At 33.3% G+C, this 132,243-nt stretch overlaps 1 protein-coding gene and 1 long non-coding RNA gene across 9 annotated transcripts; both read right to left on the minus strand.

Annotated features, from left to right (window-relative positions):
- Positions 1-405: 405 nt before the first annotated feature.
- On the minus strand, positions 406-60,544 carry LOC143252854 (medium-chain specific acyl-CoA dehydrogenase, mitochondrial-like). Of its 8 annotated transcripts, none has more exons than XM_076505633.1 (15): positions 60,492-60,544; positions 58,225-58,285; positions 55,575-55,683; positions 53,595-53,692; positions 48,249-48,318; positions 47,289-47,389; positions 36,032-36,112; positions 35,072-35,202; positions 32,575-32,683; positions 24,238-24,309; positions 14,806-14,874; positions 13,482-13,577; positions 8,684-8,860; positions 4,304-4,375; positions 406-634 (listed from the first exon to the last, which is right to left on the minus strand). In XM_076505633.1, the coding sequence occupies exons 2-15, from the start codon at positions 58,267-58,269 to the stop codon at positions 557-559; spliced, it is 1,308 nt and encodes a 435-aa protein (XP_076361748.1). In that variant the 5' UTR covers positions 58,270-58,285; positions 60,492-60,544; the 3' UTR covers positions 406-556. The 8 variants fall into 8 exon arrangements, with proteins under 8 accessions (XP_076361748.1, XP_076361744.1, XP_076361749.1 ...); XM_076505629.1 differs by having other exon boundaries at positions 60,190-60,535; XM_076505634.1 differs by lacking the exon at positions 60,492-60,544 and adding an exon at positions 60,087-60,156.
- Positions 14,883-22,605, minus strand: LOC143252855 (uncharacterized). Its single transcript, XR_013029208.1, has 2 exons — positions 22,518-22,605; positions 14,883-21,302 (listed from the first exon to the last, which is right to left on the minus strand). It is a non-coding gene; the product is annotated as an uncharacterized LOC143252855 (long non-coding RNA).
- Positions 60,545-132,243: the final 71,699 nt, after the last annotated feature.

Raw genomic sequence — 132,243 nt, forward strand, 5'->3', positions numbered from 1 at the left:
AGTCTGTGCTGGTGATGGTAGAAATGATAGTTTATCGTAACAAGGTAAAAAGCTACGTCTGTAACAAGAAAAATAAAAAAAATAAAAAATAAAAATCGAACATAATTTTTGAATATTTAGGACAGTACCCTTAATATAAACATAAACACTATATAGGACAGTACCCTTAATATAAACAACAAAAACTGAAATGTTATCTCACACCACCTGGTTGGGAACCACTGCTCTATACCATAAATATGAATAAACATAGCTTTCAAAATGTTCCCACTACTGATAAACTGGTAACTACAGAAACCAGTTATCAGAAACATGAATATATAACTAACTTTAACATTCTACACAAGCAACAACAAGTAAACTGTGACAGTATTTGTCTTTAAGTTATTTGAAAATACACTTAAGTCAATGCATAACATTTTATTTAAACATTTAGTACCAATTTCAAAAATGTGTTTATTGTTTACAAGAAATCAAGTTAAGTACATTGTGAGACTGAATGTTGAAAAAATATACTGTGAAGCCTTGCAATGAATTCATGTTGTTCCTTCTGTCATCATAAGATTTCTTTAAATTTTTTAAGGTGCTCCCTACTGATAATTACTCGCTGAATCTGGGAGGTTCCCTCGTATATCTAAGAGGGAGAAAATAAATCAGTAAACAGGAAACGTTATACTCTCTTTTAAATAACACACAATAAATAATGTATAAGAGTTTAAAGAAACAAAACACAACATCATTTAAAAAGTAAATACAACACAAACCAAATATAAAAATTCCAATATTTTAGTGTCATACATTTATGGTAATGCAACATACAATATTGTGTGCATATTTTCAATAAATGTAAAGGTTTGTGTTGCAATAACTGTAACATTAAGACCAACAGCCTCTTCAGACAATAACTGTAACATTCAGACCAACAGCCTCTTCAGACAATAACTGTAACATTAAGACCAACAGCATCTTCAGACAATAACTGCAACATTCAGACCAACAGCCTCTTCAGACAATAACTGCAACATTCAGACCAACAGCCTCTTCAGACAATAACTGCAACATTCAGACCAACAGCCTCTTCAGACAATAACTGTAACATTAAGACCAACAGCCTCTTCAGACAATAACTGCAACATTAAGACCAACAGCGTCTTCAGACAATAACTGCAACATTAAGACCAATAGCCTCTTCAGACAATAACTGTAACATTAAGACCAACAGCATCTTCAGACAATAACTGCAACATTCAGACCAACAGCCTCTTCAGACAATAACTGCAACATTCAGACCAACAGCCTCTTCAGACAATAACTGTAACATTAAGACCAACAGCCTCTTCAGACAATAACTGTAACATTAAGACCAACAGCCTCTTCAGACAATAACTGCAACATTAAGACCAACAGCCTCTTCAGACAATAACTGCAACATTAAGACCAACAGCCTCTTCAGACAATAACTGTAACATTAAGACCAACAGCCTCTTCAGACAATAACTGTAACATTAAGACCAACAGCCTCTTCAGACAATAACTGTAACATTAAGACCAACAGCCTCTTCAGACAATAACTGTAACATTAAGACCAACAGCCTCTTCAGAGCAACACAACACAAAAGTTAGCATTGTTATAAACAAACATATTGATAATGTATTATTTTATTACAAGTTACAGCTTTTACCCTGAGGAAAAATATTTTTAAAACAGGTACAATGTTTCAACCACCGATGCAATCATTCTCAAGTACACAAAATTTAACAGTAAGGAACGTTGTAGTATTTAAAGCAACAATATATTCAAAGCTTAGAATTAACAGTGCATACATGTATGAATCCACTCAAATTGACAAATTTATTTATTTGTAGCTGGACATAAAAAAACAAAAAGTCAATAACATGAAACTGTGGAAATGTTGTGCAAAATTAGGAATTTATAATTTTTTCCCAAATGAGGGTTAAAACTGCTTGAAAACTAATCACTTGCACTATCCCATATATAGAAAATATTAGCATACCTCTGTGGTAAAATTTGTAAGGAACTAGCTTGTCAATATAACCGTAACAAATAGATTCAGTTTCACCCCAGGAATGAAAATGAACCACATTTAAAAAGGTTACAAAAGAAACTTACCATACCAGGAAACATTTACAAAGCAAAGTGTACCAACTGCCCAAACTTTTTACATAGTGAAACAAAATGTAATTTTAACATTGGGTTAAAAAAACAACACAGAAAAACAGAATGTTACTACAACAAGACATGAACCTGGTATTAACAGAAGAAAAGGTATGGAAGCCTTACTTAATAGCCCCCCTCCCCCGCTAGTACAGCAGCAGTAAGTTGACAGACTTACAATGCTAACATCAGGGGTTCGATTCCCCTCGGTGGGCTCAGCAGATAGCCCTACGTGGCTTTGCTATAAGAAAAACACAAACTTAATAAAATCAAACTATCCCATAATTGACAAGTACCCAGCCATATCTCTATGTCTCTTTCATTGTTTTTCCCAGACATTCCTAGTCTTATGCAAATATTTCACAAAAAATTTCAAGCTTTTAATATTTATTAAATTTAGCCATAAATAAGTAATATGTCAATTCTTGTGGACTGATATGCATAAACGTAAATACCTACTATCAATTCTAAAACTTAAAAACTTTGTTAGATTGTTGAATGCTGACTTAAATACTAAAACCGTCTTTACCTTTAAAATTTACATACTTGAAAACAATTGCATCAAAATGTTGTACTTCTTTAAAAAGAAAACTTCCTTAATGTAAAATATGTAGGTTGTAATAAAATATTTATAACTAGAAACGAAAATATTAATAATGATCATGTCCTGACAGCTTCTAAATAATAGCACAATATATAAATACAACATAATGATTATATACTGACAAAGTTCTACATGCATACAGGAAATACAAAATATGGATTCAAGAATATTATGGTTTTCTACAGTATATAAAAAATAAAAAATCTAAAAAAGCCTATATTGAAAAGGTTCTTCATATTGTTTTAAGAGAAGAAATCTAAATTGGATAGGATTTCTCTGTGAATAAAATATAATTTAAATTGGACAAGTCCTATACAATAAATACATTATAAAATGAAACCAGACAAGTTCCTTAAGTCCAATACAATAAATACATTATAAAATGAAACCAGACAAGTTTCTTATGTTATACATTTCATAAAATAATCTGAACTAAAATGAAATTCAACAAAAAGTTCTAAACTATAGAGATTTCTTATTTTAGATGCAACAGAAGCATTCTAAACTAAGACCATTTTCTATAACAAATCAATTTAAGAATACAAACCTGAAAATATAAATAAGCAAAACATTAAAAAAATGTTATTCAGATATAAAAGACTGTTTAATGTAGTGTTAATTTATTTATTTATTTTGTGTTTGTAATTCATTGATGTCACAGCTATGGAGATTTCTGGAAACAGTGATACAATGATCATTACTCAAATTAAAAGCAGTATAATTATTAAAATTTTGATTTAAATCATAGGGATATTATGTTCTTAAATGCAAAATACAGAAGTTCTCTTGTTGAAGTCTATTGCTTTCTTCATTAACAATTTCTAATATAGTCACCTTAACACAAATTAAAGTATAAATTCTAAAATGCTTTAATTCTATGGAATCCATTGTTTATAAAATGAGATCCACATCAGTTTATACGTATATTTAACAGGTTTGAAGTTTGACTCACAGATTTCATATTACATTCAGTAAACGTTAACAGACAAACAAACATTACCTATTTTGCAGAATGAATCTGAATAAGTAATAGGATGAAAAGAGATTAGAGCAAGACATGTGAGACCTCACTTGATATTACACTTTATAACACTAGCAGCAAAGTAAGTAACTTGCTAGGCTAGATCATAGTTAACACAATTAGTCTATTAGTCAAGATAATAACTAACTTCATAAATAATGAATAATGTAATGCAAAAATGCAGCATTAAATATTGGAACAAAAATTTAATACTTAGAAAGTCAAGCAAAATAAAATCAAAAGAAAATATTAGATCACAATCAACAAATCCAAACCTATATTAAACAATATTTAAATTAACAAAAATAACCCCAAACACAGTACAACATAAGAATGTTGTAGTTTCAACAAGATATGAAACAAATTAGAATAAATAAAACTACAAAAATCAAAAAGACTGACTACAGTTAGTATAACAACTTGATCACATGTTGGATAAAAAGAAACAATATTTATATCAAATACACTTTTTTTTAATAGAATCAGCTAACGTCACACAAACCTGATAAATTTTGGCATCACGCATTAGTTTCTCCACTGGATAATCACAGTTGAAGCCATTTCCACCAAATATCTGCATCAAAGAAGAACATATAATAAACATTGTTTAACAGGTATCAAGAAAATCTATACAACTTAGATCAGTAATAAAATAATCACCAAATCACAAAACAAAAATATAAGGTGTTCATCAGAAGGAAGAGCTACAACACAGGAGAAAGTTTATAAATAACCAAATATAAGGTGTTCATCAGACAGAAGAGCTACAACACAGGAGAAAGTTTATAAATAACCAAATATAAGGTGTTCATCACAAGGAAGAGCTACAACACAGGAGAAAGTTTATAAATAACCAAATATAAGGTGTTTATCACAAGGAAGAGCTACAACACAGGAGAAAGTTTATAAATAACCAAATATAAGGTGATCATCAAAAGGAAGAACTACAACACAGGAGAAAGTTTATAAATAACCAAATATAAGGTGTTTATCACAAGGAAAAGCTACAACACAGGAGAAAGTTTATAAATAACCAAATATAAGGTGTTCATCAGAAGGAAGAGCTACAACACAGGAGAAAGTTTATAAATAACCAAATATAAGGTGTTTATCACAAGGAAAAGCTACAACACAGGAGAAAGTTTATAAATAACCAAATATAAGGTGTTCATCAGAAGGAAGAGCTACAACACAGGAGAAAGTTTATAAATAACCAAATATAAGGTGTTTATCAAAAGGAAGAACTACAACACAGGAGAAAGTTTATAAATAACCAAATATAAGGTGTTTATCACAAGGAAGAGCTACAACACAGGAGAAAGTTTATAAATAACCAAATATAAGGTGTTTATCAAAAGGAAGAGCTACAACACAGGAGAAAGTTTATAAATAACCAAATATAAGGTGTTTATCACAAGGAAGAGCTACAACACAGGAGAAAGTTTATAAATAACCAAATATAAGGTGTTTATCACAAGGAAAAGCTACAACACAGGAGAAAGTTTATAAATAACCAAATATAAGGTGTTCATCAGAAGGAAGAGCTACAACACAGGAGAAAGTTTATAAATAACCAAATATATGGTGTTTATCAAAAGGAAGAACTACAACACAGGAGAAAGTTTATAAATAACCAAATATAAGGTGTTCATCAGAAGGAAAAGCTACAACACAGGAGAAAGTTTATAAATAACCAAATATAAGGTGTTCATCAGAAGGAAGAACTACAACACAGGAGAAAGTTTATAAATAACCAAATATAAGGTATTTATCACAAGGAAGAGCTACAACACAGGAGAAAGTTTATAAATAACCAAATATAAGGTGTTCATCAGAAGGAAAAGCTACAACACAGGAGAAAGTTTATAAGTAACCAAATATAAGGTGTTCATCAGAAGGAAAAGCTACAACACAGGAGAAAGTTTATAAATAACCAAATATAAGGTATTTATCACAAGGAAGAGCTACAACACAGGAGAAAGTTTATAAATAACCAAATATAAGGTGTTCATCAGAAGGAAGAGCTACAACACAGGAGAAAGTTTATAAATAACCAAATATAAGGTGTTTATCAAAAGGAAGCTCTACAACACAGGAGAAAGTTTATAAATAACCAAATATAAGGTGTTTATCACAAGGAAGAGCTACAACACAGGAGAAAGTTTATAAATAACCAAATATAAGGTGTTTATCACAAGGAAGAGCTACAACACAGGATAAAGTTTATAAATAACCAAATATAAGGTGTTCATCAGAAGGAAGAGCTACAACACAGGAGAAAGTTTATAAATAACCAAATATAAGGTGTTTATCACAAGGAAGAGCTACAACACAGGAGAAAGTTTATAAATAACCAAATATAAGGTGTTTATCACAAGGAAGAGCTACAACACAGGAGAAAGTTTATAAATAACCAAATATAAGGTGTTTATCACAAGGAAGAGCTACAACACAGGAGAAAGTTTATAAATAACCAAATATAAGGTGTTTATCACAAGGAAGAGCTACAACACAGGAGAAAGTTTATAAATAACCAAATATAAGGTGTTTATCACAAGGAAGAGCTACAACACAGGAGAAAGTTTATAAATAACCAAATATAAGGTGTTTATCACAAGGAAGAGCTACAACACAGGAGAAAGTTTATAAATAACCAAATATAAGGTGTTTATCACAAGGAAGAGCTACAACACAGGAGAAAGTTTATAAATAACCAAATATAAGGTGTTTATCAAAAGGAAGAGCTACAACACAGGAGAAAGTTTATAAATAACCAAATATAAGGTGTTTATCACAAGGAAGAGCTGCAACACAGGAGAAAGTTTATAAATAACCAAATATAAGGTGTTCATCAGAAGGAAGAGCTACAACATAGGAGAAAGTTTATAAATAACCAAATTTTAGGTGTTTTTCACAAGGAAGAGCTACAACACAGGAGAAAGTTTATAAATAACCAAATATAAGGTGTTTATCACAAGGAAGAGCTACAACAAAAGAGATAAGTGAAGTTGACATCAATAAAATAACAGTTTGAAAACACCCACACCTAAAAGTAATGTGAGAACAGTACTATTAAATGTATTTCAAGATAAATAAAGATTAAGAATGTAGAAGTCAGCTCTAATATGAGTAGGAAAAGCAGTTCATGGTGCACTTTATGTCAAGGGAAACTTAAATGTGTAAATAAAAGAAGGCATACATGGTGTATCAATATATGTTGATGATACATTGATGCTTCTTAAAAACACAAGTTATCCTGTTTCTAAACTTTTTAAATAGTAAACATATCAATAGGAATATTTCAAACTATAAGTTTTGATAATAATAATGCAGTCTCCAGTGCATTTTCCCACAGATTATTTATTGACATACATTTCTATTAAAATATGTTTCATTCCAGATTTTTATAAGGAGAATTCGATTAAACTTTTAGTTTACAGAGACTTAAAATTTGTTGTCATTTGATGTATGATTAATGAAGTAAAATAATTATGCAGCCAAAATGCAAAATGAAAAGTAGAAATAAAACTACTGTAGTATTTCCTGTTTATTTAATTTTGTACAAAATGTGTATTTATTACTCTTCTCCAGAATATATTTAACAATTTTTTGTTTTATCACATACATTTAGAATATGTGCACAAGTTCAGTCCCAAGCTTTATCCATTTCTGATTGTAGAGGCAACTAAAACATTTACAGAACATTTCACACTTTCCTGTATCCTCATTTTTTTGTCCAGCAATAAAAAAATGTGTAAGTTTCTTATTATTAAAGGAATTAATGTGAAAAAAGTAACTTAAGTATTTGACTGCATGCACTTTGGCAAAGTTTTGTTGTGAATAATTGTAAAGTATGTCTTAATATGAATTTTAAAATAACCTGTATTTTGTCATTATTTGTCACTATGGAAAGAAACTCCAAAATGTGCACAGGATAATATCAAGTGGAATAGAGTAATGAACACCACACAGAACTTGAAATGGAGGAACTATAACAACAACAGCCAGTATAAATATATACTAATTCTAGCATTAGCAGCATGAAGCAGTCTACATATACTTACCTGAAAAACTACAAACTTCATCTCAGTCATAAATATTCTTGAGAGCCACATCAGAAATGAATGAAAAAGAACAATAACTAATAAAAAATACCCTTCTGTGCTTTATCTGACAGAATTCATTATGTGTAGTTCATTCAAAATGAGAGTGTCATTTTGGGTCAGTGCTGCTTAGGGCTCTTTCTATTAACATGTCATCATTAAAGTATAGAACATTCTTTATGGCATCTACTTGATAATATATATAATATTAGCAAAATACTGATCTACATATTATCTTGCTACATGAGTTGCTTCCCTTTAAAAGTCTCTTAAACAAATATGATTATATTGTAAGTGTGATGTTTTGCATATATATAAAACAAAAATATGTAAATCCACCCAAACATGTTTTAGCAAAATTAAAAAGAAGATAAAGTTCTGTTTTAAGTCAAAAAGTTGCTGGTATCTTAAAACAAGTACACAGTTCAGCAAAAAGTTAACAGATAAAAATAACTTAAACTCAAACATAATTGAATATGTATTGGTATATATTAATTCCTGCCTATGCTATCATGTAGGAATGATGCATGTGTTGTTTCTACATTTACTTACTTTTACTAAAATGATGGTGCACTTAAATGAAAACTACTAACTACAAAAAACTATAAAATGGGTAATTCACTCAAATGGTAAGGATTTATGTATTATAATTAATTTAAACATAAATAATTAAACAACTGAATAGCACAAACAAATTATGTCTGTTCGCATACTGTTTACTGTAAATGTTCCTTCTTCTGTAAATAACAAAAATGAATTGTTTTTTTAAAGAAAAGTACCTGCACTGCATCAGTAGCACACTTGTTAGCCACATCACTAGCCAAAGCTTTGGCTATTGAAGCCCAGTATGTGTTTCTTCTACCTTGGTCGATTTCCCAAGCTGCTCTTAAATATGCCAAGCGGGATGTTTCTATGCCAATAGTCATATCAGCCAACATAAACTGGATTGCTTGGTGCTGGGATTTAAAAACAAATATCCTTACAATAATAATCATTTGAATTTTATTCATGCAATTTTTAAGATTTATTTTGATAAAAGATATATAGTACTCACAGAACAGAGAAAAAGTTTGATCACTTTTATATTACTTCATATCTATTTAAGTTTATAATGTCTTTACAATATTCTATATTAATCTCCATTATTTTTCTGCTTAGGTATAAAATTATTTTTTATTCTACCTTAACTGATACCAGTATACTGTTCCTAGGTATTAAAATACAATATACTACTATCTGTTTATTTGATATAAAAATGTATGTTCATAGATCTCAATCAATTTTGTTTACATATACATCAATACATTGCTTCTTTGAACATTAGGTAGATGAAATGTTAGATTATACATCTAGTCAATAAATAATTAATAGTTTAAAATTGTTTGAGCTAATCCTATCTAGTAAGTTGTAGTTCCTTGCATTTTCACTCATATTAACTCCTATATATCAGTCATAATATAGCTATATGCTGCTATGCCACTGACTTAAAAGCTAGGCTTCACACAAGCTAGTTAATATTACTACAATGGATGTAGAATGTATATCAGTATCTATGTATGTTACACCAAAACTCTTGTGTCATCAACTGAACAGCACCACAAAAAAAAACTCTGTAAAAATTTCACTCTTTGGGTATTCAAGATTAAGACAACTAAAAACTGTGGTATGGGTAACAACTATTTCTTTATAATAGTACACAGTTCTAAAGAAACTACTCTCCCTCTTCACAACAGGAATGCAACTTTCACTAGAACTGTTTGAGGGATTCATTATATTTTTATGAAAGTAATTTTTAAGTCTAGTACTTAGAAACTGAATTTCTTAAAAACTATTATTTTGTTTCAATACATGGTACCACTTTTAATATATAAAAACATTGCAATTTAATAGTATGCTTAGTAATAACTAGAAAGAACAGCTGCCCCTGGGGCAGCCACCCATAAGGCAGCATTTCTACTAGTTAAACACAGTTACAGGTTTGACAACATTACATATATATATATACACTGCTGGCCAAAATCTTAAAGCCAATAAACATAAAGAAAAAATATGCATTTTGCATTGTTAGACTCAACCACTTATTGAGTAGAGTTTTGAAAGATGAAAATAAGAAAAATAAAAATAAAAATCTTTTTAGCATTTAATAGGGAAAATGTAAACACTATGAAATTAGCCTAAATACTAGCTGGTCAAAAGTTTAATGCCATACTGAAACGAAGCGTCAATTGGTAAACACGTAACAAAATTTAGTCATTTGTGTTCAAGTACTAGCATTATCAACATCTCCCACTGATATCTCCTGTGTTACATTGGGTATAAACATGGCAAAGGCTAAAAAGTTGACAGAGTTTGAATGCAAGAGCAAGGTCTCTCTCAAAGTGCCAGCACTGGTGAGATTGGGCATAGTAAAACTGCTGTTGCAAATTTCTTAAAAGACCCTGAGGGACACGGAATGAGAATTTCAAGTGGTCGGCCCAAGAAAATTGTTCCGGCATCGAGCAGGAGGATTCAACGGGTTGTCTGGCAAGACACCAGCCGATCGTCGAACCAGATTAAGGCCCTTATGGACACAGGATGCAGCTCAAGAACAATAAGACAATGTAAATGTCTTCAAAGGCCATGCCTCCTTCCACACCACGATACATCTTGGTTAAACTTTGCTGAGAAGCACCAAGCATGGGATGTAGAAAAGTGGATGAAGGTTTTGTTCTCTGATTAGAAAAAATATAACCTGGATGGTCCAGATGGCTTCCAACATTACTGGCATGATAAGGATATCCCACTGGAGACATTTTCTATACGACACAGTGGAGGAGGTTCCATCATGATCTGGGGTGCTTTCTCCATCCATCAAACAACAGCTGGCTACATTGGCATGTTGGAGAGAGCATCCTTATTGACTGAAGACCCTTGCTTATGTTTAAATGAATGGATTTTTCAGCAGGACAACGTTGCAATCCACAATACCAGCAGGACAAAGAACTTTTTCATGGCAAATAATGTGATTCTTTTGAACCATCCAGTGTGTTCGCATAAACTGAACCCAATTAAAAATCTTTGGGAGTGGATGGCAAGGGAAGTCTATAGAAATTAATGTCAATTCCAAACAGTGCATGATCTTCATGAAGCCATCTTTACCACTTGGAATAACATCCCAGCCAGCCTTCTGCAAATGCTTATACTGACCACGCCAAAGCAAATGTTTGGAGTTATTTGCAATAATAGTCATGTAACTCACTACTGAGACCTCTTGTTGGGCATTTCCTACCCTGTTTAGTACTTTTTTTTGGTATGGTCTTAAACTTTTGACCAGCTAGTACTTAGGCTAATTTCATAGTGTTCTCATTTTCCCTATTAAATGCTAAAACAGTTTTTTTATTTTTATTTACCCTTTTCTTATATTCATCTTTCAAAGTTCTACTCAAATAAGTGGTTGAGTCTTTATATTAATTGGCCTTAAGATTTTGGCCAGCAGTGTATTTAAAGAAAATTTCTTGCATCTCAAAAATTTACTGTTTTCAAATAATTTGAGCTATAAAAAAAGCATCAAACATGAAAAAAGAACCTACAATTGTAGCTAGACAGATTTTTTATTCACTGGGTGGAAGATGCTTCTACTAACATCAAATACGAAAAAGAACCTACAATTGTAGCTAGACAGATATTTTTTTCACTGGGTGGAAGATGCTACTACTAGCTTCAAATATGAAAAAAGAACTTATATTTTTAGCTAGGTAGACTTTTTTATTTACTGGGTGGAAAATGTTTCCACTCCAAAAGTAAAAATGAACCTGGTATGGAAAATATCTAAATTAGCAGTTTGTATTTTTTAACCCTAACAAGACAGGTCTCCTTATGGTCATACGCCATGTCATTGCATTTGTAGGCTCACATTCAAAATTTAGAATGTGTCTGAGTAGTTTGGTATCATATTTTAGACTATAATTCAAATTTTAGTGTTATATTAGTTAATTTCTTAATTTAAAAGTAAATAATTATCAATTATTTACTTAAATAAATATCAATTTTTGTGTGTCATGAGGTATGTTGAATACAGTTAGATATTTGTGATGTTTAAATACAAGGTCTAGTTTTTATCAATAAGGTATTCAAATTACAGATACAGATGAGGTAGAATCTAAGACAAGAACCTCCTATCTTTTCTATTTCCTGAGATATGAAAACACTTACTGAATCAACCAAAGTGGACCTGCCTATCTCTTTCATGTTTTGAAAATGCTTGCTTATGTGCATCTACTTATTCCAGTGACATGTGCATAATTAATCTAAAACTCAGAATATCCCCTAGTGGTTTTCCAAGCCCTTGCAAAATATTTGGGAAACTTCTTTCATGCCAGATTCCAACTAGTTAGGTAAGACATTAATTAGTTTGAAAAATAATATCTTTTAGATCCAAATACAGCTTAGTTACTAGAAATCTGTGGTACTAGTGGAGTAATTTTTAATTTTAAAATGCATATATAAATATTGAAAAAAAAATTTTATTTTACATCTAAGTGCAAAATTTGATAAGGCTTAGCAACTTACTGCAAGCAGCAAACAACTACAAAGCTCATAATTAGAAAGGGTAACTGATTTATAATGTTCTTTATTTACTCTTCTTTGTTTTATAAAATATTACTGAAATTTAAGAACTTATTTATAAATAATAATTATGCATATGCATATGTAATACATTATAAATGAAATATAACTGTATTTTACAAAATACTGGTCCATTAAGCTACAACCAAGACAGGTTGCATTGTAAAGGTCAGTTTTATATTCTTTGATATGGTAACACGAGTACATATGTACCACATCACTGCAACTTCTGTAATGTTAGTTAAGTACAGCTGAAAGGGCAATAATATAAAAATAATAAATATATATTGATGTATAATGTTATGATATTTAAGGTATTCAAACTTTTGTGTTATAATTATCCTATAACAAGAAAAACCATAATTTATATTCTCATCTTTTATTGCAGTTACGAGATCAGTGACCAAACCCATACAGAGATACAGTAGTGAAAATATAACGTTTTTCTAAAACAAACATTTGACAATTATTTAGAAGTTATAAACATTTTGGATGAGAAATTTGAAAATTTTCTCATGAACAAAATTATTTTTAATCTTAAAATCAAAATTACTTTGCGTGTTGGATTCAAAGAGAAAAAGAATTCATAAGAAAAACATTACTTACAAAATCTTAAAAATTATGAAAAATCTGATATTTTGCACACAAAAACCTTCAAATATTTTGCAATAATCTGAAAAATCGTATGAAGATATGCTTACTTTATTAAAAGTTATAACATGAAAAGTATAACAAGTAAAAAATGGTCACAAGGTTAGTCCCTTGCATTTAGCCCACACTGAGAGAGTTAACATTTGTCCATAAAATGTAATAAAATTTATGTTTAAACAAAAATTCTGAGTTTGAATATTTCATTTAATGCTTTTGTCTTGTAGACGATAAGATCATACATAATTTTTAGATTAAGTGACCACACATACCACAAGATACCTGACTAGAAATAGTTAAGCAAAATAACTTCATCCAACCTACCTCAGATAGGAATTTACCAAATGTCTTACGCTCCATAGTGTATTTGGTAGCCTCATCAAGGGCTCTCTGAGCAAGACCAGTTGCACCTGCTGCCACCTGTTGAAAGAAGTGCTTGCACTAAAATAAATGTTGCAAATCTCACATTTCCTAATAATGTTCACCCCACAACTAAGTTTGAGTTACCAAACAATATCTCAGAAATTCATTACACATCTGATTTAATTTATATAACAATTGTTAGGAAAGCTATCAATAAGGGTTATTTTAAGATTGCAATACATCTACATTTGACCTAATAGGTATAGTTAAAATTACTTCTTATTGATGTGGTAATTATAACACTACAGTAACAACCTTCAACTTATATTACACAGTTTAGCTCTGAGCAATAAGGTATTAACCCTATGTGCACAAGTGGGGGTCAAAGTTTGCATTCCACGACCTTTAAAAGAGCACTATCTAACCAATCACTAACTGATGTCAGTGATAAGCTGTTCACTTTATCCTACACAGTTCAAGATAGAGGATATTAATTACCAGGTACCACATACAGTGATATTGATATAAATATAGGGTAAAGGTTATGGAAATTTAAACACAAACTGTATGATGGATGAAAACATATTTCTCATTGCACATAATCTGGCACTCCAACCTGTCAGAATCTCAGTAAGAGTAACACCATCAGTTCAGACACATCTTGAGTACAAATACAGTTATTTCATTATTTGTGTGTGATAGACTTGTACATTTCAATAAAAACATGTCACAAGTTGTGTAGATATACTTAGAAAATTCATAATTACTGCTAACATTACTTCTCAATCAAATGGACATTCAGTTAAAATTATGCTTTGAAAGTACAGTCAAATCATTATATTTTATGTTAAATTATGTAATTATAGCGAGCAATTTCATTAAAAGATTCAACATATTTAAAAAATTAAGTTCTAATTAATATAATACTATATCAGTTTATTCAAGATGGTAAAAATAGTTTAAAATTTGAATTATATTTTGTTATATAAAAGTTAATACTCTACTGTTGAAACTTATGAAAATATTTTACCTTAAAATAATTTTATAAAAAAGTAAAAATTTTTCTATCAAGTTTTCAAGTATATATTTCAATAGTTTCTCTTTCTAAACCTCAAGAGGACTGCTGTGTGAACAAAACACTAAAACTTTATATTGTATGTGACTGCTGTGTGAACAAAACACTAAAACTTTATATTGTATGTAACAAATCTTTTTCCTTTTACTGATTCACAATATTTCATTTTTTCCTATCTGAGAACAAAATATTTACAGCTTCAGTACTTACGAGAGGTCTAGTCTTATCAAAAGCACCCATGGCAACCTTAAAACCATCTCCTTCTTTTAACAAAACGTTCTAAAATACAAATGCCAAAATTATATTAAAGAATTAATGAAAAACTTAAATTTTAGTAGTACTATAAAACATATTTTCTTATGAGAATAATTTAACAGTAGTTTTATTTTTTACAAAATTTACGATATAAATTCAAAGATTAAAAATAAAAGTTTTGGTTGCAAGTTACATATGCACATGTGTGGAGCCACTGTACAAAGCTTTAAATATGCTTATCATAAACAACAAATTTATTAAATTTTTCAACATTCACATGGATTTAAAAAACTTCCTGCCTTAAATACTATCCTGAATACAGATATATACACCCTCTTCATTAATTTATATAACACAACATTATGAAGACACTGATTTTAAATAAACTACACACAATTTAGCACAATTGCAACTGCAGACAAATCATCTAGGCCAGATGGTATTTTCCTAAGGGTTTTGGAAGATATGTGAACCATGTACTACTATTTTTTGTCAGTTCTTTGATAATAGACAGGCACCTCAGATTAAAAGTTAGTTAGTATAACTCATCTTTTTGATAAAAAATAGTCCCAGTAATTACAGGCATATTAATCTTCCACCAGTTGTGGAAATAGCTTTTGAAAGTCTGATAAAAGATGCTTTGCAAAGCCACTTAAAAAGTATAGAATTTTAATGAAACCATGTTGGCTATCGAATAAGATAAAAAATCTTACCTTACAAGTCTTTTGGTTATGTAAGGCTACTGCTTATGTAAGTATATGTAAGCATATGTACAATAAATACTTTACACTATATAGATCATAAGCATATTCACATGATGCATAGTTTTCTCCTTCTTGTCAAAAATCCACTTATGCCTATTCAATTGCTTTAGAATTTCAATTGAGAATCCAAATTACCTTTCTCTATTCATCTTGCACTAGTATTCCATGTGTAATCCATTGATACCGAGTTACTATAGTCGTGTGTTACTCTTACAGTAATCATCTAATCCTTTTTAATGTGCTCTCAGGCTGGTTCAGTTACTTTCAAACTTACTTTGATGGAACAAACTGTACATCTTGTCTGGTTTAAAACTGTTAGGTTTCCTCTAACAGATTAAACATTAGTCTTATCACTTCTAAAGCAGTGAACTTCATGCTATTGTCAGATTTTTACAATAATTTCACACTATTTATATATTTATTATATAATCGTCTGTTTAGACACAAGTCTTTTAATATAATCTGCTTTTCACTCTCTTATAATAAAAAAAGCAACTAAACAATCATAATATATTTATTCACAAACTCAAGTCTTTTATATCATGACATAAACCCCTCTTCAAGTGAAATGTTCACAATATTTTTTACTATACACAAAGACTGTTCTTAATTCATCCAAAAGTCTGCTCCAATATTTGTAGACCTTTTGAAGACTTCAATGTGGAATCCATAGTCTGAAAGATACAACACCCCTCTCATGATCCTTGTACTTTTGATCTTGCACCTCTGAATGTATGCAACTGGCTTACAGTCAGTCTGGATGAATTCCTTCCATACAGATAGTTATGGCACCTCTGAATGTATGCAACTGGCTTACAGTCAGTCTGGATGAACTCCTTCCATACAGATAGTTATGGCACCTCTGAATGTATGCAACTGGCTTACAGTCAGTCTGGATGAACTCCTTCCATACAGATAGTTATGGCACCTCTGAATGTATGCAACTGGCTTACAGTCAGTCTGGATGAACTCCTTCCATACAGATAGTTATGGCACTTCTGAATGTATGCAACTGGCTTACAGTCAGTCTGGATGAACTCCTTCCATACAGATAGTTATGGCACTTCTGAATGTATGCAACTGGCTTACAGTCAGTCTGGATGAACTCCTTCCATACAGATAGTTATGGCACTTCTGAATGGCAAATATAATACTCAGATACTCTCATTCAATTACAGAGTCATTTTTCTCATAATTTAACAGCTCTTCACTTGTATATGTTACAAGAAACAATGTCTTCATGTTCTTGTAAGACTACTGCTATAGTTCCACTGTCTTAAGGGTCTGCAGGGTCAATGAATGGTTTGTTAAAGTCTGGAATTCTAAGAATCATCAAACTTTCCAACATGTTCAACATTTTTGGGATGCCACCTGGCATGTTTGTTCCCACTTCACTGTGTTGAACAAGCCTTTCTTGGTCAGTCATTGGTGCAGTAATGCCAGCATAGTTTGGGATGGATTTCTTATAGTGGCTTGCTAAACCCAGGAAGGGTAGTCAAATTAGGTGCATCTTGTATGCTGATGATCTTTTCCTTTTCTATGGTGGTATCAGTCCATCAAATGCCAATGGAGAGTATCCTTATGTAGCTTTTGAATGGTCTGATGGAGAGGCCTGCTGCCCTCACTCATTGGAACAACTTTGTATGTCTTTTCAGGAGGTCTTCCCATCTGGCAGTGTGTGTCAGAATGTCATCCAAATAGCACTCAATGTTAGTGGTTATATGCATCATTCTCATCATGCAGTTGAATGTTGCTGCTGATTTGAGTAACCCAAATGGCATCTGTTTAAGCTGCTACCATCCATCCAGTGTCAAAAATGCTGTCTTCTCTTTTTTCATTGGGATTTGCCAATAAGATTTACTAAGGTGAATCTCTGAAAAGAACATGGACCCATCTAGTTTTGTCATGATGGCTTCTGGGTTGCCCATTCATTCAAAGTTGAGCTCACAAGATTCAGCTTCCAGAAATCTTTGTAGAAATGATTTGACTTGTCCCTCTTCATGATTACAACTGCTGAACAGTAGGCTGAATTTAAAGACTCAATGATTCCAGCTTTCAACATTGCTTCAACTTCCACTTTTATCAGGTGTCTCATTGCTTAAGACATCTGGTAAAGCTTCATTCTGACCAGATCTCTGGTTGTAGTTTCGATCCTATGTTGCACCAGATTTTTTTTCCTGGTTTATCCACAAGATATGTTTGTACTGGCAAAGTAGTTCTCGTAAATTTTTTTCTGATTGCAAATCAGTTATTCACATGTTAACATCTTTGTATTTCTCATCTCCACCTATTGGTCTTAAGTCTAGTAGGTCCTTATCTTCTAAGACAAAATCACTATCTACTGGTCCTGCATCTATGATTGTCACACCTACAACATCCATTTTTATTTCAATAGCTTCACGCATTTGTTCTTCTCCCCTAAAATACTTTTTCAACAGACTGGCTTGGTAGATTTTGATCTTCCCATTCACCTTGTAGTCCATTCTGTTGATTACTTCTTGTACTTCAAAAGATCCTTTCCAGTGCAAGGAAAGTTTGTTCTGGTTCGGGGGCAGCAAAACTAAGACCTTCTGCCCAACCTTGAAACATAGATCCTTGGTTTTCTTGTCATAGAAGTGCTTCCAACTTCCTTAAACTGCATGTAACAGTCTCCTTCAGTAAATTCCTGAGGTTTAACACATACACTTCTATGTATGTTCCTCACTTCTGAATCTTTATCTCCAATCCACAGCTTTTTAAATATTTGCACCTGACCTTGTACTGTTTTCCATAAAGTAAGTCAAAGGGACAAAAATCCTGTACTTGCTTGTGTGACTTTTCAATAAACAAATAATACTATTTGCAAATACCTGTCCCAGATGCATGATCTCTCTTGGCACATCTTTATCATGCTCTTCAAAATTCCATCCACTCTCTCATAAAGTTCATTACATTTAGAATTGCATAGAGTGGTAAAGAGCTGCCAAGTACTGACAAGTCTTCAGATTTCATGCATCAATTCTGAAGTAAACTAGGTTTCTATGCCAGTTAGGATTTCTATGTAAAATATTTTCAGAAGGGCTTCTGCTACCCCCTCTATGTTTATCTTCATCAGTGTTATTGCTTCCAGATAACAAGCTGCATGATCGACTATTGCCAGCAATATCTGTCCCCCTTATCTGACAGAGGCCCACATGGCTTGATTACATCCACAGCTACTCTACTAAATGGCTCTTCTATGAGTGGCATCTCCATCAATGACACTTTGAGGCTATATTTCCTCTAGGAATTGTCCTATGGCAGAGGTCAAATGACATGCAGAATCTACCCACATCTCTAATGACTCCCAGGTAATGGAAGTTACTGGTGATTCTTTCTGCAGTTTTCTTTGTTCCCAAGTGTCCTCCCACAATTGATTCACGAGTCAACTTCAATAAACGAGTCCAATATTCTGTTGGTATTATGATCTGTTTAACTTCCCCAGTATAACTGTCTTAATAGATTCAGTATAGCACTCTTTTCCAATTTTCTATTTTATTAGGTTGAGGAATAATTCGTGAGCATTTTTAAATAATTTCATTCAAGCATTACATGCAAGACTATACAATACTTCAATGCATGAACACATTACACCCAAAACATTTATTATAATACTTTATTTCATGTAATACCTAGGTATATAGTATGCATTGTTTTAAACGAAATTGCAAGAAATTAAATGCGAAAAGCAGATGGTGTCGAAAATGCTCGATTTTGTCCACTTGACATTCCATTTAATGAGCTGAAAATGAAAGCAAAAAATTAAAGACATATGAAAATCAAACACACCATCTATTAGAGCAAAAAATTATCTACCAAATGACATGAAATATTTTGCGAAAGCGTTTCATTTATGAATATATTTTTTTAACTTGAAAAAACACGAATTATTCCTCAACCCAATATAAGTATCTTTCCCCCTTGTCTTGTGCTCAATTTTCTCCCAAGGCTTCTGTATGTGAAGAATCTTTATTCTGTGCTTCTTTAATTTCATGCAAACTTACATTTGCGATGTTGCCTTTTGATAATTGCAGGGGCTAAATATCTTGTTAGTTCTTCTTTTCTTGGGCTCTGGTTGTGACAGCAGATGCTCCATCAATCTTATATCTAGTTCCTTCATATTTTCTCTTCCTGTAACATTTCCTATCACTAAGTTGTTTATTGGTTCTTCATTCACATGGCTTCTGGGTCTCCTACATAATATAGATATCTACCTTTATGTTTGCTATGGGAAACTTTCTTGTAGTCCTATTGATCAGCAAACACAGATGGTTTTTGCTTGTCATCAGACACTAAACTGGTTCTTACTGCTGTACTACTGCACCAAGTGTCCTGTAGGATCTTCATTTCTTGCCCTCAACATATAATTTGTTGGCACCTCTTTATGTTTTTCACATGCTTCCATCAGATGTGACACTGTTTATCCATTTGCCAACTTAAACCAGCCATTAGTTGTGCACTGATCAATCCCACTTTCTTTATGTATTGAATCTGATAAGCCATATTGATTCTCTTTCTTTTGGCAGTAGTATCCATTGTGCCAGCCACATTTCTTTTGGTTTTTATCAGCGATGTCTTTGCAAATAGCTCCAGCTGCTTTATGTTGAAGTTTCTGCTGTTGTTTCCTGGTAACAAATTTACACTAACTTGCACTCTGTCTCATTTTAAACCAAACACAGCATCTCTTATCCCTTCTGTCTATTAATCTGTCATCTCTGGTAAGGACAGCCTTAAGAGGTTTCAAATTTAACTGGGTATTCTTGGACTTGTCAGTTGTTTTACTTCCGTGGGCTTCCATATACTGTTCCATCAGCTTCATCATCTCCTCCACATCTTTTGGTGTTGTCTCCTTTAAGAACATCGAAATGTCAGTTGAACACGTGATCATGAACTGTTTTTGCACTAATCCTCCAGGTGAAATATTGTTGCAGGTGTGTCAAAAATTGAAATACATCTTCTCCAGTGTTAGGTCTGGCTGCTCTGAATTTTCAACAAAAGCCTTAAGTTCATATCATTTCAGTAAAATCACTTCATGACATCTTTTGACATCATACCTGTAAATACTTGTGGGTCTTTTTCTGTGAGAAGTTGGCTAGGAGAGAATGCCCAGTTGCCTATATCTCTCTAGAAAAGCATCCATGCCATCTTTATGTTAAGTAAATTTGGATAGCTTGGGTCAGCTAGCCCTGACTCCATTGTTATTTTTGGGTCCTTCAAATGGGTGAGCTTTGTGCTCTTATACTTTTTACTTCTTTTTCTCAGTCTATGCTCTTAATCTCTCTCTATTTCCAAATTTTCCTTTCAGTCTTTCTTTCCTCTCTTCTGTCTCATCTTTAGTTCATGTTTAACAAACTCTTGTAGTTCAATGTTTTTTAACCTAAAATATTTTCCTCTTTTACCCCATTTATCAAAATAATCTGACACAGTTATATAGAGTAACTGTAATCTATACAATATTTGTACTACTACACTTGTGTGTATATAGGCTTATTTGTTTCTGTTGTTGTTAATGTTTTATTCCATTGTTATTTACCACAGTATAATCCTATGAGTTGCTGTCCAATTGTCAAAAACTTACATTCTAGGTAGTAGTACAGTATATATAGACATATGGACTGTGTTGTTGTTTGGTTGAGGATTCTTCTACTGTAGGTGGCTGTGAGTTGTTGACTATAAATTCAAAGATAAATGTACAACATGCTCTCCATTTGATTTCAAAAAATATATACATTTATATATTTGAAATAGTTTAGCATATATACAACAAATTCTTTACTCTATCAGTATCATAAACTCTATATACAGTTTTCTTCTTGTCAAAGGTCCAACTGCTTTAGAATTTCACTTGACAAGCCAAACTACGTTTCTTTATTCCTAACACACTACTAGTCTGTGTCACTGAGTTACCACAACCATATACTGCTCTTACAGATATTGTCTAATTCTCATACTTCAGATGTTGTCTGTACCTTTTGTCAAAATGCACTTAGACTGGTTCAATTACATTAGAACTTGCTATGATGGAATAAACTATACTTAATGTCTCTTTTAAAACTGTTAGTTTTCCTCTAAAATATTAAATTTATAACCGAGTTCTAAATACAATAAGGTTCCAACTGTAGTATTTATTTTTTTGATTTCAATGAACAGTCTGAACCATCCCTATATTGGTTATCACCTTTTTGATAGGAGTATATAACTTTAACTTGGAAGTACAACTTTCAAAACAAAGAAGTTTCAAAACCTATCACACAAGCATTACTACTATTAACCAATATAATAACAACAATTATCATGTGAAATTTACATGTACAGTACAGGAACAGTTTAGCTAAAACAAAAGCAATAGAATACTGGTGCAACATACAGTACAACATTTTAAATATTATAGAGAAACAGTTTAGCCAGAACAAAAATAAAAAAAATTACTGGTGCATCACACAATACAATAGTTTCAACATTAATGTGAAAAACAGATTTTCAAAAGCAGAAAACTATGAATTTCCCATTTCTAACCCAAAACTTTGGCAATATTAACATCTTGAAACTGAAAATTGGGATTTTTAACAGCAAAAGTAGCCCAAGTGAACTGCAGCTACTGATACAAGTTTCTAACCACTGACAGGAACTGTAATAATGAGTTCATGTCTAACTGATCAAATGCACTCAACTAAATTATGATACTAAATTAACACAGAAAATAATTACCCAAGCAATGCACATTTAACGCATATGGCACATAGGTTTAAGAACTTTGGTAGACAATATTTAATCATGTATTCTTTAACTTAGACACAAGGTTCATTAACCTTTTTCTCTAATTTAATAAAGCTGAGATTTCAGTGTATAGAAACTAACAACTGGTAACATAAATCAATTAACTACCTTCTACCTCCTGCAAAGCAGCTATTCTCCACATTAGGGCTTAACATCTCTGGGCACAGCCCCAAGGATTGTCATCAATGTGTTTACTGAAAGCATGTTAGTGTCTTTAAATTTAAATTCCAATAATGTATCAAAAAAGCAACTTAGTTTTTGTTTATCAGAAAAATAAGTTTAAGTGTCAAAAAAGAAAAACACAGTAATCAAAATTTGAAAGAACATCTTCAGTAAGAGAAGTTAGTTTCTGAATAACACAAGTAGAATCAGATTAAATATCTTTCATGCAGATAGTATTAGACAACATTATTTTTCTCATTTTGAAGTGATATGGACCAACACAAATGTTTAAATTCATATTTAACATCAATATTCAGTCAGGAACATTAATAACAGTCTTTACAACAAACATGTTTTAGTATTGGGTAGGTCAAGGTTGACTGTCTGTGATATATGCAATTTATAAGGTTTAGGGACAAGAAAGGACAAGTTACAACATCTCAGCTGTTCCATCCCCTAGATTGTTATAAATTTCTTTAAAATTGACTTTATCATCTACGTTCTTCTCTCACCCTTTTGTTTTCCTTTCCTCCAGTAGTTACTCATCTGCACAAGCGAAGGGCAGACTAGGTTGTTCAATAGAATAGACTGATTATAACTAGAAAGCACTCTAATTTCCTGAATGTCATTGTTGGCTGAGGTATTTCTTGCAAGTAAAAACCAAAACTCCTCTTGAAATCCTTCTGTCATTTCACACAGTTTATTCTTTTCTTTATCTACTGCCTTTACTTAATAAACATCAAACTTCTCCACTAACCCACAAACTTTACATCTAAATTGCATATCTTCACTATTATCACAAACTTACATTCCAGTCCCTCGTCTAATTACACCCACCATATCTAACAAACTGCGAATGCTCAATTCCAACAATAGTCTTAACTATTGTATTTGTAGCCTGGAAATGAATACTCAATACTAAATGTAAATACCAGTAGTCTTTTGCCAACAACATTTTACAGTATTCTATCCATACTTCAAAATAATTATTTTAGTGTGAAGACAACTTTAATTTTGTAGAGATGAAAAATAACTAGTTTTTACTTGATATACATGTAATTCTAAACTTAATAGTAATAATATAACATATTTTGACTGATTTATAGAATGAATTTAAACTAATCAATCTAAAGTCACATAAGCAAGATAATCCTTAAAAGGTGAACAGATAATTAACTAGTCTTCAGGTTGTAATTGTTTAATAAAAGAATGTATGTAACCTATTTTACAATTCACCAGTAAGATGAATTACAAACTTACAGGTACCATCACATGTCCTAAGCCTAATCTACTATTGTATAACAGATTCTACAACTAAGCTCCAATTCAAAACCTTAACCATGTTATTTTTATTAACAAATCTATATAAGTCTAGCTATTTTTTATTTAACATAAATCACTTCAAATAATAATAATAATAACATTAAATAATAACTTATAATAGTACAACAGCTTTAATTTTCAACATATTTTCTCTGATGCATGTAAAGATTATGTTCAAGCTGTAGAAGTTTAATTAAGACCTCCTAGCTTCAAATAATTCAGTCACATTGAATACAGGCTGAAGGTATGCAACAACTAAAATTGTAATGGCTCTCAATTTCATATAACTTAATTATGTTGAATACAAGCTGACTGTAGAAAACACTAAGTCATGCATAATTACCTCATTTGGCACTTCAACATCTTCAAACACAACACCTCGTGTGTCAGAAGCTCTTTGTCCCATGTTCCACTCCTTAAATAAAATAAACTTTTCATTAAAAAATAAGCATTTAAAACATACTAATTAATACTGACATCTTATGATAGCATTTTTTGTTAGTTTTTTTTAAACTGGGGTATCAGTAAGATTACAAAAAGTCTAAATTGGTAAACTAACATGTACTAAAATATATATACATATATACTAATTTGTGATGTCTTGCAGATAATCTAAAAAGTTAACTTAATGGGCTCAATACCATTGTTTCACAATAGGCTTGACGAGGATGTTGAGAATTATATAGCTGCTTTAAATGAAGCTGCCAGAATTTCAGGTTGGACAGATGTCCAAAAAGAAGATATTTTTGAGACTAAAAACCACAGAAGTAGCAAAATGTTATATTAGGACTTATAATGAACTCCAGATTTTGAGCTTTTAGCACAAAGATTAACAGAATTATAGGAAGCAAGAAACACCAAATAATTTAACACAAATACATAATTTAACTCAATGCTAAGGCAAGCCAGTCCACATTTTTGAGCATAAGTTGCAAGAACTGGGAAATAGATTACAGTCATCCAAATGAACTGATAATTAAAGTGACATTAAAATCAGATTACGAACGAGGTTTAAACAGTCACGTATATACATAAGATTCAACTTTGCTAGATTAACAAAGTAGCTACTCAAGAAGAGTTGAGAGAAAACACCATGCAGTAAATGTAGTAAACTAGGGTAGAACTAAAAAAGCAAGTTGGCAGTGCAAACAGAATAAGCCTGATGGCTTACAATGTTTTATGTGTGGTAAGGTTGGTTTGGTTTGGTGTTTTATGGTGCAAAACAACAAAGCTATCTGTGTCAAACATCTGGTAAAAAGTTAAAATTAAAGTAAAATTACTAAAATTCATAAAAGGAAATAAGGTAAAACAAAACAAAGTTGAATTTTTGAATTAAAAACATAAATAACATTAAATACAATTTTTCAATCTAGTCTACAGCAGTTAGAGAAAAACTACAGTAATACAAGTTGTAAAAGACTTTCTGTAGCATAATTGTAATTATCATAATTCACCAGGACGTCTAACAGGCAAGTTCAAAAATCAGCATTAGACACCTGAAGTTGGCCTTTCCAGTCCTGGTTTCAAGTTATTTGACATTATGACAGTTTTCAGAAAGTAAAATAATACAATTTTTAAAATACTTGTCACAACATTTTAACTATTATAACTCACCAGGATGGCTAATGGGTAATTCAAACAGCAGCGTTAGACACCTGAAGTTGGCTTTTCCAGTCCTGGTTTCAAGTTATTTGACGTTACGGCTATTTTCTAATTTCAAATCGGACTAGATGTACTTTGATTCTTAAAAAGGAATCACGTTAAAAAAGTTCTAATGTATAAATTAAAAAACTTAAATAACATTAAAAAGATTAATGGCCTTTAAAAAACTAAAAGCATTTCTAAGGTGGACAGTGTCACCATCACCAATAACGCTTTATAATATTATGGATAAACCTTGGGACAAAAAACTTTTTAAAATGGTGCCACTGATGAGAGTTGTAATGACAGCAAGACAGTAAAATGTGGCTTACTGTGTGTGACCTGAGTGTTACACAGACAACAAATCGGTACATCAGTTGCAGATAAAATAAAACAATGAGTTAAAAACTGTGACCAGTGAGTAGTCTAGTTAGAACAACTTCCTAGGACTGCCAAAGTACAACAGAAGGTTTTATTTGGAAAAGCTTGTTTTAACGATGATCACTCCAAGTCAAGTGCCAACTGGTACAGAGCTGAGCCTTGAATACAGGACCATAGTCCATGTATTGAAATGGCACAGCAGTGATAGTGCCAGAGCAAATAAATTTAGCTGTGGTGTTGACAAGCCCATTTCTGCAAATACCAAAGTGGCCTGGTATCCAGAAAAACTAGATAGAAGTAGATGTTAAAGAGAAATGGGCCAGTCTGTTTTAAATATCGGCAAGAACAGGGTAGGAACTAATATGAAGCGATTCCAGGGCCAGTAGAGAACTAAGCAAGTCAGAACATACAGTTAGATTTGAGTACTGCTTAGCTTCTATGTGATCCAGGGCAAGAGAATGACATACAGTTCAGCAGTGAACACAAAAACTGTAGAGGGGATTCTGTATGCAACCACTGGACCACAACAAACCATGGCAGAGCCCACAGAATCAACTGATTTGGAACCATCTGTATAAATTGGAATGGAAAGATTGTTCAGTAAGTAAAAGATGGTACTTCCAATCAGGAGTATCTGTTTTTCTCAGGTGACTTAAAGAAAGGTCAGATTTGGGGACTGTAATCAGCCATGGTGGGATGGGTTGACCAGTGGATACGGCAATGTTATCCAAAGACAGACCTAATTCATCCAACTGCACCTGGATATGAAGGCCAAAATGAGCAATGGCAGATCATCTGTTCAAAAAAAGAATAGCCCACCAAGGAAGACAAACACAATCCCAGGTGGGATGCTTTGATAAGGAACAAAGTTTCAAAGCACACAGTAAAGGCAGTTGCAAATGGCAGAGGTGTAGAAGAGGTTCACGAGACTGTGTATAAACTCTGAATTGGAGAAGTGCAGAATGCCCCAGTACAGAGCCCAAGTCCCTGATAATGAAAGAGGTGCATCATCTTCATAGACCAGAGATCCATAGTCTAGTTTTGATCTAATAAGAGCATGATATATCTTTAGCATAGAACAGCAATCCACTTCCCAAGTGGTGGAAGAAAAGACACAGAGGATGTTCAATACTCTTGTACATTTGACCTGTAGCTGCTTGAAGTGTGGTATAAAGGTCAGCTTGCAATCAAAAATAAGCCTCAAGAACTTTGTTTCAAGGACCACAGGTTGCACAACTTCATCAATACATAGTTCAAGATCAGGGCGAATACCCCACTGGCAGCAAACGTGCATGCAAATGGTTTTAGAGAGAGAGAAGTTAAAACCATTTGTTGTGGTTCACCTCAATAAACAAATGAGGGCACTTTGCAGCTGCCCCTCAACATACCTAATGTTCGACGACTGACATGAGATGTGAAAGTCGTCAACATAGAGCCCATTTGCAAGTTGTTCGGTGATGGCTTGTTTGTTTGATTTAGTAATTTATGGCACAAAGCAGCTAGGCTATCTGCGTCAAACGTCCGGTAAAAAAGTAAAAATAAATTAAATGTAGTAAAATACAGAAAAGGAAATGAAGGTAAAACAAAACATCATTGAAAAACAGAAAAAAGCATAAAACCAATGTTGACACCTAGTTTACAATGTGAAGAGAGAAAGCAGAGTAAAAGAAGTTGTAAAGGACTTTCTCTAGCATAATGGTAATGATGGCTTGTTTGTTTGATTTAGTAATTTATGGCACAAAGCAGCTAGGCTATCTGCGCCAAACGTCCGGTAAAAAAGTAAAAATAAATTAAATGTAGTAAAATACAGAAAAGGAAATGAAGGTAAAACAAAACATCATTGAAAAACAGAAAAAAGCATAAAACCAATGTTGACACCTAGTTTACAATGTGAAGAGAGAAAGCAGAGTAAAAGAAGTTGTAAAGGACTTTCTCTAGCATAATGGTAATGATCATAACCCACCAGGAAGACTAACAGGGAAGTTCAAGAACCACCGTCAGTCCCCTGAAGTTGGCCTTTCCAGTCCTGGTTCCGGGTTATGTGTCATAGCAGCCATTATCAAAATGTAAAATAATAGAAGTTTTATAAGACATATAGCAAAATCGTAATAATGAGTAGCCAAATGTCCAGTAAAAAGGTAAAAGTAAAGTAAATGTAGTAAAATTTGTAAAAGTAAACGAAGGTAAAAACAAAACAGAAAATTGCATAAAACCTATGTTGAGATCCAATCTATAAAGTTGTGAAGAACTTCTATAGCAGAATATAATGATCATAACCAGCCAGGAAGACTAACAGGCAAGTACCAGAACCACCGTCACTCACCTGAAGTTGGTCTTTCCAGTCCTGGTTTCAGGTTATGTGTCATTATGGCCAGTACCAAAGGGTAAAGTAATAAAGTTTAAAAGACATGCAGCAAAATTGAAATAACAACTCGCCAGGACGACTAACGGGTAGTTCAAACAGCAGCGTTAGTCACCTGAAGTTGGCCTTTTCAGTCCTGGTGTCGAGTTATTTAATGTTCTGGCCATTTTTCAATGTCAAATTGAACTAGAGAGAATGAAACTGTGAAAAGGGAACCACAATTAAAAAGGTGTAATGAATAAATATCCAACACTTAAATGAGATTAAAAAGATTGATGCAATTAAAAAACTAAAAACTTTATGAAGGTGGACAGTGTCACCATCACCAATAACACTGTCCAATGTTACAGATAAACCCTGTGACAGAACATGTTGAAAATAGTGTCGTCGTTGAGAATCGTAACGATGGCAAGAAAGTAAAATGTGGCTGATAGTGATTTGAGCGTTATACAAACTACACACTGGTGCATCAGTTCCAGATAAAAGAAAACGATGAGTTAAAAAACTGTGACCAATGTGTAGGCTAGTTAGAACAACTTCCTCCTTCCAAACCTTATGGAAGCTAGATGGCCAAAGCCCAATATAGGGTTTTATTTGAAAAAGATTGTTGTCGTGTTGCTCGCTCCAAGTAGACTGCCAGCTGGCATAGAGCCGAGCCTTGAATACAAGACTATAGTCCATGTACGGAATAGGCACAGTGGTGATAGTGCCGGAGCGGATAGATTTAACTGCCGTGTCTGCAAGCTCTTTCCCGCGAATACCAAAATGGCCTGGTATCCAGAAAAACTGGATAGAAGTAGCAGTTAATGAGAAATGGGCCAGTCGGTTTGGAATATCAGCGAGAACAGGGTGTGAGCCAACGTGTAGCGATTCCAGGGCCAGTATAGAACTAAGTGAGTCTGTATAAATAGTGCAGTGGGAGTATTGCTCAGCTTCAATATGATCCAGGGCAAGAGATATGGCATACAGTTCAGCAGTGAACACAGAAGCTGTAGAAGGGATTCTGCGCACAACCACCGAACCACAGCAAACCATAGCAGAGCCCACTGAATTACCTGATTTGGAACCATCTGTATAAATGTGAACGGAATGATTGTTTGAAAGATGTTCATTAAATAAATGATGGTACTTCCAATCTGGAGTATCTGCTTTTTTTCAGATGACTGAAAGAAAGATCACATTTGGGGTCTGTAATAAGCCATGGTGGGATGGGCTGACCTGTGGAATCTGCAATGTTATCCAAGGACAGACCCAAGTCATCCAATTGTGCCTGGATGCGAAGGCCAAATGGAGCAATGGCAGATCGTCTGTTCTGAAAAAGTATGGCCCACTGAGGAAGGAAAACACATCCCCAGGTGGGATGCTTTGGTAAGGAACAAAGTTTCGAAGAATATAGTAAAGATATTTGCAAACGGCAAAGGTGCAGAGAAGGTTCATGAGATTCAACGTATAAGCTTTGAACTGGAGAGGCGCGGAAAGCCCCAGTGCAGAGTCGAAGTCTTTGGTGATGAATGAGATCTAGCATCGTTAAGGCCGAGGGTCTTAATCCATAGTCAAGTTTTGATCGAATAAGAGCACGATATACCTTTAACACTGAACATCGATCTGCTCCCCAACTGGTAGTAGAGAGGACACAGAGGATGTTTAGTGCTCTTGTGCATTTGACCCGTAGCTGCATTAAGTGTGGTATAAAGATCAGCTTACTGTCAAAGATAAGCCCCAAGATCTTGGTCTCAAGGACCACTGGCAGCAAAACTTCACCGATATGAAGTTCATGATCAGGGTGAATACCCCGTTGGTGGCAAAAGTGCATGCAAACGGTTTTAGAGAGAGAGAAATTAAAGCCGTTCGCTATGGTCCACTTCAGTACACGATTGAGGGCAGTTTGTAGTTGCTGCTCAATATATCTCATGTTTGACGACTGACATGAGATGTGAAAGTCGTCGACATACAGCCCATTCGCAACAGTGAGAGGGAGTTGTTCAGTGATGGCATTTATCTTTATACTGAAGTGTGTAACACTCAATACACAGCCCTGAGGGACTCCAAGTTCCAGTACAAAAGAACGGGAAAAGTGTTGAACCCACACAAACTTGGAATCTTCTGTCCATTAAAAAGTTTTTAATAAACATGGGCAAATGGCCACGTAACCCATATGTATGGAGGTCTCGCAAAATGCCATACCTCCATGTTGTGTCATAAGCCTTCTCAATGTCAAAGAATATTGATACAAGATGTTGGCGTTTGAGAAAGGCTTCTCTGATTGATGTTTCAAGTCAAATTAGGTGGTCTGTGATGGAGTGCTGTTGTCAGATTGGTGATGGCATTAATCTTTATACTGAAAAGTGTGACACTGAAAACACAGCCCAGAGGGACTCCAAGTTCTTGTAGAAAAGAACAGGAAAGTGTCAAATCCCACACAAACTTGGAATCGCCTGTCCATTAAAAGCTTTTTCATAAAAATGAGCAAATGACCACGTAACCCATATAAATGGAGGTCTCACAAAATGCCACACCTCCATGTTGTATCAAAAGTCTTCTCAATGTCAAAGAATATTGATATAAAATGTTCTCATTTAAAAAAAGCTTCTCTGATTGACATTTCAAGTTGAATCAGGTGATCCATGGTGGAGCACATTCGTCGGAACCCACATTGGGTGGGTGAAAGGAGATTGTTTGATTCAAGGAACCAAACAAGATGAGCATTACCATTGTCTCTAAGATCTTAGAGAGACAGCTTGTCAAAGCAACTGGACGGTAGTTTGAAGGAATCTTGGAATCCTTCCCAAGCTTAGAGAAAGGTAAGACAATATCCCAGTGCAAGGCATCAAAAAACACATTCTCCTGCCAGATCCAGTTAAAAGCAATCAGAAAAATAGCAAGAAAAGCAGGAAATAAATGGTGCACATCATCAGGTCCAACCAATGTACTGCCAGACCAATGAAGGGCCAGTTCAATTTCCACCAGTGTAAAGAGATGATTATAGTCATAGAGACAATCAGCTCAAACGAGAAAAGGTGATCACTCTGCCCGAATCTTAATGGCTAAGAAGGTGTAGAATGAACCAGAAGTGCTAGATACCTGGCAAAAGTTTTCACCTGGAGTATTGGCGATGCTCCAGGTATCAGCTACTTCCTGGCCATCAGAGAGCAAGATCAAGAAGGGAACAGAATTACATTGCCCACTGATCTCTCAAATCTTGTCCCATATGACTTTGGAATTAGTGATAGAAGATATGCTGGTTGTGAACTTAATCCAAGAGTCCTTCTGGTTCTGACATTTTACCCCCAATTCCTGGCTACCTTGGAAGCATTTTATCGACTGATAAATGACAGCCTTACTTAAGCAGTCATCACCAAAAGCAGTTCTTAACATTTTGAGTATTTCTGTTCCTCCTTTACCATTTTTAACACAAAACTTGATGCAAACACGTTGCTCTTCTTTCCTGTCCATTTTTTATTACAACACAGGCAAGAGATACATCTGTCTTTGAACACGTTTTGCGCAACATGGGTACAAGCTCTGGAGAAATGGCTTGTTCATGGGGTAGATCACCATTTGTACTTTGTATACACCTCATTGAAGCTCACTGCCTCTCTACGTGCACCTGTAACAAAAGAAGTCTCAGAACTTTTTGATCAAACCTCGTACAAGTAAGAAGGATGCAGACTTACTGACTTTATAACCAATGAGCAAGTGTTTTTGGTCCTGATTTTGAGAATTACAAAACAATAAAAGAAAAACCAATTAAGCATCAGATCTACTTGTGGATAGTTGTGAACACTATTTGGAAGATCATAATAATACCAAAAAGATTTTGTATAAAAACCCATTCTTGAAGAAGGAAAATCAGTCAAGAAAGATGTTGCAATTGCAGTCAAATAGCCAGTCAGAAAGTCAAGCAGTTTTAGAGTTTTTGAGCCCTAAAGCAGAACTTGTATTCTACCTGAACATATTTATTTGTTCAGGTTTGGTGGTATTGCACTACTTATAAAACACTACCTAAATATAGTTTTAAAACATGGTGTTTTTCTCCAATATTGTTTTGGCTGTGGTTGTGACACAGTTTGTGAATTTGTATATTTAAAATAATTTTACCATAATATACTCAAACCTCGATATTATGAGGAACAAATATTTCTTTTCTTATCATGATGCTATTTTCAATCAAATATCTTAACCTGTTTATATATTGTAAATGTTTCAAAAACATTTTTATTAAACTTCATAGAACAAGTTCCTCTGAATTTTGAAACTCTAAAGAATTTGAAAAACTCTTAAGGAAAACATTCTTACTTTTCTTCCAACAGACACCCCAGGTAGGTCAGCATCTACAATAAAGGCTGTTAAGGCTTTGCTAGCAGGGCACTTGGGATCTGTATTGCTTCGAGCTAGCACAAAGTACCTAAAAATAACCATCACCAACAACTTAAGGAAAAACATTTTGTGAAATTTATTGAAACTAGCTTTAACTTATGAAATTAAGAATAACTACTGTTATGTACATCAGTTGAGAAATCATTTAACTTAACAGGAACAGTGTATTTAAACATTTGTACATAATGAAGCAAAAAGGCTTAGAGTTGTGAGGAAAATTTGCTTTATATTGAGAAAATAGATGACATATAGGAATGATAAAAAAAAAGAACAAGGAAAAACAGAGCATCTATTCTAAATTAAGCTTAAGAAGCTAAAATCAGAATGTTCATTGATAATGTATAGACAGTTTTCCTTAAGATGCTGAACTCAGAATGTTCATTGATAATGTATAGACAGTTTTCCTTAAGATGCTGAAATCAGAATGTTCATTGATAATGTATAGACAGTTTTCCTTAAGATGCTGAAATTAGAATGTTCATTGATAATGTATAGACAGTTTTCCTTAAGATGCTGAAATTAGAATGTTCATTGATAATGTATAGACAGTTTTCCTTAAGATGCTGAAATTAGAATGTTCATTGATAATGTATAGACAGTTTTCCTTAAGATGCTGACAAAGATGTATTTTTAAGATTTCACACAATTATGATAAAAAAAAATACGGAATAATTTTTCTTTTATGTGTTACACATTATCTTCTTAAGTTTTTGTGGAATACTTTTTTATTTTGTTTTCATTCTAACTTCAAATGGCACCTTACTTTCTTAGAGAAGCCCTAGAGATAAATCACTGATAACTGTCAAATATTTCTTCAGAGGGTTTGGAGAGAAAAAAAAAAGTCTTGTTCCTGATATCTTATCACAACACTTTTCTTAAAATGAACATCAGAACACTTACTGTGTAGATCAGAATGTCAACATTCAAATATTTTTCCCTATACTAATATTTAAGATAATTTTTATAACTGCTGTCTCCTTCATTGTTTGTCCAGTTATATTGAAACTTCTCTATTCCACAATTATGTGACACATGTATGTATTTATTTAAACCTCTGTAAATTTTGAGCTTTACTATTCACTAGAGCACCTTATATTGTCAAGTAACCACATCTCTGGTGCTTGTGTTACTAACCACTGTAGCACCCGATATCCTCAAGTAACCACATCTCTAATGGTTGTGTTACTAACCACTATAGTATATAATATCAAGTAACCACACCTCTAATGGTTGTATTACTAACCACTGTAGCACCTTATATCTTTAAGTAACCACATCTCTAATGGTTGTGTTACTAACCACTGTAGCACCTGATATCCTCAAGCAACCACATCTCTAGTGCTTGTGTTACTAACCACTGTAGCACCTTATATCTTTAAGTAACCACATCTCTAATGGTTGTGTTACTAACCACTGTAGCACCTGATATCCTCAAGTAACCACATCTCTAATGGTTGTGTTACTAATCACTTAGCACCTTATATCCTCAAGTAACAACATCTCTGGTGGTTATGTTACAAACCATTGTAGCCTCTTATATCCTTAAGTAACCACATTCTCAAGTTTTAAATAGAAGTGGTATTATTTTCCAGTTTGGAACTGCTATCAACCATGTTTGTCAAATTTTAACTATAGGTGGGATTATTTTCCAGTTTCAAACTGCTATCAACCATGTTTGTTAACTTTCAAGTAGAGAAGGTATTTTCTAGTTTGGAACTGCTATCAAGTAATGTCATCTTTCAAGTAGTGATTGTATTATTTTCCAGTTTGGAACTGCTATCAACCATGTTTGTCAATTTTTAACTCTTGATATAGGCTTAATAGTTTTGATCAACTCCAGACAACCATGAAAGTAGGCATATAAGTTTTAATGCTTCACAAAATTTGGCAAGCTATTCCTAAACAATATCTTTTGTATAGAAGAAGTCAGGTTTCATAACTAAATAATTTTTTCCAGATTACCCCTCAACAAACAGAGTCAGAGTAATTCAAGAGCAAGGTGATTTCTGTATTTCCTTTGTATATCCTCTTAAAACCACATAATGATGGTTGTAGTACATTAATCATTTTTATTTACTTCAAATTAGATCTTGGTAATCCTAAACAACACAACAAGAGCAAACAATGTTTTATAACTATTATAATTTAACTGGCAACAAATATGTAGTCAGCAATGTTACTTCTTGGTTAGAAACTACTCTTGAAACACATCACCCAAATCTGAAAATTCTTTTCAGAAATCTCTTCAAAACCTTCATCTATTCTAAAGTAGTCCTTCAGTATAAACCTGTTCTTGTAAAATCAGCAACTTTCTTCTTTTACATATAGAATAAAATGTACTTTGTACATGTACTATGAATAAGGTTAAAAACAACGCATTTAACGTCACTAAATTCTTCTGTAAAAAACAAAATACCAATTAGCCTTTCCACCATTAGTTATCCACATTTTCTGACCATTGAGAATCCATCGGTCACCTTTTTTTTCAACTTTGGTCTTTATTCCTGCTACATCAGAGCCTGCTCCTGGTTCTGTTACACAGTAGGCCTAAAAGAATAGTAATAATAAAAGAACATATCTAACAATCAAATAAAAATGAATTACTATATCTAATAATTCTATAGGAATAAATGGAAAACTTGTATAGTGCCCCCAACTATAATAAAAACATGAGTGAAAATAGTTGGGCATTATAATACATTCCTCCTTACTAGGGCTTTTAGATTCCTAAATTTATGAAGGCAGTAAATAAGATATGATTGTTTGATAGTTTGCCATAAAACTGGAAACTTAAGTATCATCAAAATTTATACTGCAGTTATCATGAACTGGTAATGTAGAAACTAGTGAAGCTCTTTTTAAAACTTTTTTGATGACTTGATTGGGTAATGAAACACTTCATTGTAAATGTACAGTACATCTACAATGTTATGTCATCCTCAAGATGACCTGAACATGGCACAAGGTTGTCAAAGCCTCAAATAGTTACAATGAAGTTTTTTGTTACCCAGTCAAGCCGTGAACAAATGTTTTATCTCTTAAAAGTGGGTTCCTTGTCATTAAATTCAATAATCTTTCTTTGACTTATACACTTTTTTAGGCCAAAATTAAACAAAATAAAAATTCAATGCAACCTCTCGCAGGCTGAAGTCAACTGCAGAAAATCTTTATTAATAAACAAAATATATTTTGACTATATTAAACAATTTTTAATCCAATTCAATAAGCTTTCACATGAGAAATAGTAAGCTTTGAAGCATACAAAAACAAAATGCATAAATTGTCATGCACAATAATTTTCAGGAAATACAAAAGAGCTCAGCTTCATCACATGCACTAAAACCTTGTGTACAATATATAAAAACACACAACTTACACACATTAAAGGCTCTTCTATGAGTCGTGTCAAGTATTTCTTCTTTTGTTCTTCATTTCCTGCAAGAATCACCGGGGCTTGCTAAAAGTACAGAATAAAAAAAGGAATTATCCATGAAAACATAACATGCAAGTTCTTGGCTTACCGAAATATAACTAGCAAAAACAAAAAAAAACAACCTTTCTTATCGACTCTTTATGGTGTGTGTGTGTGTGTGTGTGTGTTTATGAATATAATCTCAAAAGAACTCTATAATTGGAAATTATACCATATTACACCACTACATATAATTGTACAGTTTTTGTCATGAGTTACCTGTGCATTTGCCTGTAATTTTCAGATGATAGACTTGTACAACGGTGACTCTTACAACAAACCCATAATCTCATGAGATGGAGGTTCATTTATATTCTGATAGAAACAACCATAAGCTCTGAAATTCACATTTTAGCCACATTAAATGTAGTTAGACTTAATTACATGTAAATAACAAAACAATACAGTGTTTAACCCTTCCTTAGTTCACATCATAATAGTTGTTGTTGATACAATATAAATGATGTCTGAAACCCTACTGTATTTTGCTGTATCTCAGTGTATCTGTTGAACCTTGGTAGTGGCTCATTTGAGCTACAGACAGCAGATATGGCAGACATGGTGTTATACATTCCTTTTACTTTCACTCCCTAAATTCTCAGAATTAATTTGACTAAATATTTTGCTAAAATCATAGATTTCAGACAGAATGTTAGAAAACATGCTACAATTAAAAACAAGTGATACAAAGAAACAGGAAATATTCTATCATACTAAACCAATGAAAATAAATGTGAAAGTTAGTACAAAAAATAATTTTACTATAACTTATCTATTTATAAATAACCTTAATTAAATATCTAATTTATTTATATACTAGCTGATACAAAAGGACTAATACCCTTCAATCTGGAATCTAACTTACACTGATGCAAAAAAGTATTTGAGCTCTGTGATATGGAGTCCCTGCCCCAGTAACCTAAGCTATGTTATGTAAACTAAAATATACAACATTGTGATTATGTTTTCATAATTTTGAGAAGCAAGGAAAGCCATCAACAACCTTATCCTATTGTAAGACAGCAAGTGTCCTTTCAACTAACTGGTACAAGATGACCAGTGACAAGCTATGGTCACCAAACAAAGAGGGTACAAAATTTTGATCGTGTGGCGGACAACCAGCTCATCTAGGATTAACTTTGGTAAAAGCTCCTAAAAACACTAAACATAACGTTAATCTTTTATGAACCGTAGTGTTTATAGAACTTTGCAAGTCAAGTGTTCCCAGTAAAGTTATTTTAACAAATTAAAACCAACTGGCTAACAGAGACAAAATATAATATCAAGGTGAGTGTTGCTCTTATGTCTGTGTATTACAGATAAAAAGTAAATTATCTTTTCCAATCTTGACTTTAAAGGTAGACCTACTGCAAATGTTACCAGCACTTAGCATCTGATGAATCTTACATTACTAGGCTTGCAACTGGAGAAATACCTATGTAGGTAAAGTAGGTATACTTCAATCTCCCAATAAAAATGCTGTTTAAATAACACTGGTTTAAAAGTGTGAGTTAATATAGACACGTGGAGTTCCTCAGTAGGTTGTGATAAACCTTGTACTGATGTGTACACATGAAGATTTATGTAGTTTGAGATGAAGTTTCTTGGTAGGTTGGGAAAGAATATCCATTGAGCTTGTGTGTAAAATCAATGGTTGAGGCTGGTTCTGACTTGTGAAAAAAGGCAGAATTATGATTCTGTATACTTTGAATTGTGACTGACGTTTCCAAGATAGCTGCAAAACTAGACTCTAAAGAAAGCTCAGACATTTTAGATCGACTAAATAACATGACCAAATATTTCAGTCATTAAAAAGTAATTTAGTTTCAGTTTATAACTTAAAGATTTCCATTACATATGGATGTAAATAAGAGTGACACTGGAGTGAAAGCGTGATTGTTTCAAGTGCAAGAATGTAACTGTGTATGCTACTGAAAACCCTCTAATGTCCTTATTGTACAACAATATTAACAGTATTTGTTAAGTTTCATCATAATTACTCAAACACTAGAAAATGTATCATAAGTGCAAAACACATATTCCTAGTCTAGATTATCAGTTTATAAATTTCAATAACAATATCAGTATTATCCATCCATATACATAAAACAGAGTGAACTACCCATAGACCAAGTTTACATGAATAACCAGAGAGAAGAATATTTCCAGTTTGGTAACTACTTCAACTTTTACAGCCTCAATGAGATGAACACAGGCTCAACTGAGCAAGAAAGCAAGTAACAAGATACATGAAGCTAGCAACAACAACAAAAAATGACATTAAATTTTGTGGTTAACACAGGTACCTTTTCATTAGACAACTGGATCATTAATACATATAGATAAATACCTTTAAGTTAGGAAGATATTTACCTAATTCAATAACAAGACACACAGTGCACAAATAAAATTCAATATTACTACCCAATATTTATGGGCATACACATACACAGTGCTCAAAATTACTTTCCTGGACCTGGAGGTCATCAGGAATATGCAACAAAAAACTTCTGAAGCTAGTTACAATGTTAATAAGAATATGTCTGAGAAATGTTCAGTTAAGATGAATTTTATTTACTTATCCAAAATGTTTCTTACTGATCCAAAACTGGTATGGAAAATCATTTAAACAATCAAGAATTAGTTAAACCTTCAAAATAATGAAATATCTTCAGTTCTGATTGATTTATGTTCATTCTGAAAGTCTAACATATAAATGAAACCAGTTTCTTTCATCTCAGTTTTTAGAAATGTGATAGTGAGGGATCTCTGGTCCATTTCCACGATCCTTATGCTATTATTACAAGCAGCAGCTCTTTGCTGCTTAGATAGTGTGGCATCTTTCTCTGCAGCCTGCACAAAGAATGACTACTTCTTCAAGCAGTCACTGATCCTGACCTCAACAAACATACAAAAACCCAACTAATCCATTCATTTGTTTATTTCTTTAATATCTTATCATTCTCTCCTTTAACAAATTTTGAAAGCAATTATTAAACCAATATGTTCCTCCAATGTGTACATATTCAGAAGAAAAAGCTGCCTACTTGACTACATAACAGAGACTGAAGTATGTTACATACAAAATCAGAAGATAAAATTATTTAACACTTAACTAAAACCTTCATAAAGGTAAGTAGTGTGAGAAAAATAAAATATTTAATTCTGTTTTTTTCTACAATTTCTAATAAAAATGTTATTTGATATAGTTATTTGCACTCAGACTCTGAACAGTTTCACCTGCAGTATGAAAACATTATTTTACTTGCATAATGCCTAAAACCTCCTGAAGAAATATTTAAAATGTATTTTACTTTACATTTTCTCCACCAAATCACCATAACCATCAACATTTAGTGCAATGAAATATTTAACATTAAGAAACATTAACATACTTTAAGGCTTTGTGCACTAATATTAAAATATCTTTGAGTCATACATGTAATTTCAAATCTTCATTGTTTGGCTTAAAGTTTTTTTTTCCCACTTTCCTGTGCTTTATGCCTTATTATTCATGTCAACACAACTCAACAGACAATATGACACTAATGTTGACAGAGACAGTTTAGCACCTGGCAAAACTTTGTTTACACTCCTAACTTTGTGAACAATTGCTTACTCAGACAAATCATAGAATTTATCACATCATTAAACCTTTCAAATATAAATTTTAAAACACAAGTAATACACACTTAACTAAAATAAGAAATCAAAAAAATTAATTTAACAGTCTGTTAAACTAATATGTATAAGGTGAGAAAAATAGTTAAAAGCTAGAGACACCGCTCTCAACAATGGACAAAGATTAATTTGTTGGTTGGTTGGCATTTTATGGCACAAAGTAACAAGGCTATCTTCAACAAGCAACTGATAAAAAAATTAAAATTAATATTGTTAAAATTCATAAAAAAGAATTGTGTTAAAAAAGTAATTTTTAATTAAAAACTTAAATAGCATTAAAAAGACCAATAACCCTTAAAAAACTAAAAACATTTGTAAGGTGGACAGTGTCACCATTGCCTATGACACTATCCAGCATCAGGGGTAAGGCTTGGGACAAAACGTGTCTAATATGATGACATCATTGAGAGTCATAATGATGGCATGACAGTAAAATGTGGTCTATTGTAATCTGAGTATCACACAGACAATACATTGGTACATCAGTCCCAGATAAAAGAAAACAATGAGTTAAAAAACTGTAACCAATGCATAGTCTAGTTAGAACAGCTTCTTTCCTATTCTTATGGAAATAAGATGGCCAAAGTCCAATAGAGGGTTTGATCTGGAAAAACTTGTTTTCACTTTGCTCACTCCAAGTCAACTGGCAGGGAGCCAAGCCTTGAATACAGGACCATAGTCCATGTATGGAACAGGCATAGCAGTGACAGTGCCAGAGCAGACAGACTTGGCTGTGGTGTCAGCTAGCCAGTTCCCACAAATACCAATGTGGCCTGGTATCTGGTTAAATAAAGATAAGCCAATTTGTTTTGAATACTGGCAAAAACAAGATGGAACTAACATGAAACAATTCCAGCACCAGTAGAAAACTAAGTGAGTTAGTATTATTAGTACAATTGGAGTACTGCTTAGCTTCTATGTGATCCAGGGCAAGAGAAATGGCATACAGTTCAGCAATGAACACAGAAACTGTAGAGGGGATTCTGCACACAATCACCACACCACAACCTACAGAGTCACCTGATTTTGAACCATCCATTTAAATGTGAATGGAAGGATGGCTCAAAAAAGGTTCAGCAAACAAAAGATGGTAATTCCAATTGGAAGTATCCGCTTTTCTCAGATGACTCAAACAAAGGCCACATTTGTGGATGGTAATAAGCCATGGTGGGATGGGCTGACCAGTGAATATAGCAATGTCATCCAATGACAGACCCAATTCATCCAACTGCACCTGAATATACAGGCCAAAAGGAACAACAGCAAATCATCTGTTCTGAAAAAGCATGGCCCACTGAGGAAGGAAAACACAACTCCAGGTGAGATGCTGTTGTAAAGATTGAAGGTTTGAGGCATACAGTAAAGACAGTTGCAAACGGTGGATGTGTAGAAGAGGTTCATGAGATGATGTGTACAAACTCTGGATTCAGAATGTGCTGAAAGCCCTCGTGTAGAGCTGAAACCCCTGATGATGAACAGGGTCCAGCACCTTCAAGACTGAGATCCTGACAAAGCCACATACCAGTGACCCTTAGTCCAGTTTTGATCAAATGAGAGCACAATATATCTTTAGCAGATAACACTGATCTGCTTCCCAAAAGGTGGAAGAGAGGGCACAGAGGATGTTCAGAGCTCTTGTACATTTGACTCGTATCTGTTTGATGTGTGGTATAAAGATCAGCTTTCAATTACAGACAAGTCTCAGGGACCATGGGAAGCACAATTTCATCAACACAGAGTTCAGGATCAGGAAGAATACCCCGTTGGTGGCAAGTGCATGCAAATGATTTTAGAGAGAAAGAGAAGTTAAAACCTTTTGATGTGGCCCACTTCAGTAAACGATTGAGGGCACTCTGTAGCTGCTGCTCAATAAACCTCATGTTGGGCGACTGACGTGAGATGTGAAAATTGTCGATATAGAGCCCATTTGCAACAGTAAGAGGGAGTCCAGTGATGGCATTAATCTTTATACTGAAAAGTGTACCACCCAAGATACAACCCTGAGGGACTCTAAGTTCCTGTAAAAAAAAACAGGAAAATGTCGAACCCACACAAACTTGAAATTGCCTGTCCATTAAAAAATTGTTAATAAAAAGGGGCAAATGGGCATGCAATACATATAAATGGAGGTCTCACAAAATGCCATACTTCCATGTTGTATCATAAGCCTTCTCAAGGTAAAAAAATATTGACACAAGATGCTGTCACTCGAGAAAGGCTTCTCTGATCAACATTTCAATTCGAATCAGATGGTCCACAGTGGAGGACTCTCATCAGAACCCACACTGGGTGGGCAAGAGGAGATTGTTCGATTCAAGGAACCAAAAAAGATGAGCAATAACTATCCTCTCTAAGGTCTTACAGCAACTGGAAGGTAGTTTGAAGGAATCTTGGGACCCTTATCAGGCTTAGAGAAAGGCAGGACAATAGCCTGGTGACATGCATCAGGAAAAACATTCTCCTGCCAGAGAACCATAACAACAGCAAGAGAAGTAGGAGAGAGATGACACAGCACCTTGTAGTGCATATCAAGTTCAACCAATGTACTGCCAAACAATGAAGAACCAGCTTGAGTTTCACCAACGTAAAGGGGCAGTTACAGTCATAGAGACTATTAGCCTGTAAGAAAAGAGGTGATCGCTTTGCCTGAGTCTTGATAGCTAAGAAGGTGGAAGATGAAGCAGAAGTGCTAGATACCTGGCAAAGGCTTTTGCTGAGAGTATTGGCAATGTTCTGGTCATCAGAGAACAAGATCAAAAGGGGGACAGAATTATATTGACCACTGGCCTTCCAAATCTTGTCCCATATGACTTATGAACTGGTGGTAGAAGAGATGCTGGTTGTGAATTTAATCCACGATTCCGTCTGGCTTTGACATCTTACCCACTGAACATGTACATGGGCAGAAGAGCAATGAGGTTTGAAAGTCTGGGATACCTACAAAAGGTATCCCAGGCCCATGTTTGAGCCTTCCATGACATGTGGCAGGTATGATTCCACCACAGATGAAAATAACATGGGAAATATGTCAAAGTTTTAGGAATACATGAAGCAGCTGCCTAGATCATACGATTAGTCATTGCTGCCATGCAGTTGTCTATCGATAGGTTACAGACGACAACAGGATCAATTTCTATGAGAACAGCAAAATGTGGAATCCACACTGAGGAGACAAAGACTAATTTTGATTTCCTTAATAAAATGCATACATTAAGTAACTTTCCTGCCCTCATTACAAGATATAACATGAAATCTCCTCTTTCTATTCATTATATAAATATGTCATTCATGTTAAAACTTTCACTTAGTAACACAAGTTCCATTTTGCAAATGGACACGATTTATCTTGAACTGAAGAATTATTTCAGTGGTTTCCTAAGGGACAAATTCTCAGAATGTACTTGAATTACTGGCTAAGTTAACATTTTCCTAAAATTAAAATGTATTTCTGACAGATACTTATCTGACAATTTTTTATCAAATTAAAGTGCAAACATTTACTCAGTACTAGCCTATATACTGTCAATTACTTTTACATACTAACATTCAAAGGATTATGCAGCTAATTCCACCAACAGGATTATGACAATACATTATTAGTCCCCTCTTTAATTTTGCAGGTGTTGATCATTTCCAAATTAGTCAGATCACACAAACCACACTAGAAGTTGAAAGGATAGATGGTAGATGTGAGAAATGCAAGTATCTATTTGAAATAAATTTCCAGTTTAGAAAAATGTTAACTTCCATTATATCTTATCTCTTCTTGTAAAAAGTTAGAATTACACAATGAACCTGTGTACAACAGGTAAGAAGTTTATCCACTTTTAAGAAGTGCCCATAGGAAATACACTGGGTGGGAAAAGGAAGAAAAACACAATACCCAAGGAAGATCACAACACGTATATTCTACATGTGTTGCCAAAATTGGCAGAAACATAAAATGACCCAAACAAAAAAAATTACAGAAATAATGGAATCCCCTAGTGTAGATTGGCTAGGGCACAAAAGACTGTAAATGTGAGTTTGATCTTAATCAACAATTGGCAACATCAGGTACATGGTATAAAGGTGGTCATCTGCCTTTCATCTCAAAAACAGGTACTGGCAACAAGAGTAACTTCTGTATCAAGAACCAACCTCTATGTGTTTACCTCTCCAACATCAGATTCAATGAGAATCAGCATCCAGCAGACTGCAGGAAGGTAAAGAGCCCAGATGAGTGTTCCTTTCCAGTCCAAAACCTGGCAGCACTGAAAATTTTTCATTCAGTACATGGGAGGAGAGAGGGTACTCAGCCTTATACATCCATAAATTCATGTCTCATTCAGATACAACCAACACCAGATTCATCAGGAACTGACTTCCAACAAAAAGTAGGGAGAGACTACTATTTGAGGTTGCAATGCCAGTCCAAAACCTGGGAACATTGGGAATTTATTTTCCAGTTCACAGTAGAAGGGTACAATCCAAACACATGTGGAGACTTGTGGCTGTTCTGGTTCCAACCAACATTTGATCCCAAGGAACTGACATCTAACAAATGGTTAGGTAGGTGCCTCAGTTGGAGAGACCAACTGCAATACGTGGCACAGTGCTACATCCACCACCTGACAACATTCAGAATTATACATAAAGTCCACTGTAAGAAAGGCATCACAGCATCTACACCAGTGGTTTGAGTATGGTATATGACCACAAGTCATACAGTGTGGATGGAATGGTTTGTCCTGATTGTCCACAGGACACTTTATCATTCTACTTGTGTCCTCAAAGTGGTTCTTTCCTAAGACACTGTCCACCACAGAAAGGGATAAATTCTTCCTATTGTTTCATCTAATTAGTATTTCTCTGATCATTAACTTTCACAGGATTTATCTGTGGTTATACTGACAAAATAAATACAAAATTGCTCCATATTGCTTGTTCTGGGCTCTCAAAGGGGAGGTCAAAGACCATTTTGCCAGTAGTTGGGTGTTTTAATGAATGGCCAATTTCTAAACCATCCATGTTTCAAAATAAAAGCAAATCCAACAGTAAAACTTACAATTCAGCATCTGTTCTGTTGAGAGAATCTTTTTTGAATTTAGACAATTGATTTGCTACCATAGTCATCACCTGTGGAACAAAGCAAGTTAGCAGAGTGATATGACAGGAGTGGTCCTAAGAAAGGAGATCCCAGGTTTGTAAACAAGGAGCTCTAGACCAAGTTCTCCCATGATGGGAAACACAAGATACCACCATAGAATTGTCAGGCATCACTATGACAATTTTCTCTACACTAACACAGACCACTCGACATTACCTTTGGAAGAGGAAGGACTGAAACATGGTGTAGACAACTCCCAAATGTACGTGCTCCCCAAATTAACTTGCATGAACTTTAATATCCAGAAAAGAGAAAATACTAAAACAACGCCCCATGGCTAGTCCTCAAGAAGGGCAGGGGTGAAATTTATGAAACAAAAATTAGAACATCCCTGAATAAATCAAATCCACTAAAGGGAATAGAGGTCTTGGCAAATCCCCTAAAATGGCACATGACTGAGAGGCATAAACAGGAAAGGGAAAAAGGCTGCAAGTTAAAAACTTTCCAATTATTGAAAACTGTGATTGGACAATTATCAATATCTTCCGATTCTTGCACGAAACTGGTCAACTCACAGTAGATTAGAAATGTCATTTCATAGGCTGAAAACAGCAGTTTTGACCCAGTTGACAATCCCACTGCAGCAGTTGAAGTTGTAACCCCCTGAAGCTGTGGATGCACAAATGAAAAAACTGAATAAGGAAAGAAGACAAATAAAATAATTTGTAGCTCTCTACAAAAAGAGAATGAAAACAGTATAGAAACAATGTAATTAAGTTTGAAACATTAGTAAGGTAAAATAATTTATTGAATAAGACTGCCAATCAAGACTGGTTAACAGCTGCAAGATTAGATAAAGCACAAGTTACAATAGGGGTAGTGTTGCATTCCCATTGGTGGAGAGTTGCTGCATGGTCATTTGCATCTTAGTATACACAGATAAGTGGGAGTGTCAAGAGAAACTTTATGCCAACAGATAGCAGTATAAATTGTGAAAGATTTTTGTGGGAGGAGATAATATACTGTACTTTGAACAATAGCATGGAATCAGATACATTATACACCAAATTCCTTATATATCGGTTCTTAAGGTTTAAATGTGATAAAACTTGAATTTTAAATAATATTTTAGAGGTTTCATTTGAAATAAAGGAGTAAAATCATAAATAATATACAACTTTAATTGTAGCATACTTGGTAATTTCATTAAAATACATTGATAGTGAAGTAATTTCATTGAAAAGGCTTTTCCAAGTAACATTGTCATTATAGGATTAAACTCAACTCTGATTGGATAACAGCTGAAGTACCAATTTAAGGTTATCTGTCTTAGAGAAAGAGTGGTACAATTCCGTTATATTAGAAATCAGAATGGTGAAAACAGACAGAGCTTCTACTAATGATATAAACATATGTCTTGAGTGAATATTGCTAGATTTTGTTTTCTCCATAGCAGATCTTAGAACCTTTCTTTACTACTCTTAATAAATCAGTCAATAAAATTATTGAATTTTATAATTTGCACCCCAAGCTAACAGTAGTGTAACCATGAGTTACTTAGAATACTGATACATCTACCTGCAGATTGATAGCTTATTTTAATAAAAAGTTATGTTTATACAACTAACCCTAGTAATTCACTATCAATATGTGTGGCACCAGGGGCGTAGATATTTTACACCCGATGGGGGTTTGATTTTTGCAACCACTTATGTGGACTGTTCAATTTGCAAATTGGTAATCTCTGAACCTGAAAGCTGTAAACATGCAGTCACAGAGTAAACTTGTTGCCACGATACTTAGATGTATACTTAGGCTTACTGACTGATACTTACGAAGTTACGAACTATAACTTAGATCGAAAAGCTTAGAAGCACGCCTATATTAAAGATGTACATTTCGGCTACTGAAAAATCCTACATCTAGGCCTAATTATGTAATTCGATTGGTAAGAACACAAGAATCACAAAAACAAACACACAATTTGTAGGCCTGTGATGCAATAAAACAATTCAACAGACCAAATGGTAGGGCGATGATTGAATGCACCATACCCCCCACCTAAAATGAAGGGGGATGTATCCCCCATCCCTCCAGGATCTACGCCCGTGTGGTACAAAATCATACTGCATATTAATAGTGCCAATTTCAGCACATATGATCAAATCTGTCAGTTCATATGATTCATTACCAATGTACAGATAAAAATACCATTTAAAGAACACATACAATTTAATCCATTTCATTAACATACTTAAGTGGTAATATAAACACAAACAAACATACTTTAGCAGTAATATACATGTAAATAAACATACTTTAGTGGTAATATAAATGTAAATATATGTTCAAAACCATCAAGTTACTCTTCATGAACAGTATCAAACGTACACCCAAATTATTTCCTTCCATTGCTGTTAAGATCCCTGTACAGCCATATGCCAATTCTTCTGTTATAAGGCAACCACCAAGAAGAGACAGCTCAGCACCACCTATGATTATATTCATAAAAGTAAATATTCAAATACCTTCACAAAATTTACAAAAACATTAAATATAAGTCAATAAGGTTGTCATTTAATTGTACAGGTCATTAATTGGGCTAAGTTGGGGTACTGTATTCAGTTTTGGTCTCCTTAACCCTTAGGAATAAAACTGAACTGTTGGAAAGGTGAGGACTACTATCATGGTAATACTTTGGGTTAAAATCTCTCTATTTACTTTCTCTTGGAAAACAAAACAACACATGATGTGTTAGAGGGGCCCAACTGACGTGTTTAAAGATCGACACTGTTGGCACACCTTCCTTTTACATACTTCATGGTGAGAAATGTAGGACTAGAGGATGGGAGTATGAATTTTGGCAAGGTAGGAGTCATCTTTCACTAAAAAAATGTTATTTTTCTAACAGGGTAGTAGGCCTTCAGAATGGGTTGTCTTTAAATGTGATTAATGCAGTTAAGTGAGTTTAATAAAAAGCTTCATGAATATTTAAATGACACAGCTGAGTTTGAATGATTTATTTACACTTTGAAGTTTAGTTTAGTGGACCAACAAATGTATTGTTGTCTGTAAATTACACCTATTTTAAAGTACACGTGAAAATGAAATTTCAAGTTTCATAATAATTGCACTTGAAAAATTTAATGAAAATATTAGTAAAATTTAATATCTATACAAAGAACTGAAAACAAATAATTCAATAACCAATTTAAAGTAAACATTTCAGAATATCACCCTAATGATGATGACAATGGATTCTTAAATACATTTTATCATACATATTAAATTGGGTATTAGTATTTATAAAGAGTTAAGCAACATCACTTATAATGATATGATCATATATACCATATTTTTCTGGAATTCCATGATTCATCAGGCCTAATTTCCATGCTTTTTTCATTATTTCCATTGGATACTAAATCAAGAAAACAATTATCATTACTCTCTTACAAGAGATTTTGAAAAATACAAATAACACCATAATCTTATTTGTTATGCATTACATAAATTTTATAAAGTTATTAGCAAAATTCAGAGATTATCCATCCTTATTTTAAATCTTTATTATGAAAGTTTTATTTTAAAACATGTTTTTAAAATGTACTTATGCCATACAATAATAGATTCTACCAAGAAATCAAATATTCTTGTTTTTGAATAGAATCTAAACTATAAACCAATCTCACATTATAGCACTTATGGCATCCTTAGAGTGTATCTTCATAGTTCTGATACAGCACTACCATTGGAAAATAATACATTCTAACACACATCTGGTGCTAAGTGACATAGAAGAATGAACTATGTCTTGATACTTAAATACATTTCAGAAATAAGGAAGAGCAATCCAAAGAGGTAATCCATCATTCATTTAAATCCATTTTCATCCAACAGAATAAGTAAAAAAATCTCAGTAGAAAAACAAAGGTAACAAACCCTTGAATGCAGAGAACAGAAGAACATAACAAATATATTCAAAAATCTTAATTCACAAACTGTCAGATTATATATAATTTTCTGCCCACAAAAGACCTAAACAGTTATCACATAATGTATAGTCTGTAACACAAATATAACTCAATAGACATTAGATATTATATTAGGCTTGTTTGCCTATAACAGTTTTCAGATAATTTATTTGGTCATAAACATATCCATGTGGCTATCAGACCATAATAAAATGCTCTGCCTGTAACAACAACAGAACTAAACAATTATCAGGTCCCCTTTCTTGTTCTATGTAACTAGATAATTACTATACAATTATTTGATGTTGTAGGCTCAGTTTACCTGCCTATACTATATAGCTACTAGGCTGTACTGAGTTACTCTGTCTACAACAACAACAAAACTAAACAATTATTAAACACCTTTCTCAGTCTATTAAATAAAGTAAATACTATACCTTTATTTGACTAACTGTGCACAGTGCAGTCACATTGTCACACATGTAATACATTAATTCTCCAAAGCACATAAGAATAGTCAGAGCAAAACTTTTGTAGATAAGAGAAAGAAATATAACAAGTGACATTTAATATAAAATATTACTTTTTTATTAACTAATATATAAAGTTAATGTATTAAACTAAGTTACTTTTGTTAATTAATGTACATCACAGTACAGTTATACAGGGTTAGAATTTTGAATATATCTATAAACACATGTATATTTAAAAATTATTTTCAGAAAAAAATGCTGTACTGGAATATTCAGTTAATACTCTGTTAAATAGAAACAACAAAGTTTTATGCTTGTGTTATAATAATCACACCACCAGTTGAGAAACTATAAAAACATACAGTGCATGTGACCAAACATATCACTTTCTGCCTTGTGTCAAGGCAAAGGTGTCAAAGGCCAATTTTTATTTAAATAACTGCAAGCATTGTGCCATTCATGTAACTTTGTTTTCTTAAGAGAAGTATATGTACAAACAGGGTAAACGTGTAATTTACATTAGAGTCATTCCATAAAATTATATAATATTTTCATAATAAAATAGATTAAAACATTACATATAAATACTTCATAAACAGTGAAAATATATAGTGTGTACACATAGGCTTGTTAACCAAAAATATAAAACTCTCATAGAAGCTTTAAAAATTAAACTTCTTACTTCTTCCACTTAAGTTTTAAAAAAACTTTATATAACAATTCAAAGTTATTTGTATTTCTCTTATGAAGAAAAAATTACTCAAAAATATACCTACACTCAAAGATCGATACATGTACAAAAACATATATAGCTCCAAAATAGAAACTCAGGGCTAATGCTGTCACTTGCCATATTTGCCAATGGCTATTATTTTTGTTTTTTGGCAAAGAAAAACTTTAATTGGCAAATACACCAGCAAAACACTGTTTGTTTACAAAATGCTACACTGGTTCACTGCATCAACGTTTTTTTAATGCAAGTATGCGGTAACCAGATCAATAACCTGTCTGCATTCATGCAAGGTCATGGTTGACAAACGTGTAAAAAATTGTTCAATCAACAGTGACCTAATGGCTTGACACGAATAACTCAGTTATATGTGGTTGACTAGTGGCGCTATATTTAAAGGATGACCATGAAGATTGTGATGGCTTTCACACCTGTAATTACATTATCTAATGGCGCATGGCTTGGCCGGTAAGTTTAATTAAAAGTGGTTACTGAATTAGTACCATAATAAATACATACTTGTAAAAAACTAAATGTTAATTAGTGGAAAGATTCTCTATAAATTGAGCCAATATGCAGCAAATTCATCAGATCTCAGAATGGCTTCTTCGCAAGCCAAATGCCCCTTAGACAGTGAAAGTTTTCTAATGCCTCCATTAAAAAAATCCAAACCTGAAACTGACAGTTCACGATCATTCCAAGAAAAATGCTTGAATGAATTTAACTGGCTCAAATATGAAGCCTCTAGAAAGCAAATGTTTTGCACATTGTGCATTAAAGTACAGAACTCAAACACTTTCACAACTGGTTGAGCAGTGATGAAAAAAGACAACCTAACCAAGCATCAGAAAACAAAAAGTATTTATTGACTAAGTAAATGTTGAGACTTATTTGGATAGTTAAACTTATAAAATTATTAAATATAATAAAAAAAATATGCCCATGTAAATTTATTTCCTAATACTTTAGCAGTGTAATTACATTAAAAAGATGTTGTGATGCATGAGGTAATTCATTTTTTTATCATGTATTTCAGACCACAGAGATGCAATGGAGGCATCCAAGCTGTCTACAGTGATAACTAAGGCCACAGTCTCCGCCACAAACAAAAGTGAGTGTCATCATAGCTGCAGTGCACAATGTTTACTTTGCAGCAAAGCATGACCTACCAAGTTCCCTAATTCCAGATCTAAACAGACTACGTATGATGCAGGTAAGTTATTATGTATACAATACAGTTTTTCTGTTCTTGTCGCAAGTGGATTTTATTTGTTGTTCTTAATGAAAAATTTGTTATAGTTACTGATTTACGTATTCATGTTCCACAATTACTAATCTCACAAATTATTTATTATAGCCACAAATGGAAAATTCAGCATCATGATTGATGAAAGTACAGACATTTCAGTAAAGCAGAACCTTGTCAGCTACATCCGTGTACTAGAGATGGATCAGTTCGGTATAGTGACACCACAGACCTATTTCCTTGGAATCTGTGAACTTTACAAAGCTAATGCTGAGAACATTTTTACAAAAGTCATTAGTATGTTATCAGAGAAGGGTATTGAAGTGAAAAATTTATGTTGTGTCAGCTCTGATGGTGCTGCTGTGATGGTTGGGTCAAAGTCTAGGGTAGTTACTAGACCAAATCAATTTGTACCAGGTGTCCTAGCCACACACTGTATTGCACACACACTAGCTTTGAGTTGTGCCACAGGAGCTGACAGCATACCATATCTTGTCAAGTACCAGGATATTATAAATTCCATCTTTAAGTTTGTTAAGTACTCGCCAAAAAATATGGCAACTTTGACTGCAGTGCAGAGCATTATCAACTTTGACTGCAGTGCAGAACATTAATATGACAACTTTGACTGCAGTGCAGAACATTAATATGACAACTTTGACTGCAGTGCAGAACATTAATATGACAACTTTGACTGTAGTGCAGAACATTATCAATGTAGAAGAAAAGAGGTTTAAAGAGATCTTTCACACCAGGTGGTTAAGTTCTGAAGGTGCAGTAGATGCACTGTTTTCCAACTACTCCAGCCTTGTGTCTGTATTCATGGAAGAGACCTCTGGTAAAGCTCTTAGCTTGTATAAACCCATCACTTCATTCAAATTTCTGTATGTGTCACATTACTTGGCTGATTGTTTGAAGCCATTTTGTCAAAAACATTTCAGAGGAAATATCTTAATTTCTCTGAAGTTCACCCACTGCTTGCTTCAACTATTGAGTGTCTGGAGGATATGAAACAAAACAAATCTGGTGAAATATATATGCAAAAACGGCTCGTTTGGGTTGAGAAAATATTTTACATAGAAGAGTGAACAACGTTTCAAAGGTCGAAACGTTGTTCTCTCTTCCATGTAAAATATTTCTCTACAAGTGGGTTTTCTCAACATCACTGAAATCTGGTGAAATGCTGTCAAAATTTCTGAACGAGGTGCCAGCTGAGCCTCAGTTAGATTCAGATGGACTGTACACTTTTCAGTTTGGTGGGCATACCATAAGAGACAGTGCAGTTCAAAGGTCTGAGGCAGAAAACATCTGTGATAAGTTCACAGAAAATATAAGAAGCCTGAATGACAGGTTTTCAGATAATGATGATGCAGATATTTTGACTTCCCTCACAGATTTCTTCAACCCACTACTCAAAGACACAGACATTGACACCATCAATGATTATTTGTCAATCTTTGGCCATGAGGGAACAAAACAAGAATTGAAATCATTTTCAAAATTTGCTAGATCTACTTTTGAAAGTGGAAGCAAGTCTGTAACAGACATTAAAAGTTTCTACAGTAAAATACAGAGAGTCCTTTCCTGCAAGTGTAGAACTGGCAGAGAGACTGCTGGTAGCTCCAGTTTCAACAGCTGATTGTGAGAGGTTTTAGTAAGCAGAATTTGATAAAAACGTGTCTGAGGAATTCAATGAAAACTAGAAACCTGGAAAATATCATGTGTCTGTCAACAGATGGTCCAAACACTGGAAATTTTGATTTTAAATGTGCCTTTAAGATCTGGAGTACAAAAAAGAACAGACATATTCTAATGTAATCATTGAAACAAAGGCACAACTAAATGACATGCTTCAAGGCATGGATATATTTCTTATTTTGTCATGAATTTGTGTTCAGATTTTCAGCATGAATGTTTCTGAAACTTGCCAAGTTTAGTTTGGTGATGTTTGAGTGAAAAACATTGAACTTTGTAACTGTGAAACTGTTGTTTTATAATAAATTTGATAAATGATAAATTCATTGAAATAAAATGTATGATAAGAACTTGGTTGTCATTTATTCTTTGACTGTCTTATTGTATGTGACTGGTTGGAGGGTTGGATACAGATCAAACCTATCTGGCTAAAACACTGGCTAAAATTGGCTACCAAAACAATCATTTGGCTAATAGCCTGGCTACAGGAAAATTTAGTTCAGGGTAAGCCCTGGAAACTACATTATTCTGTATTTTTGTAAATCTTCTACCAAATGTTAAAGATAAAGTTTCTCTCACTTCTCCAGTTTCGTCATGGTAACGAGCAACAGGAATTATCTCTTCTCTGGCAAATTTCCTGGCAAGAGCTTGGTATTCCTTCTGTTCAGCAGTGAGTTCTACAGTTGAAAGTAAAATTAAGGCACAACATCATGTTATTTAACAAAGTTATTGAAAAGATAATTATGTAATATTAAGATATGGGTGGATTCTGAAAAGTAAAAGTAACATGTATTTTTGTTTACAGATATAACCTCTCCAGTAAAAAACTTACTGCACAGTGAACAATTGTCTGATCATTTATTTACAAATAGACATAATGCTGTGAAAATAAGATATGTTTAGACAAGAAACACAACTCCATTAACTCAGAAATAGCACATTCAAACTCATATTATTAAATTACATCCACAGCTACTCAAATAGCAGAAAACCCCCAGACTACAGGTAGTATAATTAAACGTATAATCATAATTAAATAAATATATGCTCAAACATTTGGCAAAAGATCATGAGTCCAAAAATATGCATACAAGTTCAGACATATCTTACAAATAATTACACAAACCCAGCTGAAACAGATATTGCAAACATATATGTATTTACAGTAAAATCAAAATATACACCAACGTATGGCTATTATTAACCCACAGATATCATACAGTACATACACATACAGTATAATCCTACAGAATAACAATTACAGCTAGAGAAGTAACAAAAAAACCACTACACATATTTCATATACTTTGTGTGTTTATTATGTACAATCTCTCTGATATAACAAGTAATAAGATATTGGTTCAAAGATAATATTTCTATATTTGTCATCAAAGTTGCTTGTTTGCCATTTTAAGGAGCACAGCAACTTGGCTATCTGTACCAAACAAGGTGGGGCAGGGGCATCCCAAGGGTGCATGTCTGTAGGAATTCAAGGCCAAAGTAGTGTACTGCAGTACTCCAAATACCACTCTCAACTACCACCATCGTCCCCTTCACAGGTCATGACATATGGAAAACATGTGGGTTTTTTGTTCAGATCTCAGAGGTGGGAAACTGAAAATACAGAATATTCTCTGGGAGGTCTCCTAACAACATCAGAAATCCATCTTGCAGGTTTTATTATAAAAAAAGAGGTCTCCTAACAACATACAGGAATCCATCTTGCAGGTTTTATTATCAAAGATGTCCCATCACCACATACAGGAATCCATCTTGCAGGTTTTATTATCAAAAAGAGGTCTCCTAAAAACATACAGGAATCCACCTTGAAGGTTTAATTATCAAAAAGAGGTCTCTTAAAAACATACAGGAATCCACCTTGAAGGTTTAATTATCAAAAAGAGGTCTCCTCACCATGTACAGGAATCCACCTTGAGGGTTTTGTTATCAAAAAGAGGACTCCTAACAACATACAGGAATCCACCTTGAGGGTTTTGTTATCAAAAAGAGGTCTCCTAAAAACATACAGGAATCCACCTTGAAGGTTTAATTATCAAAAAGAGGTCTCCTCACCATGTACAGGAATCCACCTTGAGGGTTTTGTTATCAAAAAGAGGACTCCTAACAACATACAGGAATCCACCTTCAGGGTTTTGTTATCAAAAAGAGGACTCCTAACAACATACAGGAATCCACCTTCAAGGTTTTGTTATCAAAAAGAGATCCCCTCAACACATGAAGAAAACAAACACAAAGTTAATTAATATTTGGTTTAGAATTTTTATAACAATACATGACATTCACAAAACTATACCTATGCTTTACTCACAGTAAGTTACAGAATCATCTAGAACATTACAATCAAATAACAGGTTTTAAAGTACACAAATGGAGTTGAAATTTTTATCCATTACAAAGTGATTCTAATTGGGATGAAATGTACAGTTAATGCACAACTACTGTCACTTCACTTTAACAGATTGTACCTCTACTAGTAAAGTTTAAAGGTCATTAATTGCTGTTGGTTTTGTAAAAGATATTCCTGAATCTTCAACTTACCAAAATTATATCCATCACAAACTCTGCCAGGTGTTTTTGATGGCTCAGGAACTGTTGTTAGTAACCGTATTGTTCCCCTCAAAGTGAACAGGGTTTTGTTAAAAATTATCTACATGAATAAATGATTATTTAACATGTCCTTTATTATCACAATATTATTAAAACTGCTTTAAAGACTTTTTTAAATAAATGGTTAGATATTAATTCAGCATACCAAATATATAAACAATGCTCCAAGTCTGTAGTATTATTTCAAGTGCACCTAAGCAACTGCTCAAATTTTGGTTATTAATTAACTATGGGCTCATTAATTAATTGTATGCAATTAATAAGTTATTTTCAAAAGAAAGCTAAACCTTTTTTTTTTAAATAAAATCTGAGTTTTGATATTAGTGTTAGGCAGAGTACAGATATTCCATGTGAAGCTTTGTGCTTAAAAATAAACACAATGACAATATTCTAATTCCTTGAAAATAGTAATCAGAAGTCAATTGTCTTAGTAGGTCATGACATTGATTTGTTAAGCTAAATTTGAATTAACTGAGAATAACCATGAACACTACTTCCAACCAATTTTTTTTTTTTTTGACATTTAATCATACTTTTGATTACTGAATAGTTGGAATAATAGCAAAAAGATAACACTGATATACATTTCTATTCTAGTACATTACAAACAGCAACAGTTGAAAATTCATAAGTTGACAGCAATTAATACAGTTCAAAGGACAACAACATTTTGGATCCTGGTTCATGACAACAAAATATACAGGGTGGCTCATAAGTCCCTGTAGAGGAGAGTTTTTATATATACAATTTTCTCTAGAAGTGGGTTTTCTTGTTATCACACATTACTAGGTAGGTTTAATGAACATCAAGAAAGAGGCTAAGTAATGGAAGATGCCTTCTTCAGGATAAGAGGCAAGCTGTGGCATACTGCAAAAGAGAAAGTCTGTACTAAGGAAAAAAGAATAAGGTCACAATTGTTGAAAAATTTGTATGCATTTTTGTGTATGAAGCTGTTTTAATACATTAACAGAATTTGTTCCATTACACTTTAGTAGTTAGTGGATCAAAGTTTAGATATTTCCTTCACTACAAGAACAAGAGATGTGCTTCTCTAGTTTGGAAAGTAAGTAAACACAACTTACAAATTCATGTACTTTAAATATAGAGTCACTAGAAGATGACACAGGAAGATAAAATAGTACCTTAGCATTTGCCATATTCTTATACAAGTTTCTGAATTCAACAGGTTGCAAACTACAACATTAGAGAATTCACCTTAAAGATTTGGGTTTAATCTCATTATAAACAAGTTTAGGATGAGCTACTGAACATAACAGTGATAAACAAAGCAGATATGTTTGTTTATTCTAATCAAATATTTTCACATTAAATTATAAGGGCTACCAGATATTTTTGTTTGTTTTAAGCAACTGACTTTAGCTTTAATGTTGTAACTTAGGCTTTGTTCTAGTTAATTAATGATTATAGTTACCTCCAGTGTTACTAATTATTTTAATTTTTTATTCAAAGTTTACTTTATATGACTGAAATATAGAACCACAAATGAAGATAACTACAGTGCTAAGTTTAATCTAAAATCTATTAGTTTAGTAAATTTAACAACTTCATGCAATGTTTGTTTTTACTAAAGTAAGTATCAAATATGCCCTCATTATCTTACAGATACTAATGCTTATCTTGCAATAGGTTGGTTTGCTATATACCACTGTATACACATTAGACAAACAATGCAGTCTGATAATGTGATAAAATACTGTGTTCTATTTGGTTTTTACTGGTTAAAAGAGGACAGGAATAATGTTTATATGTATGCCTTCATTTTTCAGTAGTTTATCACCAACAACATTCTTCTGTAATTAAAAAAAAAAAAATTTTTTTGTTGGTCAGCCACTAAGTAGCAATATTATGGGGTTCTCTTCACCCACTCCTCTATAAAGTACGAATTGCATTATTACTGTAAACCAAACATAACATATACACTTGTTACAAATTACATGTCAAATGATATGAACAGATTTTTGGGGTAAGTGATAATAAAATATATAAAAGGTACTTTACCTTGATTGAAACTTTTAATACAAGTATTGTCTCAGGCACATTTTTCACAGAAAATTATGAAATTAAACAAGTCTTTTTTTCTAATTTATGACTGATACTTACAGAAAAATTCCATTCCAAATCTGGAGCCACAGTTGGTCACAAGAATGTTTTTAAAATAGGCAAAAACCAAAGCAACAAAACAATTCCCCATGAACTGAGGCCCTAAGCAATTCTTTGCTTATGTCTTGTTCCACCACTGGATTTCTTAATGTATATCTTTAATTCCAAAAAACAATGCAGTATTGAAAATCAAATTTAAATTTTCTAATTCAGAGCAAACATGTTTTTTTGTGTAATGAAACTTGATTCTGCTAATCATTCACTGTGTTCAAAAATGCTGTTATCAATCACCATACTATGTCAAACAAAAGTAAATTTGTCATGTAAAAACGTGTCAGACAACATGCTTTTTAGCATTAACTACTTCATGGCAGAATTATATGTGTAGTTTAACAACTTAGATTATATCAGCCTCCAAACAACCTTATATGTAAAACACATCAAGTCCTCAATATTTTACCTTTGTTAAAGACATATTATTTCTTCCTAATAAACCAGCCAGCATTTCCCAAGACAGAAACCTAAAGCAGGAATATATACTACTTTATAAATTCATATCTGTAAAGATTATTTCTGGATTAAATACAGAATATATGCATTTTGAAGATAAATATAAAAATTGACAGAGAAAGTTTCATTTCATTAATTTTATTTAAAACAATTTAATGTACTGAAGTTATTGTTCAATCTTTGCTTTCCACCAGCTGGATGTACCCTAAAATATTTTATACATTTTGTCTGAACAATTTTACTCATACAAGAATAACGTTCACTAACAAAATGAGTTAATCTATGAAAATAACAAAGTTTTGATTTCTACAAATACTATAAAGAATCTCTGTGCAGAAGAAAAACAGTGTGAATGAAGAACGTGGCTAGTATTTCGGTTTGAATATATCGGTCACTAGCTCTTAGGAACAGATTTAACCGGGAGTGTTCAGAAAATCTTTCTCATCACTTCGCTCAATACAGGTGGTAAATCTCCCCAGCCAGAAAAAAAAAAAGTTCAATTTCATTAACTTGAATTTGAAAAATTGTTAACACAAAAAAAACCGACAACAGACACCAATGTGTGAACACCACTGACAAGAAGGGCTAACATCGAAGGATCAAAAAGCGACGTCGCTCTGAACGTTTAGCCGCCGTTATCCCTGTGGTAACTTTTCTGAGACCTCTTGTTCAACACTCAAAGTCAAATGAATCGATACGCTCTGCTTTCGCCGTTCATGTTCGTACTAAAAACCAAGATCAAGCAAACATTTGCCCTTTTGCTCTACGCGAGGTTTTTGAGAAAATAGTACAGCTAATATCTTTTCAATAAATATAGCTGTACAGTCTAGTTGATAATATGGAGGTTTCCTTATATTTGGGTCAAGGTTTTACTCACATTCGGTGTACCTCATTGGCATCAGTAGTTCAAAATGGTTCTACTTAAAAATCAGGGACTTCTTTGTTTAACCCACTTGCAAGTTGTAAATAACTTTTAGTAGCTACATATACTTATTTTGGACTAATATAAATTTACTAAGCTAGCCGAGTTTCATGAAATATTATAAACACCAAGGATACCCAACTGATAAAACAATGTATTCTTGTCTTTATATGATTTATAAATATAAACAATTATTTTTTATTAACTATACTGTAAGGTCGATATTTAGTTTCTTAGAGAATAGTTTCATCCAACTTAAAGTTAATATTAATTAATTATGAAGCTGACTCACTAATCTTCTTCAGCTAATTTAGTTTAAGACAACTACCTCTGTTATCCCAAGATCCATATTCTAAGAAGTAAAAAAACTAAAGCTTCAGAGTAAATACAACTAGTGGATGATTATCATCCATCGTTTCGTTTTACGGTGTTTTCTTAAAAATATATATACAGGGTGGCCCGTAAGTCCCTACTCATCCATATGTTATTACGTTATATTCAACTACGCATGTATTATAAATTTTTTTTTTTTTTTTTTTCAGAGAAATATGGCCGATGTAAGCCCATTTACACTTGAAAAGCGTATTGTGACAAGTACGTTGGTACATGAGCGCAAGAATACTGATGACACCCTGGATACATAAGATATATGGATGGGTAGAAGCTTACGTGCCACCCTGTATATTTTGAATAAGTTACATCTTACTTTATTTTATAAATTCTAAATAAGCGTAAGAACTGAAAGTTTTCTGTGTTATTAAGTATTACTATAGTATAATTAATATTAATTATTATATCTTCATGTTAACACATTATCAATTAACACCAAAAGAAGTTACGTTTATAATATTAATAACAACATAAATATAATAAGTAATGTAGCAACTTACTCAACCGAACTGAAGAGCAAAGTCAATATTTACTTTTGGTGAATATGACACCCCATGTTTACGATGTCAGATATAAAAAATCTAAAATAAAAATTTTACGTACCGGTTATGAACACAAAAGTTCCTCGAAATGCAGTTAACACCTCTTATTTGTACAGTACGTAAAAGTTATTACAAATCTACTTACTACTAACGCACTAATATGCTACCGTCCCTAATCTAACTTGCGCCATACAAGGCCAAACCAAATCTATTCTAACAACTAAGTGGAGGGAAGAAAACCAGTTGGCAGCACCTTATCATCCGCCCTTCCCCCTTTCACGCAAAAGATTTATTATTACTTTTAATTATAATACACTTACAGTTTTTGTTTTGATAATATAAAAAAAATATATTTGTACGTACTCTACAATATTTCACTTGTGCTTTTGACATGTCAGTGATGTACTGGTATATGTAATCTAGAGTATTTTTGCTGTACTGTCGACACGTAGTAAAATGTTGATGTATTTAGTTTACAGTAGTTCTGGTGCACTTTTAACACCTCTAACAAAAAATTGTGTGTGTAGTGTACAATATTTCTGCTGCAGTATTAACGCATCTACTAAAAACCTGCGTATATTTAATCTGTATTATTTATGCACAGTTGACGCGTCTGCTAAAACGTTTGAGCGTATAGTCGATATTATTTTTACTGTTCTTTTCAGACTTCTAATTATTGTTTATGTATGGAGACTAAATTTTTTCCGCTGAACAGTTGACTGCGCGTGTAATAAAATGTTAGTTTATGAAGTATATAATATTTCTGTTACGCTGTTGATGAATTTCTTTAGTATTTTTAGAGGAAAATATTCATGTTAGATATATCTAATACTTTTTATCTATCAAAAAAAAAAAAAAAGAAGAAGAAAAGATGTTGATTCGGCTTGGTCATACAATAGGGCCATGAGTTGTCTGGTATACAAGACTGTTTAGTTTAAAATTTATTTAGTTTCTTTACTTATATAATATTTAATGATTATTTACTTTTTATAAAAGTTATTTTAAGGTGATAGTTGTGACAAGTTTTGTCACATAATTTTGTACGAGTGGTTTTGTTATTTCGCGCAAAGCTACACGAGGGCTATCTACACTAGCCGTCCCTAATTTTGCAGTGTAAGACAAGAGGGAAGACAAGACTGTTTAGTTTAAAATTTATTTAGTTTCTTTACTTATATAATATTTAATGATTATTTACTTTTTACAACAGTATTAAAAGTTATTTTAAAGGTGATAGTTGTGACAAGTTTTGTCACATAATTTTGTACGAGTGGTTTTGTTATTTCGCGCAAAGCTACACGAGGGCTATCTACGCTAGCCGTCCCTAATTTTGCAGTGTAAGACAAGAGGGAAGGCAGCTAGTCATCACCACCCACCGCCGCTAGTTCTTGACTCACTCTTTTACCAACGAATAATGAGATTGACCGTAACGTTACAACATCCCAATGGCTGAAAGGGTGAGCATGTTTGGTGCGAAGGGGATTACGAGTCGAACGCCTTAACCCACCTGGCCATGATGGGCCCTTGTACGAGTGAAAGGTTGCGTATTCAGTTTACTTGTGATACAAGGTTATGGTAATATTGTTAACGTAATATTAATCTTAGCTTCTAATTTTTCTTGTTATTTATAACATTGTTGTTACTAAAAGTCAAATACTTCTAGACTCATTTGTCGTATCTTCTTGCCCCCTAGTGGCTCAGCGGTATGTCTGCGGACTTACAACGCTAAAAACCGGGTTTCGATACCCGTGGTGGGAGAAGCACAGATAGTCCATTGTGTGGCTTTGTACTTAATTCAAAAAACAAAAACAACGTATCTTCTAAATACGTCTAGATATACTTTAAGCAGACAAGTTAAAGAAAGAAAAGTTAAAAGAAAATGAAGTTGGATTTGGTTAGGGTTAGGTTTAGGTTAGGTTAAATTAAATTTAGGTTAGGGTTAGGGTAAGGTTTGGGTTCGGTTAGGATTAGATTAGGTTAAGATGGTTAGGTAGTGGCATTTTACTAGAACTAGTGGATAGTGAGTTTAGTTCCTACACGAAACTAACAAATATACATATTAATTCAAGCTTCATAAAACATAAAAAAAATATTAATAGAGGATAAATATGCTTACAAACTCAAAATCACTTTTTGTATCCCATTGCGGAAGTAGATAATGTTTGTTACATAATCTTCCTAAACGTTGCAAAAGCAATTGATCAATGTGTGTAACACGCTGACTTTATGTACATAGACTTGACCTTCAAGCTCTAGTTATATATTTATACCATATAAATCTGAGAAAATTAAATGTATGAATAGATACTTTCATACACAGTCGTTTAGAAACAGGTAAATGTGATTGTACTACATTACTTGGCTCACCGATAAGACTAAGGGCTAATAACGCTACAAATTGGGTTTCATTACTTTCGGTAAGAAGAGTATAAATATATGTTTGGGTAGTTTTCAACTGAACAACAACAACATAACACTTTAATACATTACAGTTAGTGACACATTTGCTGAATTTACACATTTTATGCATGGGGCGACACGAAACAGTTTTTTTCAGGAAGACGTAGATATCACACTACATATCCTCTGGTGTCACTTTATAGAACTATACGTTATCTATTCTCTGGTGTCACTTTATTGAACTATACGTTATCTATCCTCTGGTATCACTTTATAGAACTATACGTTATCTATCCTCTGGTGTCACTTTATTGAACTATACGGTATCTATCCTCTGGTGCCACTTTATAGAACTATACGTTATCTATCCTCTGGTGTCACTTTATAGAACTATACGTTATCTATCCTCTGGTGTCACTTTATAGAACTATACGTTATCTATTCTCTGGTGTCACTTTATTGAACTATACGTTATCTATCCTCTGGTATCACTTTATAGAACTATACGTTATCTATCCTCTGGTGTCACTTTATTGAACTATACGGTATCTATCTCTGGTGCCACTTTATAGAACTATACGTTATCTATCCTCTGGTGTCACTTTATAGAACTATACGTTATCTATCCTCTGGTGTCACTTTATAGAACTATACGTTATCTGTTCTCTGGTGTCACGTTATTGAACTATACGTTATCTATCAAATTCTTCATCTTCATTTAAATCCGGTCCATGTTTTGGACCAGAGAGGAACAGATTTAGTGTAGACCTCTTCCCCTTTCTCTGGAACTGTTATTTTATCTGCACTGCTACTAAATCCTGAGTAATTAATTTTCATTGTTACTTTGTTATTGTATTACTTACAGTATATTAAATTTTGCCCATTGTCTGCAGTTTTAGTTAACATAACCTATTCATGGGGTAATATTAATTCATATATTTTTATTCTATTCTCTTTTTTTATGATCGCACTATTAGTTTGTGTTCACAATACAGTTCCACTTATCAGTCATATACACATAATCCTATTTTTACAAACAAAACTTTTAAAATAGAATTACGTTTGTATATATGACTGAGTTAACCTAGCACTGTTCGGACCTTTAAGTTTTTTTTTCATTTATGACGTTCATAGGGGAGAGGTACTTAGGGCTAGGCTCATCATGTATTATGCAGCTCTCTAGTTTGCTCACCAGTTCACTTGTATTAATGTTTTTTCTTATAATATTGAAGCGAGTTATTCGGGAGTCTGTATAATAGAGTTGGCATGTTTGAATAGTTGTGTAGAAATATTGAGTTTGTTGATCGTGGAACTGTTTATGCTTTCATTAAAATTTAATGTCGTATTTGCTGTAGTTTGATTGTGATACATTTATCCATGTAATACAAACATATTCTACGACTGGTCTTATGTTTGTTCTGTAAAGTTTTAATGTGTTTATTATTGAATCTTCTTTGTTATCACTCACATTCCTAAGGTAGTTGTCCAAATTCTGGTTTTATGCTGTTAATGTGTGGTATCCAGTTTAATTTTGACTCAAAGTAATCACTAATAATTAACAGTTTCGACAAGTCAACGATTTAGGTGGTTTGAGAAAGGTTTTTTACTTCTTTACGTTATAAACAAGGATATGTTTGACGTGATATGGACATCAGGCAGATTGGTATTAAAGGATAAAAAGAAAAGATACTTTATAAGCACAAAACACTATTGCACAGAATTTTATATCAGTCTATGTTTATAAATACATATATTTGAACATCATATAAAGTTTGACACAGGAAGTTTATATCTACTTCTTAACTTTCAAAATTATAGACAGTAAATGTAACACTAAATTTCAAGATTAACAAATCTGTAGCAGACGAAGACAAAAATAACTTGATTTTTTAATAAATAATTAAACCGAACGTGACGTAATTTTAACAGGTAATAAACAAAGCAACTAAAGATATAATATGTTAATGAAGTTCAGAATTGGGGTTATTTTGGTGAAATTAAAATATAATATTAGTTAAACTTTAACCTTTGAGATGACCTCATGAGTGTTACTGGAGTTGTTTGTTGGTTTGTAGTTAAACACAAAGCTACAGAGTGGGATATTCGTGCTGTGTCCATCAACCTAATATTAAGTGTCCGAAAACATGCTGCTGAGTTACTAGGTGGCTAATTGAAGATACGGTGAAAGGAAATCAAGAAAAAATAAAATAAAAATAGTAGAACGAGGCAAAAAATTAAAATATTATATAAAAAAGTAAAATAGAAAGAGTAAATTATATTAATGATCAAGAAAAGTCAAATATCGGGAAGAAAAGTGTTTCAAAATTAACAGGTTTAATACCAATATTGTATTACAAGTGTAATCATTTTTTGACAGCTTTTGGAAGTCGAACACAACATAAAATATTAATTCACTATCTTATTGTTTACAATAATTATCAACTATCGATAATAAGTTGTTAAACACAGATAACTATAAAATACTCTATGCTGAAGACATAACATTTCAGACAACAACCTTCTTCTCGTATCTCTTACCTGAATATTAAATTCGTAAACGAAACAGTTCCAAATCTAAGGTTGGATGTAAAATAACAAACAACTGTGTGTACAAACAACTGAAACCATATGTTTGAGAATCAGAGCTACATATATGTATATACATAAGAAAAATATAAATGTAATATATATATTACTTTTTGAGCTTGTTTCACAAAGCTACACGAGAGCTATCTGTGCTAGCCGTCCCTAATTCAACAGTGTAAGACTAGAAGGAAAGCAACTAGTCATCACCACCCACCGCCAACTCTTGGGCTACTCTTTTACCAACGAATAGTGGGATTGACCGTAACATTATAAAGCCCCTGCGGCTAAAATGGCAAGCATGTTGGGTGTGACGGGGGTTTCGAATCCTCAGCATTGGAAAGTCGAGCACCCTAACCAACTGGCCATGCCGGGCCACTTTTCTGAGACAAATCACATTGACAAACTAATAAATACTTGGTTCAATATATAATGTGTAATAATGATGTAGGCACGATGACTAACATTATTCAAATACTTAAACTATTTTAGGTTACTTTATTGGCGATTGAAGACGACTTAAACCCCCTTCAATTAATGTTGTATACAAACCATAGTTATAAGAGGCCTACCTGTATTTACTAGATAAGTCAGTTCAAGCTCTGCTGATGAGCCTTCAACAGGTGAAACTGCAACTAACAGCAGTGGGTACAGTCAATCAAGTGGAACATTATGTCTTAACGTCATTGGTTCTCCATTCAATTTTACCTTTGGTAGAAGAATCTGTATATATAACGGATTTACCGCTGTGCATTTATTTTATCACCTACGTTTGTTTCTGTACAAGTTTCTTTTTTCCATGTGATATATATCGTTGACTACGTATTGTGCAAGTCCCGCTTGTTGTCGAAATTTGAAAAGAATTTTTGAAAGTGAAAAGCAAAGATATTTATTTGACAAAAGCGCGCTAGAAGTGTCAAAATTTCTACATGTGATTCTTATACAAAGCCGAGAGACAGAAAACAGAATTCTGTTGGCCAGCTACAGTCAATGTTTATCAATACAATACATTATTATTTTTTGTTACCTTCGGTTTGTGTTTTGCTAAACTCTCCTGAAGAAGTTGTGAAGCGAAACGTTGATTGTTTAATTAAATATGAACAATATTTTGGTCTTATAAGGTCATTTATTTCTAGTATTAATGCTTTCTATAGATAGATATGTACTACAGAAATTAAATACATTTATTTTATAGTTCTTACAGTGTGCTGAAATAATTCCTTAGAACAATTTCTTGTGTGTTTATACCTGTACCTCCTGTAGTCGGTGCTTTTGTGAGTATACCGAAGCTAAATTATATAATTCAGGTGAGAATCATTTAAGATGTTTACAATACATCTTTTTAGAAAGCCGAAATTTTATAGAAGTGAGTCGGACTTAGACCCTTCTGTTCGCGTCGAGAAAGAGACAATAAAGTTGAATCATGGAACACAGAAGGTATAAAATAATTGTAATAACCTAATTTTATAGGGTTACTATTAAAAGTTTCTGTGTTAACTTTGTTTAAAAATACGTTTCAAAATATACATGTGAATTTGTTTATCAATGCTAAAGTCATGTCTATCGAAACAGCATGTGTATTGTGTGATGTTAAACCTAAAGTATTTCATATTATCAGTAGTTTGTTCATCTATATGCACATGATATTTCATCTTTTGTTTTATATTATAAGTTGCATATCAAATGAAGCTATGGTCACATCGAAACAGACACACGTAAAATAATTCTCTGATTTTGTTTATAAAATGACAAATTGTCTCACAAGATAAAACTTTTAATATAATGTTCAGATCAAAATTACAGATACTTTTAGACCACTATTAATCTTTTAGCTCTAAATATCTGTATATTCACATGTTACTCGTACAGTCGTACTTACTCCTGCATAAGGTCGAACCGGGTGCGACCTAGATATTAGCTTGTGCATTGGAAGATCCAAGATTCGTGTCACGATATACTACTGAATGCTGAAAACTCCAATTGTGATACGTTTTGATAGAAACATACAATCCCAATATTCGGTTAAGAGTAACTGTACAGACAGCGGTTAGTACTGTCTGGCTGTCCTTCATCTAGTAATCATTTACAAGCCAGTGATAGCTATGGCTAAAGTTTTGGGGATCTGTCCTAGTTCTTTCGCCCATGTATTGCAAAAGATGTCATCAAAATTGAAAATATCAAATACTTACATAAGTACTTTTATTACCACTTCTTAACTTAACCATAAATTGATGTTTAACCCTACAAAAGTACACATGTATTTACTTATTAACTACATACTAAGACATAACCTTACAACAAAACTACTTTAATACTTTTCCTTCAAACTTCATATGTGGACTTGATTTTTATATAAACATGATAACGTTTTTTGTAACATATCACATTGAATCATCGTCCAATTTAAATTCTGAAAATTGATTAACCAACTTAATAAGATATGGTTTAATCACACAGTTTGTTTGTTGTTGAACAGTTGATGGTTGTCTTCTTTACTCCGAATGACAACATGTACATATATGTACACAGCTTGTTCCAATATTCTGATCATGTATGGTGCTACAGTCCTTCAGATCAACCTTTACTTTATCAATTTCTTGTTGAACAGTTGATAGTTGTCTTCTTTACTCCGAATGACAACATGCACATATATGTACACAGCTTGTTTCAATATTCTGATCATGTATGGTGTTACAGTCCTTTAGATCAACCTTTACTTTACTGCCTCACGTGTTAACATTTAATTAAACATATTACAGCAGCCAATAAGGGTTTGTAAATGTGACAACATCTGGAATACCTCTGATCTAATTCAAAATCCAGATAATTTACTTCCATGTACTATTTACTTGGTTATGTGGTTGTATTTTTATATTTATATTTACTTGTATTCTGTTTTCAGAGTATAGGGATCTCTGTCGATACTCAGAGATCCGTCTCCCGGTAACATAGTGGTATGTCTGCGGAACTTATAACGCTTGAAACCGGATTACGATACTCGTGGTGGGCAGAGCACAGATAGCTCATTGTGCAGTTTTGTGTTTAACTACAAACAAAAACTTGGAAGTCTTTCTGATGATTGTCAGGGCATACTAATAGCGCATAGAGACCCTTGACTATCATTACAGGTGTTGGTCTTGGTTTTTATAAAAATATAGTTCATTTTTAGTATCTAATTTTACTGCTAAGTGGGAGAAAGGTAATTCATCAATTATATTATGCAGTTTTTCTACTGCACCGAACTTTTCTGTTAATGGGTGATTTTTATTGGATAGAGTTGGATGTTTTCATCTATTTATAAAAATGTTAATACCAAATGAGCTTCATTTCAAATACAGGAGGCGCAGCCCCACCTACCCCCACATCCCCATTTGATGCCTCTGTCTGCATAAATTACTTTCATAATATATCTGCTAAAATCCTGTTAACTTCACAATCAGTATTGGTTTCCATAACTAAATGTTCATCGTTTTTCCTCTGCAACATAAGTACCTAGAAACTCTTCGTTTCATTACATATTTATTAACATGGATGGACATGTATGTTTTTTCTTATTAACCAAAGACTAAATTCCTAAAAATGATCAGTCATGTGCCATCTATAAATTCACATGTTTTTATTTATTAAAGTCAGACCTACAAACACTGACGCTTTGTTATGCATTGCGTGGAATATGTAGACAAAATAAGGTGTTCCTACCATAAATGAAAATTAAAGATTAGTTAGAACCTGGTAGATTGAGATATGTAGTACAGTATGAACAACAACTAAGGATCAGTTAGAACCTGGTAGGTTGAGATATGTAGTACAGGATGAACAACAGCTAAAGATCTGTTAGAACCTGGTAGATTGAGATATGTAGTACAGAATGAACAACAACTAAGGATCAGTTAGAACCTGGTAGATTGAGATATGTAGTGCAGGATGAACAACAACTAAGGATCAGTTAGAACCTGGTAGATTGAGATATGTAGTATAGGATGAACAACAACTAAGGATCCCTTAGAACCTGGTAGATTGAGATATGTAGTACAGAATGAACAACAGCTAAGAATCCGTTAGAACCTGGTAGATTGAGATATGTAGTGCAGAATGAACAATAGCTAAGGATCAGTTAGAACCTGGTAGATTGAGATATGTAGTACAGAATGAACAACAAGTAAGGATCAGTTAGAACCTGGTAGATTGAGATATGTAGTGCAGGATGAACAACAACTAAGGATCAGTTAGAACCTGGTAGATTGAGATATGTAGTATAGGATGAACAATAGCTAAGGATCAGTTAGAACCTGGTAGATTGAGATATGTAGTACAGAATGAACAACAAGTAAGGATCAGTTAGAACCTGGTAGATTGAGATATGTAGTGCAGGATGAACAACAACTAAGGATCAGTTAGAACCTGGTAGATTGAGATATGTAGTATAGGATGAACAATAGCTAAGGATCAGTTAGAACCTGGTAGATTGAGATATGTAGTACAGAATGAACAACAAGTAAGGATCAGTTAGAACCTGGTAGATTGAGATATGTAGTACAGAATGAACAACAACTAAGGATCCCTTAGAACCTGGTAGATTGAGATATGTAGTACAGAATGAACAACAACTAAGAATCAGTAAGAACCTGGTAGGTTGAGATATGTAGTGCAGAATGAACAACAACTAAAAATCAGTTAGAACCTGGTAGATTGAGATATGTAGTACAGAATGAACAACAAGTAAGAATCAGTTAGAACCTGGTAGATTGAGATATGTAGTACAAGATGAACAACAACTAAGGTTCAGTAAGAATCTGATAGGTTGAGATATGTAGTACAGGATGAACAACAACTAAAAATCAGTTAGAACCTGGTAGATTGAGATATGTAGTACAGGATGAACAACAGCTAAGAATCAGTTAGAACCTAATAGATTGAGATATGTAGTACAGAATGAACAACAACTAAGGATCAGTTAGAACCTGGTAGATTGAGATATGTAGTGCAGGATGAACAACAACTAAGGATCAGTTAGAACCTGGTAGATTGAGATATGTAGTACAGAATGAACAACAGCTAAGGATCAGTTAGAACCTGGTAGGTTGAGATATGTAGTACAGGATGAAGAACAAGTAAGTATCAGTTAGAATCTGGTAGATTGAGATATGTAGTACAGAATGAACAACAAGTAAGGATCAGTTAGAACCTGGTAGATTGAGATATGTAGTACAGGAATGAACAACAACTAAGGATCAGTTAGAACCTGGTAGATTGAGATATGTAGTACAGAATGAACAACAGCTAAGAATCCGTTAGAACCTGGTAGATTGAGATATGTAGTGCAGAATGAACAATAGCTAAGGATCAGTTAGAACCTGGTAGATTGAGATATGTAGTACAGAATGAACAACAAGTAAGGATCAGTTAGAACCTGGTAGATTGAGATATGTAGTGCAGGATGAACAACAACTAAGGATCAGTTAGAACCTGGTAGATTGAGATATGTAGTATAGGATGAACAATAGCTAAGGATCAGTTAGAACCTGGTAGATTGAGATATGTAGTACAGAATGAACAACAAGTAAGGATCAGTTAGAACCTGGTAGATTGAGATATGTAGTACAGAATGAACAACAACTAAGGATCCCTTAGAACCTGGTAGATTGAGATATGTAGTACAGAATGAACAACAGCTAAGAATCCGTTAGAACCTGGTAGATTGAGATATGTAGTGCAGAATGAACAATAGCTAAGGATCAGTTAGAACCTGGTAGATTGAGATATGTAGTACAGAATGAACAACAAGTAAGGATCAGTTAGAACCTGGTAGATTGAGATATGTAGTACAAGATGAACAACAACTAAGGTTCAGTAAGAATCTGATAGGTTGAGATATGTAGTACAGGATGAACAACAACTAAAAATCAGTTAGAACCTGGTAGATTGAGATATGTAGTACAGGATGAACAACAGCTAAGAATCAGTTAGAACCTAATAGATTGAGATATGTAGTACAGAATGAACAACAACTAAGGATCAGTTAGAACCTGGTAGATTGAGATATGTAGTGCAGGATGAACAACAACTAAGGATCAGTTAGAACCTGGTAGATTGAGATATGTAGTGCAGGATGAACAACAACTAAGGATCAGTTAGAACCTGGTAGATTGAGATATGTAGTACAGAATGAACAACAGCTAAGGATCAGTTAGAACCTGGTAGGTTGAGATATGTAGTACAGGATGAAGAACAACTAAGGATCAGTTAGAACCTGGTAGATTGAGATATGTAGTACAGAATGAACAACAACTAAGGATCAGTTAGAACCTGGTAGATTGAGATATGTAGTACAGGATGAACAACAACTAAGGATCAGTTAGAACCTGGTAGATTGAGATATGTAGTACAGAATGAACAACAGCTAAGGATCAGTTAGAACCTGGTAGGTTGAGATATGTAGTACAGGATGAACAACAAGTAAGTATCAGTTAGAACCTGGTAGATTGAGATATGTAGTACAGGATGAACAACAACTAAGGATCCGTTAGAACCTGGTAGATTGAGATATGTAGTGCAGGATGAACAATAGCTAAGGATCAGTTAGAACCTGATAGATTGAGATATGTAGTACAAAATGAACAACAAGTAAGGATCAGTTAGAACCTGGTAGGTTGAGATATGTAGTACAGGATAAACAACAGCTAAGGATCAGTTAGAACCTGGTAGATTGAGACATGTAGTACAGGATGAACACGAGTATTTTTAGTTCTGGTCACCTGAGGTATCGAAACCCGGTTTCTATCGGTGTGAGTCTACAAACATACAGTTGTGTCACAGAGGAGGCTCAGTCGACTTGTAATGTGAAAGCGTCGTTTGTTCTTGTATTTATTCTGATACCACAGAAGTTAATCGAAAATGCACTTTGATCATGTAGAACACGTAGTCAGAATATTTGTGAAGACGTGCCTCGTTTCATCTCTGGATGTTGATGTTAATGACAAATTGATGAGATGAACTTATGTTGAAAATCTCGTGATTACTATTATCGAGATAAAGGTTAGTATCCAAAGAAGAAACCACCATGTTTAAACTGGTTTCATTTTTATAGTTGTACAACTCTAGCTTTTAAATAAAAAGACTTTGGAAAGCTCTTGTATCTTGATCAGGTTTTATACATGCTAAGATATTATAAATGTGACTAGATTCTGAAACTTTGATGTGTGCTGCTATTAGAAGGTTCGTGAAGATCTTTATTAGTTCCAACCAGTGAGAATGTTTAAGTTCCCTTTGTTGTTTGGTATATTACCGATGCTGTTCTTAGGTAAACAACAGTATTAAATCGACTATGTATTTTTCTGTGTTGTTTTTCTATCCTTCCGGTGATAATCTGTTCATATTACTGTTATTGAGATGAGATATTAAGCGAAGATACAAAGGGACATTGAGTAGTTGTCCGTGACAACACCTGGTTTTGTAAACATGATATTTTTTGTGGTGTCTACTTTATGATGTCCTGAACGTTGAGTAAAGCATTTTGGATGACAAGGTATTGCTGCCAGACTTCGTCCCAGATAAACATTAGACACAAGTAAGGTTGAAAGTATAATATTGATCCCTTCCGGAGAAAAAAGATCTATTATTTATCGCAGTCCTGACTGGATTTCTTTTCTTGAACAAATTTGAACTGACAGCATCTGATGTTCCACTAGATGTACAAAGAAACATCCAGATTCATAACTTGAGGCTGCAGTTTCCTGAACGTATAAAGAAACGAATACTGTGTTGAGTAAACTGAAGATTTTCATCAAATCGGACAAGAGATGAAGATAAATATTTATACGATGAATAATATTCAACCAATGGCATGGAGCTGTAAGTTTTCTTATTCCAGAGAAATTCTGTGAATAAGAAATAAACTTTTATTCAAGTTTAGAAAGACTGTATAATTTACTACTGCATTTCAAACAGAGAGTAACACTACTTTCTACAGAACATCGTAACCCCTGATGGTGATGTTAACTAGTTGTGTTTACTCCAGTCTGTAGCTGCTACATTAGGGACGGATACCATAGACAGCTCACGAGAGCAGCTTTACAGAAAATTAGAAACAAAAACACATCTTCATGAACCGTCGTGAGATTGTATAATTATGTTTCATCAGAAGATGAAGTGTAGATGTTCTACTTAACTTATGATCGTGACGAGTACAGACATCAACAACGTTTATAAATGATAAATAAAAACAAGTATATTCTGTGAATCAAACATCGTCAAAAGGAACAACGAAAAGTAAACTTCAGTAAACAGTGTTAAATATGTCTGTTAAGTATTCTCGTCCTGAAACTAAATTTGTAAATACAGAAAAACCAAAATACAAAAACAAAATATATGCAGATAATCAGCTATTGTACAAAAAACACATCTTCATTATTTTCAAATATTTACCCGAGAAATAAGTTTACCTTTGTTTATATTTCAAGAATAAGCAGACATGTAACAATCGAAAAGATATATCGTATATTTCAAACAAAATTGTATAGAATGAAAATTGACATAGTTTCAATCTTAGTATGTAAACCCAAAAATAATAATTTTGATACACATATAAACATGCGTTGAGTGTTAATGGGTGTTTATTTATTCATACACGTTTTGTAAAGCCCTTCATCATTTGTATACAGAAAATTAATAAACCATGTATCCTCCACTGGTTCAGTCGAAAGTCTAAAGGCTTAAAACGCTGAAAGCCTGTGTTTGCCCACAGGTGGTGGGCACAACACAGATAGCCCAATCTGTTGTTTTTTGCTAAGCTAAAAAACAATACTAACCACGTGACGTGTTAGTTTACTGTTTCAAACATGTAAATGCACAAACATACTGATATCAATGATCATGTTAGTGGATATCTGTCCAACAGGTACATTGTATACAAAGTTCGTGTGAGCTGCACACCTTGCAACATATGATTAAGTTTTAACAACGAATTAAATGTTTGTTTATTTACTTAGTGTTATAACTATACTAAATTTATGGTTATAATGTGTGTGTCTTTAAACGTGTGACAACTAAGATACAATGTTCAATTTCCTGTATTCTATTTCTAACACACACTTTCACTGTTTTCTGGTGTATTCCAGAACCAGAATATCTGAAATGGTTACAGTTTCTCCTTAACAACAACACTGTACACTTTTATCCAGTAAGAAAACATGACATGAATAACAAGTGCTGGGTGATCAGTAACTTAGTCAGTTAAATTCCTTTTTATTTATTTATTTAATGAGTGAACACAAACACGAGTTATGTGACTACAAAATACTGACGAACAGGAACCTGAGGTATTGTGTGGCGATATTACCTGGATTTTCCCCGGATATTGTCATTAATATAGCCAGTTTAATTATAACACATATACTGTTTCTCCTGATAGCAACCACAATTCTGAAATTACCATCTCTATCTAGTAGGTGAGCTCCTGTAATGTTTCCACATACTAAATCCACCATACAAACTAGAATGAGTAACTTTAAATTGTCCTCTGTAAAATTTTAACAGAAAGCACTACTTGGTATAAAAATAATCCACGGTGAAACTTTACAGTGAAAATATCAAGGAGTTAAAATTGTATTAATCTGAATGTAAGCGATGGTTTTACGTGTGGTGACAGTTTATTCAATTTCTTGTTGATTGTAAACGTCAATCATAAATCACGAGTGAATTAATTTATGGATCATGTTGGCGAAGCATGATTATAATTAATGTACTTGTCATCAAACATGAACGTTAAACCTACCACACTTATAATACTATATTCCATAGCCAGTCCTGTGGAAAGTTTCAACAATTAGAAGGATACATAATAACAGTATTCAAATCACACTAATTCGGTCGTATCTATTGGACACGACGCGTTTCACTCAGTCCAGAGCTCATCAATAAAGTGCATTATTAAAAGATATAATATGACTAATACTGGTATGTGATAATTGGATTTATTTGATTGTTACGAAAGTTACAGAATGGCTAGTTGTGTTTTACATCCCAGGATCATTGAAACCTGGTTTTTAATGTCATGAGACTGAATACTTACTACTGAGCCACCAGTGGTGAGAGTGAAAGATGTTTATTGTTTGTTTTTTATAGAAAGTGATTGAAATGATGTTCAACACAAGGACGTGTTTAAAATGATTTATGGCAGTCGTTTTAATGTTACCTTACTTTCATAAGGAACAAAATAATGAATTAACCTTGCTGTAAGTAACAAAGTGACCAATGGTGGTTATGATGACCATGTCTGGAACAAATGTTTTGTGGTATTCATTTCGTCATCGTCCAGACCAGCTGTGCTCCACACACTGGACACATGTTTTTATTACAACAGTGAAGGTGAAATCCTACTATTTGGTCTGACAAGAAACGGAATAGGGTGGTAATGTGAACTATCTGCCTCCACTATAGTTTGTCTTTTCAGATTTAGCGCAAATAGCACCGATATAGCTTTTTGAGAAATTCAACAAATAAACATCAAGCAAGATGCCATATTTTAAATGTGTTAATTACTTGTGTGTAGGTGAGCAGCGTGTACTTCAACCACATCTGACAACTTTCTTTTCAAATATTTTGTAACATTTGATGGTGTTTGACTAACAGAAAGGCTAGAAAAGGATCACGTGATTTTTATTATGTTATTCGGGAAATATATTTATGTTCCGCATAAAAACAATTCTAGTTCTTCTTTATTTGTGGTCAAGCACTAAGCTACATTATGGATTATCTTGTTATGCCCACCACATGTATGTAAACCCGGATTCTAGCGTTGGAAATTCGCAGTCATATCTGTGTGCCACTAGGAGGCAAGAGAACTTTCTAAAGATATATTAATTTTTGTTAATTTTTAGTACAAAAACCATGCCTTGTACCAGAAACACAAAACTGTGTGTTGTATAAAGTTCTCTCCAGGTGTTGCTACTGGAAAAAGTTTGACGTTTTTATCTCTAAATATTGTTTTGTTTCTTTGTTTGGAAATTCTCAGAAAGTTACAAAAGGAATATCGGTGTATTGTTGTCCTTAATGTTGAACCTATAGACTTTGGTTTACACTCTCTTACGTATTTGGCCTGGCATGGCCTAGCGCGTAAGGCGTGCGACTCGTAATCCGAGGGTCGCGGGTTCGCGCCCGCGTCGCGCTAAACATGCTCGCCCTCCCAGCCGTGGGGGTGTATAATGTGACGGTCAATCCCACTAATCGTTGGTAAAGAGTAGCCCAAGAGTTGGCGGTGGGTGGTGATGACTAGCTGCCTTCCCTCTAGTCTTACACTGCTAAATTAGGGACGGCTAGCACAGATAGCCCTCGAGTAGCTTTGTGCGAAATTTCCAAACAAACAAACAAACTTACGTATTTAAATCTCGATCATGAATGATCTAAAACAGTTTGTGTATTTTCATCCGAACTGCTACGTTAGCGCCATCTCTTGCTTAAAATTATTCTATATATGACTTTTATTATAAAAACATATTTTAGTCTTGAAAAGAAATTCTTGTAATTTTAGATCAACGTTAAGCCAAAGTTCAATACTAAATGATGCCATTTACTATAAACAGTTTTATAATACTGTTGATTAACTATGACGCTGACATTTCTTTCTATGTGGTTTTCGCTAATTTGCAAAATAAAAATATTTTGTCAGACATTTGCACACGCACGAAGATAAGTAATACCTAGGTGCACACCTTCATTGTAGGCACAACTTCTCGGTGTTTAGGTTCTTTTCTCTTGTAGTTATGGGGGTCACACACAAACCAAAAGTCTCGGACTTTTATTATTGTGGATCAGTTTGTTGCTACATGACAACACTTTAAAATATATGTTTTAGAATTCACGGATTAAACATTTGATTAATTAATTCATTAAATTCGATAAATTTACAACATTCATATATATGTTCAGTAAAAATAAAATTAACGCAAGGACAGTTAGATAGTAAATGAAAATATGAATGCTAATACAGGGTCTTTTACACTAAGCGTTTCGACGACATATATCACAGGACTTGAGAAATCCTGAACATAATTAGAGGCGCTCAGGTCAGATATTCTTACCAAAAAACAGCGAAATTGATGAAATGGTAACGTGAGATAAAGAAATCATAGAGTACTTTTGGTTTTTCTGTCACTCATAATTACGATTAATTAATAACAATTCTACTTTTTATCGGAAACTTTAACAATAATATATATAAATTTAGAATATCATCACATGTTGCATATTCTTCGAGAGGTTAGCATACACTGGGAAGGTATAAATGATTTATTTAGTTTTTCATACAAACATACAAGAGGATTATCTGCGCCAGTTGTTCCAAATTTAGCAATGTAAGACTACAGGGAAGGGAGCTAGTTATCACCCCCCGACCTCTTGAATTACTCATTTAACAACGAATAGTGGGCTTGACCGTCAAATTAATTGCTTGTAAATATCTTGTTACGAACAAAACTAAACAATAATAAAATATTGACTCTCGAAATAAATTAACAACATATGCACTTAACAGCCTTTTATATCATAACATGAGGATTGATGTCAAACGAATTCTCAAATCCATCCAGTTGTTCTCGAAAACAGATTAATAAACGAACATGCTGCTAAGAGGGTATGTTTTCAAAATTATCATCTTATCTATAGATAACACGAAATTTAATTATTTTACACACAAAAATGACCACTGGGATGTCCCAAATGGAACCCGACTTTGGAAGCGGTGTAGATTGCCATTTATATTCACACAATTATGTTAAAAAGTCAAAATTTGTCCCTCTATGATGATTATAAGTGAGTGAAGTATTTCATAAAATATTACAAATAATTTTATTGATTTTACTTGTACTATCTACACCATATGAAATATTATTATTGATAATATTTTTATTTTCTATTATGAGCAAGCTAACTTCTATATTTTAACTTTATTATAAGATAAATATGCAACATAAAAAATATAACAAATGGACAATCCAAACCTAGATATTCATAGAGAAAAGAACTGATAAAATTATTTTGGAGACTTCTATCGATCAGCTCATGGAACATGTTATCCAGATTACCATTAAGGCTGGAATCGAGGGGCGACTTTCTTTAGAACTCATAGTTACTACTTTGGAATTCATTGGAGGTGACATTAATAATGTCAGTCTTTCTCGGTCAAATGTTTGAAGAATGAAATGGAAAATTGTATAATCTGAAGCTACAGGCATCAGATAAGGCATGTTGATAATCTGAAGCTACAGTCATCAGATAAGACATGTTAATAATCTGAAGCTACAGACATCAGATAAGACATGTTAATAACCTGAAGCTACAGACATCAGATAAGACATGTTAATAACCTGAAGTTACAGTCATCAGATAAGACATGTTAATAACCTGAAGCTACAGACATCAGATAAGACATGTTAATAATCTGAAGCTACAGACATCAGTGAAGACATGTTAATAATCTGAAGCTACAGACATCAGTGAAGACATGTTAATAATCTGAAGCTACAGACATCAGATAAGACATGTTAATAACCTGAAGCTACAGACATCAGATAAGACATGTTAATAACCTGAAGTTACAGTCATCAGATAAGACATGTTAATAATCTGAAGCTACAGACATCAGATAAGACATGTTAATAATCTGAAGCTACAGACATCAGATAAGACATGTTAATAACCTGAAGCTACAGACATCAGATAAGACATGTTAATAACCTGAAGCTACAGACATCAGTGAAGACATGTTAATAATCTGAAGCTACAGACATCAGATAAGACATGTTAATAACCTGAAGCTACAGACATCAGATAAGACATGTTAATAACCTGAAGTTACAGTCATCAGATAAGACATGTTAATAATCTGAAGCTACAGACATCAGATAAGACATGTTAATAACCTGAAGCTACAGACATCAGATAAGACATGTTAATAACCTGAAGCTACAGTCATCAGATAAGACATGTTAATAACCTGAAGCTACAGACATCAGAGAAGACATGTTAATAATCTGAAGCTACAGACATCAGATAAGACATGTTAATAATCTGAAGCTACAGACATCAGATAAGACATGTTAATAATCTGAAGCTACAGACATCAGATAAGACATGTTAATAACCTGAAGCTACAGTCATCAGATAAGACATGTTAATAACCTGAAGCTACAGACATCAGATAAGACATGTTAATAATCTGAAGCTACAGACATTAGATAAGACATGTTAATAACCTGAAGCTACAGACATCAGATAAGACATGTTAATAACCTGAAGCTACAGACATCAGATAAGACATGTTAATAACCTGAAGTTACAGACATCAGATAAGACATGTTAATAATCTGAAGCTACAGACATCAGATAAGACATGTTAATAATCTGAAGCTACAGACATCAGATAAGACATGTTAATAACCTGAAAGTCATCAGATAAGACATGTTAATAATCTGAAGCTACAGACATCAGATAAGACATGTTAATAACCTGAAGCTACAGACATCAGATAAGACATGTTAATAACCTGAAGTTACAGTCATCAGATAAGACACGTTAATAACCTGAAGCTACAGACATCAGATAAGACATGTTAATAACCTGAAGTTACAGTCATCAGATAAGACATGTTAATAATCTGAAGCTACAGACATCAGATAAGACATGTTAATAATCTGAAGCTACAGACATCAGATAAGACATGTTAATAACCTGAAGCTACAGTCATCAGATAAGACATGTTAATAACCTGAAGCTACAGACATCAGTGAAGACATGTTAATAATCTGAAGCTACAGACATCAGATAAGACATGTTAATAACCTGAAGCTACAGACATCAGATAAGACATGTTAATAACCTGAAGCTACAGACATCAGATAAGACATGTTAATAACCTGAAGCTACATACATCAGAGAAGACATGTTAATAATCTGAAGCTACAGACATCAGATAAGACATGTTAATAACCTGAAGCTACAGACATCAGATAAGACATGTTAATAACCTGAAGTTACAGTCATCAGATAAGACATGTTAATAATCTGAAGCTACAGACATCAGATAAGACATGTTAATAATCTGAAGCTACAGACATCAGATAAGACATGTTAATAACCTTAAGCTACAGTCATCAGATAAGACATGTTAATAACCTGAAGCTACATACATCAGAGAAGACATGTTAATAATCTGAAGCTACAGACATTAGATAAGACATGTTAATAACCTGAAGCTACAGACATCAGATAAGACATGTTAATAACCTGAAGCTACAGACATCAGATAAGACATGTTAATAACCTGAAGCTACATACATCAGATAAGACATGTTAATAATCTGAAGCTACAGACATCAGATAAGACATGTTAATAACCTGAAGCTACAGACATCAGATAAGACATGTTAATAACCTGAAGTTACAGTCATCAGATAAGACATGTTAATAATCTGAAGCTACAGACATCAGATAAGACATGTTAATAATCTGAAGCTACAGACATCAGATAAGACATGTTAATAACCTGAAGCTACAGTCATCAGATAAGACATGTTAATAATCTGAAGCTACAGACATCAGATAAGACATGTTAATAAGACATGTTAATAACCTGAAGTTACAGTCATCAGATAAGACATGTTAATAATCTGAAGCTACAGACATCAGATAAGACATGTTAATAATCTGAAGCTACATACATCAGATAAGACATGTTAATAACCTGAAGCTACAGTCATCAGATAAGACATGTTAATAACCTGAAGCTACAGACATCAGATAAGACATGTTAATAATCTGAAGCTACAGACATCAGATAAGACATGTCAAATATTGACCTTCACTTTGTCACAAATATAGTGAGTGAATTGGAGGAGGATAGAAAACTTATAGTTGGTGTTTGTAGTCAGTGTTACTACTTCATTCTTAGATCTAGTTGATTTACTTCTAGGAATAATACTTTCTTCAAAAGAGTAACCAGTTAACCTTTACAGTTTGCTTGAATATTATGATGTCACAGATCAGGTCATGACAGTTTGTTGGAACATCGCTTTATCTGAAACAGGTCGGAGGCCCGGTATGACCAGGTGAGATAAGGCGTTCAACTCGCAATCTGAGGGTCTAGGGTTCGAATCCCCGTTGCACCAAACATGTTCGCCCTTTCAGCCGCAGTGTTTTTATAATGGTACGTTCAATCCCGCTATTGGATGGTAAAAGAGTAGCCCAATAGTTGGTGGTGAGTGGTGATGACTAGCTGCCTTTCCTCTAGTCTTACACTGCTAAATTAGGGAAGGCTAGCGCAGATAGCCCTCGAGTAGCTTTACGTGAAATTAAAAAATACACAAACAAAACAAGCAAACAAACTGAAACAGATCAGGACAATACAGCGATTGCCACTCTTGATTATAATTTTGGAAAACCTTTCCTATGAGCTACACATTTCCCAAATAATGGAGGCTTTGGCAGAGCAAAAGAGTAAAGGTCTAAGGAGGAAAATGTAACAACTTTTGAAACAAATTTTGCCTGAAATGTGCCATGATGCAAATAAGATGAAAAATCTTATTATGTTTCTTTGTCACTTGATTCAAACAGGTTCTCAGATGTTTGAACTGACACAAAATGTCAGAGATTATGTAAGCATGCACTCAGAGTAGACACATTTTATAGAAAAGATTACAAATATGTATGCCAACCTCCTTGTACACATTGTACCAACTGTGCACTAATACTTAAATCTATAGCAACAACAAAAATTTTGTATGAAATTATATATAATGATATACATATCAACTTCAGGAATACATTTTATTGAATAAACAAAGAACTGAACCACGCACTACATCACACTTGTTCATACTTTGAAGTTTCAACTAAATACCAAATCCATATATATATCAGTATTTCGTGATAACAAATCAACTGACATGTTATGTGTCCATATATTTATATATGTTAAGTCAGGTAAAGTAAGAGTTTCTTAATGATTGTTTCACTATACAGAACAACAGTGTTTTGTATCGTTTTAATAATTATTTGTTTGATTTTGTTCACAGTGGACTCCTTTTATCTGACGGAAGAATTCTTTATCTTGTACACAGTCAGCTTAATGTTTGTTTTAAAGTAATCCTACATGATTTAAATATTGTATATTATTCATTATGAACTAAATAATGTGTTTAGGTTCTTTTCTCTTGTAGTTATGGTGGGTCACACACAAACCCAAAGCCTCGGACTTTTATTATTGTGGATCAGTTTGTTGCTACATGACAACACTTTAAAATATATGTTTTAGAATTCACGGATTAAACATTTGATTAATTAATTAATTAAATTCGATAAATTTACAACATTCATATATATATTCAGTAAAAATAAAATTAACGCAAGACCAGTTAGATAGTAAATGAAAATATGAATGCTAATACAGGGTCTTTTACGCTAAGCGTTTCGACGACATATATAACAGGACTTGAGAAATCCTGAACATAATTAGAGGCGCTCAGGTCAGATATTCTTACCAAAAAACAGCGAAATTGATGAAATGGTAACGTGAGATAAAGAAATCATAGAATACTTTTGGTTTTTTCTGTCACTCATAATTACGATTAATTAATAACAATTCTACTTTTTATCGGAAACTTTAACAATAATATATATAAATTTAGAATATCATCACATGTTGCATATTCTTCGAGAGGTTAGCATACACTGGGAAGGTATAAATGATTTATTTAGTTTTTCATACAAACATACAAGAGGATTATCTGCGCCAGTTGTTCCAAATTTAGCAATGTAAGACTACAGGGAAGGGAGCTAGTTATCACCCCCCCGACCTCTTGAATTACTAATTTAACAACGAATAGTGGGCTTGACCGTCAAATTAATTGCTTGTAAATATCTTGTTACGAACAAAACTAAACAATAATAAAATATTGACTCTCGAAATAAATTAACAACATATGCACTTAACAGCCTTTTATATCATAACATGAGGATTGATGTCAAACGAATTCTCAAATCCATCCAGTTGTTCTCGAAAACAGATTAATAAACGAACATGCTGCTAAGAGGGTATGTTTTCAAAATTATCATCTTATCTATAGATAACACGAAATTTAATTATTTTACACACAAAAATGACCACTGGGATGTCCCAAATGGAACCCGACTTTGGAAGCGGTGTAGATTGCCATTTATATTCACACAATTATGTTAAAAAGTCAAAATTTGTCCCTCTATGATGATTATAAGTGAGTGAAGTATTTCATAAAATATTACAAATAATTTTATTGATTTTACTTGTACTATCTACACCATATGAAATATTATTATTGATAATATTTTTATTTTCTATTATGAGCAAGCTAACTTCTATATTTTAACTTTATTATAAGATAAATATGCAACATAAAAAATATAACAAATGGACAATCCAAACCTAGATATTCATAGAGAAAAGAACTGATAAAATTATTTTGGAGACTTCTATCGATCAGCTCATGGAACATGTTATCCAGATTACCATTAAGGCTGGAATCGAGGGGCGACTTTCTTTAGAACTCATAGTTACTACTTTGGAATTCATTGGAGATGACATTAATAATGTCAGTCTTTCTCGGTCAAATATTTGAAGAATGAAATGGAAAATTGTATAATCTGAAGCTACAGGCATCAGATAAGGCATGTTGATAAACTAAGCTACAGTCATCAGATAAGACATGTTAATAATCTGAAGCTACAGACATCAGATAAGACATGTTAATAATAATGTTAATAATCTGAAGCTACAGAAGCTACAGACATCAGATAAGACATGTTAATAACCTGAAGCTACAGACATCAGATAAGACATGTTAATAACCTGAAGCTACAGACATCAGATAAGACATGTTAATAACCTGAAGCATCAGATAAGACATGACAATCTGAAGCTACAGACATCAGATCAGATAAGACATGTTAATAATCTGAAGCTACAGACATCAGATAAGACATGTTAATAACCTGAAGCTACAGACATCAGATAAGACATGTTAATAACCTGAAGCTACAGACATCAGATAAGACATGTTAATAACCTGAAGCTACAGACATCAGATAAGACATGTTAATAATCTGAAGCTACAGACATCAGATAAGACATGTTAATAACAAGCTACAGACATCAGATAAGACATGTTAATAACCTGAAGCTACAGACATCAGATAAGACATGTTAATAACCTGAAGCTACAGACATCAGATAAGACATGTTAATAACCTGAAGCTACAGACATCAGAGAAGACATGTTAATAAGCTACATGAAGACATACTGAGACATCAGATAAGACATGTTAATAACCTGAAGCTACAGACATCAGATAAGACATGTTAATAACCTGAAGTTACAGTCATCAGATAAGACATGTTAATAATCTGAAGCTACAGACATCAGATAAGACATGTTAATAATCTGAAGCTACATACATCAGATAAGACATGTTAATAACCTGAAGCTACAGTCATCAGATAAGACATGTTAATAACCTGAAGCTACAGACATCAGAGAAGACATGTTAATAATCTGAAGCTACAGACATCAGATAAGACATGTTAATAACCTGAAGCTACAGACATCAGATAAGACATGTTAATAACCTGAAGCTACAGACATCAGATAAGACATGTTAATAACCTGAAGCTACAGACATCAGATAAGACATGTTAATAATCTGAAGCTACAGACATCAGATAAGACATGTTAGTAACCTGAAGCTACAGACATCAGATAAGACATGTTAATAACCTGAAGTTACAGTCATCAGATAAGACATGTTAATAATCTGAAGCTACAGACATCAGATAAGACATGTTAATAATCTGAAGCTACATACATCAGATAAGACATGTTAATAACCTGAAGCTACAGTCATCAGATAAGACATGTTAATAACCTGAAGCTACATACATCAGAGAAGACATGTTAATAATCTGAAGCTACAAACATTAGATAAGACATGTTAATAACCTGAAGCTACAGACATCAGATAAGACATGTTAATAACCTGAAGCTACAGACATCAGATAAGACATGTTAATAACCTGAAGCTACAGACATCAGATAAGACATGTTAATAATCTGAAGCTACAGACATCAGATAAGACATGTCAAATATTGACCTTCACTTTGTCACAAATATAGTGAGTGAATTGGAGGAGGATAGAAAACTTATAGTTGGTGTTTGTAGTCAGTGTTACTACTTTATTCTTAGATCTAGTTGATTTACTTCTAGGAATAATACTTTCTTCAAAAGAGTAACCAGTTAACCTTTACAGTTTGCTTGAATATTATGATGTCACAGATCAGGTCATGACAGTTTGTTGGAACATCGCTTTATCTGAAACAGGTCGGAGGCCCGGTATGACCAGGTGAGATAAGGCGTTCAACTCGCAATCTGAGGGTCTAGGGTTCGAATCCCCGTTGCACCAAACATGTTCGCCCTTTCAGCCGCAGTGTTTTTATAATGGTACGTTCAATCCCGCTATTGGATGGTAAAAGAGTAGCCCAATAGTTGGTGGTGAGTGGTGATGACTAGCTGCCTTTCCTCTAGTCTTACACTGCTAAATTAGGGAAGGCTAGCGCAGATAGCCCTCGAGTAGCTTTACGTGAAATTAAAAAAATACACAAACAAAACAAGCAAACAAACTGAAACAGATCAGGACAATACAGCGATTGCCACTCTTGATTATAATTTTGGAAAACCTTTCCTATGAGCTACACATTTCCCAAATAATGGAGGCTTTGGCAGAGCAAAAGAGTAAAGGTCTAAGGAGGAAAATGTAACAACTTTTGAAACAAATTTTGCCTGAAATGTGCCATGATGCAAATAAGATGAAAAATCTTATTATGTTTCTTTGTCACTTGATTCAAACAGGTTCTCAGATGTTTGAACTGACACAAAATGTCAGAGATTATGTAAGCATGCACTCAGAGTAGACACATTTTATAGAAAAGATTACAAATATGTATGCCAACCTCCTTGTACACATTGTACCAACTGTGCACTAATACTTAAATCTATAGCAACAACAAAAATTTTGTATGAAATTATATATAATGATATACATATCAACTTCAGGAATACATTTTATTGAATAAACAAAGAACTGAACCACGCACTACATCACACTTGTTCATACTTTGAAGTTTCAACTAAATACCAAATCCATATATATATCAGTATTTCGTGATAACAAATCAACTGACATGTTATGTGTCCATATATTTATATATGTTAAGTCAGGTAAAGTAAGAGTTTCTTAATGATTGTTTCACTATACAGAACAACAGTGTTTTGTATCGTTTTAATAATTATTTGTTTGATTTTGTTCACAGTGGACTCCTTTTATCTGACGGAAGAATTCTTTATCTTGTACACAGTCAGCTTAATGTTTGTTTTAAAGTAATCCTACATGATTTAAATATTGTATATTATTCATTATGAACTAAATAATGTGTTTAGGTTCTTTTCTCTTGTAGTTATGGTGGGTCACACACAAACCCAAAGCCTCGGACTTTTATTATTGTGGATCAGTTTGTTGCTACATGACAACACTTTAAAATATATGTTTTAGAATTCACGGATTAAACATTTGATTAATTAATTAATTAAATTCGATAAATTTACAACATTCATATATATATTCAGTAAAAATAAAATTAACGCAAGACCAGTTAGATAGTAAATGAAAATATGAATGCTAATACAGGGTCTTTTACGCTAAGCGTTTCGACGACATATATAACAGGACTTGAGAAATCCTGAACATAATTAGAGGCGCTCAGGTCAGATATTCTTACCAAAAAACAGCGAAATTGATGAAATGGTAACGTGAGATAAAGAAATCATAGAATACTTTTGGTTTTTCTGTCACTCATAATTACGATTAATTAATAACAATTCTACTTTTATCGGAAACTTTAACAATAATATATATAAATTTAGAATATCATCACATGTTGCATATTCTTCGAGAGGTTAGCATACACTGGGAAGGTATAAATGATTTATTTAGTTTTTCATACAAACATACAAGAGGATTATCTGCGCCAGTTGTTCCAAATTTAGCAATGTAAGACTACAGGGAAGGGAGCTAGTTATCACCCCCCGACCTCTTGAATTACTCATTTAACAACGAATAGTGGGCTTGACCGTCAAATTAATTGCTTGTAAATATCTTGTTACGAACAAAACTAAACAATAATAAAATATTGACTCTCGAAATAAATTAACAACATATGCACTTAACAGCCTTTTATATCATAACATGAGGATTGATGTCAAACGAATTCTCAAATCCATCCAGTTGTTCTCGAAAACAGATTAATAAACGAACATGCTGCTAAGAGGGTATGTTTTCAAAATTATCATCTTATCTATAGATAACACCAAATTTAATTATTTTACACACAAAAATGACCACTGGGATGTCCCAAATGGAACCCGACTTTGGAAGCGGTGTAGATTGCCATTTATATTCACACAATTATGTTAAAAAGTCAAAATTTGTCCCTCTATGATGATTATAAGTGAGTGAAGTATTTCATAAAATATTACAAATAATTTTATTGATTTTACTTGTACTATCTACACCATATGAAATATTATTATTGATAATATTTTTATTTTCTATTATGAGCAAGCTAACTTCTATATTTTAACTTTATTATAAGATAAATATGCAACATAAAAATATAACAAATGGACAATCCAAACCTAGATATTCATAGAGAAAAGAACTGATAAAATTATTTTGGAGACTTCTATCGATCAGCTCATGGAACATGTTATCCAGATTACCATTAAGGCTGGAATCGAGGGGCGACTTTCTTTAGAACTCATAGTTACTACTTTGGAATTCATTGGAGATGACATTAATAATGTCAGTCTTTCTCGGTCAAATATTTGAAGAATGAAATGGAAAATTGTATAATCTGAAGCTACAGGCATCAGATAAGGCATGTTGATAAACTAAAGCTACAGTCATCAGATAAGAAGACATGTTAATAATCTGAAGCTACAGACATCAGATAAGACATGTTAATAACCTGAAGCTACAGACATCAGATAAGACATGTTAATAACCTGAAGCTACAGACATCAGATAAGACACGTTAATAACCTGAAGCTACAGACATAAGACATGTTAATAACCTGAAGTTACAGTCATCAGATAAGACATGTTAATAATCTGAAGCTACAGACATCAGATAAGACATGTTAATAATCTGAAGCTACAGACATCAGATAAGACATGTTAATAACAGATAAGACATGTTAATAACCTGAAGCTTCAATAATAATCTGAAGCTACAGACATCAGATAAGACATGTTAATAACCTGAAGCTACAGACATCAGATAAGACATGTTAATAACCTGAAGCTACAGACATCAGATAAGACATGTTAATAACCTGAAGCTACAGACATCAGATAAGACATGTTAATAACCTGAAGCTACAGACATCAGTGAAGACATGTTAATAACCTGAAGCTACATACATCAGAGAAGACATGTTAATAATCTGAAGCTACAGACATCAGATAAGACATGTTAGTAACCTGAAGCTACAGACATCAGATAAGACATGTTAATAACCTGAAGTTACAGTCATCAGATAAGACATGTTAATAATCTGAAGCTACAGACATCAGATAAGACATGTTAATAATCTGAAGCTACATACATCAGATAAGACATGTTAATAACCTGAAGCTACAGTCATCAGATAAGACATGTTAATAACCTGAAGCTACATACATCAGAGAAGACATGTTAATAATCTGAAGCTACAAACATTAGATAAGACATGTTAATAACCTGAAGCTACAGACATCAGATAAGACATGTTAATAACCTGAAGCTACAGACATCAGATAAGACATGTTAATAACCTGAAGCTACAGACATCAGATAAGACATGTTAATAATCTGAAGCTACAGACATCAGATAAGACATGTCAAATATTGACCTTCACTTTGTCACAAATATAGTGAGTGAATTGGAGGAGGATAGAAAACTTATAGTTGGTGTTTGTAGTCAGTGTTACTACTTTATTCTTAGATCTAGTTGATTTACTTCTAGGAATAATACTTTCTTCAAAAGAGTAACCAGTTAACCTTTACAGTTTGCTTGAATATTATGATGTCACAGATCAGGTCATGACAGTTTGTTGGAACATCGCTTTATCTGAAACAGGTCGGAGGCCCGGTATGACCAGGTGAGATAAGGCGTTCAACTCGCAATCTGAGGGTCTAGGGTTCGAATCCCCGTTGCACCAAACATGTTCGCCCTTTCAGCCGCAGTGTTTTTATAATGGTACGTTCAATCCCGCTATTGGATGGTAAAAGAGTAGCCCAATAGTTGGTGGTGAGTGGTGATGACTAGCTGCCTTTCCTCTAGTCTTACACTGCTAAATTAGGGAAGGCTAGCGCAGATAGCCCTCGAGTAGCTTTACGTGAAATTAAAAAATACACAAACAAAACAAGCAAACAAACTGAAACAGATCAGGACAATACAGCGATTGCCACTCTTGATTATAATTTTGGAAAACCTTTCCTATGAGCTACACATTTCCCAAATAATGGAGGCTTTGGCAGAGCAAAAGAGTAAAGGTCTAAGGAGGAAAATGTAACAACTTTTGAAACAAATTTTGCCTGAAATGTGCCATGATGCAAATAAGATGAAAAATCTTATTATGTTTCTTTGTCACTTGATTCAAACAGGTTCTCAGATGTTTGAACTGACACAAAATGTCAGAGATTATGTAAGCATGCACTCAGAGTAGACACATTTTATAGAAAAGATTACAAATATGTATGCCAACCTCCTTGTACACATTGTACCAACTGTGCACTAATACTTAAATCTATAGCAACAACAAAAATTTTGTATGAAATTATATATAATGATATACATATCAACTTCAGGAATACATTTTATTGAATAAACAAAGAACTGAACCACGCACTACATCACACTTGTTCATACTTTGAAGTTTCAACTAAATACCAAATCCATATATATATCAGTATTTCGTGATAACAAATCAACTGACATGTTATGTGTCCATATATTTATATATGTTAAGTCAGGTAAAGTAAGAGTTTCTTAATGATTGTTTCACTATACAGAACAACAGTGTTTTGTATCGTTTTAATAATTATTTGTTTGATTTTGTTCACAGTGGACTCCTTTTATCTGACGTAAGAATTCTTTATCTTGTACACAGTCAGCTTAATGTTTGTTTTAAAGTAATCCTACATGATTTAAATATTGTATATTATTCATTATGAACTAAATAATGTGTTTAGGTTCTTTTCTCTTGTAGTTATGGTGGGTCACACACAAACCCAAAGCCTCGGACTTTTATTATTGTGGATCAGTTTGTTGCTACATGACAACACTTTAAAATATATGTTTTAGAATTCACGGATTAAACATTTGATTAATTAATTAATTAAATTCGATAAATTTACAACATTCATATATATATTCAGTAAAAATAAAATTAACGCAAGACCAGTTAGATAGTAAATGAAAATATGAATGCTAATACAGGGTCTTTTACGCTAAGCGTTTCGACGACATATATAACAGGACTTGAGAAATCCTGAACATAATTAGAGGCGCTCAGGTCAGATATTCTTACCAAAAAACAGCGAAATTGATGAAATGGTAACGTGAGATAAAGAAATCATAGAATACTTTTGGTTTTTCTGTCACTCATAATTACGATTAATTAATAACAATTCTACTTTTTATCGGAAACTTTAACAATAATATATATAAATTTAGAATATCATCACATGTTGCATATTCTTCGAGAGGTTAGCATACACTGGGAAGGTATAAATGATTTATTTAGTTTTCATACAAACATACAAGAGGATTATCTGCGCCAGTTGTTCCAAATTTAGCAATGTAAGACTACAGGGAAGGGAGCTAGTTATCACCCCCGACCTCTTGAATTACTCATTTAACAACGAATAGTGGGCTTGACCGTCAAATTAATTGCTTGTAAATATCTTGTTACGAACAAAACTAAACAATAATAAAATATTGACTCTCGAAATAAATTAACAACATATGCACTTAACAGCCTTTTATATCATAACATGAGGATTGATGTCAAACGAATTCTCAAATCCATCCAGTTGTTCTCGAAAACAGATTAATAAACGAACATGCTGCTAAGAGGGTATGTTTTCAAAATTATCATCTTATCTATAGATAACACCAAATTTAATTATTTTACACACAAAAATGACCACTGGGATGTCCCAAATGGAACCCGACTTTGGAAGCGGTGTAGATTGCCATTTATATTCACACAATTATGTTAAAAAGTCAAAATTTGTCCCTCTATGATGATTATAAGTGAGTGAAGTATTTCATAAAATATTACAAATAATTTTATTGATTTTACTTGTACTATCTACACCATATGAAATATTATTATTGATAATATTTTTATTTTCTATTATGAGCAAGCTAACTTCTATATTTTAACTTTATTATAAGATAAATATGCAACATAAAAATATAACAAATGGACAATCCAAACCTAGATATTCATAGAGAAAAGAACTGATAAAATTATTTTGGAGACTTCTATCGATCAGCTCATGGAACATGTTATCCAGATTACCATTAAGGCTGGAATCGAGGGGCGACTTTCTTTAGAACTCATAGTTACTACTTTGGAATTCATTGGAGATGACATTAATAATGTCAGTCTTTCTCGGTCAAATATTTGAAGAATGAAATGGAAAATTGTATAATCTGAAGCTACAGGCATCAGATAAGGCATGTTGATAAACTAAAGCTACAGTCATCAGATAAGACATGTTAATAATCTGAAGCTACAGACATCAGATAAGACATGTTAATAACCTGAAGCTACAGACATCAGATAAGACATGTTAATAACCTGAAGCTACAGACATCAGATAAGACACGTTAATAACCTGAAGCTACAGACATCAGATAAGACATGTTAATAACCTGAAGTTACAGTCATCAGATAAGACATGTTAATAATCTGAAGCTACAGACATCAGATAAGACATGTTAATAATCTAAAGCTACAGACATCAGATAAGACATGTTAATAACCTGAAGCTACAGTCATCAGATAAGACATGTTAATAACCTGAAGCTACAGACATCAGTGAAGACATGTTAATAATCTGAAGCTACAGACATCAGATAAGACATGTTAATAACCTGAAGCTACAGACATCAGATAAGACATGTTAATAACCTGAAGCTACAGACATCAGTGAAGACATGTTAATAACCTGAAGCTACATACATCAGAGAAGACATGTTAATAATCTGAAGCTACAGACATCAGATAAGACATGTTAGTAACCTGAAGCTACAGACATCAGATAAGACATGTTAATAACCTGAAGTTACAGTCATCAGATAAGACATGTTAATAATCTGAAGCTACAGACATCAGATAAGACATGTTAATAATCTGAAGCTACATACATCAGATAAGACATGTTAATAACCTGAAGCTACAGTCATCAGATAAGACATGTTAATAACCTGAAGCTACATACATCAGAGAAGACATGTTAATAATCTGAAGCTACAAACATTAGATAAGACATGTTAATAACCTGAAGCTACAGACATCAGATAAGACATGTTAATAACCTGAAGCTACAGACATCAGATAAGACATGTTAATAACCTGAAGCTACAGACATCAGATAAGACATGTTAATAATCTGAAGCTACAGACATCAGATAAGACATGTCAAATATTGACCTTCACTTTGTCACAAATATAGTGAGTGAATTGGAGGAGGATAGAAAACTTATAGTTGGTGTTTGTAGTCAGTGTTACTACTTTATTCTTAGATCTAGTTGATTTACTTCTAGGAATAATACTTTCTTCAAAAGAGTAACCAGTTAACCTTTACAGTTTGCTTGAATATTATGATGTCACAGATCAGGTCATGACAGTTTGTTGGAACATCGCTTTATCTGAAACAGGTCGGAGGCCCGGTATGACCAGGTGAGATAAGGCGTTCAACTCGCAATCTGAGGGTCTAGGGTTCGAATCCCCGTTGCACCAAACATGTTCGCCCTTTCAGCCGCAGTGTTTTTTATAATGGTACGTTCAATCCCGCTATTGGATGGTAAAAGAGTAGCCCAATAGTTGGTGGTGAGTGGTGATGACTAGCTGCCTTTCCTCTAGTCTTACACTGCTAAATTAGGGAAGGCTAGCGCAGATCGCCCTCGAGTAGCTTTACGTGAAATTAAAAAATACACAAACAAAACAAGCAAACAAACTGAAACAGATCAGGACAATACAGCGATTGCCACTCTTGATTATAATTTTGGAAAACCTTTCCTATGAGCTACACATTTCCCAAATAATGGAGGCTTTGGCAGAGCAAAAGAGTAAAGGTCTAAGGAGGAAAATGTAACAACTTTTGAAACAAATTTTGCCTGAAATGTGCCATGATGCAAATAAGATGAAAAATCTTATTATGTTTCTTTGTCACTTGATTCAAACAGGTTCTCAGATGTTTGAACTGACACAAAATGTCAGAGATTATGTAAGCATGCACTCAGAGTAGACACATTTTATAGAAAAGATTACAAATATGTATGCCAACCTCCTTGTACACATTGTACCAACTGTGCACTAATACTTAAATCTATAGCAACAACAAAATTTTGTATGAAATTATATATAATGATATACATATCAACTTCAGGAATACATTTTATTGAATAAACAAAGAACTGAACCACGCACTACATCACACTTGTTCATACTTTGAAGTTTCAACTAAATACCAAATCCATATATATATCAGTATTTCGTGATAACAAATCAACTGACATGTTATGTGTCCATATATTTATATATGTTAAGTCAGGTAAAGTAAGAGTTTCTTAATGATTGTTTCACTATACAGAACAACAGTGTTTTGTATCGTTTTAATAATTATTTGTTTGATTTTGTTCACAGTGGACTCCTTTTATCTGACGGAAGAATTCTTTATCTTGTACACAGTCAGCTTAATGTTTGTTTTAAAGTAATCCTACATGATTTAAATATTGTATATTATTCATTATGAACTAAATAATGTGTTTAGGTTCTTTTCTCTTGTAGTTATGGTGGGTCACACACAAACCCAAAGCCTCGGACTTTTATTATTGTGGATCAGTTTGTTGCTACATGACAACACTTTAAAATATATGTTTTAGAATTCACGGATTAAACATTTGATTAATTAATTAATTAAATTCGATAAATTTACAACATTCATATATATATTCAGTAAAAATAAAATTAACGCAAGACCAGTTAGATAGTAAATGAAAATATGAATGCTAATACAGGGTCTTTTACGCTAAGCGTTTCGACGACATATATAACAGGACTTGAGAAATCCTGAACATAATTAGAGGCGCTCAGGTCAGATATTCTTACCAAAAAACAGCGAAATTGATGAAATGGTAACGTGAGATAAAGAAATCATAGAATACTTTTGGTTTTTCTGTCACTCATAATTACGATTAATTAATAACAATTCTACTTTTATCGGAAACTTTAACAATAATATATATAAATTTAGAATATCATCACATGTTGCATATTCTTCGAGAGGTTAGCATACACTGGGAAGGTATAAATGATTTATTTAGTTTTTCATACAAACATACAAGAGGATTATCTGCGCCAGTTGTTCCAAATTTAGCAATGTAAGACTACAGGGAAGGGAGCTAGTTATCACCCCCCGACCTCTTGAATTACTCATTTAACAACGAATAGTGGGCTTGACCGTCAAATTAATTGCTTGTAAATATCTTGTTACGAACAAAACTAAACAATAATAAAATATTGACTCTCGAAATAAATTAACAACATATGCACTTAACAGCCTTTTATATCATAACATGAGGATTGATGTCAAACGAATTCTCAAATCCATCCAGTTGTTCTCGAAAACAGATTAATAAACGAACATGCTGCTAAGAGGGTATGTTTTCAAAATTATCATCTTATCTATAGATAACACCAAATTTAATTATTTTACACACAAAAATGACCACTGGGATGTCCCAAATGGAACCCGACTTTGGAAGCGGTGTAGATTGCCATTTATATTCACACAATTATGTTAAAAAGTCAAAATTTGTCCCTCTATGATGATTATAAGTGAGTGAAGTATTTCATAAAATATTACAAATAATTTTATTGATTTTACTTGTACTATCTACACCATATGAAATATTATTATTGATAATATTTTTATTTTCTATTATGAGCAAGCTAACTTCTATATTTTAACTTTATTATAAGATAAATATGCAACATAAAAATATAACAAATGGACAATCCAAACCTAGATATTCATAGAGAAAAGAACTGATAAAATTATTTTGGAGACTTCTATCGATCAGCTCATGGAACATGTTATCCAGATTACCATTAAGGCTGGAATCGAGGGGCGACTTTCTTTAGAACTCATAGTTACTACTTTGGAATTCATTGGAGATGACATTAATAATGTCAGTCTTTCTCGGTCAAATATTTGAAGAATGAAATGGAAAATTGTATAATCTGAAGCTACAGGCATCAGATAAGGCATGTTGATAAACTAAAGCTACAGTCATCAGATAAGACATGTTAATAATCTGAAGCTACAGACATCAGATAAGACATGTTAATAACCTGAAGCTACAGACATCAGATAAGACATGTTAATAACCTGAAGCTACAGACATCAGATAAGACACGTTAATAACCTGAAGCTACAGACATCAGATAAGACATGTTAATAACCTGAAGTTACAGTCATCAGATAAGACATGTTAATAATCTGAAGCTACAGACATCAGATAAGACATGTTAATAATCTAAAGCTACAGACATCAGATAAGACATGTTAATAACCTGAAGCTACAGTCATCAGATAAGACATGTTAATAACCTGAAGCTACAGACATCAGTGAAGACATGTTAATAATCTGAAGCTACAGACATCAGATAAGACATGTTAATAACCTGAAGCTACAGACATCAGATAAGACATGTTAATAACCTGAAGCTACAGACATCAGTGAAGACATGTTAATAACCTGAAGCTACATACATCAGAGAAGACATGTTAATAATCTGAAGCTACAGACATCAGATAAGACATGTTAGTAACCTGAAGCTACAGACATCAGATAAGACATGTTAATAACCTGAAGTTACAGTCATCAGATAAGACATGTTAATAATCTGAAGCTACAGACATCAGATAAGACATGTTAATAATCTGAAGCTACATACATCAGATAAGACATGTTAATAACCTGAAGCTACAGTCATCAGATAAGACATGTTAATAACCTGAAGCTACATACATCAGAGAAGACATGTTAATAATCTGAAGCTACAAACATTAGATAAGACATGTTAATAACCTGAAGCTACAGACATCAGATAAGACATGTTAATAACCTGAAGCTACAGACATCAGATAAGACATGTTAATAACCTGAAGCTACAGACATCAGATAAGACATGTTAATAATCTGAAGCTACAGACATCAGATAAGACATGTCAAATATTGATTTTCACTTTGTCACAAATATAGTGAGTGAATTGGAGGAGGATAGAAAACTTATAGTTGGTGTTTGTAGTCAGTGTTACTACTTTATTCTTAGATCTAGTTGATTTACTTCTAGGAATAATACTTTCTTCAAAAGTGTAACCAGTTAACCTTTACAGTTTGCTTGAATATTATGATGTCACAGATCAGGTCATGACAGTTTGTTGGAACATCGCTTTATCTGAAACAGGTCGGAGGCCCGGTATGACCAGGTGAGATAAGGCGTTCAACTCGCAATCTGAGGGTCTAGGGTTCGAATCCCCGTTGCACCAAACATGTTCGCCCTTTCAGCCGCAGTGTTTTTATAATGGTACGTTCAATCCCGCTATTGGATGGTAAAAGAGTAGCCCAATAGTTGGTGGTGAGTGGTGATGACTAGCTGCCTTTCCTCTAGTCTTACACTGCTAAATTAGGGAAGGCTAGCGCAGATCGCCCTCGAGTAGCTTTACGTGAAATTAAAAAAATACACAAACAAAACAAGCAAACAAACTGAAACAGATCAGGACAATACAGCGATTGCCACTCTTGATTATAATTTTGGAAAACCTTTCCTATGAGCTACACATTTCCCAAGTAATGGAGGCTTTGGCAGAGCAAAAGAGTAAAGGTCTAAGGAGGAAAATGTAACAACTTTTGAAACAAATTTTGCCTGAAATGTGCCATGATGCAAATAAGATGAAAAATCTTATTATGTTTCTTTGTCACTTGATTCAAACAGGTTCTCAGATGTTTGAACTGACACAAAATGTCAGAGATTATGTAAGCATGCACTCAGAGTAGACACATTTTATAGAAAAGATTACAAATATGTATGCCAACCTCCTTGTACACATTGTACCAACTGTGCACTAATACTTAAATCTATAGCAACAACAAAAATTTTGTATGAAATTATATATAATGATATACATATCAACTTCAGGAATACATTTTATTGAATAAACAAAGAACTGAACCACGCACTACATCACACTTGTTCATACTTTGAAGTTTCAACTAAATACCAAATCCATATATATATCAGTATTTCGTGATAACAAATCAACTGACATGTTATGTGTCCATATATTTATATATGTTAAGTCAGGTAAAGTAAGAGTTTCTTAATGATTGTTTCACTATACAGAACAACAGTGTTTTGTATCGTTTTAATAATTATTTGTTTGATTTTGTTCACAGTGGACTCCTTTTATCTGACGGAAGAATTCTTTATCTTGTACACAGTCAGCTTAATGTTTGTTTTAAAGTAATCCTACATGATTTAAATATTGTATATTATTCATTATGAACTAAATAATGTGTTTAGGTTCTTTTCTCTTGTAGTTATGGTGGGTCACACACAAACCCAAAGCCTCGGACTTTTATTATTGTGGATCAGTTTGTTGCTACATGACAACACTTTAAAATATATGTTTTAGAATTCACGGATTAAACATTTGATTAATTAATTAATTAAATTCGATAAATTTACAACATTCATATATATATTCAGTAAAAATAAAATTAACGCAAGACCAGTTAGATAGTAAATGAAAATATGAATGCTAATACAGGGTCTTTTACGCTAAGCGTTTCGACGACATATATAACAGGACTTGAGAAATCCTGAACATAATTAGAGGCGCTCAGGTCAGATATTCTTACCAAAAAACAGCGAAATTGATGAAATGGTAACGTGAGATAAAGAAATCATAGAATACTTTTGGTTTTTCTGTCACTCATAATTACGATTAATTAATAACAATTCTACTTTTATCGGAAACTTTAACAATAATATATATAAATTTAGAATATCATCACATGTTGCATATTCTTCGAGAGGTTAGCATACACTGGGAAGGTATAAATGATTTATTTAGTTTTTCATACAAACATACAAGAGGATTATCTGCGCCAGTTGTTCCAAATTTAGCAATGTAAGACTACAGGGAAGGGAGCTAGTTATCACCCCCCGACCTCTTGAATTACTCATTTAACAACGAATAGTGGGCTTGACCGTCAAATTAATTGCTTGTAAATATCTTGTTACGAACAAAACTAAACAATAATAAAATATTGACTCTCGAAATAAATTAACAACATATGCACTTAACAGCCTTTTATATCATAACATGAGGATTGATGTCAAACGAATTCTCAAATCCATCCAGTTGTTCTCGAAAACAGATTAATAAACGAACATGCTGCTAAGAGGGTATGTTTTCAAAATTATCATCTTATCTATAGATAACACCAAATTTAATTATTTTACACACAAAAATGACCACTGGGATGTCCCAAATGGAACCCGACTTTGGAAGCGGTGTAGATTGCCATTTATATTCACACAATTATGTTAAAAAGTCAAAATTTGTCCCTCTATGATGATTATAAGTGAGTGAAGTATTTCATAAAATATTACAAATAATTTTATTGATTTTACTTGTACTATCTACACCATATGAAATATTATTATTGATAATAATTTTATTTTCTATTATGAGCAAGCTAACTTCTATATTTTAACTTTATTATAAGATAAATATGCAACATAAAAAATATAACAAATGGACAATCCAAACCTAGATATTCATAGAGAAAAGAACTGATAAAATTATTTTGGAGACTTCTATCGATCAGCTCATGGAACATGTTATCCAGATTACCATTAAGGCTGGAATCGAGGGGCGACTTTCTTTAGAACTCATAGTTACTACTTTGGAATTCATTGGAGATGACATTAATAATGTCAGTCTTTCTCGGTCAAATATTTGAAGAATGAAATGGAAAATTGTATAATCTGAAGCTACAGGCATCAGATAAGGCATGTTGATAAACTAAAGCTACAGTCATCAGATAAGACATGTTAATAATCTGAAGCTACAGACATCAGATAAGACATGTTAATAACCTGAAGCTACAGACATCAGATAAGACATGTTAATAACCTGAAGCTACAGACATCAGATAAGACATGTTAATAACCTGAAGCTACAGACATCAGATAAGACATGTTAATAATGAAGCTACAGACATCAGATAAGACATGTTAATAATCTGAAGCTACAGACATCAGATAAGACATGTTAATAACCTGAAGCTACAGACATCAGATAAGACATGTTAATAACAAGCTACAGACATCAGATAAGACATGTTAATAATCTGAAGCTACAGACATCAGATAAGACATGTTAATAATCTGAAGCTACAGACATCAGATAAGACATGTTAATAACCTGAAGCTACAGACATCAGATAAGACATGTTAATAACCTGAAGCTACAGACATCAATAATGTTAATAACCTGAAGCTACAGACATCAGATAAGACATGTTAATAACCTGAAGCTACAGACATCAGATAAGACATGTTAATAACCTGAAGCTACAGACATCAGATAAGACATGACATGTTAATAATAATCTGAAGCTACAGACATCAGTGAAGACATGTTAATAACCTGAAGCTACAGACATCAGATAAGACAATAATTGAAGCTACAGACATCAGATAAGACATGTTACAAGCTACATCAGATAAGACATGTTAATAACCTGAAGCTACAGACATCAGATAAGACATGTTAATAACCTGAAGCTACAGACATCAGATAAGACATGTTAATAATCTGAAGCTACAGACATCAGATAAGACATGTTAATAACCTGAAGCTACAGACATCAGATAAGACATGTTAATAACCTGAAGCTACAGACATCAGATAAGACATGTTAATAACCTGAAGCTACAATCTGACATCAGATAAGACATGTTAATAACCTGAAGCTACATACATCAGAGAAGACATGTTAATAATCTGAAGCTACAGACATTAGATAAGACATGTTAATAACCTGAAGCTACAGACATCAGATAAGACATGTTAATAACCTGAAGCTACAGACATCAGATAAGACATGTTAATAATCTGAAGCTACAGACATCAGATAAGACATGTCAAATATTGACCTTCACTTTGTCACAAATATAGTGAGTGAATTGGAGGAGGATAGAAAACTTATAGTTGGTGTTTGTAGTCAGTGTTACTACTTCATTCTTAGATCTAGTTGATTTACTTCTAGGAATAATACTTTCTTCAAAAGAGTAACCAGTTAACTTTTACAGTTTGCTTGAATATTATGATGTCACAGATCAGGTCATGACAGTTTGTTGGAACATCGCTTTATCTGAAACAGGTCGGAGGCCCGGTATGACCAGGTGAGATAAGGCGTTCAACTCGCAATCTGAGGGTCTAGGGTTCGAATCCCCGTTGCACCAAACATGTTCGCCCTTTCAGCCGCAGTGTTTTTTATAATGGTACGTTCAATCCCGCTATTGGATGGTAAAAGAGTAGCCCAATAGTTGGTGGTGAGTGGTGATGACTAGCTGCCTTTCCTCTAGTCTTACACTGCTAAATTAGGGAAGGCTAGCGCAGATAGCCCTCGAGTAGCTTTACGTGAAATTAAAAAAATACACAAACAAAACAAGCAAACAAACTGAAACAGATCAGGACAATACAGCGATTGCCACTCTTGATTATAATTTTGGAAAACCTTTCCTATGAGCTACACATTTCCCAAATAATGGAGGCTTTGGCAGAGCAAAAGAGTAAAGGTCTAAGGAGGAAAATGTAACAACTTTTGAAACAAATTTTGCCTGAAATGTGCCATGATGCAAATAAGATGAAAAATCTTATTATGTTTCTTTGTCACTTGATTCAAACAGGTTCTCAGATGTTTGAACTGACACAAAATGTCAGAGATTATGTAAGCATGCACTCAGAGTAGACACATTTTATAGAAAAGATTACAAATATGTATGCCAACCTCCTTGTACACATTGTACCAACTGTGCACTAATACTTAAATCTATAGCAACAACAAAAATTTTGTATGAAATTATATATAATGATATACATATCAACTTCAGGAATACATTTTATTGAATAAACAAAGAACTGAACCACGCACTACATCACACTTGTTCATACTTTGAAGTTTCAACTAAATACCAAATCCATATATATATCAGTATTTCGTGATAACAAATCAACTGACATGTTATGTGTCCATATATTTATATATGTTAAGTCAGGTAAAGTAAGAGTTTCTTAATGATTGTTTCACTATACAGAACAACAGTGTTTTGTATCGTTTTAATAATTATTTGTTTGATTTTGTTCACAGTGGACTCCTTTTATCTAACGGAAGAATTCTTTATCTTGTACACAGTCAGCTTAATGTTTGTTTTAAAGTAATCCTACATGATTTAAATATTGTATATTATTCATTATGAACTAAATAAAATTTTTCATAATTTATCAGGTCATCTCATAAGTGATGTCCGAAATTTCAATACACAAAATGCATCATCATTTCTGTCTTTGTAGAATGTTTTAATCACTAAAACACGTCGTTGGACGTGTATAAAAATGTTGAGACAAATAAAAGAAACTATCACAATTCCACTTTTTCAGATAATTAATCAAATAAATCCTTATGAAGATGGATGTGTGTGAGAAGCACATCAGGCATATAATGCTTTATGAGTTTAAAAAAAAAGGCAATAGTGCAGCAAAAACCACAAAAAACATTCAACGTGTTTATGGTGCGGAGTCTCTCAATGAAAGTAAACGTTGAACGTAGTTTCAGAAGTTTATATCAGGTGACTACAGTTTAAGTTTAATGATGACTTGCTGTTGGCTGCACTTGATAAAGACTGTGCTGTAGCATTTGAAGAACTAGCACAGAAGATTAATTCAACAGCTCACTGTCATCTGCAACAACTTGGAAGCCAACCTTAGAACATTTGCACTTCTCTGCATTCTTATGAACGTAACTCACCCTTTTTGGACAGGTTAGTGACTGGAGATGAAAAATGGATATATTATAAAAATGTTAAGAGCCGCACACAATGACTCAGTTCAGGTAAACTGGCTAAAGCACAGCCCAAAATGGACCTCCACCCTTGGAAAGTCTTGTTAATATTGCATAACTTCAAGTCATAATTGGTACTGAAAAAATAACTGAAGTTGGGTCACATATTCTTATGGGTCCTTCTACACAGTTTAGCATATCTTCTTCTGTTATTTTCATATAAGTACGTTGATCACTTGACACTGCAAGATATTGGTTGTTATTTTCTACAGTTAGAGCTATGAATGGCTTAATGTTAATGGTTAGGGTATAATTTTATATAATTTAAACATTCTATCGTTTGCTTTTAAAGGTATCTCTGTGAACATTCTTTACGTGTACTTTACTGCGGCTGTTTTTACATCAGTCTATCTATAATACATGTAAATCTCTTTATTATGTGTAGGAATTACAGATTGTAAGTACGGAGGTAACTCACTTTCAATATCTTCTAATACTTTTTATAATCTACTTGGAGCTATAAAGTATGAACTCAACTTTCTGTATGCAGTTACACACAATGCTTGTACTGACTTAGCTAACTCAGTCCCACTATTTTCAACTGAAATTATGAATTCTAGAATTTAAAACTAACATTACAATACCTGCCTTATGAAGCTCAGCCTGTCTTATTCTAGTATGTATCAAACTGTTAGTAATGTTTACTAATGCTCTATCCAGACACGCTTTTAATTTCCTGTTCATGTAATTCAAGTGTCTGGTTTAATGAATTCATTATAGTCATCTGTTCACCTATTAAATGAATCATTTTTCTGGATACCTGTTTCTGATGTTCTACTTTCTTGTTTAATTAACGTAAATCATCTGTGGTTGTGGTTCAGAACATTTCCACCTGCATCTATTAAACCACGTTTCTGTTGAGTCAAATCTGAAATCTAAACGTTATCTTTAATATCCTTTAAATCCTAATATCTCAACTAGGTATCGTCTAACTAAGATCTTATACTTCTGAATTAACCCTTGCTGTAAAATCCTCACTGAACATAAAATACAACAGTTAAAACACCTTACAGGCTCATTTTTATTTTGTTTTATAAAACAATTTTTTGCTATGTGGTCAACCTTACCACACTTAAAACACTGCAAGTCCTCGCACTTATTTTGTCCGTTTCGCCAGTTTACTGTTTCATATTTACTCTTACTTGTCATACTTATTACAGTCTGCTTGTGCCTGTATATCTGTTGCTCTCTTGTATCCTCGATTAAATCTAATAAGGTTGCTCGTTGGGTATTGGATTCATTAACATCACTCCGAGCTCTATCGCTAAGCGACCTTCGCTCATACTCAGACTTTAGTGTATCTTGGATCATCATATAATTTAAGTTCTATGTAATCTACTACCTTGCTCTTGTAGCTTTATGTCCAAACACTCAAACAGACTCGCCTTTTTCTTGATTCACATTTCGTAATTGTGCCATGATTGTCCTTGGCGTTTCTCGTTTACCATATTCCTTTGTTAACATACGTATTAAAAAACTGAAAATCTACAGTTTCACGCAATGCCTCAATGAAACGTTTTACTGCAAAATGTTTTACTTATTTTCTGATGAGGAATGGGGTGATGAAAATTACATACTTCCACTTGTTGGTGCCCTCTGACCCCACCCACCATAGAGCCCTATGAGGAGACGGACTACAATGTCAAGCAACGACAGGGTTTCGTGAGCACCACACCCAAACACCTGCATCAGACACAAAGTCCACAACACCTGTTGAGAACTTTCAAGTCAGGTTTAGGTTAGGTTAGGATTAGGTTTAGGTTAGGTTAGGTTAGGTTTAGGTTTAGGTTAGGTTAGTTAGGTTAGGTTAGGTTTAGGTTAGGTTAGGTTAGGTTAGGTTAGGTTAGGTTAGGTTAGGTTAGGTTAGGTTAGGTTAGGTTAGGTTAGGTTAGGTAGGTTAGGTTAGGTTACGTTTAGGTTTAGGTTTAGGTTAGGTTAGGTAAGGTTAGGTTAGGTTAGGGTTAGGTTAGGGTTAGGTTAGGTTAGGTTTTGTAGTTGTCTGCAACTTTCTAAAATACAATCTATTTCAATTTTCTATTATGAATTATATGTCGAATGGCGATTATAAGTCACTTTCATTGGTGTCTTCTGAAAACAACTTGAACGAGCATAACGAATAGAAATACACTAACAATAACATTATAAAAAATGAAATCAAGAACAAATTTAAAGAAATTATCCATAGGTATAGCTTAACTGGATCTTTAAAATCATAAAGCAAACTAAAATTCATATTTTCCCTTAAAGTTTTCTATCAGAGACAATTATTACTAATTCACACCAATAGATGGCAATAAAGCATGAATATGCTATATTGCGATCAGTCGAATGATCCACTTAAAAGGTGGAGCCTATGTACAGTACTATCTCTATTGCATTGACAAGATCTCACGTGACATGGATGTAACTAACTCTTCCAACAATTGGTCAAGCTAATATTTAGGAATGCATACAAGCCAAATATAGTATCCTATAACAAGTGAACTAATATTTTGGAATGTAAACAAACCTATCATAACACCCACAGAAATATAAAACTTGTAACAATAAAAATAACCTTCTACTAATAAATAACACAGTCATATTCCTGAGCCTCATGTTTATTAGTGATCTACAGAGAAATGTACAGTAATATTTTATGTATTCTTGGTTTCATAACATTATGATCTGTATTATCTGAAGTATGAGTTTCGGTTTTATATATTTTGTAGCTCGTGTTGTTCTTTATAATAGATATACTTCACAAGCAAAATAAATATTATATCGTAAAGCTAAAGTTATGTTATTGAATTACAAATTTTCTTAGCTGAGTACATTAAAAAGAGAAACTAAAAACACACACATTATTTTCCGATGTATGAGCCTACACAACTTCATCAGCACACATGATACTGTACAGTCACCTTGTTGATCTTCAATTTCACTATCTGTTTCAACACTTCTGGTCTTCACTTTAGCTTCTGTTCCAACACTGTTGGTCTTCACTTTGACTGACTGTTCCAACACTTTTGGTCTTCACTTTTACTGTATCCTCCAACACTTGGTTTTCAATTTCACTGTCTCTTTCAACACTAGTGGTTTTCAATTTCACTGCCTGTTTTCATTATCTTGGTTTTCACTCTCACTTCCATTTCAACACTACTAGTCTTGACTTCTATTGTCTGTTTCCACACTGATGGTATTAACGTTCATTTCTATTTCCACACTATTCCTTTTCACTTTCACTTACTGTTTTCACACTGTTGGTCTTCACTTTCACTGACTGTTTCAACACTGTTGGTCTTTACTTTCACTGACTGTTTCAACACTGTTGGTCTTCAAATTCACTGTCTGTTTCAACCTTATTGGTCTTTGGTTTTACTGTATGTTCAACACTATTGGTATTCCATTTCAATGTCTAATTTGAAACTATTGGTTACAGTTTCAATGACTGTTTCAACAGTGTTCGACATCAATTTCAGTCTCTTTCATCACTTTTGTTGTTTACTTTAACTAACTTTTCACAGTGTTGATCTTCATTTTCACTGACTGTTTCAACACAAACTGTCTTGAGTATCATTGTCTCTTTTCATATTGTTGATCTTCTCTTTCAGTACTACTGGTCCTCAGTTTCATTCACTCTTTACACACTGTTAGTCTTCACTTTCACTGGCTGTTTTAACATTTTTTATCTTCAATTTCACTATCTGTTTCAACATTACTGTTCTTCTGTTTCACTGTTTCAACACTAATGGTTTAAAATTTCACTCTCTTTTAACAATGTTGTCTTGATTTTCAGTTTGTTACAACAGTGTTGATCTACACTTTCACTCTACATTGTAACGCCACTGGTCTTCAATTTCAATGACTGTGTCAATGGAGTTGGTTTACAGTCACACTGTCTGTTTGAACAGCATTGGTCTCTAATTTGACTGTCTGTCTCGACAGTACTTATATTAATTTTTACTCTACATTTTAACACTACTGGTTTTAACTTTCAATGACTGTTTCAATAGAGTACGTCATCAATTTCACGGTTTGTTTCAGTAGTGTTGGTCTTCACTTTCATTGAATGTTTAAACACTGTTGGTTTTCACTTTCATTGGCTGTTTAAACACTGTTGGTCTTCACTTTCACTGGCTGTTTCAACAGTATAGTCTTAATTTTTGGTCTGTTTCAACAGGGTTGATCTTCACTTTCATTCTACATTTTAACACTACTGGTTTTCAATTTCAACGACTGTTTCAATAGTGTTGGTCTTGAAATTCACAATATATGTCAACAGTGTTGGTCTTCATATTCAATGAATGTTTGAATAGTGTATGTCTTCAATTTCACTCACTGTATCAACACAATTAGCCTTCGGTTTCACAGACGGCAAAAACAGTGTTGGCGTTCAATTTCATTGTGTTTCAACAGTGTTTGTCTACACCTTTAATGACTTTCAGTGGTGCCGGTCTTTTATTTCTCAGTTTCAATGTCTGATTTGAACAGTGTTGGTTTTTAATTTAATTGTCTGTTTCAACAGTGAGTGTCTTCGCTTTTACTCTCTTTTAACACAACTGGTCTTCACATTCAACGACTGTTTTAGAATAGTACGTCATCAATTTCATGGTTTGTTTCAGTAGTGTTGGTCTTTAACTAAATGTTTCAACAATTTCACTGTTTGTATCAACACTATTGGTCTTCGAATTCACTGATTGTTTGAACAGTGTTGCTGTTCAGTTTCACTACGTTTCAACAGTGTTAACCTTCACTTTCACTATATATTTAACTTTACTTGTCTTCAGTTTCAAGGACTGTTTCAGAACTAACCTTCATTTTAACTGTTTTCATATTATTATCTTTAATTTCACTGTCTGTTTCAACACAATTGATCATCAGTTTTACTGACTGTTTTCACACTATACGTCTTCGCTTTTACGGTATGTTTTGTTTTAACTATATTGGTCTTTACTTTCACTTCCATTTCAACACTATTGGCGTTCACTTCCACTGAATGTTTCACACTATTAGTCTTCACTTCCACCGAATTTTTCACACTATTTATCTTCACTTTCATTGGCTGTTTCAACACTGTTGGCCATCAAGATTATTGTCTGTTTAAACACTACTGGTCTTCACTTTCATTGACTGTTTCAACACTGTTAATCTTCAATTTCACTATCTCTTTCAACATTAGTGTTCTTCTGTTTCAGTAGTGAGTGTCTTTACTTTTACCCTCTTTTAACAAAACTGGTCTTCACTTTCAACAACTGTTCCAATAGAATACGTCATAAATTTCTCGGTCTATTTCAGCATTGCTGGTCTTCACTTTGACGAATATTTCAACATTGTAAGTCTTCAATTTCGCTATCTGTATCAACGATATTGGTCTTCGATTACACTGAGTGTTTAAACAGTGTTGGTATTCAATATCACTTTGTTTCAACAGTGTTGGTCTTCACTTTCATTATATATTTAACACTAGTGGTCTTCAGTTTCAATGTCTTTCATTAGTGCCAGTCGTCAATTTCATGGTCTGTTTCAACAGTGTTGGTCTTCACTTTCACTGAATGTTTCAACAGTGGAGATCATTTATTTCACTGTCAATTTCAGCAGTGTTGGTTTTCAGTTTCAATTCTTTTTTAACAGTGTAGGTCTGTAATTTGACTGTTTCAATAAAGTGTCTTTACTTTTACCCTCTTTTAACACAACTGGTCTTCACTTTCAACAACTGTTCCAATAGAATACGTCATAAATTTCTCGGTCTGTTTCAGCAGTGCTGGTCTTCACTTTGACGAATATTTCAACATTGTAAGTCTTCAATTTCGCAATCTGTATCAACGCTATTGGTCTTCGATTTTACTGACTGTATGAACAGAGTTGGCCGTCACTTTCACAATATATTTAATACTACTTGTCTTCAGTTTCAATGACTGTTTCCTCAGTGCTGACCTTCATTTTAACTGTTTTCACACTATTAGTATTCAATTTCACTAACTGTTTAAACACTGTTGATCTTCATTTTCATTGACTGTTTTAACACTGTTGATCTTCACCTTCACTAACTGTTTCAAGACTGTGGGTCTTCAGTTCCACTGTTGTTTTCACACTGTTTGCCTTCAGTTTCATTTCAATACTATTGGTGTTGTCTTCCTCTGTCTATTTTCACACTATTTGTTTTCAATATCACTGACTGTTTCGACATTTCTGGTTTTCACACTGACTGACTGTTTCAACACACTTGGTCTACAACTTCACTCTTTCAACACTATTGGTCTGTACATTCACTGACTGTTTCAACAGTTTGTATTCAATATCACTGTTTCAGTAGTAGTGGTCTTCACTTTTACTTCTGTTTCAACACTGTTGATCTTCAGGTTCACTGACTCTTTAACACTGTTTGTCTTCAGTTTTACTGAATGCCTCAACACTGTAGGTCTTCAATTTCACTGTCTGCATCAAGGCCCGGCATGGCTAAGCGTGTTAAGGCGTGCGACTCGTAATCTGATGGTCGTGGGTTCGCATCCCCGTCGCGCCAAACATGCTCTCCCTTTCAGCGGTGAGGGCGTTATATGTGACGGTCAATCCCACTATTCGTTGGTAAAAGAGTAGCCCAAGAGTTGGCGGTGGGTGGTGATGACTAGCTGCCTTCCCTCTTGTCTTACACTACTAAATTAGGGACGGCTAGCACAGATAGCCCTCGAGTAGCTCTGTGCGAAATTCAAAACAAAGTCTGCATCAACACCATCTTTCTTCACTGTTTTCACACTGTTGGTCTTCACTTTCATTGACTGATCCAACACTGTTGGTCTTCACTTTCACTGTCTACTTCAACACTGTTTATTTTCAATTTCACCATCTGTTTCAACATTATTGGCCTTCAGTTTCACTCTATGTTCAATACTTTATATTCAGTTTCACAGACTTCCTTAACACTATTGGTCTTCACTTTCACTGACTGTTCCAAAATGTTAGTCTTCAATTTTACTCTCTGTTTCAGTACTATTTGTCTTCACTTTCACTGACTGTTTCACACTCTTGACACTGTTGTTCTTCAACTTCACTCTCTGTTTCAACATTATTAGTCTTCAGTTTCACTCTATATTCAATTGCAATGACTGTTTTAAAACTATTGGTCTGCAGTATTAATGACTGGTTTAACAGTGTTTGTCTTCACTTTCACGGAGTTTCAACACTAATGGTTCTTAGTATCAATCTCTTTTCACGTTGTTGGTATTTTCTTTCACTTCTCTTTCAATACTACTGGTCTCAGTTTCAGCCATTGTTTTCACACTGTTGGTATCCACTTTCATTCGCTGTTTCAACATTATTGATCTTCAATTTCACTGTCTGTCTCAACATTATTATTTTTCTGTTTCAGTGTTTGTTTCAATACTAATGATCTTCAATTTCACTGTTTCAACACTGTTGTCTTAATTTTCAGTCAGTTTCAACAGTGTTGATCTTCACTTTCACTCTAAATTTTAACACTACTGGTTTTAACTTTCATTGACTGTTTCAATATTGGTCTTCAATTTTACGATCTGTGTCAACAGTGTTGGTCTTCACATTCACTCAATGTCTTAACTTTATTGAATGTTTCAATAGTGTGTGTACGTCTTCAATTTCACTGACATTATCAGAACTATTGGTCTTGGTTTCACTGACGATTTGAACAGTGTTGGTGTTGAATTTCACTGTGCTTCAGCAGTATTGGTCTTCACTTTCAATGACTGTTTCAGTAGTGTCTGTCTTCAATTTCACAGTCTGATTGAAGAGTGTTGGTTTTCACTTTTACTGTCTTTTAACACAATTGGTGTTCACTTTTAACGACTATTTCAAGAGTACGTCATCAATTTCATGGTATGTTTCAGCAGTGTTGGTTTTCACTTTAACTGAATGTTTCAACAATGATACGACACCAGGTGAACCATCACAGTATATTAAGTTGTTGTTAGTAATGATGATACAACACCAGGTAAACCATCACTATATTAAGTTGTTGTTAGTAATGATGATACGACACCAGGTAAACCATCACTATATTAAGTTGTTGTTAGTAATGATGATACAACACCAGGTGAACCATCACAGTATATTAAGTTGTTGTTAGTAATGATGATACAACACCAGGTGAACCATCACTATATTAAGTTGTTGTGAGTAATGACGAACCCCGCTAGTACAGCGGTATGTCTCCGGATTTACAACGCTAAAATCAGAAGTTCGATTCCCCTCGGTGGGCTGAGCAGATAGCCCGATGTTGCTTTGCTATAAGAAAAACAAAACAAACAATAGTAATGATGATACAACACCAGGTGAACCATCACAGTATATTAAGTTATTGTGGGTTATATAATTATCAAAGTTTATTAAAATCAGGAACTACAAGCAAAGTTAAATAATAATATAACAACATAATATAGGCTATATATTAACGATTGTAGCATGATATATTGTTGAAGATATATATTTTTGGAAAATCCAATATATAGAATTACGTCATATTTTCTAATCTAACTATAATATGGCGTTTGTGTCTGTATCTATCTACCGAAACAATAAATACATTATGGCATATCTATCAAATGACACCACAAACAAAAAATCTATTTTAATATTCCCACTTTTGGTATTCTAGATTCAGACAGTTATAAAAATAAATACGATACGTATAACATTCCTTTTTTTTTACATATATAATGTTAAGTACTCTTCTTGCAACAAGAACCCAGCTTTCACCAGGACTGAACCTAAAGGTTTGATTGTATCTTTATTGATGAAATTTATAGTTTTAAGAAATGGAGTTTAAAAGGAAAAAAACGTTTTGTCAATAAACAGTAGCACGTTTAATAGATAGAAAATGACCGTTTATATCAACGCGGTCCCAACACTTTTCCCTTGCTGTACTTGCCGTTAAAAGAATCTTTTTTTTTTCGTAGAAAATGTTCATTTTTTCTAAATTTTCCAGCACGGCGTTATCTAAAACAGCCCAATATTTGCTAACCCTAATTGCTAAGCCTCTCTCAGGTTGTAGAGTAACATGAATGTCACTTCTCGTGACATTCAAGTTAGAAACTTGTCTAACTTTTGTTTCTCATTCAAGAATTTAATTCAGAGTTATATAATGACCTTATGTGAATATACATTTAAATTATTTATATAAAGCTTTATACTTACAAATTGTACTGTTCGAAATACCCATGAAATGCAAGGTACGTTCGAATATAAAATTGTTCTTCTTCTTTGCACAGTTCGGTTCCAACTTTAATACGTTGTCACCTTAGTTAATATGCAAATATTTTATAATATTATGGTCCCATTTTATTGTTGTCTTTCTCAGTTTGTATTGGTTAGAAGCGTAGGACCAATGAATTGTTATAAATATATGACGTACGTGAAAGAGTAGGTTGCTTACTGAATTCCGCGCAAAGCTACTCGAGAGCTGTCTGCGCTCGCCGTCCTTGATTTAGCAGTGTAAGACTAGAGGGAAAGCTGCTAATCATCACCACCCACCGCCAACTCTTGGGTTACTCCTTTACCAACGAATAGTGGGATTGACCGTCACATAATAACGCCCCACGGCTGGGAGGACGAGCATGTTTGGTGTGACTGGGATTTTTTGTTTTGTTTACAAGGGACATGTAATGTACACTGAAATTTACATTAAGTACTGTCAGTTTTGTTGTGTCTATAAATTAATGGTTAGAAGTTAATGCAAGGCCATGTAAATTAATTTAACATTTACAGAACTGTTAATTTCAGTATTTGCTTTTATCTTGTGCATCATCATTATTATTCTGTAAACCAACAATATTTTGTATGGAATTTTGAATTTAACATATTTTATTGTCCTATTTTTACTAATAGGATATCAGGAACAGAATACATTTTAAAATTTCTGGAGTGTTAAAACTACATCCAGTGTTTCTTTATATTATAGCAGTCATCTACAGTGATATTAGTTTTTTTATGAGCCTTGTTTCTTTGCTTTTGCTTTCTGGCATCAGACAAAAACCATTGTAAATCCATATCAGCCAATGTGGCATAACATTTTATGAGACAACACTAAGTAAACAGTTTTTTTCTTAATTGTAAAATTTCTATTTTGGACTTTTTAATTAGAATCAATTAATTGAGATAATGAAGTTACTTAAACAGATTCAAAGTGTTTTATAAACTTTAGACATAAGTGTGGAAATACAAAGTAAGTAGGTCCTTGTATTTTATCTTTCTTGTTTGTCTGTAGGACACTCAGTTGAGAATCATTTTCATTTCTTTCTCTACTCAAGAACAAACTGTCTGTGGTCTGTCATTTTGTGGATAAACTTTATTCAAGCCTTAGAACAGTGGAAACAACCATATGATAAGGTCAAAGGTCAGATATCTAAAAGTTATAAGCTAATAAACGTTTATATAAAAAGCAGGATAAATTATGTAAAGTGCAACAAAAAAAAAAAAAAAGAAGAAAAATATGCCTTGTATAATTTTCTATGGATAATAAAATCATGGTTTTGGTATGATACCTCTTCATAACCAATAACTGTAAAATTATTCTTTACATCCATGTATGGTAAGGTCATACCTAACAAACATCTACTTGATCTGCAGAAAGTCTAGAGAAAAATAAAGTATGTAGTCTTTACATGTTATACATGAAGAAGTTATCAATATAATGTAGTTATAACCAAGGCCTGTTTTGAGCTTTCATTCCATGTGGTAGGCAAGATTCCACCACTGATTAGGATATCGTAAAAAACGTTTCGACCATTTATGCTTACATTGAGCAACTGTCTGTATGATACAGTCAATCACTGCTGCCACACAGTCGTCTATTGGTGGCGTACAAACAATGGTATGACCAAATTCTGCTAGAACAGTAAAAGAGAGTCAATTGGTTTTATCCAGCTTCCACTGGAGCCCGTGGGTTGGGTGGCATCGAACACGACCAGTCTCTCTCAGAATTATTGGAAAATGATTACTGCCTTGTGGATTATTGTCAACCTACCATGAAAAGTGGGGGAACAGTTAAAGGAAAACATCGTAAGATCAGTAGCACTAAAGGACTGATTAGGTGCATGACAATAAATATAAGAACCAGAATTGAAAAGAGAAAAGGAGTGATATGAGAGCACAAGCTCTACAAAGCAAACCCTTCCATCTATATCAGCACTTTATCAGAGGGGACTATATCCACTGAATTCCCCCAGGATTAAAAAGGGAGATGGCCACTGTTTAATAAAAGTATCGTGGTCTGATTCATCATGGGTATCTCCAGGCGAGAGGTTAAGAGAACAGAGAATGATGGTACGACCAAAGGAAAAACAGAGGGTTACGGTCTTCAAGAGTGTATCGAATTACAAAGATAGGGTGGGCACATGCTGATCAACCAGCTGTGCCATCCCTCAATGCACTCGTCCATCACACAAACTGTCATTTCTGTACAAGAAAAACTGCCGAAAAATGTATGTATCTGCTGGTTTCAGAATTTGTTTCTGTAAGGAAATACATACAAAATGGTAGGAAGCAATTAATGCCTTGATGTCATCCAGATCAGAACATAAATCTCAACAGTTCCATTGTATCAACGTGGCCGTTTTTATTTATGTTTAGGCAAATTGGTTGGAGAGTCCTTCTGTTTTCGAACAATTCTTTTTTTTTTTTTTTTGAGGTTTGAAGGAAGATTTTTTTCTTCCAACCATTTAGCAGAAGTAGGATAAGTTAGAGCCATTGCAAATGACAGAATATGGGTCCGTTTCACACTCATTGGCATCGTTTTCCTTGTCACTACAACAAACTCACATCAAAGAACCACGACATGATGTCTTCGAGTGACCGAACCATTGACACTGGAAACATCTGAGAGGGTTTGGAATGTATGTTCGTACCTTGCAATAAAGATAACCTGCCTTGATGGTGGCAGGTGGCCACGGTGATGTGAATGTTAAAATGAGGACATTGGTTGGATTCATAATTCTGTCTTTGTGAGTGGAGAGACGAAACCCCTTGGAGGGAGAAACCAGCAAGAATCTCCGGCTTGGGAATGTTCGTCAAACCCTCTTAACAATAACTGCTCATGACGAATTCAAAGTATCATGAGGCGTAATCTCAATAGGTATATTACTAATCACCTTTGAATGTAAGAAGAGTTCGCTGTGTTTTCATATGGATGTTTCAACCAATATGTCATTATAGCGACGCTTTTTGACTGACCAGCAAGTCCCTATAGTCCTTTTTAAATAAAAAAAGAAGACATTTGCCCGAAACGTTTATCTGAAATATAATGTAATATAAGAAAATGAAGTACAGGTGTTAAAGATGTTGAAGATTACTTCTCAGAATCTACAAGTCATGGTCGTTTACCTTTGAACTGTTTTCTCACTATTTTATTTAATTATTATTTGGAGGATCAATAGTAAAAAAACTTTTCGGTGCTCACTTACCCCACCCACCGTGGAGCCCTACTAGGGGACGCAGTACAATGCCAAACAAGGACACCGCAGCAACGCCAAGGTTTCGTGAGCACTACTACCAAACATCAGCATCAAGTACAATGTCCACAACACCTGTTGAGAACATACAACACTGGTAGTTGTTTGACACTAGCCCAAGTGGACGAACCGATTGACCCTTGGGAGGGCACCCCAAGGCCACCCGTCTACAGGAATTCAAGACCAAGTGGTATGTTAATGTTGGACCACTTAACCCCCAAGATCCTCTCCTCCACTTCACGTGTCACCACACACGCAGCAAACATGTGGGTGGCTTTTTAGATCCCAGAGGAGGTAAACTGAAAACTGGACTTTCCCTGGGAGGTCCCTTCACCACCGAGGAGTCGCTGAAATGTTTCAACTTCAAAAACAACTGAAGGAACTACCACATAGAACTGACATGAAGATAGACATCATCATGGAGTTGATGGTTACTTGCCTATTACGTGTGTGTTTATATTTTATAACACAGTAATTCGTGTACAATATTTTATTTCATATAATTTAAAAAGTTGTTCGTAACACATTAATAAATAGTCAATTCCAGATTTTACAGTCTTGGGAATTACTGGAAATCCCTTAGGTCACAGTACAAATTGTATTAAGGGGTAGAGGGCAGCACAGTCCAAAAGCTTCATGCAAGTGTTCAAGCAAAATTAATTTCCTTAGAACATTGTCTCATATTAATCTATTGGTTGTCGAAAATTAAAATTGTACAGTTTGTACTTAAAGAATACAAGTAATTAACTGTACTGTATTAATTACAAACAATTACATACTCTATGAAATTAATTTTTGTTGTAGCTGTACCAACTATGGATATTGAATCCAGCTTTTTAGAACAGAAAAACACTTCTTGACTGTCACCAGATTCTGAATGACAATCAGTCACAACGTTATATGTATTAGGGAAGAGCGAGCGTTGTCAGACATTTTTCATCATATCATTTACGGTTTCATTAATTCTGAGTGTATTAAACAGGTCCTAATAAATGGAATCAATGATCGTTCTTGGAGATGGTTCACCGTCTATATGATCCACTGTTGTATTATTCAACGTGTAATCTAACTATCTCTATATGATCCACTGTTGTATTACTCAACGTGTAATCTAACTATCTCTATATCAGCCACTGTTGTATTACTCAACGTGTAATCTAACTATCTCTATATGATCCACTGTTGTATTACTCAACGTGTAATCTAACTATCTCTATATGATCCACTGTTGTATTACTCAACGTGTAATCTAACTATCTCTATATGATCCACTGTTGTATTACTCAACGTGTAATCTAACTATCTCTATATGATCCACTGTTGTATTACTCAACATGTAATCTATCTCTATATGATCCACTGTTGTATTACTCAACATGTAATCTAACTATCTCTATATGATCCACTGTTGTATTACTCAACATGTAATCTAACTATCTCTATATGATCCACTGTTGTATTAACTATCTACCACTGTCAAATCTATCTCTATATGATCCACTGTTGTAATGTAATCTAACTATCTCTATATGATCCACTGTTGTATTACTCAACGTGTAATCTAACTATCTCTATATGATCCACTGTTGTATTACTCAACGTGTAATCTAACTATCTCTATATGATCCACTGTTGTATTACTCAACGTGTAATCTAACTATATATGATCCACTGTTGTATTACTCAACGTGTAATCTAACTATCTCTATATGATCCACTGTTGTATTATTCAACGTGTAATCTAACTATCTCTATATGATCCACTGTTGTATAACTAACTATCTCTATATGATCCACTGTTGTACTGTTGTATAACTCAACATCTCTATATGATCCACTGTTGTATTATCAACGTAATCTAACTCTCTATATGATCCACTGTTGTATTACTCAACGTGTAATCTAACTATCTCTATATGATCCACTGTTGTATCTAACTCAACGTGTAATCTAACTATCTCTATATGATCCACTGTTGTATTATTCTCAACGTGTAATCTAACTATCTCTATATATCCACTGTTGTATATCTCTATATGATCCACTGTTGTATTATTCAACGTGTAATCTAACTATCTCTATATGATCCACTGTTGTATAACTCAACGTGTAATCTAACTATCTCTATATGATCCACTGTTGTATTACTCAACGTGTAATCTAACTATCTCTATATGATCCACTGTTGTATAACTCAATGTGTAATCTAACTATCTCTGTATGATCCACTGTTGTATAACTCAACGTGTAATCTAACTATCTCTATATGATCCACTGTTGTATAACTCAATGTGTAATCTAACTATCTCTATATGATCCACTGTTGTATTATTCAACGTGTAATCTATCTCGTTCTTCTAATTTTATTTTTTAACCTACAGTTTGACCCACACTTTTAAATAAATGTTTCATCAGTTCTTGCGTTAGCCAAAATAATACATGTAAACGCACATCTAACTCATACGATTCGACTGTTTTATTTATACGTATTGTAATTATTCTTTCAATTGTTCCTCATCTGTTTTCTTCAACACATTGCTTTTCTTCCTGGTATATCATTTACAACACATGTCTTTCAACCCTTTGTTTCTTGGCAGATTGCCAGTACTGTTTTCAACGTATTGAATGTTTGTGTATTTTTCATACTACAAATATCATTATATTTTAAGTTTTACATATCTTTTCTTTTATAAATCACAAATCGGAGACTAATCATACCCAGTACATTAAATATTTAAATTATTTTATATTTCTAATAAAATTTCAAGAGCTGCTACACCACTTATCCTATGAGAGACATCCTGAAAAACATGCTTAAATATACATTTTTATATAGTTTTAAGTGCAACCAAGACTTGGAAAAGTTTGACTTTCTCTAAAAACTTTTATTTTTAAATTAAAGAAACTCTCCACTGTTGGGTGACATATAATGATCGTACATTTCTAATTCCTCGTCTCTATAAGTTATTAATGCCATACGAGAATGACAGTCAATCATTCAGTGTGAATGTAAGGTGCTTCTGCCTGGCTTTATTCCCGTCAGTAATTAAACATTAGGAAGGGTGAGAACTAACTTTAGTGTTTCTTCGATAAACACAAAACGTTATATCAACATTTTTGTCTTCATCCAAACATTTTTGATTTCCAAGTCGTTAAGTTTTGCTATTGCCGTTAAGTGTTAAGGTAAGGTTGAACACAAACGTTTTATCTTTACTATTGTTTTTTAATTCATGAGCTAAATTCTAAATCAGCCAACTCAACGCTTTCACATAGTCCCATATGGCACAGAGATAGGTTTAAGTACTTAGAACATTAAAATCCGGTGTATTTTCCCTAGTGAACACAGCCGACAAACCGATATGGCTTTATTCTCACAACAAACAAATAGTCTTAAAATATTTAAATTATTTCTGTCATATCAGAGAAATAAAACACTATATCGTTTAACTTTATTGTTATGAAACTCTTCAGAACCAGTGGATATTATAAACATTACCACATGATTTAGACATATTAGTTCAGATACAGTTTGGTAGAGTTTTACTTTGGGGTAGACAGTAAATATTAGTTAATATCATTGTTTAGAGAGAAGCGTTTAACCTGATTGGAGGGCCCCGGCATGGCCAGGCGGGTTATGGCGTTCGACTCGTAATCTGAGGGTCGCGGGTTCGCATCCCCGTCGTACCAAACATGCTCGCCCTTTCACCCGTGGGGGCGTTATAAAGTGACGGTCAATCCCACTATTCGTTGATAAAAGAGTAGCCCAAGAGTTGGCGGTGGGTGGTGATGACTAGCTGCCTTCCCTCTAGTCTTACGCTGCTAAATTAAGAATAACTAGCGCAGATAGCCCTCGTGTAGCTTTGCGCGAAAATTCAAAACAAGCAAACCTAATTGGAGAATATAGCAAAACTTTTCATTTAGTTTCATGAAGGATTACAAAAGAACTTCTGAGCTAACTCCAAGAACACAATAAAATTACTGAGCTATCTATTTCAATCATTGGTTATTAATATCACGTTTTATGGGAACTGATATTTTAAAAAAGTATTCGTACCCAAGAATTGAAAACGAAACTTTTAATACCATACACACAGGTTGTGCATTTTCACTTCCGTATGGAACATGTCATGGAGTCTAATAATTGTAAAATGTATTAAAATGATGGCGAGGTAGTTAGGGCACGTGGCTCCTTATGTGAAGGTCACGGGCTCCAAATCTTGTCCCAGCCAAACATGCTTGCCCTTTTCAGCCATTATAATGGGGACGCTATAATGTTGTACTCAATTTCATTACTCGTTGGTAAAAAAGTAAGTCAAAGCTGGCGATGGGTAGTGAGAACTATCTACCTTCCGTAGCTGTCTTTCATTGCTAAATTAGGGACAGCTAGCGTAGACAATACTGGCGTAGTTTTGCGCGAAATTCCGAACAAACAAACGTATATTTTAGAATATGACCAGAGTGACTGCTGCCCTCTATCGGAAACTTTTGAAGTTCTCTTATTAAGGAAAGTACATTTAGTCTTAGCTTTTGATACCGTATTCTATCTTATTTTATTCCTTGCAATCAAATTGCGAAGAGTTTCAGTATAATATGATTCTGGAATTGTCTTTCGTTTTTGCGATATTTACGATTTACTAATTTTTGTTTCCATTCGAAAGTGAATAAATGTCTAATTTACAGTGTAGAGAAAGAAACTTGGTTTCCAAAAATAAAATTTCGATTTTTTAAATATAGAAACTGAAGCTAATTTTAAAGAGGTATAAAATAAAACTCATTTACGCACCACATAGAGTTAAAAATGTATTTTATTTTACTTTTTATGAAGCATCATTATTATCGTGTTTGTATTCTCCTTGCGCTTTAGTTCAAATCGATATTGATGAGTTTCGCAGCGCCATCTCGATGTTAAACTGCTTCCAAACAAATATTAAAATATTCGAATTTTAAGTACAAAGGCACCCATAGATTAAGGACATCTGGTGGAGCTCAGTAATACGGCCGAAGACTTATAACTCTAAAAGTCTGGTATTAATGTTCTTGGTGAGCAGACACAGATAGTCCGTTTTGATGTTTTCTGATAAAAAAAAACCAACAAAAACAACGTAGAGTGAAATTCTCGATAATTGCAGCAACTAAATTAAAATATTCATCACGCAATTTATCATTCTCAAAAGTATAGTTGTTAGTACCAACGTTTTTTTATTTCAATTTCTTTTTTAGTTTGATTATTTTTGAAATTCTCAATTTTCTAATAACGCTTGTTAGTAATTGTTTACATTTTATTCTGTTTAGTACTAGAAAAATATGATACTTTCTACAGAGTGTTTCCCCAAAGTAAAGTTGTAAATATTTCGATATGCATAAGATTAACATACCCTTCCCTTTTTACTAATTAGAAATCAATTTATAGAGTCAATTAGTGTTGTTCGAAAACGTATTTTAATTGATATCCACTAAATTTATATAGCCCAGTTATCGATAGTTTCGTTGTATTAATTTCCAAGAGGTAATTTCGATATAATGATAACTAACATCAACCTATCCTGATTCTTGTTATTTTTAGAAAGAAACAAAGGCGAATGTTTTCACCAATAGGAAGGTCATCCAAAATTGCAATGCCTCAAGTGAAATAACAAACATTATCACAAGTCTGGAAGGATCACATGCCAAATATTTTATACCAACACAGCCTCATAAATATAAACCAATTATCTCATATATATCAGAAACTCTGTTAACTGTAAGGAAGAAGGTACCTTCACATTGTAGACGTCACAACAAATTTACGAAATATAAATCAATGAGACCTGTTTACTTCAAAGAACTGCGAGATTTGTTTCAGGAAAGTAAATCATCAGAGTCAGAATGTTCAGAGGACTAGAGTAGATAGAAAAATTGAGAAACGTAAGCTCCTGAAACATATTTAGATCCACAAGAATTTTTTGACTAGTGTTTAACCGAAGTAGAAAGCCAGATGCAAGACAACAACAGAAGAACTTCTGTGATCGTACGATTTTCTTCACTAATAAGAGACAGTGGAACTCGATTTATATTTTCTTGTCCCGAATTTTCACAAACTTAACATCGATAAAAAATTTAAAATAAAATGTATGTAAATAGAAAATAAAAAGTTATAGAGTATTTAAAAATTGCCTGTTTTATCGCTTTAAAAATCCACGTTTGTTTCAAAGAAAATGATTATTTATTACAGAAGCTTTATAAATTATAACTTCACTACAGACACACAAGTTGGGGAAAGAATGATTTCAAATTAGTAATTAATATTTTTTGGATATACAAAACTGTTTAGTTTAAGAGTTATTATTCAATTCATTTGGTGAGTTAATATTTAATGATTTAAAAAAAATAACAGTGATTATTTAAGTTTAGTTGTATGACGTGGCAAACAAACACACTTACCACGTTGATAGCCCTCGAGTAGCTTTGTGCTAGCCGTCCCTTATTTTAGTAGTGTAAGACGAGAGGGAAGGCAGCTAGTCATCACCACCCACCGCCAACTCTTGGGCTACACTTTTATCAATGAATAGTGGGTTTGACCGTCGCATTATAACGCCCCCACGACTGAAAGGGCGAGCATGTTTGGCGCAACGGGGATGCAAACCCGCGACCCTCAGATTACGAATTTTCTCAGATAATTAGTCAATGAGAAAAAACGTGAAGTTAGCTCGTGTGAGAATAATTAACCATATCTGGCGATATGATAAAGTTAGTTTCAAAGTTTAATAAATATAATAATTTGTATTGTAAAAGGGGATCTATATTAATTGAACCATTCTCTGTGGATTTTGATGAGAAGTAGACAATTTTCTTAAAGTTATGATACAACTGTTGTAACCCATGGGGTACTTACTGAGTGAATAATTTACTAATAGTACTGTGAGTAAAAGTAAGTACTGTGTGAAAAATAGTTTATATTGTCAATTATATTCTTAAGTAATTGAATCAGCCCAGGTGGGTATTTGAAAATAAAGATTAATTATTTAGAGTTTTGGATACAACTGTGATATTTCATGGTGTAAATAATTTTTGTTCATACGTTTGTCTCATTTTGAAGAGATTATTATTTAAAACAAAAATTGGTAGTTGACTAGAAACAGGAGTCTACCAAAGGTTACATGGGGTTAACAGACAAATGGGTAAAGAAATGTTATTTATAAAATATTTAACGTTGCGAAGGAATGGAAGTCCATAACTAACAAGCAACAGCAGAAATCTCAGAATAAAGCTGCTATAGCAACTTCTATAGATGGTGTTGTTAACAAACTAGAAAGTTTGACTGTCAGCATAGATGCTGCTGCCAAAAGAAAGAGAATCAATAAAAGATGCCAGATTTACTATGAGAAGGAAGTTCCATTTCTATGGTTAATCAGTACACGACTAACAATCAACTTAAGTTAACAAATGGATCAACAGTGCCAATAGTGATTGGAGCATGTTAGAGATATTCAGAAGTACCAGCAAATCACAACATGCCAGTGAGGGAAGAATATGTTGGGAACAAAAGAGTGAAGTGCCTACAAGAAATTGTTTGCAGTAGTGAGAACCAGTCTACTATATTATGACCAAATGAAAGGCAAACTGCACATGTGAGTGTGTGTGTGTACTTATTGCTGGGACAATGAGAAAGTGTCCAATAAGAAAATAAAGATAAATCATTATATTATGTGGGAGACCTGGAGACAACAGTATAAAACATCCACATTGGACCAAATTGTTTAAAACATACCAGCTAGTAGAAACTCAGATACTAGACCGAAAGAAGATTGATGAAACATTGGTGGTCACCACTAGTGGTCAAGAAAAGAAGAACAAGCAAGACATCAAGACGTTACAAGTGTCAAAAAAGGGAACATCCCGAATGTAGGTTTGTAGGAACTGAAGGAATCATAAAAGAAAGTCCCTCCATTGCAGAAACTTTGGGACAATACCTGGGAGAAAATTTAACAGAAGACAAAGGAGATGGTACCAACAGAATAGGGAGTGCTATATCAGACCTATCAAAGACTAAATGCATGAAAAACATACATATATAAACGAAGAAACACTGGCAGTCACCAATAGAACTCAAGAAAATAAGAGCAAATATAACACGAAAATCTTACAAAGGTCAAAAGGTGATATCACGAATGTAGGTTTGCAGGAATTGAAGGAAGCGCAAAAGAAACACTTTTCACTGCACAATCTTTGTGACAATATGTGGGGAAAAATCGAGCAAAAGACAAAGGGGTAAAGCACTTATAGAGCAGAGTATTAGATGGAATTGCTGTACCAAATCAAACAGAGAACTTATACTGGGGAAGTGTAGCAAATCATAACAACAGAATTCAGGACTCAACTGATGGAACAAATTCACGAGTTGACTGTGCAAGGACACCAAGAGCAAAGAAGATAGCAGATAGATCCACTAGTTATGTTCATTGCCCAGGAATCATCAGAGATGTGAGCAGATTTTGCTGTCCATGTACTATCTGCCAGAAGACAGTACCAGGAGGGAGGGTGGTTGAGGTGTTACTGGGGGAAATTTATTAATTAAAGATTAATTAATAATGCGATTAATATATGGTGAAGTGCAAATTCTTAATTAATATCTAAGTAATACTTTATTTAATTAATATTAATAAAGTAATTAGGTGATGGATATGTATGTGATATGCAAAATTAAATTAATTAATATACAAGTTGGAGTAATAACCAAATTTATTATCATTTTTTTTTTCAAATACTTAATGTGAAACCCATGTTTTTCCAAAAACGAGGATGTTATCAGGCAGCATAACATGATCATGTCACTAATGTCAGAGGGCGAGCTGCTAGAAGTGATGCCATCACCACAAGTGTCAACATTGATCTTTTCATATTATAACACTAGATTTATAGTTTTCGCTTTTACACTCACTTTAAAAGTATCTTCTGATTGAAAACAACAACACACTATGATTTTTGTAAATGTAGTTTTACTCTATTGTAAAATAAGACTTCAGATATATGGCATATTTTACATTTTAAATATGTTATGTTTTTTACTTATGTAAAACTCCACTATGTTTTATGCAGGTATATGTTAATATGTGTTACTTAAACAATGACTCAATGGCTTTCACTTCTATATTTCTGTGGACTTATAATGCTAGAAAATAAGTTTAGGTAAGCGTGATGGGCAGCCACAGATAGCCCATTGTGTATTTGTGTAGCTAACTTTAAACAAAAATAAACAAACAGTTCTACATTTAATTTGCATGGCATAGTTTTGCATTTATAACGTTTCATAGGTATAACACTTATCGATAACAAATCAGCTTACATTTCTGTAATTAATATATTGTATAACATATATTTGTAATAAACACAAAAATAAATCCAAACAAAAATCCAAGACGCCGCACCAATCAAAAGGATCCCCAGGATACAGGCTATAATGTGATATGTAAACTGTACTCTAGATTTTGAAGGTGATTGATGACGTAGAACCTACATTGTGGTTGGAAACACTGACTGATGACGTAGAAACCACATTGTGGTTGAAAACACTGACTGATGACGTAGAAACCACACTGTGGTTGGAAACACTGACTGTCAGTTTTAACCTCCACTTGCCAGTCTCACATGAAGAAATTCAAGAGCAATAAAATAATCAAAATCAATTGAAATTAGAAGAGCGAGATGTGGGTGTTTCACATCTCTTTCACCCTTTACTTCCAGCAAACAATTGTGGGAAAGTGACTGCTCTCCAAAGTAAAGAAGAAGAAATCAAAATAATAACATATCACCACTTAGGGGTAAGTAAGATAAACTTACCTCCTGAAATTGGCATTTCAGCCCCAAATATGAAGGTAAGGAACTAATTAGTAGCCTTGCAGACAAGTAATACTAGAGTGAAGGGACCCAACCAGTTATTCAAAATAACTAATATAACTCTGAACCACCATCCACTGTATTGTTTGTTTGTTTTGGATTTCGCACAAAACTACTCGAGTCCTATCTTTGGCAGCCGTCCGTAATTTAGCAGTGTAAGACTAGAGGGAAAGCAGCTAGTCATCACCATCCACCGCCAACTCTTGGGCTACTCTTTTTACCAACGAATAGTGGGATTGACCGTCGAATTATAACGCCTCCACGGCTGAAAGCGGATCGGGTGCGTTCTGATGAATTAACGATTACAATTTCACAAAATGTGAACGCTAGCTTGACAATGAATGTGTTTTCAAAATCATTAAATTTAAAGCCATTTTAGTATGATCGTCAAATAGTATGAAAAACAGCCTTTGTTAGCGCTCCATAGACACGACATATATTTGAAGTTAAGCTACAGATGATCTGACCACTACGGGTATCGAAATCTAGATTATAACGTTGTAAGTCTACAGACATATCGCTGTGCCACTGGGGGACGGGGCTCTATGCACCAAGTAACAAAATTAATAATGTTATCAACAAGTTCTCGGGTGTATAAAAATAATTTTCTAGATCTTACTAAACTATGTATCAGTGGGAATCAGATAAAATATTTGAATGAGCTTCCATTGACACAATGATTATTGGCAATCCAAAAAGTTTGTTTTCTACTTATAAAATCTACAAAATAACTAGTTTCGTCACTGACCTACCATTAAAGTTATTTATTAAAACATATATATATTTATATATTCTGTTCAATGATGTTATAAAGTTACTGAGTAGAGGGCCTAAATTTGTGCGCAAAGCTACACGAAGGCTATCTGCGCCAGCCCTCTTTAATTTAACAATGTAAGACTAGAAGAAAGGTAGCTAATCATTACCACCCGCCACCAACTCTTGAGCTACTGTTTTACCAAAAGTAGTGGGATTGATTGATAGTTTATATCGTCCCCATAGCAGAAGGAGCGAACATATTTGGCGAACTTTACGTTATCAGTAGAGCGACATGATGAACCTGAAATTCTGGTTAGCTTTATAACCTGACCTACATAATATTCGATAACAAAATACTGAACCTAAAACAAAAACTCTTCCGCTTTGTAATCTCTATAAATGAGTTTATAAGTTGTATTCTATGAAATATACTGAACCTAACAAAATGTAAAAAATCAAACAAATAATAACAATAATAGTTATATTATCTGTGGATATAACCAACGTTACTAACCTCATAAGTTTATAATCTTCTGTTAGAGACAACATATTTGTAAAGTTATGAGATTTTGTTGGCTTTTGATCTCAGAAATAGCCTCAGTTTTTCACCGGTAAGTTTGCAGGCTTATAACGCTGAAATTCGGGTTTCGATACCTGTGATTGGCATGATACAGATAGTCTATTGTGTAGTTTTGACCTTAACAACAATCAAATCACACCTCAAAGAAAGTTGGGTTAGTTTCAGTTTATACATGTGGCAAATCATTTCTTGGAGTCTATAACGTCAGTGTCCCATTTCATTTTTATCAATTGCTTTCCTCGCTCACATTTCGTTATGATCATTTGCTAGATTGGAGAGCTGAGGTTCCGTGGCTCACGTTCAGATATCATCAAAATCAAAAACACGCTCCGCACTTTCGAACTTTGGGTGTATTATAAGAGTGACAGTCAGATCCTGCTATACGATCTCAAAGGATTTGTTTGTATGAATTTCACGCAAAGCTATACGAGGGCTATCTGCGAAAACATTCAATAAAATAATTCCATGGTATACAATAATTATATTGATTCGTGAGATGTTCTTTATATTTCTTTGAGTTTATGAATACAATTATAATTATGACCATCATTCTACTGAAGACTCGATCACACGAGTGACAGATTTAGTACAATTTGATACCATGATGTGTAGAGTCACAAGATGCTCACAATCACCCGGAATACTGCTGTAATGCTAGAAAGCTGCCAACAGGGGCTGCGATTGGACGAAGTTTCAGGATTCCCACCTTCCTTCTTGGTGAAATATAAGATCGAATTTGATTTTCTGAGCAGTTCCTCGCGGTCACGAGTCTCGTAACGTTGTTTCTCTTTTCCATCCTTATAAGGTAAGTTATTTTTTTAATTTAAAAAATACAATGGAATAAAAACCTTAAAGGTTTTATTCAACGTTAAGAAAATTATGGTGTCTACAACTGAGGTACATACGAGAAAATTATTAACCTCTTGTATTTTTAACTTAGTATATATTCTCCTAGGACAGCAAGTATATATATGCATAAAACTATCTTTATACACTTCGTAGTCTGAGAAATACGTCATGTTTCCAATGACTTTACGTGTTTTAAGTTTCAACAACATTATATGTTATATTTTTAACAAACTTGTATATTATATTTTCACAAATACAATATAACAAATTTTTTTCGATATATGTCTTATGTAAGCAGCATGCATTAGGGTTATTACACAATATGAAGTATTATATATAACTTTAAATGTTACATAAAGATAACATCACTTATCTACAGCATAACTTTGGATGTTACACAAGAGGTGACAACACTTATCTACAACATAACCTTGAATGTTACACAAGAGATGACATCACTCATCTACGACACAACTTTGGGTGTCACATAAGAGATGACATCACTTATCTACAATATAACTTTAAATGTTAAATAAGAGATGACATCACTTTTCTACGACATAACTTTGAATGTTACACAAGAGATGACATCACTTATCTACAACATAACTTTGGATATTACATAAGAGATGACATCACTTATCTACAACATAACTTTAAATGTTAAATAAGAGATGACATCACTTATCTACGACATAACTTTGAATGTTACATAAGAGATGACATCACTTATCTACGACATAACTTTGAATGTTACATAAGAGATGACATCACTTATCTACAACATAGCTTTAATCATTAGCTAACAGGTTGCGTCACCTATCTAACGCAAAGAATTTTTTTCAAGTGCCAATCCACTCAAGTGTTCGTCTGTGCTGTAGCCACCGCGAGTTTGGAAGCCTAGTTTATATTGTTAGGATTCCTCAAGTTTACTACTTTGAAATTTGTCCTAGTTTATATTGTTAGGATTCCTCAAGTTTACTACTTTGGAATTTGTCCTAGTTTATATTGTTAGGATTCTTCAAGTTTACTACTTTGAAATTTGTCCTAGTTTATATTGTTAGGATTCCTCAAGTTTACTACTTTGGAATTTGTCCTAGTTTATATTGTTAGGATTCCTCAAGTTTACTACTTTGGAATTTGTCCTAGTTTATATTGTTAGGATTCCTCAAGTTTACTACTTTGAAATTTGTCTTAGTGTATAGCGTTAGTATTCCTCAAGTTTACTACTTTGAAATTTGTATTCATGTATGTAAACGAAACAGAAATGACAAACGTTTCGTGTTTTCTTTTGCAAATAAATTCGTTTTTTTTTCAGCGGTAGAACGTGATTCTGAATCAATGAAATAATGTTGAAACATGTTTGTTAATCTTACTGAGGTAAGAAGTTATGGACATTTTGAAACACAAGACCTAAAGCTGTATAAACAGCCACACTACGCTCCAAGTGAACAGCTTAATAAGATTTTATTAGTAATTTTAATAATATTTTACTAAAATTTCACTGTTAATTTGGAAGCTTTAAAATAATCTTTAGAAAGATTGCAAAGATGCGTTCTTTAAGTGTTTTCTAAATTCAATATTAATGAAGGGAGTATATCAAATGTAGTTAAAAAGAATGAAAAGCATCGTTAAACAAAACTATATTCTTGTCTTTCTATAGATATTTTCAGAAATCTTTGATTTGAGCTTGGTTCTTGCTGACTAAAACTATTTACATTCATATTAAAAGCTCGATAAATTCTCATTGTCAAAAATTATTAGACACAACTCTAACTTAGTAATATTCTTATAATAAAACAGTTGCTGTATACTTCATTACCAGTATCAGTAATATGTCTTTAAACGTTCGGGACTCTTTCAGCAATATTGCTGACACTTGAATATAGCTTATAACCAGAAGAGACTTATCAAAATATCACTTATCAATTATCATATCAAAAGAACCTTCAGTCAAAAATCAAAGTATTATTCTTCCACATTTTATATATCCAATATACTTATGTCTGTTATTATAGAACACACCACACAATAACAATGTGAAATTACAGGCTTGAGAATAAAACTGATACATTTATTGACAAAATGTCTAAATACACTGTTATTCTATAAACACTTTAGTTCATAAAATACCAGATCAACTTTCATTAAACTTTTCTACACTATGTTTTTATTACGGTTTCAGATAAAGTCTATATTTTATATCTGTATAACAATACGAGAAAATAAACATTGATACATCATACCAAACATGTTTCAATACACAAATAAACGAATAATGGATTCAAAATAAACTAAAGATGTAAGATTTCACTTTGTCGGCTCAGAAAATTATTTTACGTTTCATATGTTTTATTCAGATGTAATCGAGTATCTTCTACTTCATTGAAACATCATCAAATATATTAATAATAAGAGGTGCAACTGAAGTTAGGTTGGTTTTCAATTCTATACTTTGGATTCTGGCAAAGAAAATCTGCAAGAGTTGTGAGTTTAGAAAGGGTGGATTGAAGTGAAGGAGATTTTGTATCCTGTTCTACAGTTAAGGTATTTGTATTTTTTTTCAACTTTGAATTTAAATTATTTGAGAAATTTCTTAGTGGGTGTTTTGAAGAAGAGGTGCAATTGAAGTTCGGTTGATTTTTAATTCTATACTTTGGATTCTGGCAAAGAAAATCTGCGAGAGCTGTGAGTTTAGAGAGTGTATATTGAAGTGTAGGAGATTTTGGTTTTGATTCTGCAGATAATGGAAATGTTTTTGAATGATTCTCATCGACATGTTTAAAGAAATGGTTGGCAATTTCAGTTTTCGGCAATCCATCAATCCATCAATTTCCCTTGAAATTATTGGCTTTTTTGTTATCCTTATGAAATAAACAAAATATATTAATAATATATTTGTCTGAAACAAAATCGTTCACGTAAAATAAATAATATCCTTATTTAACGGAAAACATTCATAATTAAGTAACTCAAATGTATTAATATTGATGTTAAAAATACATTAAACTCATTTCATTTTTAAATATCAGATGTGTGGTTTTTAACATTTTCCTCTAGCAATATTTAGTGTAAATATTAATCTGTCCTATATATAGATATATAGTGGTTTGTCATTTTAAGAAAATAAAGACATTTCGATCAGTATTGAAATACAGAAAAAGTAATTAATGCCAAATTACTTTCAGCGCTTATGATGATTTATCAATATCAGTTTACGTTCATCTTAACTTCACAGCTAACTCACTTTGTGTACGTGACAACCGAGTAGCAAAACAGTTACAAAACTGGTCCACCAAAACTTGTAATACAGGAAAAACGTAATAGAAACCTTAGCTACTAAGTTATTGTTCATATATCTCAGACTGTAAAAGGAATTCATATTATTTATTTATTATTGAAATATTAAAAATATCTTAAATATCATACGGTGATGAACAACTTCTTAAAAGTCGTTTCTTTTTTCATTTCACCTAAAGACTTCGATGTTAAAATCTATAATGTATCAGTGAAAGAATAGAGGGAAGGCACCGAGTTATCACCACCAGCCGTCAACTCTTGGGCTACTCTTTACAAATAAATAGTGAAAAAAGAAATAAAAACGAAAATATTAATTGCACATTAAATGAGTTAGCTGGTGAGTTTATATTTCTAACGAATACGGATAATTAACACTTGAATCTACATATTTTCACCCACTGTAAGTACTAGTTAAAAATTCGAGTTTAATTTCATAGTTGTAAAACTCCACACCTTCCTTATTCGTAAGCCTATTACATGTTAGAAATATATAATCTGTATAAAACTCATTACCTATAAACTTGAGTGAATTCGATCCCATTGGATGCCTCTGTACCACCTAACAATAAACAAATTAAACCAACAAAAATATTATGCTTACCATAATAAAAGTATTAGAAGTGGTATTCCCACCGTGGCAAAAACAAGTGGAGGCGTAAATAACTTTTCTATGAGGGATGCTGAAATTAAAACAATATTATCATTGTTTAACATTGATATCGTTTATTAATAAATGTTTTCAAGTCGCACCAGTTGGGTAATATTTAACCTGCGAAAAATATTTAATTTCAACTCATTAACAATTTCAATACCTATAACTAAAGGAAACCAACGGGAATGAAGCACCGAAACCATTTGTTAAAACCTAGTCGTAACTTAAATTACAGAAGATGTTTTTTATTAAGTCAGATATATAGCATTTTTTTTTAAATAAATGTGTCGAAAAGACATCCTTTATATAGAGATCATTGTACAAACATTTATATAAATACTTATTTATGGAGTTTTAATAAATTTTTTGTCCTAAATCATAGACGTACGAAGAGTGTTTCAGAGGGTGGCTGTACAATTTTTGTTCCATTGAGTTTATATTTTCTGCTTCAGTTTTGTCTGAATTAAAATGAAAAATCTGTCCAATTAACTGTAGGTATTACAAGCTAGAGGGGCTGTTCCGATCGTACTCAATTTCATTACCATTATTAGTAGCCGCTGATTGTGTCAGTTTTGACCAGAAACACTTTTCAAATTTTACTCTTCTCTGTATATCGGATTCTAATACCAATTTTAAAACGGCTAAATGAATAAATGTCCATTGTATCGTTACACTGTGGACTTTGAAGATATAGTTTGATTCCCACTGTTTCAATCATTTGCCAAATGAAAACAGTTGCTGATTTGTAAACTTTAGCCTATAATCCTTTGTTAAGTCAAATTATTGTTTATTACTCTGTAAACAATAGAAATATGTGTCCAGCTTCATCACAATTATGTTGTTTTTCAATTGTTTTTTCTCTTCAGTAATCATAATAAATGATGAAGTTGTCCAGGATAGATTAGAGCCCCCTATACTCCTAACTTATCGAATTCTGAAGTTTTTTCTGATTTATTAGAAAACTGAGCCCCCTTTTAAAACATTGTCCTCACTTCTACGTAGTTACCAACCATGACACAAGAATATTTTTATTTCGGAATTTTTTTGTAATC

Source organism: Tachypleus tridentatus, chromosome 6 (assembly GCF_004210375.1).
Source record: "Tachypleus tridentatus isolate NWPU-2018 chromosome 6, ASM421037v1, whole genome shotgun sequence".
Classification (NCBI taxonomy): Eukaryota; Metazoa; Arthropoda; class Merostomata; order Xiphosura; family Limulidae; genus Tachypleus; species Tachypleus tridentatus.

Excerpts from the sequence above, each read along its gene's own strand:
- LOC143252854 (XM_076505633.1), bottom strand. The coding sequence starts at position 58,269 with ATGCTGGCTGGTTTATTAGGAAGAAATAATATGTCTTTAACAAAG. Across the intron at positions 55,684-58,224 it reads ATAATATGTCTTTAACAAAG|ATAATTTTTAACAAAACCCT; the intron begins GTAAAATATTGA and ends TTATTCATGTAG. Across the intron at positions 36,113-47,288 it reads TGGAAGGAAATAATTTGGGT|CAAGCCCCGGTGATTCTTGC; the intron begins GTACGTTTGATA and ends CTGTACTTTTAG.